At 36.7% G+C, this 129,194-nt stretch overlaps 1 long non-coding RNA gene and 1 other non-coding gene across 2 annotated transcripts; both read left to right on the forward strand.

The window, feature by feature from the left end:
• Nucleotides 1-40,731: 40,731 nt before the first annotated feature.
• LOC139935148 (uncharacterized) lies at nucleotides 40,732-89,078 on the forward strand. The gene is made up of 3 exons (XR_011785769.1): nucleotides 40,732-41,282; nucleotides 87,941-88,149; nucleotides 88,919-89,078. It is a non-coding gene; the product is annotated as an uncharacterized lncRNA (long non-coding RNA).
• A 549-nt stretch (nucleotides 89,079-89,627) lies between these two features.
• Nucleotides 89,628-89,812, forward strand: LOC139935497 (small nucleolar RNA SNORA53). The gene has a single exon (XR_011785833.1). It is a non-coding gene; the product is annotated as a small nucleolar RNA SNORA53 (small nucleolar RNA).
• Nucleotides 89,813-129,194: the final 39,382 nt, after the last annotated feature.

Below are 129,194 nucleotides of genomic sequence, written 5' to 3' on the forward strand. Positions count from 1 at the left end.
TTCTTTCTCGAAAACTATGTCACTTGGGAGCTGTTTCTCACAATGTTTTATAATATCAACCTCTCCCCGTAATCAAGAAAGGTTTATTGATAATAATTATATTTTGAGTAATTACCATAAGTGTCCACTGCCTTTAAACAAATAAATAAAAACGTAATAAAAAACATAGACTGTGCAATTTAGGGGATGTTCGCTTTCTTCAGGGACCATTCAACTTCTAGTCTCAGCTCCCTGAAAAATAAAAAGTAAAAACCATTGAGTTTCATTTGGAAGTTGCCGTAAACCACTGATATTAACTTTTGCACGGTAATAAGGCCATCCTATAATACTTCAACTAATTCGGACATGGGCATACAATTTCAATCCGGGGTCCACCCAAAAACACAAAAGCCATTTACTATTGATATGCAGATTCGGTCTTGGAAACCAATCAGCAACCGGGCGCTGTGTACAGGTTAGAAATCAGTGACAAAATGGCCGGGGTCCTTCAAGATTGAACGACAACACTGCCCTGCGATGACCGTCTCCATTTGACTGCCACTTTTTAAGGGTTTGGCTTTAGATTTTTTAAATACCCATGTCAGGGAATTAGTAGCTGAAAACACTTTTTACTGAATGTTGTAAAATAGATCGAGAAACTTCAAGAGGACATTTTGAGGCAAGTCCAGAACTCTCGCACGGGAGCTCCGGACTTGCCGTGCAAGTTGCATGCAGTAACCACGGCGTTTAGGTAAACAATGGAGTCAGCCCTGACAAAAATGCTTACTTTTCGCGACTTCGACACTTTTAAGAGTTCAAAGAGTCTTTTTCATGTATTCTTTTGATCTTTCTGAACATTCAAGGATGTCATTTTACTTCTTAAGGGGTGGCAGTCAGAAATGGTTAGGACCTGGGCCCGTTGACAGTCTTATTGACAGTGACACACATTATGATTAATGACAGTTGCCATGGTTGCCGTTGCCGTTTTATCAAGACTGCAGTTTACAGCAGAATGAGGATATGATGACACCATTTTCCATTGTCTCACATTATGTATCCTTTATGAAAATTAATTTTAACATACCTGCTTACTATTGATGAAGTTTTTGAAGAAGTATAATTAAACTGTTCTTTTGGTAATCTGAAACAATTATGTAGGAAAGGTTTTGGATTTGATTCCCACCCAAGCAATATCGTGTGGGTTTTATCACCGTGATGTTGATTATTATGATATTCTTTTAGGCGAGGAATGTAACCGTTTCATTTGTTTGTTGATGTATTATTTGTTATGGTCTCTATAATATAAATTATTTAAAACATGTTTTCTCAACACACTTACAACCAAAAAACATGAACTAGTACAGTGTTGATGCTTTAAAGGCCCTCTACTTGAACCTATTTTCATTACAATGAACACATGTTGCCATCTAGAGTAGAAAAGACACCACCAAGTTACTCTTCTCCTTCCCAAAAAATGATTTAAATTCAGTATATCATCAACAAATCAGTTATAACAAAATGTCCCAACTAAGCTACAACCAAAATTATAAATAGCTACAGCTGTTTGGAGAATTGGAACAATGGAATAAACTTCCTTATGAAACAGGAGTGCACAATACAAGTAATTGAAATACTGTTCACAAAAACTACTAGAAGAAAAATAAGCCATGAACAAAACAGGAACTTGGAGGAATTCATTTTTTTATGAAAATTTGTCAACTTCAACATACAAACTTGGAGCACAAGGACGATATTGGTAATTTGTAATTTCCATGACCTGAAAAAACTTGTTGTTTTATAAGGCAAATAACTTGATTAAAGTTATTAATTTAAATGTAAATGTTGATCAAGCAACTCACAAGATCAAAACTAGTTGTTATACTAATTTTTCAAAGCTCTTGTAGTTGTACAATGAGGCAAATAACTTGATTAAAGTTATTATCAAACAACTCATAAGATCAAACTATTTGTTTTCACTCATTTTGCAAAGTCTAAAAAGCATTCCAAGCAATACTAGTCAAAGGAAAGCTGTTGACCATTACCATATTATTTACACCATATAAGTCATGTGCAAATCTATAAATATTTGTGGAAGTACACTGTCACATGAAGAAACAAAATTGTTGGGTTGGTTATCATAATGCTGAAAATAACCACACCATGGTAAATCATTTTGGAGGTGTCTGGCTTTTTCATGGGATCTGGTTTTCAATTTGGAAACCCTGCCTAGTGGCTAACTGGTGTCTTTTAAAAATTGTGAAACTACAACAGTTTGCTCACCCTGGTTTGAATTTGTAAGCAGAATTAGACACCAGAATCATGCCTAATGCAAAGCTTAGAGAAGTTCTACATGTACATAGTTTGCTGTGCACCCTGGATTTAAGCAGAATTGAACTTCAGAAATCCTCTAGTGGAAGTACATAGCTTGCTGGTTTAAATTTTTAAGCAGAGCCATGAAACTTTGAAGAATACATGTATAAACAGTGGTATCGTCATCTTAGAGTGTTTCACTCCACTGCAGGAGGAAAGCCTCTTCAGCAAATCTCCATCTCACTCTATTCTGCGCTGTTGTTGCCAAGTAATGCCCCTGTGTGAACTTAGTTCATCTCTCCATCTTCTGTTTTGTCGACCTCTTTTTCTTGTCCACATTCTTGGAGTCCAGTTGGTTGTTTTACATGCCCACCTCTTGTCATGCCTCCTTGCTAGGTGGCCTGCCCATCTCCACTTCTTTGATTTGATCGTCTTGATAATATCCTGCACTCTTGATTTCTTTCTTACCTCCTGGTTCGTCACTGTCAAGATATTTCTCAGTTTTACTGATTATAGCGTTGCCTAATACCAAGACATGTGTGTCTTATTAGTATTACACTGTTCTTCTCACAACAACAAAAGAAAATAAACTAGACAATTCAATTCAGTTTCACTGTATTCTTATTTACAATTCTGTGCACATCATTATTTACAATCATTTATATTTACAAACATTCTTAGAATCAAATTCAGTGCAGTCTTCACACAAGTATATACACAATTTCAAGACTACTTTCCAGTGAAGACTTTCATTCGATTCAGTTGATTAATACTTTCAAGTCATCACAAATTTATATACAATCACAATATAATTATTAGTTGAGTACTTCCAACCAGTTCAGTGGCTACAGTAACCATACATACATGTAAGCCATCAAAGTTAATAACGGCAATCTTGATTCACCAAGTTGGGTGCTGGCTCCTAACACTGCCTTTAAGTGTGGGTGAGGGTAGTCAAGGCCGCTCACTTGCCACGCCCTTGGCTTCTTCAATCGGTTTGGCCTTCTCGTCTCTCTCTCTTTCAAGCCTTTCTCATGATGAATTTCCAGAACAACACTCAGTAATACTCTTGGCTCAGAACTCTTAGCTCAGAACTCGGAACTTGGAAACTCTTAGCTCAGACCTCAGAACAATGATTTCTACATCATGGTGTATCTTATCTGTACAGCGGCAACACTGGCCCTGACGATTCTCACAAATAGACGATTGCACTCGGCAATGCCTTCAATAAATAGCCCACTACAAAAGTAATGTCTTCAAAAAGTCGCTGCCCAAAAATATGTCTGCTGTAGCTGTAGCTACGCCCGATGACTATATTCTAGAGGCACGATCAAACTCACGTCTTCTCAATCTTGATTCGAAAAATCATCTGCCCACTTTCCAGCTCTAACTCTGACTATACTCCAACTTGATCCACTAGTTCACGACTGTTGTCAATGCCAGACCCTGGCAACTATTGCGAATTGTAAACTTCCCTTTATTATACAAAGTGATTTCTTTCTCAAGCATGACAACTCCCAAAAGCAAATTTGCTGACTAACCATACATTGAAATCTAAAAGTAAAAGCAGCGCAAATCTAAAAGTAACAAAAAGCTGCATGCTGCATACATTGTGATGAACACAATTCTTTAGCTTGAAATAAACAAAATTCTTTAATAATATAAGGGGATTTAATATTTACAGAAATTTACAGAAAATGTAGTACAGTTCGTTATTTTGTAACCTCAAGGGGTATTTTCCTATGCCCTGGTTTGGCTAAATAAACCAATAAATAAATTAAACCAATTTAAATATACAACTTTCTTCTAAGATAACTTAAATGTACTTCTTTCAAGCCTTGGTTGAAACAATATACAAATCACAACTTTTTCTTGTTAACGTTTAACTCAAAGGTTCTGCTTTCGACCTCAAGTACAAGTTATTTACATCGTCCTTAGATTGAACTCAAGGGTTCGTCCACTACTAAGTCAATAATTCAGAGCACATCTTAGGCTAGTTCACATTAAAACGTATAACAAATTAATCTCAAATAAAACCTGTGTTTTCGGTTGCTCTGGACGCCCTGACTCTTGTCTCTTGGCTGCTTGGCGACTTCGACAATCTGTCCTTCAAGTATGGCCTTAGGCCTAGCCCCATGAAGTCGGTCAGTGGTTGACTCAAACTGTTTGTCACTATCAAGGGTTGGGCATTATGCGTCTAATTAAAGCTGGGGTTGGGTGGTCATGATATTGTCGATGTAGGAGGGCACGATTCCAGGCTGTGGGCGCTCGGAGGAAATCAGTCACTGAAGAATTTCCAAAATCACAACATTTCGCCCTGGACTTTCTGTCTCACGGAAACTCTTAATACGGTGGAGTCTGCCCTATAACCTGCGAGGGCTGAACCCACTCGCCAGGTGGTTACAGTCGATCCACTCTCTCACTCTCTTTATCTCTCCTATGAGACCCTGCTCGGTAGGAGTCATCGTCAATACTACTCTATATTCACTATATCCCTACCCAAGGAACCTTTCCACGACTGCCACACCTACATTCCACATACCATGTTCATAATGTGCCCATTCACAATACCCGAACTAAATATCATGACCAAATAAGGAATTCTCTGAACCTCGACCCCAAACAATAAACAAACTTTTACTACGTGTGACAAAAAAGACTGGGCTGCTTGACCAACTCTCCAAGAACTGAAAATGGAAACACTTTGACAACGCTTAAAGTTCTTGTCTTTTCTTGCGTATTGTCTTGCTTAGTTCTGTATATTCTACTTGGTGCAGAGCTGAGTCTTGTCTGTGTGGTTTGGGTGCTTTCCTCCTTATGGTCATCTGCTGGATTTCATCCATACCTGTATCTTTGCTTCTTTTGGTCTGTGCTGAGTCACACTTTCCCAGTTTCTCTGCAGTATTCAGTATGGCCTGAACAACTTGGTTGTAGGTGTCACTAACCACCTGATCATTCACTTGATCAATTTATGGTGAGAACCTATTCTTCAGTTCAATGCTGTACTCTGTCTGATGTTCTGACAGCTTTTTTAAATTCAGTTCAAATCAATTAAAAAAAAATTGAATCATCCTTTACAGGCAATTACAACAGTAGATCAGCTCCGTATACAAATATTATAGAGAAACACACAATATACAATAATTTAAAAATACAAAGATTATTTGACACAATGACAAAGCAGATATATACAAATGGTTGAAACCACAGCAATTATTTACAAGTGAATACATGTCAATTTTTTAATGTCAATTCTTCTTTTCTTAGATCTTTTCAACATCTTCAGTCGTTTAAATTTCTTGTCTACCCTTATATTTGCCTTCAATGAGGTTGTGTGTTCTTGCATTTGGGCTCTCCAATGTCCAGTATTTTTTGGTGATTTCTTGAAAAGGGTGTTACCAATAAAGAGGTTCCTGCTTGAAACAAAATCTAGTAGTCTTTCTCCTCTCTCATTCCGCTCTCTGGTTCCAAATGGGCCCAGGCCTTTCTCTTCCAAATCTTCAGTCCTACTTTTGCATTGAAGTCACCCAAACTGATAATATTTTTAATTTTTTTTTAATAATATTTATTCGGGCAAACACATTTACAAGCACATGCACACATTAAAAATATTTAAGAAAGCAAAGTAAAACAACGGTGGGGTGCCCAGGAGAGAAAACAAGTTTAAAAAATAACTATCGCCAAAAGGCGCATGTCTCCTAAATCCCCAAAAATACATTAAGGCAAGAGAGGGCATATAAAAAAGCACAGAAGATAATGCAAATCACTGAACAACTATAAAAGGCAAATGAGCAAAGACATACACATACACATAAAGGATATGTTTAAAGGGAGTGGACACTAATGGTAATTAAGCAAAATAATTATTAGCATAAAACCTTTCTTGGTGACGAGTAATGGGGAGAGGTTGAAGGTATAAAACATTGTTAGAAACGGTTCCCTCTGAAGTGTTCAAATTAACTTTGGCTCTTTTGTTTTCATTTTCAATAAACTCACAGGATCTAAACCTATTGTTTTGCTCATTTTTCAAAACATAGGATTTCAATCAAAACTACTATTTCATGGGAAGTTGTTGACCAATACCATCTTTGTACCGTCATGTGAAAATGTATAATATTTGTGGAAGTTTTAAGAACTAGTTGTTTTAATTGCAAATCTTGATTAAAGTTCTTGAATTTAATCACATGCTACTGTTGATCAAGCAACTCACAGGATCAAAACTAATTTGTTTTGCTCATTTTCAAAAACATACACGATTTCAAGCAATATTATTTCATGGGAAGTTGTTGACTGTTACCTTCTTTGTACCATGTAAGCTAAGTGCATCCCCTTTAACAGGAATAACTTAAGTTTGCATACAGCTATTTCATAATGCATTAGTTAAGGCACATCATCACATCACTACCTGTCAGGTCAGGTGCATCCTGCTAACGTTAACCTGTAGCCCGTTACAACCTGTCACAGAGTAGGGGGAAGGGGTTAGTGGGGGGCTTCATCAAAAAATAAGATAGGTAGTGCACGTAAAAGAACCCAGAACACTTCTTATGCTTCCACCTTGCTTGGTGGTCTAGGCAGGAATACAGCCCTGGAAAAATAGTTGCGATAACCTAACCCTCCTCCCTTCGGCCGTCGGGAGGAGGGTTACGTTATCGCAACTATAGAACATAAAGGCAAATGTTGTGGATGTAATTTCTCACCCAAACAATACCAAGTGGATTCTGTCACTGCACATAAAAGAACTGGGAACACCAATCATGGAAGAATAGGTATGAACTCAAAGGGTTTCCATTGCCCCACGTTAGTCAGTTGGACCCAGCACATGTGATGACCGTGGGGTTTTCATTGCCCAATTACCCTCTTTATTTTGGCATTGCCTCCTTCCCTTCCATTCAGCTAGGGTTGGATCCTCCTCTAGCAAAATACTCTTCTGTCCGTCGTTAGTCCGACGGACCTAGTGAAATACTCTTCTTTTCGGCATTGGTCCGACCAACCCGGCACAGGTATTAGTGGGGTTTCCATTGATCCACTACCCTCTTTAGTTTGGCATTGCCTCCTTCCCTTCCATTCGGCTATGGTTGGATCCTGGGATCCTCCTCTAGCGAAATACTTTTCTTTTCGGCGTTGGTCCGACCAACCCGGCACATGTGATAGGGTTTCCATTGATCCACTACCCTCTTTATTTTGGCCATGCCTCCTTCCCTTCCATTCGGCTTTGGTTGGATCCTGGGATCCTCCTCTAGCGAAATACTCTTCTTTTCGGCGTTGGTCCGACCAACCCGGCACATGTGATAGGGTTTCCATTGATCCACTACCCTCTTTATTTTGGCGTTTGCCTCCTTCCCTTCCATTCGGCTATCATGGATCCTGGGATCCTCCTCTAGCGAAATACTCTCTTGTCAGGCGTTGGTCTGACTGACCCGGCACATGTAATAGTGAGGTTTCCATTGATTCACTACCCTCTTTATTTTGGCATTGCCTCCTTCCCTTCCATTCAGCTGTTGTTGGATCCTGGGATCCTCCTCTAGCGAAATACTCTTCTTTTCGGCGTTTGTCCGACCAACCCGGCACAGGTAATAGTGGGGTTTCCATTGATCCGCTACCCTCTTTTTTTTTGGCATAGCCTCCTTCCCTACCATTCGGCTATGGTTGGATACTGGGATCTTACTCTAGCGAAATACTCTTCTGTCAGGCGTTGGTCTAACTGACCAGGCACAAGTGATAGTAGGGTTTCCATTGATCCACTACCCTCTTTATTTTGGCACTGCCTCCTTCCCTTCCACACGGCTATGGTTGGATCCTGGGATCCTCCTCTAGCAAAATACTCTCTTACCGGCTGTTGGTTCGACCGCCCCGGCACATGTGATCGTGGGTTTCTTTTCTGTTATATTTTAGCTGGTTGTGTAACTCTTGCAGAAAGCGTTCAATCGTTGTTATATAAATTTATTCTAAATTATAATAAATTCAAATCCCACTTCTGTACACCAATGTTACACTTTTTCTTAGGACCTCATATCATCACATCACAACCTGTCAGGTCAGGTGCATCCTGCTAACGTTAACCTGTAGCACGTTACAACCTGTCACAGAGTAGGGGGAAGGGGTTCGTGGGGGGCTTCATCAAAAAATAAGATAGGTAGTGCACGTAAAAGAACCCAGAACGCTTCTTATGCTTCCACCTTGCTTGGTGGTCTTGGCAGGAATATAGCCCTGGTACATTTAGTTGCGATAACCTAACCCTCCTCCCTTCGGCCGTCGAGAGGAGGAATATGCTATCGCAACTATAGAACATAATAGCAATGAGGCTTTGATTTCCCAGCAATACCATGTTTTGGACAAAGACACCTAGTTATTTCAGCAATACCATGTTTTGGTATCTGCATGAACAAATTCTTGAAAACTTTGGCACTCATTTCACATTGAAGGATTTATTGTTTTGACACAAATATATACCAATAATAAGGTTGGGCTCTGATGTATAGCCTACATGTAAATACAGTACATTGGGAAAATAATGACAATTCAGAAACTTTTACTATATTGAAATACTAACTTGGGAGGGGGCAATACAGCTCCATACATGTACTGGCTATCACCACACCATAGGGATTGAAATATGTAAAGTTTTACCACGTGTAGAAACACAGTGTTCTGATTGAGTACATACTGCAGGATGTGTTCAATTAGAATTGTCATTAGTTTAGTTTTATAAAAGGGAATCATAAGTGTGAAAAATTTTCTTTGGCCGAAAAAAAAAAAATGTATACATAAATGGACACCACCAGCTACTGTACAACTTAAATGGAAAAAAGAGCCCTTGGTACTTTACAACTCATGGTTACAATTTTATGACAGAATCTCAGTCCGTATCACACCCTTTTTCATTGGGGGCATGAAGTCACTAAAGTTGGCCCAAACATTAAGGTCTCAATTTCACCTGCTGACTGGACCAGTGAGATTTATTAGATTCCAATTAGCCTCATATCTGTCAAACTTGTCATCAACTTCAATGGTGACACTTTGTAGAGGCAGTTTCCTGCACTAGTGCATGGTGGAGGCAAGGGGTGGTTTTCTAGAGGCCATCCTTTGCAGATACTTAAAATTAAACCATGCATGAATGTAGGTGTTACCATTCTTTGAACGAAATTTACTTCGAAGTAAAATTCTAATTTTACATTTGTTACCTACCTTTGATAATTAAAAGGAGCATTGTGTTTAAAAAGATAGGGTTACAAACAAAATCTGAACTACTTTAATAGTAACTACAATTTCTAACTATGAACCTGATGAGGGTGTGTGTAAACACTACAGCCACAATCATGATCATGGGTGGGTAATCAAAAGAACCTATAATGTCAGAAACAGAGTGTGGTATTACTTGACAAGAGACTGACGTGTAATGAGAAGTGTGTGTGTGTGCATTAAAACAAAACCTGTAGCCTTTTTTGTCTCACAACAAGTACTGTAGCTTGGAAGGTAGGCTTGGGTGCAATTACAATTAAATGTTGGTAATTCATGGGTTACTAAGGCCAATAGAAATTGCCCAAGCCTACCATAAAACATGAGATGGTGCAGGTGAAGGTGGAAGACTTTTGAAGAAACCAGGGGTCCTTGGTGTGCACCATCAGTAGGGTACCCCAATTGTATATGAGGACAAAGACACCTAGTTATTTCAGGGAGTTTCCGAGAGAGAATACAGTGGTTTTGGCAAGGAGGAGCTTTCTGGTTGGTGGTTTCTTGATGTTTGGACTTCTGATCAAGATCTGAGACCCTGGGCAGACACTTGCACTTCCTGATGTCCTCCTCAAGCTGTGACCTGTGGTTGTTAGGCATTTTGGCGGTTCCTGTGGGTAATGGCAGGGTGGGAGTTCGCTGGGATGTTTGCTGGGGTATCAGGTCTTGGCTGTATGGTATGCCAATGTTGCACCGTTAAGGATAGCAGCTGATGGAATAGGGGTTATTGTGGTTGCCTGTGTTGTCAGACGGGTCTTCGTAAGTGCTTCTTGAATCTGTGTTAATCTGGGTGGGTGGTTGTCGATAGTTCTATGAGGAGGATGTATGTGGCTAATAGTGAATGTAAGGCGCTTCATTACAGGGTGTAGACTTGTAAGGTGCACATGTAGTCCAGACTTGAGGCTGGCATTGAACGGGGTCCGTGGCGCCAGCACAAGTTAGTCCGGTGATGACAACTACTGATTTAATCCATCAATGGTACCTAGATGGGTTAAATTAGTACGAGGGAGCTGGGCGAAGCTTGTGTGGATCTCGGGAGATGTCAAGCTCAATTCTGTAGGCTCACATCTTGCTCGTTGGAGCCCCGGTAATGAAGTTCATTTCAGTCTTACAGGCATTATTAGTTACATACATTCTTCCCACTGAACCATCGATAAGCACACATTCAGAGGAACACATTTTCTGGAGGCCAGAGAGCCGGCTGCTGCACAGACGATCACCGTAGCTCTTATCCATCAGTTGCCTAACTTGATGCTGCAAGGTTGGCATGGCATGCAGACGGGGCTTGGAACTTCGGCCATTCCAGTGGCTTTTGCTCTGTTCATTATTCACAGGTGCCAATGAAATGCCTGATGATCACACCTCACAGCTTGTACAGGTGGGCACCAAGAAGGTCAAGTCTCTGACTAGGGCCTTGGTGTCTTGATCAGGAGCCCAGGCATCAAGATTCCATCAATTGGGGAGTAAGTCCTTGACATTACCACTTCTCTCTCCCCCCTTAGTGAAATAACTAGTGATGTCAAACCATCTGTCCTCCTATATAATGCATTATCACCACCAATCCTTATAACACAGTAGTGCAATATCATCTTGCATGCGTGCTGCACACTTAAAACCCTGCGTATCGACACACTCGCAGCTGACCACTTATGTCATGTGTCTAAGAAACTTGATTCAGCCTGTTCAGCTGTGTGAATACTTGACCACAATGCTTTTGTTGCAAATCCCGTGGGGTCTACTGTAAAATTAAAAAGAGAAAAACAAACACAAGTTGGCTTTGGGGAGGAAATAAATTTAAAAAATCAAAAATTATTCACACATCTTCTATTTTGTGTGCTAAAAAGAGTATTTTTGAAATGAACAATCCTCCATGCTGCATATTTTAACTAAGTGGCTGCAATTCTCCTTAAAAAACATTTTTGTTTCTTCTTATTTTGATAAAATTTCATTACCAGTTGCAGGGAATGTAGATTAGCTGCACTAAAAAAAATCAAAACTGTTGTTTATAAACCAACGTTTAAATGACAACCTAGCAACATGGACTTGTCATTAAAGAGTGCGGACAAGTATTAGTTTTAGGACAGTGGTATTGACCAAAAATGTTTTGGATCATTTAAGGGTAATTAAGCTTCTTGAAGAAAGCACTGGACAAGTTTCTTAATACATTGACATTATCATACGCCATCAGTTGAGCCCAAAACCTGCCAATCTGAATACTACAAATTGAAATTTGTACCTCTTTGGAATGAGCAAAACAAAGAACAACAACCACCTTCATGGCATGACTGATGTCTTTGTGCATGTTTAAACAGAGACATTTACAGCATGTGATGCAGCAGCGTGTAGTGCAGCCATTTATGCTCCTAGTCCGTGTTAAGGATTGCTGGTGATGTGGGTACTCTAATAGGAAGTAGCTATGATGGTGGTTGCCCTGTGGCTTCAGTCACTTTTGTCACCTTGTGTGTTTATTTGTAAACAATTTCAACCACCCCTTCATTTGCAATCAATGCTTTACTCATTATGGAATGGAATAGAACAAGAATGCACATTTCATTGAATACTCATCAGGGTCTAGTTGTTTGGAAATATTATTTCATCTGCTCAGGACTATACGATCATTAGTGCAACTTATGGGTTTCATAAAATTACTGTTGCATATTTTGGAGCTCTTGGAGATAACTGGTTAAAAGTGGTCTTCAAGGCTTTTGTTTGGTAAAAAAAGAACCTTTTTTTTTTTGAAAGATTTTTTTGGTATATTGATACATACTTTTCAAATGACTTTTGATCATTATGTCATATTTGTATATATATTTTTGAATGACATGGGTATGTCTACTCGGAAACAATAAATTAACAGAAATGAAGGACAATATGTACAACGTAATGAGTACGAGTTTATGGAGGGAGTGGTGGGATTGTGATGGCATTAAGGTGTCGAATGGTGAGCCAGAAATACTAAGGCAAAATTTATAGGGCATATAGCTACTTCCTATTGCATAAGGCACACCGTTACATCACATTGGTCAGGTCAGGTGCTTATATTAGCTTGCATCTGCTAACGGTAAACCTGTAGCCCGTTACAACCTGCCACAGAGAGGGCCCTCCTCACCCTGCTACAAAAACATCACCATATTGTAGCAAAGATGCCACCATCCAAACATCATGGTGGCGAGGACTGGTTTCTTCAAAAGTTAACAGCAGGGCCCAATTCTTATAAAGCTTTGAAGCAGATTGGTTTAAATTTCTTTCAAAATAATTTGCAGAGCAAGAAAACACTGTGGAACTATTTATAAACAGTCCATCCACTTGACTAAATGGTTCCTGCTTGTGCTTTGCAAATTAGAACTAATTAAAAATCCACACTTGAAGCAAAAATGTGTAAATCAAAACAGTTAGCAGAACCCATGAATGCATTTCATTGTTTGTGGCAGTGCTTTAATTGTAGATAAAAGACCCAAGTGTCAGATGCATATGGCACTTGGGTCTACTTTTACACGTCTTGTACATACTGGGTACTTACAAAGCAATCATTTCTAAAGTTAATTTCAATGGTTGATCAGTCTCAAGCTTCAGCTTAAAATTGGGCCCAACAGGCCCGTAGCGACACTACTCCTTAAATTCCATTCCAAAGAATTACTTGGTTCACATTTCCATTCACATTATATCTTATATTTGACTCATCTACATAAGTACTTTCCTGGGGATGAGGCACATACTATCTTTAGCGGTTGATCCAGGTGGTGGCCCTTGGGCCCGGGGGCCACCCTTTGTCCCCTACTCTCTTCAGGAATTTTTTAAATAAATAATAACAAAAAAGGAAGAACAATTGTTTTTTGCAAAATATTTGTTCTTCTCAATTCTCTCCATCAAAAACAAAACGCTTAAAGCACATTTTCTCATCACACTTTGTCAGGTCAGGTGCTTATATCAGCTTGCATCGCTAACGGTAATCTGTAGCCCGTTACAACCTGTCCCAGAGAAGGGGGGGGGCTTGCCATAGCCTGCTCAAATTAAGACACCAATCACTTTGCAGCACAATAGAGCGGGCTGTCACCAGTGGCACCATTTTTAGGCCCAGCAGGGATTTCAAAACTTACTAGCCATTAGCCAGCCCTAAGAATAAGAGTACCCCCCCCTCCCAAAGCTACGGGCCTGTAGTGACAACTACTCCCATCTTCCACTTCACCTGCATGTTCCATCTACCAGCTACATTTTTGTTATATTCAAGTAGTATACAGTACTAAAGTGAGACAAAAAGAATCCTCTTATTTAGACAAATCTAAAGTTAGCACATTTGGCATTGTTTGCTCAAAAAGTATTCTCAAAAAAATTATTTTGATGTCAAGACAAAAGTTTAGTGTTTCACTGAAAAGAGGTTCACAGACAGACAATTTTATTTTACGGGATAAAACAAACTTCTTTTGTGCTCAGAAGAAAGTGTTTTAACAAATTTCATTCTAAAGTATATGGCTACAGGTTTTGAGTTTACAATTTTTTTTAATGTGTGAGACGTGATAAATTGGATGGGTGAATGTCAAGTGTGAGAGAGTGTGGACATTTTAAGGAAAATAAATCCCAAATATTTGTACACATATGCATGTTGAATGTCAAACAATATATTGATGTACGTTTGGACTATAGTTGAATGGAATCAGAATTATGCGAGTGCCACTCTGTTTCTGACAAGTTTCTGAGGGTATTTTTACAGAAGTCTTTTTACATCGCATCTTATATAAGTGGCAGGGTATACTTTTGGTAATATTGTCCAAGACAAGTATCCTCACTTGGTGTATCCCAACAAGCAAACAAAATAACATACCTGTACAAACTGGGGCTCAATCAGCAATCAAAGTTGCAAGAAATTAATGAAACAAATAATTACTTGTTTTGCATAAAATTAAATGCTTTCAGAAACATCAGAAAGGCTTTATGTGTAAAGCCTTTCACAGATTCAAAACTGGTTGTGAAAAATTACCTCTTTCTCTAAAACTACATTCTTCAAAGTGTGTCATTTCTAGCAATGTTTATAACTTCAACAGCTCTCCAGTGTTCTTCACCTACATGTCATAGTTGTATAGTCCTTACCTCGGAGTAACTACCAAAAGTACACCCTGCCCTAACACAATGCTCCTTTACCAACTTTTCTATTCATAGGCTCACTGTTCAGTCCAGCAGGATGACTGCATGATGCAGATATTCATCTATGCATCTTGTATTACCTTATCTGTTTGGGTCGAGATCCTTCTGTGAATTTGTACCTTTTTATCCGCATAAGGTTCAATTATTTATGGTGTGGTGAAACTCATGGTCTACAATACATACGCCCCCCCCCTCTTCCCACACACACACACACAAGCATAACTGAGCGAAACAATTTCTCAACCAACCCCTGGAATCTGGGTTTATATTTAAGACTGAATTTTTTTAAATATCTACATCCATGTTGGAAAATTTCATCAGAAAAGTTCAAATAAAATTCATCTTGTGGGAAAAAGAACAGAGAAATGTTCATTGACCTCCAGCAATTCTAAAATGATTTTGGCAAGATGTATGGTATTTACTTTAAATGAAGGCGAAAAAAAATTGAGCGTATTGAGATAGTTCTGGGTTCAACTCCTCTCATAGTTTCCAAAATTGAATTGAAGGGAAAAACCTCTCAAAAACTTTTTTTAAATGTTTTTGTGCATCAGCAACCTACATATGAAGCTCTTTTCATTTAATCATTGACAGACAATCTTGGTAAACTTACGTAAGACATCTGCACTACCATTCAGATTGTAGTGGGTTCAAGTCCCATTCCAATCTCATTCCGAGGTATGATCAATCTAGTCATACCTTTTGAAGGCATATCGCTAGGTTGAGTGAGTACAAAATCATCAAAGCATTGACAAATAATTGAACACCGCAGTATTTTCACAACACCTCTTTTTGTTAACCAGCCTTGTACGTGTACTTCCATTCTGGGTTCAACTCTTCTCATAGTTTCATAAGTTGAATTGAAAGGAACAACTCTCAATATCTTTTAAAATCATAACTGCTTTTTATTTCTTATTTTGTGTGCATCAGCAACCTACATATAAAGCTCTTTTCATTAAATCATTGACAAACAATCTTGGTAAGATGTTAGACATCTGCACTACCATTCAGATTGTAGTGGGTTCAAGTCCCACCCCAATCTCCTTCCCACGTCTGATCAATTTAGCCGCACCAGCATGCCTTGTTCGTTCGTAACCCTTGGAAATGGTCATTAAAATGTGCCATGTAATGGCTCTAAGGCTCTTGGTTGAGTGAGTACAAAATCATCAAGGCATTTAAACATTATTTGAATGCCACACCAAGTATTTCACATCAACTCTATTTGTAAACCAGTTTTGTATATGTGCTTCCATTCTGGGTTCAACTTATGAGACGGTTCTGGGTTCAATTTCTGTCTTAGTTTCCCTTGTTAAGGAAAAACTCTTTATATTTTAATATCCTAGTTGTATTGAAGTTGTTATGGGTTTTTTCGCTTCAGCAAAGTAGATGCATCTTTGAGCATTTACATGCAATCTTGTTGGTGTAAGGTATTACATCTGCACTACCAAGCTCGCTACCAGGGATGATCAATTTGTTTTCTCCCAGCATTCCTTGTTCGCTCATTATGGCTCTAAGGCATAGCCTTAGGGTGAGTGAAATCATCAAAGCATTTAAACATTATTTGAACGCCACACCAGATGTTTCCACAACAGCTCTATTTGTAAACCAGCCTTGTACATGTGCTTCCATTCTGGGTTCAACTTATGAGATGGTTCTGGAATCAATTTCTGTCTTAGCTTCCCTTGTTAAGGAAAAACTCTTTATACTTTAATATCCTAGTTGTATTGAAGTTGTTATGGGTTTTTTCGTTTCAACAAAGTAGATGCATCTTTGAGCATTTATATGCAATCTTGTTGGTGTAAGGTATGACATCTGCACTACCAATCCCGCTCCCAGGGATTAAAAAAAAACAATTATCCCAACATTCCTTGTTTGCCCATAATGGCTCTAAGGCATAGCCTTAGGGTGAGTGAAATCATCAAAGCATTAAAAAATATTTGAACGCCACACCAAGTATTTTCACAACAGCTTTATTTGTAAACCAGCCTTGTACATGTGCTTCCAGTCTGGGTTCAACTTATAAGACTTGAAGGAAAACATCTTAATATATTTTAAAAACAAAATAAAGTTTTTGAAGTTTTTTTTGTTTTTTGCTTCAGCAAAGTAGATTCATAGACCTTTGAGCGTTTATATGCAATCTGGTTGGTGTAAGGTATGACATCTGCACTACCATGCAGATTGTTGTGGGTTCGAGTCCCACCCAATTTGCCTATAGGTGCTTGAAGGGCATTAAATATGCATAGAGCTTGATTGCTGAAGTTCAAAATTTACAACATAAAAAAAATATAATTGAAATGCCATGCCAAGCATTTTCACAAAAGCCTTAGTTTGTTCACCAGCAACTTATATACAGTATGTACTTCCATTGAATGCACTCTAGATGATTCTGGGTTCAACTTATGCTCCCCATAGAACCAATCAGAGCAGTGACTAACTGAAACCTCTGAACCGGTCTTAATTGGCCAACTTCTCTCATATCTCTTCAGTCTCCTGACGATTGCTATAGCAAGCTATAGTCGAAAGACTTAGACCAGTTAAGAACTCCCTTCATGGTAGTGAAGTTAATAACGATCCTATAAGCTAAAGTAGTAGTCCCAGCCGATTTTCGACCCTCAGCCCAGTTAGAAAGCAAGACAGTTCTTTTCAAACAGAGAAGTCTCCTGAAAATCTACTCCGTGGCAGTAGAATAAAGAGCGAGATCAAAATCTACCTGGCAAGTAGACACACACACATGGTGTTACCACAAACCAAATATATATCGACTGAACCTTGCCATGCAATGCCTCAAATCACATAGACAAAATTTCTTAAACACATTAAAATGATTGAAATGTCATGCCAAAGTATTTTAACAAAAGCAAGATTTGTAAACCAGCAACTTGTTTGCATTGTGTACTTCCAGTGATCACACTCAGATGGTTCTGGGTTCAACTGATGCCAAAGTTTCCTATATACTTTGACTTGGTCAAAAAACCATTATTGTTTTTCTGTTGTTTATATTTTGTGCTTCAGCGACTTCCCTATGTAACGCTACTGCAATACCTTTCAGCATTGATAGGCAATCTTGGTGGTCTAAGGTATGACATCTGCACAACCATGCAGACTGTTGTGGGTTCGAGTCCCACCCAATTTGTCTATAAATGTTCTAAGGTATTAAATATGCATAGCTAGGTTCCTGAAGTACAAAGCTTTCAACAAAATTCAATTTATTGAATCCAAATCAAAAAGTTGTACAAAGGCATAAAGACAAACATAGTGTACTTCCATTTCAGACTTTTGTTAACAAAACTTATGCAAACAAGTTAGAGAAAATAGCTAGGTTATTGAAGGACAAAGTTTTCAGAGTTGTGGATGTATCATTTCATTTCTGCTCTGGAATAAAAAAATACATGTTTGCATGTTCAGGGGTAGACTTTTCTAGAAATAAATTTTAACGTTGATTGAACATTGTAACACTTGCATGCTAACCATTCTTTTGGTTGCACCTTTTGAGCATTGCCAGCTTACCAACCTAGCAAATAATTGTAATTATGTCATTAAAAATATGAGTGACATTTGAGGTAACTATTAGATTTAAAAAAAAAAAAAAAAAAACATTGCAAATTTGATGATTAAAATCCTAGTGGAAGTTAATATTCATAATCATGATATTCCTCCAATGTTGCTCAATTTATTAGAAACCTATAGTGGCCCAACAACTGTATTTATTTTCTTTTATCAGCTAAAAAAATCATTGTGAAAGTTTAACATTCTTTTGACAAAAAAGCCATTTTCATAATTAGTAATTATCCCAAAACAAAGTAGTATAAGTCCAAAGGCTCGCCTTTCTGTTCCAGTTCCAGTTCTCCAAAGAAATATTTCAAAGGCTTAATGACAACACAACACAACACATATATACAACAGAAGCAGTCACTATACCAATCCCTTTAGCTGTGAGAAAGTTTCCAAAAGCTAAATCTTTTTTCGCATTTTACAATCACTTTTCTTAATTTCAGTGACATTTCACCTTTTTACAACTGAATATAGAAAACATGCTAATGTATATCTACTGTTAACGTTGCTGGAGTAACAGAAACCAACTGTGCTGTCATTGTCTTCATGGTGCTTGCTTTTGCTATTAAACCTGTTTTGAAAACAATTCACTAATTGTGTATCTGATTTTTAAAGCTTTTTATTTCTATAGACTTGCTGTTGAGTTGCCATGCAGTACACTTGGGTGGTCTTGCAGCAGCAGTGCTTAATGGAACCCCACATGGACAACTTCATGGGTTGGAAGACAAAAACTCAGCTAGATCACTGAACTAACTGTGGCGACCCCACTGGAGCACAAAATCACCCCTGCACTAGCCACACAACCCAGGAGAAGTAGACGGTTGTTACTATGTCAATAGGCAGTAGCCTTTGTTGACTGATGTTGATGATGCGGAAGAAAATCAAAAGGAGTTTCAAAAGTGTCACTTTGGATGGATGTTGGATGCTGGTGGGGGCTTAGTGACCACAGCTCCCCCGGACCTGGATCCTGCCACTGGCGGACATTTTCAAGAACAAGACTGAGCAGGACACCTCAAGTGATTGCTGAAGAGTAAAGCACAGTTTCTTCTGTGAAGGTACAGAACAATTTGTTTATTAATACTTTTGTAAAAATCTGAGTTATGACCCATTTTTTTTTCTTCCCCATTGCAAATGTGTAATTTGTATACCCGAATATGACTTCTTGTGACGGCTGTACTATCATATAAAACTCAGTGAGTAATTACTCAATTAGGCATCGAGGCATTACTCGCATACTCATTGAGACTTTACTCCATGAGGCATTACTCTTGGAAAATTAAGCTTCAGTCCTGAGTAAACAATTGTAGTGGTTCTTAACTTTTGACTTTGCTAAACAAATGTTAACAGTGTATCTTGATTTGGCTGTGTTCCCTATACCCACACTTGAAAATCTTTGTTGTCTTTAAACCACTTTTGCATCGGGCAGCAGCAGCTTCGCGTAATGAATGCGCTCATGAATCGAAACATGCTACGGTTACAATTGCGCTGCCGGAAACGTTTCCCATGTAACCCTTTGCGTATAGGTCGGCATCAGTCAAGTATATGTAATGACTCCTGGGGTCAGGATATCATATTATTATAAAGACCCACTTTCACTGCCATTTGTCAGACCATGTCTCCGACCAAAACCAGCGAGAATTGGTTTGAGATTTGCCCTCAATATGGACAACGCGTGCTGGACCAACGGGTCTGGCAAATAACAGCATTTTACCATGTGTGTAACAGGCGTCATTTTAACAATCGCAATGCTTTTGTTGCATTGTGATTACTTTCAATATGTATTGGACTAAACCAAAGAAAGAGGAAAACAATGTGACTGTGTGAATGGCATGTAACAAATGTTGACTTTGTTTATTTGGAGAACTGAATACTTTGTACATAATATACTGGGTGCTGTATCAATATTCTCAAAAAAATCATAAATTATCAGACTTTAAAATACAAACTCCTGAAAGTCATTGGACACTATTGGTTATTGCTTAAATTAATTGTTTATATCAAAACTTACTTGGTAACGAGCTATGGATAACTGTTTACAGTATTAAACATCAGAAACAATTGTTCACAGATTTTTTATTTTATGCGAAATGATGGGATCACCAAGTTAGAATCTTTGACAATATTACCAAAGGTTATGTGAAACTAATATCAGGGAGCGATTTCATCTAAAAACTATTATCAAGTATCAAATGATGATTTTTGATGAGTAGCGACTGGTACTTTTTGTGTAGCATTTGGTGAAATTGTTCAGCGATTACAGCACATTTTAATTTAATTATTGTGTTTGTTACGTTGCAAAGTAATGGAGGGAATGTAAGACATTGGTTTATGGAAATGTGTTTTTTGTAACCATAATTTTGCAAACAAACATGTCATTTGACAGAACAACAGTTGTCAAATATTGAAATAAACAAAACAGATTTCACAGCGTGTTTCTGCCACAACCAATGGTTTAATGAAATGCTTTTAAACAAAGAGCTGCTTAAACAAAAAGCAGCTTAGCAAAAACATTTATATGCCAGAGTAACCAGCCAAAACACCATTCCTCATGTACTGTTTTTGACTGGTTTCCTGCTAATTTGTGCCAAAAGCACACTTTTCTGCTTAAGAATTTTTATGAAATTGAAATCCTGCAGCTCTTTCAAAAAGTTAGCCGGCTATATAGTGCCTAGACTATAGTGCATGTGGGTCAAGATCCATAGTCATAGTTTAGCCTGTGGTGAACTTTAATGCTTAGAAGCGTTGATTGTCAAGGGTCAAGTTATCTTGGCTCAAGTTTTGATGGTCGGACCGTAGAATGTGGGTCAAGATCCATAGTCATGTTTATGCCTGTGGTGAACTTTAATGTTAATAGAAGCATTGATTGTAAATGGTCATCTTGGCTCAAGTTCTGATGGCCGAATCTTAGAATGTGGGTCAAGATTCACACCATTTACAATGAGCGCTTCTATTATGAATTAAGTTCAACACAGGCTTGTATCTTGACCTGCGTTCTACGATTCAACCATCAGAACCTGGGCCAAGAAAACTTTACCTTTTACAATCACTGCTTCTAAGCATTAGTGTTCACCCAATGCTTAACTATGACTATGGATCTTGACCCACATTCTCTGGCTCAAGCTCTGACGGCCGACATAGAATGTGGGTCAAAATCCAATGTTATAGTCAATAGGTGAACTAAAATGCTTAGAAGCGTTGATTGTAAGTTTTCAAATTATCTTCCAGCTTTAGAGCTGGAAGTATAGCTAAATCGTTGGGTGTGCCTCAGATGCGCGTGTGTGACGCAATGTCTTACGGGATTACTTTTAACGGAGAAAGGTTTGCAAAGGACCTCACCTTATTACAAACAAGTTTAAACTATTTCCATTTCAACTGCGGGGAAGGGTTAGGGTTAGAACACTGGAGAATAGAAGTAGTAGTAACATTTTTAATTTTTAAACGTTTTTAACTTTTTAAAATTTTTAAACGTTTTTAACTTTTTTGGCTATTAAATTTTAAACGCATGTTAATTTTTTTTTTTTTTATTAATATTTTTTAAACGTATTTCCAACTTTCTGCTTTTAGAACGCAAAAGTACTTCAGCTGCTGCAATTATGCTTACCAGTATAAGAGTACCAGCAAAAACAATCATGTTAGTGGACCATGTGACTAAAACACTGTAATTTTTGACCTACCTAAAATTGTGTTAAGCAGTATTTTAATGCTTCAGCAGCTTTGTGAAATTGGCAATTGGTGTTTTTGTAGTTTTTATCAGAAATTTTAAAGATTGTTAGATGGGTAATGCAACTTTCTGTCTAAAATGTTTAATTGTAGATAAGTTGCATTGTAAATGGCCAATAATTATTTTGGCCCCATTTCTGATGGCAGAGTCATAGAATATGGGTCCAGATCCGTGGTGTTAGTTAAGCATGACAGTTTTTGTGCTTAGCAAAGTTAACCCCAGAATGTATTTTTAGCTGAGGGAGGAGATGGGTTAACATCAGAAGTTGAATAGGGTATTATCAATATATACAAACAACCTCAACTCTCTGGGAGTCTGGGTATTGAATATTTGTTACTGTCACATTACACTCCTCCACGATTTCTTCGGTCCACACTTGACATCACTCACTTGAATGTTCCGAGAGCAAAAAAAGTTCTTGGTCAAAAGGCTTTCAGTGTGGCTGGGCCCATGATTAAGAACAATCTCCCAACTTCTTAGAGAATCTAATACTCTATCTGCTTTTTGTTAAGTCCTTCAGACTCACCTTTTTCCATGTTAATTTCTTTCTATTGCACTACGATCTTGATGGAATAGCGCCTTATACATTTTAATTGTTATGATATGTTAACCCCTACTGATCCATCAATGAAAATAGCCTGCTATAAGAAATCTGCATATCTTGATACTGCAATATCTTCTGCTGCATTTAACCATCAATAAGATCATTTTTGTCAGACGAGGCATCTGGACATCTTCTCCATCTTCTTCAAGATGTTCAGGTAAATGGAAGATATCTCTGCAAGACACGGACTGCTGAAAGTGTGTATAACTTGTGAGAAACATTCAAGGAAATGTAACAAAATGGCATGCCAGCTTTTGTCCTCATCAAATGTTACATTAGGAATCTCAGCCAGATGAAGGCAATCAGATTTCAAGCAAAGTCCATCAAACCCTGGGACTGTCTCATCTGCATTGAAATCAAACCTGCTTGAACTACTGAGGCATCAGTATCTACACCTTAACCATAGATAGTCAGAAGATGCTGCAATCATCAGTAGAGGCATTTGTTAGAAGTTACTTCATATCATGTGAAGACATTCCAGAAGTTCTGTTTTCAAAAGTATCTTTGATAGGACAGGATGCTAATCACAATGCATCTATTTAGTGGAGACTCCAGATGGAAGTTGATGCAAGAACTGCTCAAAATTGCCACCAACATCGGTTGTTTATTTCATGAAGTCCAGTCACAGAGTGGATTGTATGTCATGTTTTATACTGATGGAGGACTGTAATATCAAAGCAGAACAGCAAGGAGCAACTAGGATACCAGTAAATGTTAATGGTGAAATAACCATTGGAAACACAAGTAATTTGAGACTCCAGACTCAAGAAGAGACGCAAGAACTTCATAATTGCCACCAACATTGGTTGTTTATTTCATGAAGTTCAGTCACAGAGTGAACTGTATGTCATGTTTGATACTGATGGAGGACTGTAATATCAAAGCAGAACAGCAAGGAGCAACCAGGATACCAGTTAATGTTGATGGTGAAATAACCATTGGAAACACAAGTAATTTGAGACTCCAGACTCAAGTATAGATGCAAGAACTTCATAATTGCCACCAACATCGGTTGTTTTTTTCATGAAGTCCAGTCACAGAGTGGTCTGTATGTCATGTTTCATACTGATGGAGGACTGTCATATTTACTGTAGTTTCAGAGCAACAAGGATACCAATGTTGATGGTGAAAGGGTCAAGGAAAATTATAGATGCAAGAACTGCATATTTGCCTCCAACGTCTGTTGTTTCATGAAGTCCAGTCACAGAGTGGTCTGTATGTCATGTTTGATACTGATGGAGAACTGTCATATCTAATGTAGTTCAAGAGCAATACTGACCAACCAGGATGCCAATAAGTGTTGATGGTGAAATAGTCAAGGGAAACATGTATAAGTGGAGACTCCAGACTGAAGTATAGATGCAAGAACTGCATAGTTGACAACTACATGGGTTGTTTATTTCATGAAGTCCAGTCACAGAGTGGTCTGTATGTCATGTTTGATACTGATGGAGGACTGTCATATCTAATGTAGTTCAAGAGCAATACTGACCAACCAGGATGCCAATAAGAGTTGATAGTGAAATAGTCAAGAGACTCCTGACTGAAGTATAGATGCAAGAACTGCATAGTTATGACACCTACATGCGTTGTTTATTTCATGAAGTCCAGTCACAGAGTGGTCTGTATGTCATGTTTGATACTGATGGAGGATACTAATGTAGCTCAAGAGCAATACTGAGCAACCAAAATCCAAATAAGTGTTCAATTTTCAGTTTTTAACTTGTGAAAATGTTCAATCTGGTCCCTATTTTACAGATTGTGCAACTTGCACAACTTGTGCAACACCTAGAGAGAATGTTGGTCAAGATCCATAGTGAAAATTAAACATGTGGTAATTAACTTTACTAATGCTTAGAACCGTTGATTGTTAACGTTGAAGTTTTCTTGCCTCAAACTCTGATAGCGGAATTGTAGAACGTTGGTCAAGATCCATAGTCATAGTTATGCCTGTGGTGAACTTTAATGTTAATAGAAGCGTTGATTGAAAATGGTCATCTTGGCTCAAGTTCTGATGGCCGAATCTTAGGATGTGGGTCAAGATCCACACCATTTACAATGAACGCTTCTATAACTTAAAGTTCATCACAGGCACGACTATGACTATAGATCTTGACCTGCATTCTATGACTCAGCCATCAGAATTTGAGGCAAAAAACTTGACCATTTACAAGTTCACAAAATGCCTAACTATGACTACGTATCTTGAAAATAGTAAAACAAGCAAACAAAATTTAGTGTGAAAACACACTGTTTATTTCTAGCATCAGATACTTTGCATTGTAGAAAACAATAATAGTAGATTTTAACTTGTTAAACGTTTTTATTTTAAAAATTAATACTGTTTAGTGACATTTCGTTCTCAAGTAGCTTAGCACAATTAAATGGTGCTTACCAGACTAAGGTTAGTAGCCGTTACAGGCATGTCACTTTGACCATGTGACTGGTAGGCTGTCATTGTTGCCCTTCCTACAAATGTGTTAATCAGTACTTCAATGCTTAAGCAGCTTCATGAAATTTGGCAATTGGTGTTTCTGTAGTTTTTATCAGTCATTGCTAAGATTTTGAGATGGATAATGAGGAGGTTGGAGTGAAACTTCCTGTCTTAAAAGTTTTAACTGTAGATAATCTTTATTGTACATGTCTTGGGTTATCTTGGCTCAAGTTCTGATGGTGGAATCGTAGAACGTTGGTCAATCCATAGTCATAGTTAAGCCTGTGGTTAACTTTAATGTTAATAGAAGCGTTGATTGTAAATGGTCATCTTGGCTCAAGTTCTGATGGCCGAATCTTAGGATGTGGGTCAAGATCCACACAATTTACAATTAACGCTTCTATTAAGATTAAAGTTCACTACAGGCTTAACTATGACTATGGATCTCGACCCGCATTCTACAATTTAGCCATCAGAATTTGAGCCAAGAAAACTTGACCGTTAAAAATTTACTCTTTGAAGCATTAAAATTCACCACATGCTTAACTATGACTATGGATCTTGACCCACATTCTCTGGCTCAAGTTCTAATGACTGAGTCAATGATTGTAAATTGTCACAAGTTATCTTCCAGCTTTGGAGCTGCATTGCTATTGTTCGTTTAAAGCGCTGTGGTCTAAATGAAATGGCGCTATATAAAAACCCATTGTATTGTATTGTATTGTATATTGTATAAGTAGCTAAGTCAATGGTTGCCTCAGATGCATGTGTGACGCAATGTCTTACGGGATTACTATTAACGGAAAAAGGATTGTAAAGGAGCTCACACTATTACAAATTAGTTTCAACTATGTCAATTTCAACTGTAGGGAAGAGTACCCTCTTTATGAAAAATAAAAACAAGCAAACAAAATTAGCTTGAACACACTTTGGAATTCTAACCGGTTTAACTACTTTTTGCTAGATATTTTGTTCTAGCATCAGATCTTTTGCTTAATCAGCATCCTACTGGAGAAAAGAAAAGTAATAAGAGATTTTAAATTTTCAAAGTGTTTTAACCTTTTTTACTTTTCAAATTGTTCAAATTTCATTGATCTGCTTTCAGCATGCAAGAGTACTTAAGCACAATGAAATTATGCTTACCAGACTAAAGGTACTAGCAAAAATCATGTCACATGAACCATGTGACTGGACATTGTCATATTTGCCTTTCCTTAATATGTGTTACATGCAGACATTGATGCAGCTAGGGGGGTGGGGGAAAGGGGTGAGGAAATGTGCCACATAATTGGTTGTGTTTATTTTTTGTTCTACGGTTTATTGGTTCTAAGGTTTATTGGAAAGTTTGTGACATGGCACCACCCGCTCATCTTGCCCCCAGGCGCCACGAACCCTATCCATTGCAATGGATGCAATGGATGCAAAGATGTACAAAACCTAGACAAATGCAGAAAATGACAAAATGTTTAAAGTTTACCTGTAAAACTTGAGTGACAATGCTTTGTTCTTTCAATGTATCAATGGTTGTACATCTGCCTAGTGTGCATGTATGGAACTTCTTTATAAAATTTGCTTGCTACCTTGGACTTCATGTATGTACAGCCCCTGGTCGTAGTTAAAGACTGGTTTATTGGTGGGCAAGGATATTTATCCAACACTGATGATCATTAACATCCTCTTTGACTACTCACTGTGCCTCAGCGATCAACTATTTTTTGTTTATGAACATCTGCCAAGTCACCTTGTCCGACTACAAATTGGCTGTACAGGTCAGATTCAAAACACTGATTCCCGGATGTTGTTGACCACATGGTTTGCGTGGAAGTTCTCCGTTTCTATTGTCAAAGACAAATGGTATCCTCATCAGTCATAGTTCAAAACAAAACTTCAGAGAGGACAACATTGATGTACATGTATGAGCTTCTTCATCTAAGGAGACTTGAATGAGGCAATGGTGCTTGTGAATCAATACTCACTGTGTGGGGAAACAGCACTGTCTCTACCAAGCTTCTCCCAGTAGTTGACCGGATTACCGCTCATTAGATGCTACCTCTTTCTTCTGATGACACTATCTCTGAATAAGATGCTGACTCTCTCTCTTCATCATCGTGATCATGTTGCTTGTGCAGTGGTGCTTGTGAATCTGTTAAAAGCACTGTTTTGGGGTGACAGCCTTTTATAAGTTTACAAAGTTTTCACTTAAAAGCAGGTTGTTTTTAAAACCCCGAATCCTTCAATATCCTCTAAATAGATAACTGGGGAGTACTCAAATTAGAAGGACATCATGGTTTATAATTATTGGTACATCCAGTAATTTTAGGCAAGAAATGCTTGTTCATGTCATTGGAAATTTGTATACAGAAACATTAAACTAAGTGCGTTGTTTGGCATGTACTTTCATTTTTTTTTTAAATTGTACACTACACATTGCACATAGTGCATGATGCATTTCCTGCCTTAAAGTATTTAGACAACTCTTGTGCTCATATTGTTTTAATTGCCTTAATTTTTGGAATGCCCTCAATTGATACAGCAACTCTAAAGGTCTCCTATGTTGTAATGTGATATGCCATTCATAATGTTCAATGTATTTTTTGTTTATACCTTTTTTAAATTATCTGTTTGTGAAGATGCCTTTCTACGGTTGTGAAATGCTTAGTTCTCTAGTCCGTGTCCATATTGAGTGGCGTTAATATAGATCGTCGTTGTCGTTATGCTCGAGTGGCGTTAAAATAGATCGTCGTCGTCGTCGTCGTCGTTATGCTCGGTTTCGCATTAATTCGTAATAGCCGGGGCTGCGTTTAACTTTGTTATCTGTTCACTGTTGTGCTTCAATGCATTTTTTTGCACTTGGTTTATATAGGTTAAGTTGTTTCTGCTTTGCATCATCTACCAAACAAGGTTTTGCATAATGATATTTATAGCTGTTCAAAATTAGGCAAAGGAATTAGTTTTTAAATCAGTTTAATACAGAAAACCAATTGATCTTCATTGTCATTGTGCATGTTTTCTCAAACTGAGACTATAAAGAACACTGCTCACTGCTTACTGCTCGTAATATTGCTGCTTGAACTTCGTGTGGGTATAGGAACACAAGCCACATTTATATGTTTTCTTCATCAACTGTAATTTTCAGAACTTGATAGATCTGTTGTCACAAGAAGTCATGTTTCAGCTTCGCTTCATAAGCCCCCCCCCTGCCCCCCTTGGTGTTGGATAATGTGAATATTGTAACAACTGTAGTTTTCATTTAGTTTAACATGTATAAGGCCCATCTATGCATACAATTATTATGCATTTATTCATTCATTCATTCATTCATTCATTCATTCATTCATTCATTCTTATTTAAAACCAACTGGCAGCACAAAGCTGAATTATGTGGCATTACACAAGGTACAAATATTTTTAAAAATTAAACATAAAATAGCACCATCACATTATGGTGGTACATAAATACGAGTATAAATTTGACAAACCATTGAAAGGGCATTATAAAAAAACCACAGGGTGTATACTTAATAATCTATACCACTGATCCTCTAACTGTTTGACCATGGTTTGACATGACCCAAAAGTAGGTTGCAAAATAACATTTTGGGGTGTTGCCAAACAGAATCGCTAAAAATCGCTAAAAAAGATTGCCACTCACAATTAATCTGACATTAAAAGGATGTTGTATTTCTTCTTAAATTTATTTGTGAGTTTATTTATTCTCAAATATAAAAAAAACCTTTCCTTTATAAACAGTTCACTGTTAAGATTAACAGGTGTACTTGAAGTGAACTCTGCAGCATGGTTAAGCACATTTGGGCTTTTGCTTAGTGCGTGTCATTTCATGGCCTAAAATGTTGAGGATAGCTGGTTTCTACATCTTTGATTTTGTTTGCTTTCACGCATTATTGTCATTAATCTGTCAAATGAATGAAACATCAGCAACCGACCATATTATTATGATTAGTCTAAGGGAGTGAAGAAATTTTAGACATATTTTTTCTTAGTGGAATTAGCTTCTCCAATCTGCTTACCAACCAAAAGGTCCCTCGGTATAAATGCAAACAATTCTAATAGCCTGACCTTTCGACCCTGGGGTCGAAACATTGGGCAATTAAATATTTTGTCATTATACTTTTTCTTAAAAGTTCTCTTTGATCTTGAACCCTTTACCAAGAAAGGTCCTAAGAAAGAGATTTTTCTTACAAAGCAAGTGGAATGGTTTCACATATTTAGCTTGCTTTTATCTTTATGTGTACTCTGACTGAAAGGTTTTCTGGTTTGGTGCCTAAATCGCTTAATGTTTTCTACTTTGTAGTTTTCAGCAAGTCTTTTTTTCCAGATGTTAGTAATAAACCTACTTTAAATGAATTAAATTAAAAAAAGAAGATAAAAAAGACTTGGCAAAAGATAAGATTTAGATAACTTTTTGGCTATCTGTACATTGCACTTACTTTGGGGCTTAATTGAAAACAAAAGGGGGAAACCTGCTAGCATGTAGCATGCTGCTCAACTCACAACTCTCCCTCCACCAATGGAAGCTTGTCAGGCACATTTCATTTAGCAATGGTGGTTAGTTAACCCCAATATGCAAACTATTCAAAGATCCTTAAACTCTGGTCAATCGAATGCAATGTGTTATTGGAGCTTTTCGAAATAAAAATCAATTAAATTCACTAAAAGACCACAACCTGTGACACAATTGCAGAGCTGTTCTCTCAAAACTGTCATCAGAAAAGTTATGATTTCTCTCACCTGGCAAGACTGAAGATCTAAAAAATGTTCTTGAAGATGAATGACGTTTCAGATTATTTTATTTCTCAACAAAGTAAAAATAGTTAAGTGTAGGCCTACAAGCCGTCGATTTCACAAAACTCTTCCTTTCGACAAGTGAAATTCCTTATCCGAAGACGTTCGGACGCAGTGAACCCATCCTAAGTTAGGATGAGTAACTTGCCTAACTCGAGGTATGATTAATTCCAGCGTTTCTTGAAATTGGCTGTAGAATTAATCTTAAGACTTACGACAACTTAAGTTCTGTATCCGAAGACGTTCAGACGCAGTGAACCAATCCTAAGTTAGGATGAGGTATGATTAATTCTAGCGTTTCGTGAAATTGGCTGTAGAATGGTATTAGAATATTTAATTATGCTCGTTATAACATTAGAGTAGGTTCAGATAGTATTAGAATAGTTTTTCGGTAAATATTAGAAGAAGAAGTAGATAAGTAGCAGTAGACTTGTATTAGAATATTTAATTATGCCAGTATATAACATTATGGTTGTTTAAGATAGTACTAGGATAGTTTTTCAGTAAATATTTGAAGTAGAAGTAGATAAGTAGCAGTAGATAGAAATAATTTATCAGTAAATTTATCAGTAAATATATTTAAATATTAGAAGTAGTAGTATAAGTGTATAATAGCAGTTCAATACTTTATAGGAATCTTCAAGAGAACATTTGTTTTTAGATCTCTCTTAACCAGGTGAGAGAAATTAGCTAGAAGAATAAAACAAAAAATGCAACATAAGATGTTTCAGATCAGTTTCTTGGAAACTTATGGGCAAAAAACACCAAAGCTGGCCCTTGTTCTTCAGTAATTAACAATTATAAGCTTCCATTATTGAATGTCAATAGATGAATCTTAACCTACAAACAACCATGTTAAAAAAAAAAGCTGTATTTTAGTTTGATTCCTAATGCATTCACTTATTCTTTAGGGCAATGGTATACAGAGCCAACTTCATAGTTCTGCTAACTCATGGCTCTCTGCTTACTCATGGCCCCCTGCTTACTCATGGCGCTCTGCTTACTCATGGCTCTGTGCTTACTCATGGCTCTCTACTTACTCTAGCTCTCTGTTTAATGGCTCCCTGCTTACTCATGGCTCTCTGCTTACTGATCATGGCTCTCTGCTTACTCATGGCTCTCTGCTTACTCATGGTTCTCTGCTTACTCATGGCTCTCTGCTTACTCATGGCTCTCTGCTTACTCATGGCTCTCTGCTTACTGATCATGGCTCTCTGCTTACTGATCATGGCTCTATGCTTAGTCATGGCTCCCTGCTTACTCATGGCGCTCTGCTTACTCATGGCTCTGTGCTTACTCATGGCTCTCTGCTTACTCTAGCTCTCTGTTTAATGGCTCTCTGCTTACTCATGGCTCTCTGCTTACTGATCATGGCTCTCTGCTTACTGATCATGGCTCTCTGCTTACTCATGGTTCTCTGTTTACTCATGGCTCTCTGCTTACTCATGGCTCTCTGGTACTCATGGCTCTCCTTGCTTACTCATGGTGCTCTGCTTACTCATGACTCTCTGCTTACTCATGACTCTCTGCTTACTCATAGCTCTCTGCTTACTCATGGCTCTCCTTGCTTACTCATGGTGCTCTGCTTACTCATGACTCTCTGCTTACCCATGACTCTCTGCTTACTCATGGCTCTTCTTGCTTACTCATGGCTCTCTGCTTACTCATGGCTCCTTGCTTACTCATGGCTCTCTGCTTACTCATGGCTCTCTGCTTACTCATGGCTCCTTGCTTACTCATGGCTCTCTGCTTACTCATGGCTCTCTGCTTACTCATGGCTCTCTGCTTACTCATGGCTCTCTGCTTACTCATGGCTCTCTGCTTACTCATGGCTCTCCTTGCTTACTCATGGTGCTCTGCTTACTCATGGCTCTCTGCTTTCTCATGGCTCTCTGCTTACCCATGGCTCTCTGCTTACTCATGGCTCTCTGCTTACTCATGGTTCTCTGCTTTCTCATGGCTCTCTGCTTACTCATGGTTCTCTGCTTACTCATGGCTCTCTGCTTACTCATGGCTCTGCTTACTCATGGCTCTCTGCTTGCAGTCCAGCGTAATTTTTTCAAGTTTTAAATATTTGTTGTCATTGGTGCATTTTTAATAAGCTTGTTTGAGTATACTTTTGCATTCTAAACTTCTGTTTGTATGCTTGATGTTAAATGATGTCCCTTTGCAGTCTATTTAGAGCCTGCCTGTTGAAAAGGGGGGGGGGGGTGTTCAAAATGTCTAGACCCCCACCCCCCACCAAATAAAGTAAATTTTAGACTTGCTTATTACACCCTCAATCTTGAGAGTGTAATGCCTGTTGTCACAAACTATTTTACTTTTGCCGTATTGTTGACGACCCACCACCCCCCCCCCCCCCCCAGGCCTGGTTTTTGTTTGTTGTTTGAGTTTCTGTGAGTTTGTTTTAGAGTCTGTTTTCAGTCTAGTTACAGTTTGTTTGTTCTTGTATCTTTGTGCTTGTATTGTTTTGTAAGTGTTCATTGTCTTCGTTTGTTCGTTTGTTCGTTTGTCTGTTGTTCCTTTGTTCGTTTGTTCGTTTGTTTGTTTGTTCGTTTGTCCGTTTGTTCGTTTGTTCGTTTGTTCGTTTGTCCGTTTGTCCGTTTGTCCGTTTGTTCGTTTGTTCGTTTGTTTGTGTGTTCGTGTGTTCGTTTGTTCGTTTGTTCGTTTGTTCGTTTGTTCGTTTGTTCGTTTGTTCGTTTGTTCGTTTGTCCGTTTGTCCGTTTGTCCGTTTGTCCGTTTGTTCGTTTGTTCGTTTGTTCGTGTGTTCGTGTGTTCGTTTGTTTGTTTGCTCGTTTGTTTGTTTGTTCTTTTGTTCGTTTGTTCGTTTGTTCGTTTGTTCCTTTGTTCGTTTGTTCCTGTGTTCCTTTGTTCCTTTGTTCCTACGTTTCTTTGTTCCTTTGTTCCTTTGTTTGTTTTCTAAGTGTTCAGTGTCTGGTTATAGTATTTGTTTGTTTGTTTGTTGTTGGAGTTTCTCTGAGTTTGCTTGTTTGTTCGTGTATCTTTTTGCTTGTTTTGTTTTCTAAGTGTTCTTTGTCTAGTAGTATTTGTTTGTTTGTTGTTCGAGTTTCTGAGAGTTGTTTTAGTGTCTGTTTTCAGTCTAGTTCGAGTTTGTTTGTTCTTGTATCTTTTTGCTTGTTTGTTTTGTAAGTGTTTTTTTTTAGTTATTGTATATCTGCTTGTTTGTTTGTTGTTATAGTTTCTGTGGGTTGTGTTTAGTGTCTGTTTTCAGTCTAGTAAGAGTTTGGTGTATGTTTTATTTTTTTAAGTGTCATTGTAGAGTGCTTGTTAAGTTGTTGTTTTCTGTGGGTTTGTTTTAGTGTCTGTTTTCAGTCTAGTTAGAGTTTGTTTGTTCTTGTATCTTGGTGTATGTTTTATTTTCTAAGTGCTCGTTGTCTAGTTTCTGTGGGTTTGTTTTAGTGTCTGCTTTCAGTCTAGTAATTAGAGATTGTTTGTTCTTGTATCTTGGTGTTTATTTGTCTATTGATGGAGTTTCTGTAAGCATGTTTTAGTGCGTTTGTAGTCTAGCTGGGGTTTGTTTGTTTGTTTGTTTGTTTGTTTGTTTGTTTGTTTGTTTGTTTGTTTGTTTGTTTGTTTGTTTGTTTGTTTGTTTGTTTGTTTGTTTGTTTGTTTGTTTGTTTGTTTGTTTGTTTGTTTGTTTGTTTGTTTGTTTGTTTGTTTGTTTGTTTGTTTGTTTGTTTGTTTGTTTGTTTGTTTGTTTGTTTGTTTGTTTGTTTGTTTGTTTGTTTGTTTGTTTGTTTGTTTCTTTGTTTGTTTGTTTCTTTGTTTCTTTGTTTCTTTGTTTGTTTCTTTGTTTCTTTGTTTGTTTCTTTGTTTCTTTGTTTGTTTCTTTGTTTCTTCGTTCTTTGTTTCTTTGTTACTATGTTTCTTTTTTAAGGGTATTTGTGTGAGCTTGTTTTAGTCTTTGTTTTTAGTCTAGTTAGAGTTTGTTTGCTGTTGGATCTTATTTGAAAGTTGTTTAAATTCGTCACATTAACTAATTTGTTACTGCTTTAAGACCTTTTTATCCTATGTTTGTTTACTCTAAAATATTGTTGTAAAAGTTTGCTTTGATTTTGTATGAAAAATAAAACTCAATGAAGATACAAACTGTTTAATTTGTGAACCTTTGCTTTAATGTTCGAGTCTGGGATGGATGGGAACACACTTTTTGGGGGTGGGGGGGGGGCACTTCTGGCTAATTAGGTATGTCATGTGACATCTCATGTGACATCTCCTTAATAGGGGGTTCACTGTTGCCTAATTAGGTGTCATGTGACATTTCTTTAATGGGGGGGGAAAAGCTGGCGATTCTGCAATAGCGGGGCAGGGGGTGCACTTCTTCATAATTAGGTATGTCATGTGACACTTTCTTAATTGGGGGGGGGTGCACTTCTGGCTAATTAGGTATGTCATGTGACATTTCTTTAATGGGGGCGGGGGGCCGGAAGGTGGGGGGGGGCTTGGGGGTTGCACTTCGGCCTATAATTAGGTGTCATTTGACATTTCCTTCACAGGGGGGGGGGGTGTGCACTTCTGGCTAGTGACATTTTATTAATAGCGGGGGGGCAGGGGTGCACTTCTTGCTAATTAGGTATGTCATGTAATTCCTTCCCAGGTCAGAATTCCAGTTGAACCTAGTTAACTGGGGTCAACTGGTTCAACTGGATAGTGATCAAACTCGGGGGGGGGGGGGGGGGGGGGGGGGCTGGGGTATGCACTTCTGCCTATAATTAGGTCTGTCATGTGACATTTTCTTTATAGAGGGGGGTGCACTTCTGCCTGTGACAATGTCTGTGACATTTCTTTTTTAGGGTGTTTTTTCTTTCATTATTATCTCGCAACTTCGATGACCGATTGAGCTCAAGTTTTCACATGTTAGTTATTTTATGCAAATGTTGAGATACACCAACTGTGAAGGCTAGCCTTAGACAATTACCAATGGTGTCCACTGCCTTAAATAGGGGGGCTTGGGGGGCCGGGGTGCACTTCTCGCTAATTTTAGGTATGTCATGTGACTTTTCCTTAATGGGGGGGTGCACTTTTGGCTTAATTAGGTACGCACGGTAAATTCCTTAATAGCGGTGGGAGGGGTCTGCACTAATCTACCTAATTAGGTTGTCACGTGGGCCTTTTATTTTATGGGGGGGGGGGCGTAAAACTGCATTCACATTAAAGTTTAATTTCATGCAGTTGTCACAATATTTCTAACTCTGTTAAACTACACTGCACTAATCTAAACTAAATTAAAATAAATAAATTACACTGCACTGATGAATATCAGCACACAAAATAAACAAATCTAACCTTTAATTAAAAAAAAAAGTTTTTCTTTCTTGAATTCTCGCCTCTTGAGGGCGCTGTTTTGCAGCCACTTTCTGGCCACTTTTGTTTTTCCCACTGTGAACACATAACCAATACAAAGAACACCTTTGCTATAACTTGGTGATTTTATATTGACCCTATATATACAGACCTTGGGCACAAGTAGATACATCTTCACTTACTATATATTTCCATTTACAGTAATAATTTTGGTGTTTGGATGATCAAAAGAACTTAAGAAGTGTTTTTTTAGTTCTCTAACTTCTCTAAATAGAAAAGAACTTAAAAAACTAAGCTACAAAAGTTACTAACGTTAATAATGAAGTGCACATGTTTTTTTGCAGCATCTATTTTGTGATAATTTGTTCATAGAGTTATACATTACTTGACAGAGATAGAGCAACAATAGCAACAATACTATCAACAATGTGTCAATATTATAGGAACCACAGGGTCAGAAGATGTTAGGGAAGTTTCAACTTTACAAAATTATTAACTCTAGCCCAGTCACATGGGGGTTCCCGTGAAAAAAATATTGATTTTACTACCGTAAGTGTGTATGCATACAAACATAAGTTAAAATGGAGGCGAAAAAGGAAATTTTTAGTTTATACAAATTATGCATATTTCCCCTGCTTACTGGTTTCCACTTTTTGGATATGGTGTTTTGGAGGGTTTGAGAAGACTATTGCAAAAACAATATTTCTGTTGCAGTTTTGTCTAGGTCAAACCACAGATTGGCTAAACTATTGCTAAAACAGATGTTTTACCATAGCTAGCCAAGCACCAGGATAATAAATAGTTATATTGGTAATCAAAAGAATTGCAAGGGTCATGGGTTTGATTCCCGCCCAAGTAAGTTTTTGTTCAATATTTTCAAACTCAATTTATCACCATGACCAAATCTGAATACTATGCAACAATGATGTCATGTATTTCATGATTTTCCAAGTGAGGTCATTCACAATAGCCCCTCCCTTAAAAGGCAGTGGACACTATCGGTAATTACTCAAATAATTATTAGCATTTAAACCTTACTTTGTAACAGGTAATGGAGAGCTGATGATAGTATAAACCATTGCAAGAAGCAGCTCCCTTTGAAGCATCGTAGTTTTTGAGAAAGAAGTAATTTCTCTCTAAAATATTTGAATTTGATTTTGAGACCTCGGATTTAAATTTTAAGTCTCAAAATCAAGCATCTGAATGCACACAACTTGTACAACTTCAATGACCAATTGAGCTCAAACTTTCACGGGTTGTTATTTTATGGTGAAGACTGAACTTTGACAATTACCAACAGTGTCCGTGTGTCCATGAACGTTATTTTAATTAATGTACAATTTTTTGTTTTTATTTGATTTTCAGGACTCCAGTTTTCATGGCTACTATATGCTTTCAGAGCCAGAGAGTACGAGGCAGCAAGTGGCTTTGTGGGGTGTGGGTAAGGAGTGCCGATCCAATGTCATCCAGTGTGCAACCTGCCTCTCATGGTTTCATTGCCGCTGTGAGCAACTGACAACTGAGCAACTATAGGTGAACGTGACCCTCGGCTACATATATCGTGGGTGCATGATGTCTATTGGATCCATTTCACCATGAACTTTCTCTTCGATGAATTGAAGTATGCAGTTTTAAAGAACTTCATGCTGAGCACTGTTTACCGTGAGACCATCCTTATGCGTGATGCTCCAAACATCACTGGCATGGCCTCAAAGGTGACTATGCAACCTGGCATGACCCGTGATGTCATATCTTTTCGCCTCCTGCAGTCGAACTCCGGTGACTGCATCTGGGAATGGGAACTGCCTATTCAACTCTCTCTCGACAGCACTAGTAGGAGATGAATCGCTGAATATGGAGCTACGTCTGCGGACATGTATAGAGACATGGTGGACAATTTAGATGTGTACACAAACATGCATATATAGCACTACTGGACTTATATAGCGGCAAGCCCGACCTACAACGAAGCTGTTCAAGCCTGTTCTCGTGATGGTGGTTATTCGTCAGCCTGGACTATCCAAGCGGCAGCTTCAGTCATCGGTTCCCCCATCATCTCTGTGTATCCCCCCCATCAATGGGATGACAGATATGTGCGTGCGGATACTCAACACAACATTTAACCCAAGAGTAGTTCGCACGACACCCCATATATATAATGTGGACAGCGATGTACCTGTCCTCTGCTGATGGCACCTGGACCCCAAACCATTTTGTCCAACTTGGAGCAAAACAGACATTCGCGGAAGTTGTTGCATCACCAAGTCCTCAACATGACCTTCGCCAAAAGCAGAAAGCAGCCCCAACCACTCCAGAGCATTGCACACACATGGCCACTGAACCCATTAAACATCTCTCCCGTTGAACTCTCCCCTGAAACTCAACACAAGCATGTTTTGATGAGAAGGGTTCTGTCACACTAACCTCTACGCCAAAGCTTCCTTCACGTGTGCCAGCACCATGTCATTGACCTCTCCCCTGAACTTGACTCACACTTTGCAACTGAAATCATGGACATCTCACTCGTCGACTCGTCACTTGATCAACCTAGATCATGTTTGGATGAACTGAAACCATCGAATGATCAGGGTTCTCGCCATTGCTTCCTTCATGGTGCCAGCACCAGTCAGCATTGACCTCTCCCCTGACGTAGTTCCCGCATACCCAACCCCATCACCATCATCGATCCCACAGTTTTGGGATAACCAGCGAAATTCAGATGATGATTTCCAAACTCCTCCATCAAAAAGGCCATGTCTAAACAGTTCTGTTGACAGCCAGGCTTCACCTTCACCACCACCGCCTGTTCAAGATGGTAAATATAAATTAGCTTATGTCATTTTTTTAAATTTCAGATAAATTATTTAAACTGATATGTACTGAAACGCCAAAACACACAGAAATAACTGTTGAGATAATTGTGGAATTGCTGATTACATAGTTTACCCTTTTATGGATTATTTATTTGAGTAATAATTTGATCATATGGACACGTTTATTGTTCATTCATTTGTGAATGTCAACCACCCCAAAACAAGGTCACAATAGCATCCTCAAGCGTCCTCTTTCCAAATCAGAAAACTGTGTGGGCTTACGGTCTTTAGTTTTTGTTTTACAACTAGTTTTACGGTCGGCAAATAGAAGAGTTAAAGGATTTGGGTACTTTTCCATAGATTTACTGTAAACTTACAGGATTTGAAGATAATGATAGTGGAGAGCTTCCCTTCAAATATTACATGTACTTCCTGAGGTGCTGTAGTTTTTGAGAAATGAGTAAAACAATGTTGTGAAAATTTGTTTGCATGGTGGTCTCCCTGTTTTTTGGTTTTCCACAGGGCTCACAAACAATGACATACATCACATAACGGTGCAGGGTTTTAACAAAAATGACATTGTTTGTTTTTCCACCTTGCTTTTTGGTTGGATCAGTCCGTTAAAACTTAGTCCCGGAGATGGGTATTTTTTGTTTTTGTAATGAAAATATCATTTAGCATACCATGTACATGTTCAATGCTATGTATTGTGGTTAGGTTGTTTTGTAGATCGTTTGGTGAAAGCAATTTTTTTAATTGCTTAGTAATATGTTCCGAGGATGCACACATTTCCAATACACCAGTACACAGAATTTAACTGTTTACCTGTCAAGTCTGCTTCATTCCACTTGGTTTTCCATGAGAATTCATTGATAAAACTAGTGTCTAAACCATCAATCTAAAACAAGAGTGATAAAACTTCCACTAATCCTCCAATCAGATTTGCAGAATGGAGTGGTGATAAAAAAATATTTGCACGGCTAATATCACTTCCTGTTTCTTGTTCTGTCAAAAGCGCCAAGTTTGCTTGAAGATAAGTATGTTATCAAACATTTAAGACATACTTAAAACCCAAGTTCTTCAATTTTTTCTTAGTTTCATTGCTTTATGTTGCAAACCAGTTTACTTACAAAATTGTAAATATAACTTTTTTAAACAATCTAAAATACTTTCAGACAACCAATCTCCAAACCACGTGCAGCTGGGAACAAAAAGTGTTACCAAAGGAAAACTGCAGACTGCCCAGTACCAGATTGTTACGGCAAAGCGTACAAACAAATCGACACACACTTATGGTACAAGCCAGATTTGGATGTGAGTTCAAAACCTGATAAAATTCAAGTTATGTACCTTGTATGTCTTCTGGCACCGAGAATTTCATTATAGTCTCCCATTGTCCACACTGTCACGTGGAGAGGGCTCCGTGGTTGGAAAAGATTAAAATAATTTTTGTCTCATGAGACGAAAATTATTTTCATGACATTGTTTTACTCATTTCCCCAAAACTACAGCACCTCAGCACGTAACATTTTCAGGGAAACTTATCATTATCTGCAAACTGTGGAAGTTTAGTGTAAATCTGTGGACATTGTTTTTTTTTTCCTACAAATGTTACATAGACCCTTTTATACAACATTTAGGGAATTTCACCTCACAAGATATGAACAATTTTGATTAAAACATTTTGCAAACAATGGGTTTTGTTAACAAACCAAATTCCTCCAAACTCCAACGCTCCATCTTTTCTCTAATTTGATTGACCCCAGATGTGTCCAAAGCATGGGACAGATTTCCTGGAGTACAAGTGCCGCTACTGTGTTCTTCTGCTTTGGTCGAACACATCTCTGCAATGCTTGCCACGATGACTTTCAAAGGATCACCAGCATTCTTAAGCCAGATCTTCTTCACTGCCCGGCTGGTAAGAGTGTACTGGGGTTGGATAGGGAAGGATAGGGGGTGGAACATGGGTGATAGTTGAAGTGTTGGTCACTCCAACCCTTCAACTATGGATCGATAGAGAATTAAGCCTGGTTCATACTTTCTGTGAATGCAAAGCGTTTTTGACGTCTCATCCCTGTTTTTGCACCCAATGTTTCGCACAAGTTTCGCACAATTCGACTGTTGCGATTTATTTGTTGCGATTTTGTGACATCAAAATCTGATCACATTCGCAGGAAATATAAACCAGGCTTCATATTTGAAGGGTTGGAGTGGATGGATTGATAGGGTTTGAGTTGGACTTAAGATGGTTGGGAAAAATCCATGGTTAATTATATGCACTGCATGTATCTGAAATCTGATTGCCTTGTGATTTACCGACATGTCAGCTCAAAGACTTAATCTATCAAAAAAAAGTTATATGTGAGTATTTCACTTCAAATGTCCTGGATGTTTGCCCTAACCTAAGGTACTTAGGTTTTGCACAGCGCCTCACGCATGCGAGATTTTTGACTAAAAATTCAACTTCACAAAGTTCTCAATAAATCTCAAATTATTTCTCATATACCCTTTCCACAGAGATAAAATGTGTTCAGTATTCCGTTCTGCATCATTTGAAAACTTCATCCCTGTGCCACTGATGGGTGCACTCTGGGTGGTTTCACTGGGTGCTTCTCAAAAGTTTGTCTGTCTTCATGCCTACCGACTTCCCCTGATCTCATCAGCGAGTCAACCTTTAAGAGACAAACACTCTCTCTGTTTCACTGGAAGCATTTTCAGCGTTGGAGAATTTGGTCAGCCAACTCTCAACAGCAGGCAATTTTTCAGCATTTTTGTGTTGGAGATTTTGGTAAAGTGTTAGCCCACCCTCTCACCCATCAAAATGGTTCACAACAATAACATTTAGATGACTCGTGAAACTGTGTTAACTGAAAAGTGAAATTAAATTGGTACAAGAAGTATTGTGTACTAGATACAGGCTTGAAATACTAGCACCGCACACTGGAGTGTTACACTTGAAATGTAATTGTACCAACATTTAAGACAATCTGTATTATCAAAATCTTCACACATTGAACTCACTTTGAGATATCGTAGCTACTTCCTGATTACATTATTGAAATATACAGGATATAATTCATCCTTTAAAAAATTATTTGATCTTTCCTAAACAAAATCATTGGTATTTAAATAAAGCTTGGTCAGAAATCAGGGTAAGAATTTATTCTGAACTGTTTTAATAACACTGTGTTAGGTCATTTTCCCTCCAAACTGCAGGTGAAAGCTGAGACAGGACAGTTGCCACCTCTACACCCTACGCCTCTTCTTCCCGCCCTGCAATCTTACCTGCACCATTCTACATGTACTACTTGCTGCTCTCCATGTAGTCCAAGAGTCGCTGCGCCTCTGATGATGCATATGTCGTACAGCCTTAAGGTAATCCATGCTTACTGTTTGCTTTCTCTGCTAGTAATCTTGATTATATATGCATATGTAATAACTCTTTTTCCCCATAAAAAGCAGAAGTCTTTGCAAATACTTTCAACAATGGCAACCAATGGGACAACACTTGGTTGATTTTGTCTTCCAATATTTAACTGGAACCTACTATAGAGGAAGTTTAATTGAGAACTTCACAAAAATCCAAATATATCTTGAACTTTTACTCATTAACCCAGTCAGCACTGATAACATGTCTTCAGTAGTCTGTTCTGTGTCGTTTGAAACCATAAAATCACCAAAAAGTGTCTGACCCCAAATCTGAACATTGTCCCATGCCAGCATGGCAGATTTTTCAGATTTTTTACTAAAAACTCAACATCAACAAATTCTCAATGTGTCTCAAACTTTGGTTGATTGACTCAGTCTGCACTGATGAAATGTCTTCAGTAAACTGTTCTGTTTCATTTGAAAACATAAAGACACCGAAAGTTGTTTGACCCCCAACTCCGAAAATTTGCCCATGCCAGCATTGTCCTTAGTAGTTGTCACAAAGCCGTGTTATCCCAAATACCAAAAATCAAAACTAAAGAAAACTGTTCCTCCAAGCACACCACAAAATTACAAATAAACGCTGACTTTTGAATCGATGCGTTTTATGCTAAACTTATTTATTTACAATTGAATATTTACACTTGGACCAATTAAACAAAGGAAAATAAAGTACGAATAAACTATTAAATTATGATGTCTCAAATCAGTTCAACAATAATCTTTCAAAGTCTCGACGACTACTGCGTCCATAAATTACTCTTCTGTCTTCCACCGCCCACTGCCTGCAATATAAATTCGTTTCAAGTTTACATCACCAATCCTTCTCGTCATTAGGCTCCGGGAGTCTTTCCCCTTCAGCCGGGTGTTCCGGGTTAGCGACGTGTCTCCCCACACCCACCTCCACGGTACCCTCTCAAGGCCGAAGTATCGTAATCTCTACTCCATACTGGGAGCCCCGAAATATTACCCACAATACTTATAAATAAAACGGGTTCGGCTGAGCTACATAATTTCACTTTACAATACAAGAAATAATTCAGACCGGCCGCCCATCAAACAAACTTGCCAGCAGATTTATACTGAACATCAATTTACACTTGGTTTGCAATAATCGGCACTCTTACAAAGGTTCCCTTCTTCCAGCTTTTGTCTCAAAAACAGCCATACAACATTCTTTATACAAAGGAAATAGTACAAAACTATCATAATTAAATTAACTTGCAGTTTTGGCGAGATTCAACTCTTTAAAACTGGCTCCCCTCAATTCTGTAAAATAACAGGTTTTGTCTCAACTCGGTTGGACCGACTGTCCTCTGGTGCAGTGTCCCTTGCATCCACCAGATTAATTATCTATCAGCTTTTGCTGAACTCCTTGGCTATCGCCAAATACGACTGCAATACTTCGGCTATCGCCACTACATCATATTTTGGGCTATTGTCAAACATTACTAGGCTATTGCCCAACAGGACTCCACTACTTCAGGCTAGCGCCGATCATTTCTTAGGCTAACGCCAAACTGTGCTAACGCACTCCTCGAGATGCTGGACGGATCTGAACACCAGACATTCCAATGCCTGTAAGGTTCCCCATACAAAATCACCTCATTACTATGCAAGAAATAACTTACGAAAGGAACCCCGTTAATACTTCCATATATGGTCAATGACGTAGGGCAACGCCCCAAACTTGCGTTTTAGCTACGTGTCATGTACTTAACCAAATATTACCATTAGCTACAGCTTCTTGTGACAGTAGTCCTTTCTGTATCATTTGGAACCATAAACTCACCCAAAATGTTTTGTAATGCCGGCATCACTGTTTTTTCTGATTCATCTAAAAAAAATTGTTGTTTACCCAGTCTCGGCTGATGAAATGTATTGAGTAGTCCAAACTCACAAATTTCTCAATAAATCTGAATATTTTGGTTGTATACCAAGTCTCAACTCATAAAATGTCTTCAGTGGTCTGTTCTGTATCATTGGGAACCATAAGACCAAAGTAAATTTGTTGACCCCAAATCTGAAATTTTGACCATACCCGCATGGTCGATTTTTTTCATTTTGGACACAAAACCCAAACTTACAAAATTCTCAATCAATCTCAAACTTTTGCTCGTTTACCCATCCCACAAAGATAAATTGTGTTCAGTAGTCCTTTCTGTATCATTTGAAAACATAAAATAACCCAAAATTTGTTGACCCGAAATCTGAAAATTTTGTGATGCCGGCATCACAGATTTTTTAAATTTTGGCCCAAAAACCCAAACTTACAAATTCTCAACAAATCTCAAACTTTAGCTCGTTTACCCATCCCTCACAGATGAATTGTGTTCAGTAGTCCTTTCTGTATCATTTGAAACCATAAAATCACCCAAAGTTTGTTGACCCGCAATCTGAAAATTTTGTGATGCCAGCATCACAGATTTTTTTTGATTTTGGACCAAAATCCCCAAACTTACAAAATTCTCAATAAATCTCAAACTTTTGCTCGTATACCCATCCCACAAAGATAAATTTTGTTCAGTAGTCCTTTCTGTATGATTTGAAACCATAAAATCACCCAAATTTTGTTGACCCGAAATCTGAAAATTTTGTGATGCCGGCATCACAGATTTTTTTGATTTTGGACCAAAATCCCCAAACTTACAAAATTCTCAATAAATCTCAAACTTTTGTACGTTTACCCTTTCCACACAGATAATTGTGTTCAGTAGTCCTTTCTGTATCATTTGAAACCATAAAATCACCCAAATTTTGTTGACCTGAAATCTGAAAATTTTGTGATGCCGGCATCACAGATTTTTTTGATTTTGGACCAAAAATCCAAATTTACAAAATTCTCAATAAATTTCATACTTTTGCTCTTTTACCCATCCAACACAGATAAAATGTGTTCAGTAGTCCTTTCTGTATCATTTCAAACCATAAAATCACCCAAAATTTGTTGACCCGAAATCTGAAAATTTTGTGATGCCGGCATCACAGATTTTTTTAATTTTGGACCAAAAATCCAAACTAACAAAATTCTTCATGAATCTCAAACTTTTGCTCGTTTACCCATCCCACACAGATAAAGATGTTCAGTAGTCCTTTCTGTATCATTTGAAACCATAAAAAGGCCCAAAATTTGTTGACCCGAAATCTGAAAACTTTGTGATGCCGGCATCACAGATTTTTTTAATTTTGGACCAAAAATCCAAAGTTACAAAATTCTCAATAAATCTCATACTTTTGCTCGTTTACCCATCCCACACAGATAAAATGTGTTCAGTAGTCCTTTCTGTATCATTTGAAACCATAAAATCACCCAAAATTTGTTGACCCGAAATCTGCAAATTTTGTGATGCCGGCATCACAGATTTTTTTTATTTTGGACCAAAAAACCAAACTAACAAAATTCTCAATAAATCTCAAACTTTTGCTCGTTTACCCATCCCACACAGATAAAATGTGTTCAGTAGTCCTTTCTGTATCATTTTAAACCATAAAATCACCCAAAGTTTGTTGACCCGAAATCTGAAAATTTTGTGATGCCGGCATCACAGATTTTTTAAATTTTGGACCAAAAATCCAAACTTACAAAATTCTCCATAAATCTCAAACTGTTGCTCGTTTACCCATCCCACACAGATAAAATGTGTTCAGTAGTCCTTTCTGTATCATTTGAAACCATAAAATCACCCAAAGTTTGTTGACCCGAAATCTGAAAATTTTGTGATGCCGGCATCACAGATTTTTTTAATTTTGGACCAAAAAACCAAACTTACAAAATTCTCAATAAATCTCAAACTTTTGCTCGTTTACCCATCCCACACAGATAAAATGTGTTCAGTAGTCCTTTCTGTATCATTTGAAACCATAAAATCACCCAAAATTTGTTGACCCGAAATCTGAAAATTTTGTGATGCCGGCATCACAGATTTATTTAATTTTGGACCAAAAATCCAAAGTTACAAAATTCTCAATAAATCTCATACTTTTGCTTGTTTACCCATCCCACACAGATAAAATGTGTTCAGTAGTCCTTTCTGTATCATTTGAAACCATAAAATCACCCAAAATTTGTTGACCCGAAATCTGAAAATTTTGTGATGCCGGCATCACAGATTTTCTTAATTTTGGACTAAAAATCCAAATTTACAAAATTCTCCATGAATCTCAAACTGTTGCTCGTTTACCATCCCACACAGATAAAATGTGTTCAGTAGTCCTTTCTGTATCATTTGAAACCATAAAATCACCCAAAATTTGTTGACCCAAAATCTGAAAATTTTGTGATGCCGGCATCACAGATTTTTTTAATTTTGGACCAAAAATCCAAACTTACAAAATTCTCCATGAATCTCAAACTTTTGCTTGTTTACCCATCCCACACAGATAAAATGTGTTCAGTAGTCCTTTTTATATCATTTGAAACCATAAAATCACCCAAAATTTGTTGACCCGAAATCTGCAAATGTTGTGATGCCAGCATCACAGATTTTTTTAACTTTGGACCAAAAATCCAAACTTACAAAATTCTCAATAAATCTCATACTTTTGTTCGTTTACCCATCCCACACAGATAAAATGTGTTCAGTAGTCCTTTCTGTATCATTTGAAACCATAAAATCATCCAAAATTTGTTGACCCAAAATCTGAAAATTTTGTGATGCCGGCATCACAGATTTTTTTTATTTTGGACAAAAAATCCAAACTTACAAAATTCTCCATGAATCTCAAACTTTTGCTCGTTTACCCATCCCACACAGATAAAATGTGTTCAGTAGTCCTTTCTGTATCATTTGAAACCATAAAATCACCCAAAATTTGTTGACCCGAAATCTGCAAATTTTGTGATGCCGGCATCACAGATTTTTAAAATTTTGGACCAAAAATCCAAACTTACAAAATTCTCAATAAATCTCAAACTTTTGCTTGTTTACCCATCCCACACAGATAAAATGTGTTCAGTAGTCCTTTCTGTATCATTTGAAACCATAAAATCACCCAAAATTTGTTGACCCGAAATCTGAAAATTTTGTGATGCCGGCATCACAGATTTTTTAAATTTTGGACCAAAAATCCAAACTTACAAAATTCTCCATAAATCTCAAACTGTTGCTCGTTTACCCATCCCACACAGATAAAATGTGTTCAGTAGTCCTTTCTGTATCATTTGAAACCATAAAATCACCCAAAATTTGTTGACCCGAAATCTGCAAATTTTGTGATGCCGGCATCACAGATTTTTTTTATTTTGGACCAAAAAACCAAACTAACAAAATTCTCAATAAATCTCAAACTTTTGCTCGTTTACCCATCCCACACAGATAAAATGTGTTCAGTAGTCCTTTCTGTATCATTTTAAACCATAAAATCACCCAAAGTTTGTTGACCCGAAATCTGAAAATTTTGTGATGCCGGCATCACAGATTTTTTTAATTTTGGACCAAAAAACCAAACTTACAGAATTCTCAATAAATCTCAAACTTTTGCTCGTTTACCCATCCCACACAGATAAAATGTGTTCAGTAGTCCTTTCTGTATCATTTGAAACCATAAAATCACCCAAAATTTGTTGACCCGAAATCTGCAAATTTTGTGATGCCGGCATCACAGATTTTTTTAATTTTGGACCAAAAATCCAAAGTTACAAAATTCTCAATAAATCTCATACTTTTGCTTGTTTACCCATCCCACACAGATAAAATGTGTTCAGTAGTCCTTTCTGTATCATTTGAAACCATAAAATCACCCAAAATTTGTTGACCCGAAATCTGAAAATTTTGTGATGCCGGCATCACAGATTTTCTTAATTTTGGACTAAAAATCCAAACTTACAAAATTCTCCATGAATCTCAAACTGTTGCTCGTTTACCATCCCACACAGATAAAATGTGTTCAGTAGTTCTTTCTGTATCATTTGAAACCATAAAATCACCCAAAATTTGTTGACCCGAAATCTGAAAATTTTGTGATGCCGGCATCACAGATTTTTAAAATTTTGGACCAAAAATCCAAACTTACAAAATTCTCAATAAATCTCAAACTTTGGCTCGTTTACCCATCCCTCACAGATAAAATGTGTTCAGTAGTCCTTTCTGTATCATTTGAAACCATAAAATCACCCAAGATTTGTTGACCCGAAATCTGAAAATTTTGTGATGCCGGCATCACAGATTTTTTTAATTTTGGACCAAAAATCCAAAGTTACAAAATTCTCAATAAATCTCATACTTTTGCTCGTTTACCCATCCCACACAGATAAAATGTGTTCAGTAGTCCTTTCTGTATCATTTGAAACCATAAAATCACCCAAAATTTGTTGACCCGCAATCTGAAAATTTTGTGATGCCGGCATCACAGATTTTTTTTATTTTGGACCAAAAAACCAAACTTACAAAATTCTCCATAAATCTCAAACTGTTGCTCGTTAGCCCATCCCACACAGATAAAATGTGTTCAGTAGTCCTTTCTGTATCATTTGAAACCATAAAATCACCCAAAATTTGTTGACCCGAAACCTGAAAATTTTGTGATGCCGGCATCACAGATTTTTTTAATTTTGGACTAAAAATCCAAACTTACAAAATTCTCCATAAATCTCAAACTGTTGCTCGTTAACCCATCCCACACGGATAAAATGTGTTCAGTAGTCCTTTCTGTATCATTTGAAACCATAAAATCACCCAAAATTTGTTGACCCGAAATCTGCAAACTTTGTGATGCCGTCATCACAGATTTTTAAAATTTTGGACCAAAAATCCAAACTTACAAAATTCTCAATAAATCACAAACTTTTGCTTGTTTACCCATCCCACACAGATAAAATGTGTTCAGTAGTCCTTTCTGTATCATTTGAAACCATAAAATCACCCAAAATTTGTTGACCCGAAATCTGAAAATTTTGTGATGCCGGCATCACAGATTTTTTTAATTTTGGACCAAAAATCCAAACTTACAAAATTCTCAATAAATCTCAAACTTTTGCTTGTTTACCCATCCCACACAGATAAAATGTGTTCAGTAGTCCTTTCTGTATCATTTGAAACCATAAAATCACCCAAAATTTGTTGACCCGAAATCTGCAAATTTTGTGATGCCGGCATCACAGATTTTTTAAATTTTTCCCCAAAAACCCAAACTTACAAATTTCTCAACAAATCTCAAACTTTAGCTCGTTTACCCATCCCTCACAGATGAATTGTGTTCAGTAGTCCTTTCTGTATCATTTGAAACCATAAAATCACCCAAAGTTTGTTGACCCGAAATCTGAAAATTTTGTGATGCCAGCATCACATATTTTTTTTGATTTTGGACCAAAATCCCCAAACTTACAAAATTCTCAATAAATCTCAAACTTTTGCTCGTATACCCATCCCACAAAGATAAATTTTGTTCAGTAGTCCTTTCTGTATGATTTGAAACCATAAAATCACCCAAATTTTGTTGACCCGAAATCTGAAAATTTTGTGATGCCGGCATCACAGATTTTTTTGATTTTGGACCAAAATCCCCAAACTTACAAAATTCTCAATAAATCTCAAACTTTTGTACGTTTACCCTTTCCACACAGATAAATTGTGTTCAGTAGTCCTTTCTGTATCATTTCAAACCATAAAATCACCCAAAATTTGTTGACCCGAAATCTGAAAATTTTGTGATGCCGGCATCACAGATTTTTTTAATTTTGGACCAAAAATCCAAACTAACAAAATTCTTCATGAATCTCAAACTTTTGCTCGTTTACCCATCCCACACAGATAAAGATGTTCAGTAGTCCTTTCTGTATCATTTGAAACCATAAAAAGGCCCAAAATTTGTTGACCCGAAATCTGAAAACTTTGTGATGCCGGCATCACAGATTTTTTTAATTTTGGACCAAAAATCCAAACTTACAAAATTCTCAATAAATCTCATACTTTTGCTCGTTTACCCATCCCACACAGATAAAATGTGTTCAGTAGTCCTTTCTGTATCATTTGAAACCATAAAATCACCCAAAATTTGTTGACCCGAAATCTGAAAATTTTGTGATGCCGGCATCACAGATTTTTTTAATTTTGGACCAAAAATCCAAACTTACAAAATTCTCCATGAATCTCAAACTTTTGCTTGTTTACCCATCCCACACAGATAAAATGTGTTCAGTAGTCCTTTCTATATCATTTGAAACCATAAAATCACCCAAAATTTGTTGACCTGAAATCTGAAAATGTTGTGATGCCAGCATCACAGATTTTTTTAACTTTGGACCAAAAATCCAAACTTACAAAATTCTAAATAAATCTCATACTTTTGTTCGTTTACCCATCCCACACAGATAAAATGTGTTCAGTAGTCCTTTCTGTATCATTTGAAACCATAAAATCACCCAAAATTGGTTGACCCGAAATCTGAAAATTTTGTGATGCCGGCATCACAGATTTTTTTTGATTTTGGACCAAAAATCCAAACTTACAAAATTCTCAATAAATCTCAAACTTTTGCTTGTTTACCCATCCCAAATGGATAAAATTTGTTCAGTAGTCCTTTCTGTATCATTTGAAACCATAAAATCACCCAAAATTTGTTGACCCGAAACCTGAAAATTTTGTGATGCCGGCATCACAGATTTTTTTTTATTTTGGACCAAAAAACCAAACATACAAAATTCTCAATAAATCTCATACTTTTGCTCGTTTACCCATCCCACACAGATAATGTGTTCAGTAGTCCTTTCTGTATCATTTGAAACCATAAAATCACCCAAAATTTGTTGACCCGAAATCTGAAAATTTTGTGATGCCGGCATCACAGATATTTTTAATTTTGGACTAAAAATCCAAACTTACAAAATTCTAAATAAATCTCAAACTTTTGCTCGTTTACCCATCCCACACCGATAAAATGTGTTCAGTAGTCCTTTCTGTATCATTTGAAACCATAAAATCACCCAAAATTTTTTGACCCGAAATCTGAAAATTTTGTGATGCCGGCATCACAGATTTTCTTTATTTTGGACTAAAAATCCAAACTTACAAAATTCTCCATAAATTTTAAAACTGTTGCTCGTTAACCCATCCCACACAGATAAAATGTGTTCAGTAGTCCTTTCTGTATCATTTGAAACCATAAAATCACCACAAATTTGTTGACCCGAAATCTGAAAATTTTTTGATGCCGGCATCACAGATTTTTTTAATTTTGGACCAAAAATCAAAACTTACATAATTCTCAATAAATCTCAAACTTTTGCTTGTTTACCCATCCCACACAGATAAAATGTGTTCAGTAGTCCTTTCTGTATCATTTGAAACCATAAAATCACCCAAAATTTGTTGACCCCAAATCTGAAAATTTTGTGATGCCGGCATCACAGATTTTTTTAATTTTGGACCAAAAATCCAAACTTACAAAATTCTCAATAAATTTCAAACTTTTGCTTGTTTACCCATCCCACACAGATAAAATGTGTTCAGTAGTCCTTTCTGTATCATTTGAAACCATAAAGTCACCCAAAATTTGTTGACCCAAAATCTGAAAATTTTGTGATGCCGGCATCACAGATTTTTTTTATTTTGGACCAAAAAACCAAACTTACAAAATTCTCAATAAATCTCAAACTTTTGCTTGTTTACCCATCCCACACAGATAAAATGTGTTCAGTAGTCCTTTCTGTATCATTTGAAACCATAAAATCACCCAAAATTTGTTGACCCGAAATCTGAAAATTTTGTGATCCCGGCATCACAGATTTTTTTAATTTTGGACCAAAAGTCCAAACTTACAAAATTCTCAATAAATCTCAAACTGTTGCTCGTTACCCCATCCCACACAGATAAAATGTGTTCAGTAGTCCTTTCTGTATCATTTGAAACCATAAAATCACCCAAAATTTGTTGACCCGAAATCTGAAAATTTTGTGATGCCGGCATCACAGATTTTTTAAATTTTGGACCAAAAAACCAAACTTACAAAATTCTCAATAAATCTCAAACTTTTGCTTGTTTACCCATCCCACACAGATAAAATGTGTTCAGTAGTCCTTTCTGTATCATTTGAAACCATAAAATCACCCAAAATTTGTTGACCCGAAATCTAAAAATTTTGTGATCCCGGCATCACAGATTTTTTTTATTTTGGACCAAAAGTCCAAACTTACAAAATTCTCAATAAATCTCAAACTGTTGCTCGTTACCCCATCCCACACAGATAAAATGTGTTCAGTAGTCCTTTCTGTATCATTTGAAACCATAAAATCACCCAAAATTTGTTGACCCGAAATCTGCAAATTTTGTGATGCCGGCATCACAGATTTTTTAAATTTTTCCCCAAAAACCCAAACTTACAAATTTCTCAACAAATCTCAAACTTTAGCTCGTTTACCCATCCCTCACAGATGAATTGTGTTCAGTAGTCCTTTCTGTATCATTTGAAACCATAAAATCACCCAAAGTTTGTTGACCCGAAATCTGAAAATTTTGTGATGCCAGCATCACATATTTTTTTTGATTTTGGACCAAAATCCCCAAACTTACAAAATTCTCAATAAATCTCAAACTTTTGCTCGTATACCCATCCCACAAAGATAAATTTTGTTCAGTAGTCCTTTCTGTATGATTTGAAACCATAAAATCACCCAAATTTTGTTGACCCGAAATCTGAAAATTTTGTGATGCCGGCATCACAGATTTTTTTGATTTTGGACCAAAATCCCCAAACTTACAAAATTCTCAATAAATCTCAAACTTTTGTACGTTTACCCTTTCCACACAGATAAATTGTGTTCAGTAGTCCTTTCTGTATCATTTCAAACCATAAAATCACCCAAAATTTGTTGACCCGAAATCTGAAAATTTTGTGATGCCGGCATCACAGATTTTTTTAATTTTGGACCAAAAATCCAAACTAACAAAATTCTTCATGAATCTCAAACTTTTGCTCGTTTACCCATCCCACACAGATAAAGATGTTCAGTAGTCCTTTCTGTATCATTTGAAACCATAAAAAGGCCCAAAATTTGTTGACCCGAAATCTGAAAACTTTGTGATGCCGGCATCACAGATTTTTTTAATTTTGGACCAAAAATCCAAACTTACAAAATTCTCAATAAATCTCATACTTTTGCTCGTTTACCCATCCCACACAGATAAAATGTGTTCAGTAGTCCTTTCTGTATCATTTGAAACCATAAAATCACCCAAAATTTGTTGACCCGAAATCTGAAAATTTTGTGATGCCGGCATCACAGATTTTTTTAATTTTGGACCAAAAATCCAAACTTACAAAATTCTCCATGAATCTCAAACTTTTGCTTGTTTACCCATCCCACACAGATAAAATGTGTTCAGTAGTCCTTTCTATATCATTTGAAACCATAAAATCACCCAAAATTTGTTGACCTGAAATCTGAAAATGTTGTGATGCCAGCATCACAGATTTTTTTAACTTTGGACCAAAAATCCAAACTTACAAAATTCTAAATAAATCTCATACTTTTGTTCGTTTACCCATCCCACACAGATAAAATGTGTTCAGTAGTCCTTTCTGTATCATTTGAAACCATAAAATCACCCAAAATTGGTTGACCCGAAATCTGAAAATTTTGTGATGCCGGCATCACAGATTTTTTTTGATTTTGGACCAAAAATCCAAACTTACAAAATTCTCAATAAATCTCAAACTTTTGCTTGTTTACCCATCCCAAATGGATAAAATTTGTTCAGTAGTCCTTTCTGTATCATTTGAAACCATAAAATCACCCAAAATTTGTTGACCCGAAACCTGAAAATTTTGTGATGCCGGCATCACAGATTTTTTTTTATTTTGGACCAAAAAACCAAACATACAAAATTCTCAATAAATCTCATACTTTTGCTCGTTTACCCATCCCACACAGATAATGTGTTCAGTAGTCCTTTCTGTATCATTTGAAACCATAAAATCACCCAAAATTTGTTGACCCGAAATCTGAAAATTTTGTGATGCCGGCATCACAGATATTTTTAATTTTGGACTAAAAATCCAAACTTACAAAATTCTAAATAAATCTCAAACTTTTGCTCGTTTACCCATCCCACACCGATAAAATGTGTTCAGTAGTCCTTTCTGTATCATTTGAAACCATAAAATCACCCAAAATTTTTTGACCCGAAATCTGAAAATTTTGTGATGCCGGCATCACAGATTTTCTTTATTTTGGACTAAAAATCCAAACTTACAAAATTCTCCATAAATTTTAAAACTGTTGCTCGTTAACCCATCCCACACAGATAAAATGTGTTCAGTAGTCCTTTCTGTATCATTTGAAACCATAAAATCACCACAAATTTGTTGACCCGAAATCTGAAAATTTTTTGATGCCGGCATCACAGATTTTTTTAATTTTGGACCAAAAATCAAAACTTACATAATTCTCAATAAATCTCAAACTTTTGCTTGTTTACCCATCCCACACAGATAAAATGTGTTCAGTAGTCCTTTCTGTATCATTTGAAACCATAAAATCACCCAAAATTTGTTGACCCGAAATCTGAAAATTTTGTGATGCCGGCATCACAGATTTTTTTAATTTTGGACCAAAAGTCCAAACTTACAAAATTCTCAATAAATCTCAAACTGTTGCTCGTTTACCCATCCCACACAGATAAAATGTGTTCAGTAGTCCTTTCTGTATCATTTGAAACCATAAAATCACCCAAAATTTGTTGACCCGATATCTGAAAATTTTGTGATGCCGGCATCACAGATTTTTTAAATTTTGGACCAAAAACCCAAACTTACAAAATTCTAAATCAATCTCAAACATTTGCTCGTTTACCCATCCCACACCGATAAAATGTGTTCAGTAGTCCTTTCTGTATCATTTGAAACCAGAAAATCAGCCAAAATTGGTTGATCCGAAATCTGAAAATTTTGTGATGCTGGCATCACAGATTTTTTAATTTTGGACCAAAAACCCAAACTTACAAAATTCTAAATAAATCTCAAACTTTTGCTCGTTTACCCATCCCACACCAATAAAATGTGTTCAGTAGTCCTTTCTGTATCATTTGAAACCATAAAATCACCCAAAATTTGTTGACCCGAAATCTGAAAATTTTGTGATGCCGGCATCACAGATTTTTAAAATTTTGGACCAAAAATCCAAACTTACAAAATTCTCAATAAATCTCAAACTTTTGCTCGTTTACCCATCCCACACAGATAAAATGTGATCAGTAGTCCTTTCTGTATCATTTGAAACCATAAAATCACCCAAAATTTGTTGACCCGAAATCTGAAAATTTTGTGATGCCGGCATCACGGATTTTTTTTATTTTGGACCAAAAATCCAAACTTACAAAATTCTCCATAAATCTCAAACTGTTGCTCGTTTACCCATCCCACACAGATAAAATGTGTTCAGTAGTCCTTTCTGTATCATTTGAAACCATAAAGTCACCCAAAATTTGTTGACCCAAAATCTGAAAATTTTGTGATGCCGGCATCACAGATTTTTTTTATTTTGGACCAAAAAACCAAACTTACAAAATTCTCAATAAATCTCAAACTTTTGCTTGTTTACCCATCCCACACAGATAAAATGTGTTCAGTAGTCCTTTCTGTATCATTTGAAACCATAAAATCACCCAAAATTTGTTGACCCGAAATCTGAAAATTTTGTGATCCCGGCATCACAGATTTTTTTAATTTTGGACCAAAAGTCCAAACTTACAAAATTCTCAATAAATCTCAAACTGTTGCTCGTTACCCCATCCCACACAGATAAAATGTGTTCAGTAGTCCTTTCTGTATCATTTGAAACCATAAAATCACCCAAAATTTGTTGACCCGAAATCTGAAAATTTTGTGATGCCGGCATGACAGATTTTTTAAATTTTGGACCAAAAACCCAAACTTACAAAATTCTAAATCAATCTCAAACATTTGCTCGTTTACCCATCCCACACCGATAAAATGTGTTCAGTAGTCCTTTCTGTATCATTTGAAACCATAAAATCAGCCAAAATTTGTTGATCCGAAATCTGAAAATTTTGTGATGCCGGCATCACAGATTTTTTTAATTTTGGACCAAAAAACCAAACTTACAAAATTCTCAATAAATCTCAAACTTTTGCTTGTTTACCCATCCCACACAGATAAAATGTGTTCAGTAGTCCTTTCTGTATCATTTGAAACCATAAAATCACCCAAAATTTGTTGACCCGAAATCTAAAAATTTTGTGATCCCGGCATCACAGATTTTTTTAATTTTGGACCAAAAGTCCAAACTTACAAAATTCTCAATAAATCTCAAACTGTTGCTCGTTACCCCATCCCACACAGATAAAATGTGTTCAGTAGTCCTTTCTGTATCATTTGAAACCATAAAATCACCCAAAATTTGTTGACCCGAAATCTGAAAATTTTGTGATGCCGGCATCACAGATTTTTTAAATTTTGGACCAAAAACCCAAACTTACAAAATTCTAAATCAATCTCAAACATTTGCTCGTTTACCCATCCCACACCGATAAAATGTGTTCAGTAGTCCTTTCTGTATCATTTGAAACCATAAAATCAGCCAAAATTTGTTGATCCGAAATCTGAAAATTTTGTGATGCCGGCATCACAGATTTTTTTAATTTTGGACCAAAAACCCAAACTTACAAAATTCTAAATAAATCTCAAACTTTTGCTGGTTTACCCATCCCACACAGATAAAATGTGTTCAGTAGTCCTTTCTGTATCATTTGAAACCATAAAATCACCCAAAGTTTGTTGACCCGAAATCTGAAAATTTTGTGATGCCGGCATCACAGATTTTTTTAATTTTGGACCAAAAAACCAAACTTACAAAATTCTCAATAAATCTCAAACTTTTGCTCGTTTACCCATCCCACACAGATAAAATGTGTTCAGTAGTCCTTTCTGTATCATTTGAAACCATAAAATCAGCCAAAATTTGTTGATCCGAAATCTGAAAATTTTGTGATGCCGGCATCACAGATTTATTTAATTTTGGACCAAAAATCCAAAGTTACAAAATTCTCAATAAATCTCATACTTTTGCTTGTTTACCCATCCCACACAGATAAAATGTGTTCAGTAGTCCTTTCTGTATCATTTGAAACCATAAAATCACCCAAAATTTGTTGACCCGAAATCTGAAAATTTTGTGATGCCGGCATCACAGATTTTCTTAATTTTGGACTAAAAATCCAAATTTACAAAATTCTCCATGAATCTCAAACTGTTGCTCGTTTACCATCCCACACAGATAAAATGTGTTCAGTAGTCCTTTCTGTATCATTTGAAACCATAAAATCACCCAAAATTTGTTGACCCAAAATCTGAAAATTTTGTGATGCCGGCATCACAGATTTTTTTAATTTTGGACCAAAAATCCAAACTTACAAAATTCTCCATGAATCTCAAACTTTTGCTTGTTTACCCATCCCACACAGATAAAATGTGTTCAGTAGTCCTTTTTATATCATTTGAAACCATAAAATCACCCAAAATTTGTTGACCCGAAATCTGCAAATGTTGTGATGCCAGCATCACAGATTTTTTTAACTTTGGACCAAAAATCCAAACTTACAAAATTCTCAATAAATCTCATACTTTTGTTCGTTTACCCATCCCACACAGATAAAATGTGTTCAGTAGTCCTTTCTGTATCATTTGAAACCATAAAATCATCCAAAATTTGTTGACCCAAAATCTGAAAATTTTGTGATGCCGGCATCACAGATTTTTTTTATTTTGGACAAAAAATCCAAACTTACAAAATTCTCCATGAATCTCAAACTTTTGCTCGTTTACCCATCCCACACAGATAAAATGTGTTCAGTAGTCCTTTCTGTATCATTTGAAACCATAAAATCACCCAAAATTTGTTGACCCGAAATCTGCAAATTTTGTGATGCCGGCATCACAGATTTTTAAAATTTTGGACCAAAAATCCAAACTTACAAAATTCTCAATAAATCTCAAACTTTTGCTTGTTTACCCATCCCACACAGATAAAATGTGTTCAGTAGTCCTTTCTGTATCATTTGAAACCATAAAATCACCCAAAATTTGTTGACCCGAAATCTGAAAATTTTGTGATGCCGGCATCACAGATTTTTTAAATTTTGGACCAAAAATCCAAACTTACAAAATTCTCCATAAATCTCAAACTGTTGCTCGTTTACCCATCCCACACAGATAAAATGTGTTCAGTAGTCCTTTCTGTATCATTTGAAACCATAAAATCACCCAAAATTTGTTGACCCGAAATCTGCAAATTTTGTGATGCCGGCATCACAGATTTTTTTTATTTTGGACCAAAAAACCAAACTAACAAAATTCTCTCTCAATAAATCTCAAACTTTTGCTCGTTTACCCATCCCACACAGATAAAATGTGTTCAGTAGTCCTTTCTGTATCATTTTAAACCATAAAATCACCCAAAGTTTGTTGACCCGAAATCTGAAAATTTTGTGATGCCGGCATCACAGATTTTTTTAATTTTGGACCAAAAAACCAAACTTACAGAATTCTCAATAAATCTCAAACTTTTGCTCGTTTACCCATCCCACACAGATAAAATGTGTTCAGTAGTCCTTTCTGTATCATTTGAAACCATAAAATCACCCAAAATTTGTTGACCCGAAATCTGCAAATTTTGTGATGCCGGCATCACAGATTTTTTTAATTTTGGACCAAAAATCCAAAGTTACAAAATTCTCAATAAATCTCATACTTTTGCTTGTTTACCCATCCCACACATATAAAATGTGTTCAGTAGTCCTTTCTGTATCATTTGAAACCATAAAATCACCCAAAATTTGTTGACCCGAAATCTGAAAATTTTGTGATGCCGGCATCACAGATTTTCTTAATTTTGGACTAAAAATCCAAACTTACAAAATTCTCCATGAATCTCAAACTGTTGCTCGTTTACCATCCCACACAGATAAAATGTGTTCAGTAGTTCTTTCTGTATCATTTGAAACCATAAAATCACCCAAAATTTGTTGACCCGAAATCTAAAAATTTTGTGATGCCGGCATCACAGATTTTTAAAATTTTGGACCAAAAATCCAAACTTACAAAATTCTCAATAAATCTCAAACTTTGGCTCGTTTACCCATCCCTCACAGATAAAATGTGTTCAGTAGTCCTTTCTGTATCATTTGAAACCATAAAATCACCCAAGATTTGTTGACCCGAAATCTGAAAATTTTGTGATGCCGGCATCACAGATTTTTTTAATTTTGGACCAAAAATCCAAAGTTACAAAATTCTCAATAAATCTCATACTTTTGCTCGTTTACCCATCCCACACAGATAAAATGTGTTCAGTAGTCCTTTCTGTATCATTTGAAACCATAAAATCACCCAAAATTTGTTGACCCGCAATCTGAAAATTTTGTGATGCCGGCATCACAGATTTTTTTTATTTTGGACCAAAAAACCAAACTTACAAAATTCTCCATAAATCTCAAACTGTTGCTCGTTAGCCCATCCCACACAGATAAAATGTGTTCAGTAGTCCTTTCTGTATCATTTGAAACCATAAAATCACCCAAAATTTGTTGACCCGAAACCTGAAAATTTTGTGATGCCGGCATCACAGATTTTTTTAATTTTGGACTAAAAATCCAAACTTACAAAATTCTCCATAAATCTCAAACTGTTGCTCGTTAACCCATCCCACACGGATAAAATGTGTTCAGTAGTCCTTTCTGTATCATTTGAAACCATAAAATCACCCAAAATTTGTTGACCCGAAATCTGCAAACTTTGTGATGCCGTCATCACAGATTTTTAAAATTTTGGACCAAAAATCCAAACTTACAAAATTCTCAATAAATCACAAACTTTTGCTTGTTTACCCATCCCACACAGATAAAATGTGTTCAGTAGTCCTTTCTGTATCATTTGAAACCATAAAATCACCCAAAATTTGTTGACCCGAAATCTGAAAATTTTGTGATGCCGGCATCACAGATTTTTTTAATTTTGGACCAAAAATCCAAACTTACAAAATTCTCAATAAATCTCAAACTTTTGCTTGTTTACCCATCCCACACAGATAAAATGTGTTCAGTAGTCCTTTCTGTATCATTTGAAACCATAAAATCACCCAAAATTTGTTGACCCGAAATCTGCAAATTTTGTGATGCCGGCATCACAGATTTTTTAAATTTTTCCCCAAAAACCCAAACTTACAAATTTCTCAACAAATCTCAAACTTTAGCTCGTTTACCCATCCCTCACAGATGAATTGTGTTCAGTAGTCCTTTCTGTATCATTTGAAACCATAAAAAAACCCAAAGTTTGTTGACCCGAAATCTGAAAATTTTGTGATGCCAGCATCACATATTTTTTTTGATTTTGGACCAAAATCCCCAAACTTACAAAATTCTCAATAAATCTCAAACTTTTGCTCGTATACCCATCCCACAAAGATAAATTTTGTTCAGTAGTCCTTTCTGTATGATTTGAAACCATAAAATCACCCAAATTTTGTTGACCCGAAATCTGAAAATTTTGTGATGCCGGCATCACAGATTTTTTTGATTTTGGACCAAAATCCCCAAACTTACAAAATTCTCAATAAATCTCAAACTTTTGTACGTTTACCCTTTCCACACAGATAAATTGTGTTCAGTAGTCCTTTCTGTATCATTTCAAACCATAAAATCACCCAAAATTTGTTGACCCGAAACCTGAAAATTTTGTGATGCCGGCATCACAGATTTTTTTAATTTTGGACTAAAAATCCAAACTTACAAAATTCTCCATAAATCTCAAACTGTTGCTCGTTAACCCATCCCACACGGATAAAATGTGTTCAGTAGTCCTTTCTGTATCATTTGAAACCATAAAATCACCCAAAATTTGTTGACCCGAAATCTGCAAACTTTGTGATGCCGTCATCACAGATTTTTAAAATTTTGGACCAAAAATCCAAACTTACAAAATTCTCAATAAATCACAAACTTTTGCTTGTTTACCCATCCCACACAGATAAAATGTGTTCAGTAGTCCTTTCTGTATCATTTGAAACCATAAAATCACCCAAAATTTGTTGACCCGAAATCTGAAAATTTTGTGATGCCGGCATCACAGATTTTTTTAATTTTGGACCAAAAATCCAAACTTACAAAATTCTCAATAAATCTCAAACTTTTGCTTGTTTACCCATCCCACACAGATAAAATGTGTTCAGTAGTCCTTTCTGTATCATTTGAAACCATAAAATCACCCAAAATTTGTTGACCCGAAATCTGCAAATTTTGTGATGCCGGCATCACAGATTTTTTAAATTTTTCCCCAAAAACCCAAACTTACAAATTTCTCAACAAATCTCAAACTTTAGCTCGTTTACCCATCCCTCACAGATGAATTGTGTTCAGTAGTCCTTTCTGTATCATTTGAAACCATAAAATCACCCAAAGTTTGTTGACCCGAAATCTGAAAATTTTGTGATGCCAGCATCACATATTTTTTTTGATTTTGGACCAAAATCCCCAAACTTACAAAATTCTCAATAAATCTCAAACTTTTGCTCGTATACCCATCCCACAAAGATAAATTTTGTTCAGTAGTCCTTTCTGTATGATTTGAAACCATAAAATCACCCAAATTTTGTTGACCCGAAATCTGAAAATTTTGTGATGCCGGCATCACAGATTTTTTTGATTTTGGACCAAAATCCCCAAACTTACAAAATTCTCAATAAATCTCAAACTTTTGTACGTTTACCCTTTCCACACAGATAAATTGTGTTCAGTAGTCCTTTCTGTATCATTTCAAACCATAAAATCACCCAAAATTTGTTGACCCGAAATCTGAAAATTTTGTGATGCCGGCATCACAGATTTTTTTAATTTTGGACCAAAAATCCAAACTAACAAAATTCTTCATGAATCTCAAACTTTTGCTCGTTTACCCATCCCACACAGATAAAGATGTTCAGTAGTCCTTTCTGTATCATTTGAAACCATAAAAAGGCCCAAAATTTGTTGACCCGAAATCTGAAAACTTTGTGATGCCGGCATCACAGATTTTTTTAATTTTGGACCAAAAATCCAAACTTACAAAATTGTCAATAAATCTCATACTTTTGCTCGTTTACCCATCCCACACAGATAAAATGTGTTCAGTAGTCCTTTCTGTATCATTTGAAACCATAAAATCACCCAAAATTTGTTGACCCGAAATCTGAAAATTTTGTGATGCCGGCATCACAGATTTTTTTAATTTTGGACCAAAAATCCAAACTTACAAAATTCTCCATGAATCTCAAACTTTTGCTTGTTTACCCATCCCACACAGATAAAATGTGTTCAGTAGTCCTTTCTATATCATTTGAAACCATAAAATCACCCAAAATTTGTTGACCTGAAATCTGAAAATGTTGTGATGCCAGCATCACAGATTTTTTTAACTTTGGACCAAAAATCCAAACTTACAAAATTCTAAATAAATCTCATACTTTTGTTCGTTTACCCATCCCACACAGATAAAATGTGTTCAGTAGTCCTTTCTGTATCATTTGAAACCATAAAATCACCCAAAATTGGTTGACCCGAAATCTGAAAATTTTGTGATGCCGGCATCACAGATTTTTTTTGATTTTGGACCAAAAATCCAAACTTACAAAATTCTCAATAAATCTCAAACTTTTGCTTGTTTACCCATCCCAAATGGATAAAATTTGTTCAGTAGTCCTTTCTGTATCATTTGAAACCATAAAATCACCCAAAATTTGTTGACCCGAAACCTGAAAATTTTGTGATGCCGGCATCACAGATTTTTTTTTATTTTGGACCAAAAAACCAAACATACAAAATTCTCAATAAATCTCATACTTTTGCTCGTTTACCCATCCCACACAGATAATGTGTTCAGTAGTCCTTTCTGTATCATTTGAAACCATAAAATCACCCAAAATTTTTTGACCCGAAATCTGAAAATTTTGTGATGCCGGCATCACAGATATTTTTAATTTTGGACTAAAAATCCAAACTTACAAAATTCTAAATAAATCTCAAACTTTTGCTCGTTTACCCATCCCACACCGATAAAATGTGTTCAGTAGTCCTTTCTGTATCATTTGAAACCATAAAATCACCCAAAATTTTTTGACCCGAAATCTGAAAATTTTGTGATGCCGGCATCACAGATTTTCTTTATTTTGGACTAAAAATCCAAACTTACAAAATTCTCCATAAATTTTAAAACTGTTGCTCGTTAACCCATCCCACACCAATAAAATGTGTTCAGTAGTCCTTTCTGTATCATTTGAAACCATAAAATCACCACAAATTTGTTGACCCGAAATCTGAAAATTTTTTGATGCCGGCATCACAGATTTTTTTAATTTTGGACCAAAAATCAAAACTTACATAATTCTCAATAAATCTCAAACTTTTGCTTGTTTACCCATCCCACACAGATAAAATGTGTTCAGTAGTCCTTTCTGTATCATTTGAAACCATAAAATCACCCAAAATTTGTTGACCCCAAATCTGAAAATTTTGTGATGCCGGCATCACAGATTTTTTTAATTTTGGACCAAAAATCCAAACTTACAAAATTCTCAATAAATTTCAAACTTTTGCTTGTTTACCCATCCCACACAGATAAAATGTGTTCAGTAGTCCTTTCTGTATCATTTGAAACCATAAAGTCACCCAAAATTTGTTGACCCAAAATCTGAAAATTTTGTGATGCCGGCATCACAGATTTTTTTTATTTTGGACCAAAAAACCAAACTTACAAAATTCTCAATAAATCTCAAACTTTTGCTTGTTTACCCATCCCACACAGATAAAATGTGTTCAGTAGTCCTTTCTGTATCATTTGAAACCATAAAATCACCCAAAATTTGTTGACCCGAAATCTGAAAATTTTGTGATCCCGGCATCACAGATTTTTTTAATTTTGGACCAAAAGTCCAAACTTACAAAATTCTCAATAAATCTCAAACTGTTGCTCGTTACCCCATCCCACACAGATAAAATGTGTTCAGTAGTCCTTTCTGTATCATTTGAAACCATAAAATCACCCAAAATTTGTTGACCCGAAATCTGAAAATTTTGTGATGCCGGCATCACAGATTTTTTAAATTTTGGACCAAAAAACCAAACTTACAAAATTCTCAATAAATCTCAAACTTTTGCTTGTTTACCCATCCCACACAGATAAAATGTGTTCAGTAGTCCTTTCTGTATCATTTGAAACCATAAAATCACCCAAAATTTGTTGACCCGAAATCTAAAAATTTTGTGATCCCGGCATCACAGATTTTTTTAATTTTGGACCAAAAGTCCAAACTTACAAAATTCTCAATAAATCTCAAACTGTTGCTCGTTACCCCATCCCACACAGATAAAATGTGTTCAGTAGTCCTTTCTGTATCATTTGAAACCATAAAATCACCAAAAATTTGTTGACCCGAAATCTGAAAATTTTTTGATGCCGGCATCACAGATTTTTTTAATTTTGGACCAAAAATCAAAACTTACATAATTCTCAATAAATCTCAAACTTTAGCTCGTTTACCCATCCCTCACAGATGAATTGTGTTCAGTAGTCCTTTCTGTATCATTTGAAACCATAAAATCACCCAAAGTTTGTTGACCCGAAATCTGAAAATTTTGTGATGCCAGCATCACATATTTTTTTTGATTTTGGACCAAAATCCCCAAACTTACAAAATTCTCAATAAATCTCAAACTTTTGCTCGTATACCCATCCCACAAAGATAAATTTTGTTCAGTAGTCCTTTCTGTATGATTTGAAACCATAAAATCACCCAAATTTTGTTGACCCGAAATCTGAAAATTTTGTGATGCCGGCATCACAGATTTTTTTGATTTTGGACCAAAATCCCCAAACTTACAAAATTCTCAATAAATCTCAAACTTTTGTACGTTTACCCTTTCCACACAGATAAATTGTGTTCAGTAGTCCTTTCTGTATCATTTCAAACCATAAAATCACCCAAAATTTGTTGACCCGAAATCTGAAAATTTTGTGATGCCGGCATCACAGATTTTTTTAATTTTGGACCAAAAATCCAAACTAACAAAATTCTTCATGAATCTCAAACTTTTGCTCGTTTACCCATCCCACACAGATAAAGATGTTCAGTAGTCCTTTCTGTATCATTTGAAACCATAAAAAGGCCCAAAATTTGTTGACCCGAAATCTGAAAACTTTGTGATGCCGGCATCACAGATTTTTTTAATTTTGGACCAAAAATCCAAACTTACAAAATTCTCAATAAATCTCATACTTTTGCTCGTTTACCCATCCCACACAGATAAAATGTGTTCAGTAGTCCTTTCTGTATCATTTGAAACCATAAAATCACCCAAAATTTGTTGACCCGAAATCTGAAAATTTTGTGATGCCGGCATCACAGATTTTTTTAATTTTGGACCAAAAATCCAAACTTACAAAATTCTCCATGAATCTCAAACTTTTGCTTGTTTACCCATCCCACACAGATAAAATGTGTTCAGTAGTCCTTTCTATATCATTTGAAACCATAAAATCACCCAAAATTTGTTGACCTGAAATCTGAAAATGTTGTGATGCCAGCATCACAGATTTTTTTAACTTTGGACCAAAAATCCAAACTTACAAAATTCTAAATAAATCTCATACTTTTGTTCGTTTACCCATCCCACACAGATAAAATGTGTTCAGTAGTCCTTTCTGTATCATTTGAAACCATAAAATCACCCAAAATTGGTTGACCCGAAATCTGAAAATTTTGTGATGCCGGCATCACAGATTTTTTTTGATTTTGGACCAAAAATCCAAACTTACAAAATTCTCAATAAATCTCAAACTTTTGCTTGTTTACCCATCCCAAATGGATAAAATTTGTTCAGTAGTCCTTTCTGTATCATTTGAAACCATAAAATCACCCAAAATTTGTTGACCCGAAACCTGAAAATTTTGTGATGCCGGCATCACAGATTTTTTTTTATTTTGGACCAAAAAACCAAACATACAAAATTCTCAATAAATCTCATACTTTTGCTCGTTTACCCATCCCACACAGATAATGTGTTCAGTAGTCCTTTCTGTATCATTTGAAACCATAAAATCACCCAAAATTTGTTGACCCGAAATCTGAAAATTTTGTGATGCCGGCATCACAGATATTTTTAATTTTGGACTAAAAATCCAAACTTACAAAATTCTAAATAAATCTCAAACTTTTGCTCGTTTACCCATCCCACACCGATAAAATGTGTTCAGTAGTCCTTTCTGTATCATTTGAAACCATAAAATCACCCAAAATTTTTTGACCCGAAATCTGAAAATTTTGTGATGCCGGCATCACAGATTTTCTTTATTTTGGACTAAAAATCCAAACTTACAAAATTCTCCATAAATTTTAAAACTGTTGCTCGTTAACCCATCCCACACAGATAAAATGTGTTCAGTAGTCCTTTCTGTATCATTTGAAACCATAAAATCACCACAAATTTGTTGACCCGAAATCTGAAAATTTTTTGATGCCGGCATCACAGATTTTTTTAATTTTGGACCAAAAATCAAAACTTACATAATTCTCAATAAATCTCAAACTTTTGCTTGTTTACCCATCCCACACAGATAAAATGTGTTCAGTAGTCCTTTCTGTATCATTTGAAACCATAAAATCACCCAAAATTTGTTGACCCGAAATCTGAAAATTTTGTGATGCCGGCATCACAGATTTTTTTAATTTTGGACCAAAAGTCCAAACTTACAAAATTCTCAATAAATCTCAAACTGTTGCTCGTTTACCCATCCCACACAGATAAAATGTGTTCAGTAGTCCTTTCTGTATCATTTGAAACCATAAAATCACCCAAAATTTGTTGACCCGATATCTGAAAATTTTGTGATGCCGGCATCACAGATTTTTTAAATTTTGGACCAAAAACCCAAACTTACAAAATTCTAAATCAATCTCAAACATTTGCTCGTTTACCCATCCCACACCGATAAAATGTGTTCAGTAGTCCTTTCTGTATCATTTGAAACCATAAAATCAGCCAAAATTTGTTGATCCGAATTCTGAAAATTTTGTGATGCCGGCATCACAGATTTCTTTAATTTTGGACCAAAAACCCAAACTTACAAAATTCTAAATAAATCTCAAACTTTTGCTCGTTTACCCATCCCACACCGATAAAATGTGTTCAGTAGTCCTTTCTGTATCATTTGAAACCAGAAAATCAGCCAAAATTGGTTGATCCGAAATCTGAAAATTTTGTGATGCTGGCATCACAGATTTTTTAATTTTGGACCAAAAACCCAAACTTACAAAATTCTCAATAAATCTCAAACTTTTGCTTGTTTACCCATCCCACACAGATAAAATGTGTTCAGTAGTCCTTTCTGTATCATTTGAAACCATAAAATCACCCAAAATTTGTTGACCCGAAATCTGAAAATTTTGTGATGCCGGCATCACAGATTTTTTAAATTTTGGACCAAAAATCCAAACTTACAAAATTCTCCATAAATCTCAAACTGTTGCTCGTTTACCCATCCCACACAGATAAAATGTGTTCAGTAGTCCTTTCTGTATCATTTGAAACCATAAAATCACCCAAAATTTGTTGACCCGAAATCTGCAAATTTTGTGATGCCGGCATCACAGATTTTTTTTATTTTGGACCAAAAAACCAAACTAACAAAATTCTCTCTCAATAAATCTCAAACTTTTGCTCGTTTACCCATCCCACACAGATAAAATGTGTTCAGTAGTCCTTTCTGTATCATTTTAAACCATAAAATCACCCAAAGTTTGTTGACCCGAAATCTGAAAATTTTGTGATGCCGGCATCACAGATTTTTTTAATTTTGGACCAAAAAACCAAACTTACAGAATTCTCAATAAATCTCAAACTTTTGCTCGTTTACCCATCCCACACAGATAAAATGTGTTCAGTAGTCCTTTCTGTATCATTTGAAACCATAAAATCACCCAAAATTTGTTGACCCGAAATCTGCAAATTTTGTGATGCCGGCATCACAGATTTTTTTAATTTTGGACCAAAAATCCAAAGTTACAAAATTCTCAATAAATCTCATACTTTTGCTTGTTTACCCATCCCACACAGATAAAATGTGTTCAGTAGTCCTTTCTGTATCATTTGAAACCATAAAATCACCCAAAATTTGTTGACCCGAAATCTGAAAATTTTGTGATGCCGGCATCACAGATTTTCTTAATTTTGGACTAAAAATCCAAACTTACAAAATTCTCCATGAATCTCAAACTGTTGCTCGTTTACCATCCCACACAGATAAAATGTGTTCAGTAGTTCTTTCTGTATCATTTGAAACCATAAAATCACCCAAAATTTGTTGACCCGAAATCTGAAAATTTTGTGATGCCGGCATCACAGATTTTTAAAATTTTGGACCAAAAATCCAAACTTACAAAATTCTCAATAAATCTCAAACTTTGGCTCGTTTACCCATCCCTCACAGATAAAATGTGTTCAGTAGTCCTTTCTGTATCATTTGAAACCATAAAATCACCCAAGATTTGTTGACCCGAAATCTGAAAATTTTGTGATGCCGGCATCACAGATTTTTTTAATTTTGGACCAAAAATCCAAAGTTACAAAATTCTCAATAAATCTCATACTTTTGCTCGTTTACCCATCCCACACAGATAAAATGTGTTCAGTAGTCCTTTCTGTATCATTTGAAACCATAAAATCACCCAAAATTTGTTGACCCGCAATCTGAAAATTTTGTGATGCCGGCATCACAGATTTTTTTTATTTTGGACCAAAAAACCAAACTTACAAAATTCTCCATAAATCTCAAACTGTTGCTCGTTAGCCCATCCCACACAGATAAAATGTGTTCAGTAGTCCTTTCTGTATCATTTGAAACCATAAAATCACCCAAAATTTGTTGACCCGAAACCTGAAAATTTTGTGATGCCGGCATCACAGATTTTTTTAATTTTGGACTAAAAATCCAAACTTACAAAATTCTCCATAAATCTCAAACTGTTGCTCGTTAACCCATCCCACACGGATAAAATGTGTTCAGTAGTCCTTTCTGTATCATTTGAAACCATAAAATCACCCAAAATTTGTTGACCCGAAATCTGCAAACTTTGTGATGCCGTCATCACAGATTTTTAAAATTTTGGACCAAAAATCCAAACTTACAAAATTCTCAATAAATCACAAACTTTTGCTTGTTTACCCATCCCACACAGATAAAATGTGTTCAGTAGTCCTTTCTGTATCATTTGAAACCATAAAATCACCCAAAATTTGTTGACCCGAAATCTGAAAATTTTGTGATGCCGGCATCACAGATTTTTTTAATTTTGGACCAAAAATCCAAACTTACAAAATTCTCAATAAATCTCAAACTTTTGCTTGTTTACCCATCCCACACAGATAAAATGTGTTCAGTAGTCCTTTCTGTATCATTTGAAACCATAAAATCACCCAAAATTTGTTGACCCGAAATCTGCAAATTTTGTGATGCCGGCATCACAGATTTTTTAAATTTTTCCCCAAAAACCCAAACTTACAAATTTCTCAACAAATCTCAAACTTTAGCTCGTTTACCCATCCCTCACAGATGAATTGTGTTCAGTAGTCCTTTCTGTATCATTTGAAACCATAAAATCACCCAAAGTTTGTTGACCCGAAATCTGAAAATTTTGTGATGCCAGCATCACATATTTTTTTTGATTTTGGACCAAAATCCCCAAACTTACAAAATTCTCAATAAATCTCAAACTTTTGCTCGTATACCCATCCCACAAAGATAAATTTTGTTCAGTAGTCCTTTCTGTATGATTTGAAACCATAAAATCACCCAAATTTTGTTGACCCGAAATCTGAAAATTTTGTGATGCCGGCATCACAGATTTTTTTGATTTTGGACCAAAATCCCCAAACTTACAAAATTCTCAATAAATCTCAAACTTTTGTACGTTTACCCTTTCCACACAGATAAATTGTGTTCAGTAGTCCTTTCTGTATCATTTCAAACCATAAAATCACCCAAAATTTGTTGACCCGAAACCTGAAAATTTTGTGATGCCGGCATCACAGATTTTTTTAATTTTGGACTAAAAATCCAAACTTACAAAATTCTCCATAAATCTCAAACTGTTGCTCGTTAACCCATCCCACACGGATAAAATGTGTTCAGTAGTCCTTTCTGTATCATTTGAAACCATAAAATCACCCAAAATTTGTTGACCCGAAATCTGCAAACTTTGTGATGCCGTCATCACAGATTTTTAAAATTTTGGACCAAAAATCCAAACTTACAAAATTCTCAATAAATCACAAACTTTTGCTTGTTTACCCATCCCACACAGATAAAATGTGTTCAGTAGTCCTTTCTGTATCATTTGAAACCATAAAATCACCCAAAATTTGTTGACCCGAAATCTGAAAATTTTGTGATGCCGGCATCACAGATTTTTTTAATTTTGGACCAAAAATCCAAACTTACAAAATTCTCAATAAATCTCAAACTTTTGCTTGTTTACCCATCCCACACAGATAAAATGTGTTCAGTAGTCCTTTCTGTATCATTTGAAACCATAAAATCACCCAAAATTTGTTGACCCGAAATCTGCAAATTTTGTGATGCCGGCATCACAGATTTTTTAAATTTTTCCCCAAAAACCCAAACTTACAAATTTCTCAACAAATCTCAAACTTTAGCTCGTTTACCCATCCCTCACAGATGAATTGTGTTCAGTAGTCCTTTCTGTATCATTTGAAACCATAAAATCACCCAAAGTTTGTTGACCCGAAATCTGAAAATTTTGTGATGCCAGCATCACATATTTTTTTTGATTTTGGACCAAAATCCCCAAACTTACAAAATTCTCAATAAATCTCAAACTTTTGCTCGTATACCCATCCCACAAAGATAAATTTTGTTCAGTAGTCCTTTCTGTATGATTTGAAACCATAAAATCACCCAAATTTTGTTGACCCGAAATCTGAAAATTTTGTGATGCCGGCATCACAGATTTTTTTGATTTTGGACCAAAATCCCCAAACTTACAAAATTCTCAATAAATCTCAAACTTTTGTACGTTTACCCTTTCCACACAGATAAATTGTGTTCAGTAGTCCTTTCTGTATCATTTCAAACCATAAAATCACCCAAAATTTGTTGACCCGAAATCTGAAAATTTTGTGATGCCGGCATCACAGATTTTTTTAATTTTGGACCAAAAATCCAAACTAACAAAATTCTTCATGAATCTCAAACTTTTGCTCGTTTACCCATCCCACACAGATAAAGATGTTCAGTAGTCCTTTCTGTATCATTTGAAACCATAAAAAGGCCCAAAATTTGTTGACCCGAAATCTGAAAACTTTGTGATGCCGGCATCACAGATTTTTTTAATTTTGGACCAAAAATCCAAACTTACAAAATTGTCAATAAATCTCATACTTTTGCTCGTTTACCCATCCCACACAGATAAAATGTGTTCAGTAGTCCTTTCTGTATCATTTGAAACCATAAAATCACCCAAAATTTGTTGACCCGAAATCTGAAAATTTTGTGATGCCGGCATCACAGATTTTTTTAATTTTGGACCAAAAATCCAAACTTACAAAATTCTCCATGAATCTCAAACTTTTGCTTGTTTACCCATCCCACACAGATAAAATGTGTTCAGTAGTCCTTTCTATATCATTTGAAACCATAAAATCACCCAAAATTTGTTGACCTGAAATCTGAAAATGTTGTGATGCCAGCATCACAGATTTTTTTAACTTTGGACCAAAAATCCAAACTTACAAAATTCTAAATAAATCTCATACTTTTGTTCGTTTACCCATCCCACACAGATAAAATGTGTTCAGTAGTCCTTTCTGTATCATTTGAAACCATAAAATCACCCAAAATTGGTTGACCCGAAATCTGAAAATTTTGTGATGCCGGCATCACAGATTTTTTTTGATTTTGGACCAAAAATCCAAACTTACAAAATTCTCAATAAATCTCAAACTTTTGCTTGTTTACCCATCCCAAATGGATAAAATTTGTTCAGTAGTCCTTTCTGTATCATTTGAAACCATAAAATCACCCAAACTTTGTTGACCCGAAACCTGAAAATTTTGTGATGCCGGCATCACAGATTTTTTTTTATTTTGGACCAAAAAACCAAACATACAAAATTCTCAATAAATCTCATACTTTTGCTCGTTTACCCATCCCACACAGATAATGTGTTCAGTAGTCCTTTCTGTATCATTTGAAACCATAAAATCACCCAAAATTTGTTGACCCGAAATCTGAAAATTTTGTGATGCCGGCATCACAGATATTTTTAATTTTGGACTAAAAATCCAAACTTACAAAATTCTAAATAAATCTCAAACTTTTGCTCGTTTACCCATCCCACACCGATAAAATGTGTTCAGTAGTCCTTTCTGTATCATTTGAAACCATAAAATCACCCAAAATTTTTTGACCCGAAATCTGAAAATTTTGTGATGCCGGCATCACAGATTTTCTTTATTTTGGACTAAAAATCCAAACTTACAAAATTCTCCATAAATTTTAAAACTGTTGCTCGTTAACCCATCCCACACCAATAAAATGTGTTCAGTAGTCCTTTCTGTATCATTTGAAACCATAAAATCACCACAAATTTGTTGACCCGAAATCTGAAAATTTTTTGATGCCGGCATCACAGATTTTTTTAATTTTGGACCAAAAATCAAAACTTACATAATTCTCAATAAATCTCAAACTTTTGCTTGTTTACCCATCCCACACAGATAAAATGTGTTCAGTAGTCCTTTCTGTATCATTTGAAACCATAAAATCACCCAAAATTTGTTGACCCCAAATCTGAAAATTTTGTGATGCCGGCATCACAGATTTTTTTAATTTTGGACCAAAAATCCAAACTTACAAAATTCTCAATAAATTTCAAACTTTTGCTTGTTTACCCATCCCACACAGATAAAATGTGTTCAGTAGTCCTTTCTGTATCATTTGAAACCATAAAGTCACCCAAAATTTGTTGACCCAAAATCTGAAAATTTTGTGATGCCGGCATCACAGATTTTTTTTATTTTGGACCAAAAAACCAAACTTACAAAATTCTCAATAAATCTCAAACTTTTGCTTGTTTACCCATCCCACACAGATAAAATGTGTTCAGTAGTCCTTTCTGTATCATTTGAAACCATAAAATCACCCAAAATTTGTTGACCCGAAATCTGAAAATTTTGTGATCCCGGCATCACAGATTTTTTTAATTTTGGACCAAAAGTCCAAACTTACAAAATTCTCAATAAATCTCAAACTGTTGCTCGTTACCCCATCCCACACAGATAAAATGTGTTCAGTAGTCCTTTCTGTATCATTTGAAACCATAAAATCACCCAAAATTTGTTGACCCGAAATCTGAAAATTTTGTGATGCCGGCATCACAGATTTTTTAAATTTTGGACCAAAAAACCAAACTTACAAAATTCTCAATAAATCTCAAACTTTTGCTTGTTTACCCATCCCACACAGATAAAATGTGTTCAGTAGTCCTTTCTGTATCATTTGAAACCATAAAATCACCCAAAATTTGTTGACCCGAAATCTAAAAATTTTGTGATCCCGGCATCACAGATTTTTTTAATTTTGGACCAAAAGTCCAAACTTACAAAATTCTCAATAAATCTCAAACTGTTGCTCGTTACCCCATCCCACACAGATAAAATGTGTTCAGTAGTCCTTTCTGTATCATTTGAAACCATAAAATCACCAAAAATTTGTTGACCCGAAATCTGCAAATTTTGTGATGCCGGCATCACAGATTTTTTAAATTTTTCCCCAAAAACCCAAACTTACAAATTTCTCAACAAATCTCAAACTTTAGCTCGTTTACCCATCCCTCACAGATGAATTGTGTTCAGTAGTCCTTTCTGTATCATTTGAAACCATAAAATCACCCAAAGTTTGTTGACCCGAAATCTGAAAATTTTGTGATGCCAGCATCACATATTTTTTTTGATTTTGGACCAAAATCCCCAAACTTACAAAATTCTCAATAAATCTCAAACTTTTGCTCGTATACCCATCCCACAAAGATAAATTTTGTTCAGTAGTCCTTTCTGTATGATTTGAAACCATAAAATCACCCAAATTTTGTTGACCCGAAATCTGAAAATTTTGTGATGCCGGCATCACAGATTTTTTTGATTTTGGACCAAAATCCCCAAACTTACAAAATTCTCAATAAATCTCAAACTTTTGTACGTTTACCCTTTCCACACAGATAAATTGTGTTCAGTAGTCCTTTCTGTATCATTTCAAACCATAAAATCACCCAAAATTTGTTGACCCGAAATCTGAAAATTTTGTGATGCCGGCATCACAGATTTTTTTAATTTTGGACCAAAAATCCAAACTAACAAAATTCTTCATGAATCTCAAACTTTTGCTCGTTTACCCATCCCACACAGATAAAGATGTTCAGTAGTCCTTTCTGTATCATTTGAAACCATAAAAAGGCCCAAAATTTGTTGACCCGAAATCTGAAAACTTTGTGATGCCGGCATCACAGATTTTTTTAATTTTGGACCAAAAATCCAAACTTACAAAATTCTCAATAAATCTCATACTTTTGCTCGTTTACCCATCCCACACAGATAAAATGTGTTCAGTAGTCCTTTCTGTATCATTTGAAACCATAAAATCACCCAAAATTTGTTGACCCGAAATCTGAAAATTTTGTGATGCCGGCATCACAGATTTTTTTAATTTTGGACCAAAAATCCAAACTTACAAAATTCTCCATGAATCTCAAACTTTTGCTTGTTTACCCATCCCACACAGATAAAATGTGTTCAGTAGTCCTTTCTATATCATTTGAAACCATAAAATCACCCAAAATTTGTTGACCTGAAATCTGAAAATGTTGTGATGCCAGCATCACAGATTTTTTTAACTTTGGACCAAAAATCCAAACTTACAAAATTCTAAATAAATCTCATACTTTTGTTCGTTTACCCATCCCACACAGATAAAATGTGTTCAGTAGTCCTTTCTGTATCATTTGAAACCATAAAATCACCCAAAATTGGTTGACCCGAAATCTGAAAATTTTGTGATGCCGGCATCACAGATTTTTTTTGATTTTGGACCAAAAATCCAAACTTACAAAATTCTCAATAAATCTCAAACTTTTGCTTGTTTACCCATCCCAAATGGATAAAATTTGTTCAGTAGTCCTTTCTGTATCATTTGAAACCATAAAATCACCCAAAATTTGTTGACCCGAAACCTGAAAATTTTGTGATGCCGGCATCACAGATTTTTTTTTATTTTGGACCAAAAAACCAAACATACAAAATTCTCAATAAATCTCATACTTTTGCTCGTTTACCCATCCCACACAGATAATGTGTTCAGTAGTCCTTTCTGTATCATTTGAAACCATAAAATCACCCAAAATTTGTTGACCCGAAATCTGAAAATTTTGTGATGCCGGCATCACAGATATTTTTAATTTTGGACTAAAAATCCAAACTTACAAAATTCTAAATAAATCTCAAACTTTTGCTCGTTTACCCATCCCACACCGATAAAATGTGTTCAGTAGTCCTTTCTGTATCATTTGAAACCATAAAATCACCCAAAATTTTTTGACCCGAAATCTGAAAATTTTGTGATGCCGGCATCACAGATTTTCTTTATTTTGGACTAAAAATCCAAACTTACAAAATTCTCCATAAATTTTAAAACTGTTGCTCGTTAACCCATCCCACACAGATAAAATGTGTTCAGTAGTCCTTTCTGTATCATTTGAAACCATAAAATCACCACAAATTTGTTGACCCGAAATCTGAAAATTTTTTGATGCCGGCATCACAGATTTTTTTAATTTTGGACCAAAAATCAAAACTTACATAATTCTCAATAAATCTCAAACTTTTGCTTGTTTACCCATCCCACACAGATAAAATGTGTTCAGTAGTCCTTTCTGTATCATTTGAAACCATAAAATCACCCAAAATTTGTTGACCCGAAATCTGAAAATTTTGTGATGCCGGCATCACAGATTTTTTTAATTTTGGACCAAAAGTCCAAACTTACAAAATTCTCAATAAATCTCAAACTGTTGCTCGTTTACCCATCCCACACAGATAAAATGTGTTCAGTAGTCCTTTCTGTATCATTTGAAACCATAAAATCACCCAAAATTTGTTGACCCGATATCTGAAAATTTTGTGATGCCGGCATCACAGATTTTTTAAATTTTGGACCAAAAACCCAAACTTACAAAATTCTAAATCAATCTCAAACATTTGCTCGTTTACCCATCCCACACCGATAAAATGTGTTCAGTAGTCCTTTCTGTATCATTTGAAACCATAAAATCAGCCAAAATTTGTTGATCCGAATTCTGAAAATTTTGTGATGCCGGCATCACAGATTTCTTTAATTTTGGACCAAAAACCCAAACTTACAAAATTCTAAATAAATCTCAAACTTTTGCTCGTTTACCCATCCCACACCGATAAAATGTGTTCAGTAGTCCTTTCTGTATCATTTGAAACCAGAAAATCAGCCAAAATTGGTTGATCCGAAATCTGAAAATTTTGTGATGCTGGCATCACAGATTTTTTAATTTTGGACCAAAAACCCAAACTTACAAAATTCTAAATAAATCTCAAACTTTTGCTCGTTTACCCATCCCACACCAATAAAATGTGTTCAGTAGTCCTTTCTGTATCATTTGAAACCATAAAATCACCCAAAATTTGTTGACCCGAAATCTGAAAATTTTGTGATGCCGGCATCACAGATTTTTAAAATTTTGGACCAAAAATCCAAACTTACAAAATTCTCAATAAATCTCAAACTTTTGCTCGTTTACCCATCCCACACAGATAAAATGTGATCAGTAGTCCTTTCTGTATCATTTGAAACCATAAAATCACCCAAAATTTGTTGACCCGAAATCTGAAAATTTTGTGATGCCGGCATCACGGATTTTTTTTATTTTGGACCAAAAATCCAAACTTACAAAATTCTCCATAAATCTCAAACTGTTGCTCGTTTACCCATCCCACACAGATAAAATGTGTTCAGTAGTCCTTTCTGTATCATTTGAAACCATAAAGTCACCCAAAATTTGTTGACCCAAAATCTGAAAATTTTGTGATGCCGGCATCACAGATTTTTTTTATTTTGGACCAAAAAACCAAACTTACAAAATTCTCAATAAATCTCAAACTTTTGCTTGTTTACCCATCCCACACAGATAAAATGTGTTCAGTAGTCCTTTCTGTATCATTTGAAACCATAAAATCACCCAAAATTTGTTGACCCGAAATCTGAAAATTTTGTGATCCCGGCATCACAGATTTTTTTAATTTTGGACCAAAAGTCCAAACTTACAAAATTCTCAATAAATCTCAAACTGTTGCTCGTTACCCCATCCCACACAGATAAAATGTGTTCAGTAGTCCTTTCTGTATCATTTGAAACCATAAAATCACCCAAAATTTGTTGACCCGAAATCTGAAAATTTTGTGATGCCGGCATGACAGATTTTTTAAATTTTGGACCAAAAACCCAAACTTACAAAATTCTAAATCAATCTCAAACATTTGCTCGTTTACCCATCCCACACCGATAAAATGTGTTCAGTAGTCCTTTCTGTATCATTTGAAACCATAAAATCAGCCAAAATTTGTTGATCCGAAATCTGAAAATTTTGTGATGCCGGCATCACAGATTTTTTTAATTTTGGACCAAAAAACCAAACTTACAAAATTCTCAATAAATCTCAAACTTTTGCTTGTTTACCCATCCCACACAGATAAAATGTGTTCAGTAGTCCTTTCTGTATCATTTGAAACCATAAAATCACCCAAAATTTGTTGACCCGAAATCTAAAAATTTTGTGATCCCGGCATCACAGATTTTTTTAATTTTGGACCAAAAGTCCAAACTTACAAAATTCTCAATAAATCTCAAACTGTTGCTCGTTACCCCATCCCACACGGATAAAATGTGTTCAGTAGTCCTTTCTGTATCATTTGAAACCATAAAATCACCCAAAATTTGTTGACCCGAAATCTGAAAATTTTGTGATGCCGGCATCACAGATTTTTTAAATTTTGGACCAAAAACCCAAACTTACAAAATTCTAAATCAATCTCAAACATTTGCTCGTTTACCCATCCCACACCGATAAAATGTGTTCAGTAGTCCTTTCTGTATCATTTGAAACCATAAAATCAGCCAAAATTTGTTGATCCGAAATCTGAAAATTTTGTGATGCCGGCATCACAGATTTTTTTAATTTTGGACCAAAAACCCAAACTTACAAAATTCTAAATAAATCTCAAACTTTTGCTGGTTTACCCATCCCACACAGATAAAATGTGTTCAGTAGTCCTTTCTGTATCATTTGAAACCATAAAATCACCCAAAATTTGTTGACTCGAAATCTGCAAATTTTGTGATGCCGGCATCACAGATTTTTAAAATTTTGGACCAAAAATCCAAACTTACAAAATTCTCAATAAATCTCAAACTTTTGCTTGTTTACCCATCCCACACAGATAAAATGTGTTCAGTAGTCCTTTCTGTATCATTTGAAACCATAAAATCACCCAAAATTTGTTGACCCGAAATCTGAAAATTTTGTGATGCCGGCATCACAGATTTTTTTAATTTTGGACCAAAAGTCCAAACTTACAAAATTCTCAATAAATCTCAAACTGTTGCTCGTTTACCCATCCCACACAGATAAAATGTGTTCAGTAGTCCTTTCTGTATCATTTGAAACCATAAAATCACCCAAAATTTGTTGACCCGATATCTGAAAATTTTGTGATGCCGGCATCACAGATTTTTTAAATTTTGGACCAAAAACCCAAACTTACAAAATTCTAAATCAATCTCAAACATTTGCTCGTTTACCCATCCCACACCGATAAAATGTGTTCAGTAGTCCTTTCTGTATCATTTGAAACCATAAAATCAGCCAAAATTTGTTGATCCGAATTCTGAAAATTTTGTGATGCCGGCATCACAGATTTCTTTAATTTTGGACCAAAAACCCAAACTTACAAAATTCTAAATAAATCTCAAACTTTTGCTCGTTTACCCATCCCACACAGATAAAATGTGTTCAGTAGTCCTTTCTGTATCATTTGAAACCAGAAAATCAGCCAAAATTGGTTGATCCGAAATCTGAAAATTTTGTGATGCTGGCATCACAGATTTTTTAATTTTGGACCAAAAACCCAAACTTACAAAATTCTAAATAAATCTCAAACTTTTGCTCGTTTACCCATCCCACACCAATAAAATGTGTTCAGTAGTCCTTTCTGTATCATTTGAAACCATAAAATCACCCAAAATTTGTTGACCCGAAATCTGCAAATTTTGTGATGCCGGCATCACAGATTTTTAAAATTTTGGACCAAAAATCCAAACTTACAAAATTCTCAATAAATCTCAAACTTTTGCTCGTTTACCCATCCCACACAGATAAAATGTGATCAGTAGTCCTTTCTGTATCATTTGAAACCATAAAATCACCCAAAATTTGTTGACCCGAAATCTGAAAATTTTGTGATGCCGGCATCACGGATTTTTTTTATTTTGGACCAAAAATCCAAACTTACAAAATTCTCAATAAATCTCAAACCGTTGCTTGTTTACCCATCCCACACAGATAAAATGTGTTCAGTAGTCCTTTCTGTATCATTTGAAACCATAAAATCACCCAAAATTTGTTGACCCGAAATCTGAAAATTTTGTGATGCCGGCATCACAGATTTTTTTAATTTTGGACCAAAAATCCAAACTTACAAAATTCTCAATAAATCTCAAACTGTTGCTCGTTTACCCATCCCACACAGATAAAATGTGTTCAGTAGTCCTTTCTGTATCAATTGAAACCATAAAATCACCCAAAATTTGTTGACCCGAAATCTGCAAATTTTGTGATGCCGGCATCACAGATTTTTAAAATTTTGGACCAAAAATCCAAACTTACAAAATTCTCAATAAATCTCAAACTTTTGCTTGTTTACCCATCCCACACAGATTAAATGTGTTCAGTAGTCCTTTCTGTATCATTTGAAACCATAAAATCACCCAAAATTTGTTGACCCGAAATCTGAAAATTTTGTGATGCCGGAATCACAGATTTTTAAAATTTTGGACCAAAAATCCAAACTTACAAAATTTTCCATAAATCTCAAACTGTTGCTTGTTTACCCATCCCACACAGATAAAATGTGTTCAGTAGTCCTTTCTGTATCATTTGAAACCATAAAATCACCCAAAATTTGTTGACCCAAAATCTGAAAATTTTGTGATGCCGGCATCACAGATTTTTTTTATTTTGGACCAAAAAACCAAACTTACAAAATTCTCAATAAATCTCAAACTGTTGCTCGTTTACCCATCCCACACAGATAAAATGTGATCAGTAGTCCTTTCTGTATCATTTGAAACCATAAAATCATCCAAAATTTGTTGACCTGAAATCTGAAAATGTTGTGATGCCGGCATCACAGATTTTTAAAATTTTGGACCAAAAATCCAAACTTACAAAATTCTCAATAAATCTCAAACTTTTGCTTGTTTACCCATCCCACACAGATAAAATGTGTTCAGTAGTCCTTTCTGTATCATTTGAAACCATAAAATCACCCAAAATTTGTTGACCCAAAATCTGAAAATTTTGTGATGCCGGCATCACAGATTTTTTTTATTTTGGACCAAAAAACCAAACTTACAAAATTCTCAATAAATCTCAAACTTTTGCTTGTTTACCCATCCCACACAGATAAAATGTGTTCAGTAGTCCTTTCTGTATCATTTGAAACCATAAAATCACCCAAAATTTGTTGACCCGAAATCTGAAAATTTTGTGATCCCGGCATCACAGATTTTTTTAATTTTGGACCAAAAGTCCAAACTTACAAAATTCTCAATAAATCTCAAACTGTTGCTCGTTACCCCATCCCACACAGATAAAATGTGTTCAGTAGTCCTTTCTGTATCATTTGAAACCATAAAATCACCCAAAATTTGTTGACCCGAAATCTGAAAATTTTGTGATGCCGGCATGACAGATTTTTTAAATTTTGGACCAAAAACCCAAACTTACAAAATTCTAAATCAATCTCAAACATTTGCTCGTTTACCCATCCCACACCGATAAAATGTGTTCAGTAGTCCTTTCTGTATCATTTGAAACCATAAAATCAGCCAAAATTTGTTGATCCGAAATCTGAAAATTTTGTGATGCCGGCATCACAGATTTTTTTAATTTTGGACCAAAAAACCAAACTTACAAAATTCTCAATAAATCTCAAACTTTTGCTTGTTTACCCATCCCACACAGATAAAATGTGTTCAGTAGTCCTTTCTGTATCATTTGAAACCATAAAATCACCCAAAATTTGTTGACCCGAAATCTAAAAATTTTGTGATCCCGGCATCACAGATTTTTTTAATTTTGGACCAAAAGTCCAAACTTACAAAATTCTCAATAAATCTCAAACTGTTGCTCGTTACCCCATCCCACACGGATAAAATGTGTTCAGTAGTCCTTTCTGTATCATTTGAAACCATAAAATCACCCAAAATTTGTTGACCCGAAATCTGAAAATTTTGTGATGCCGGCATCACAGATTTTTTAAATTTTGGACCAAAAACCCAAACTTACAAAATTCTAAATCAATCTCAAACATTTGCTCGTTTACCCATCCCACACCGATAAAATGTGTTCAGTAGTCCTTTCTGTATCATTTGAAACCATAAAATCAGCCAAAATTTGTTGATCCGAAATCTGAAAATTTTGTGATGCCGGCATCACAGATTTTTTTAATTTTGGACCAAAAACCCAAACTTACAAAATTCTAAATAAATCTCAAACTTTTGCTGGTTTACCCATCCCACACAGATAAAATGTGTTCAGTAGTCCTTTCTGTATCATTTGAAACCATAAAATCACCCAAAATTTGTTGACTCGAAATCTGCAAATTTTGTGATGCCGGCATCACAGATTTTTAAAATTTTGGACCAAAAATCCAAACTTACAAAATTCTCAATAAATCTCAAACTTTTGCTTGTTTACCCATCCCACACAGATAAAATGTGTTCAGTAGTCCTTTCTGTATCATTTGAAACCATAAAATCACCCAAAATTTGTTGACCCGAAATCTGAAAATTTTGTGATGCCGGCATCACAGATTTTTTTAATTTTGGACCAAAAGTCCAAACTTACAAAATTCTCAATAAATCTCAAACTGTTGCTCGTTTACCCATCCCACACAGATAAAATGTGTTCAGTAGTCCTTTCTGTATCATTTGAAACCATAAAATCACCCAAAATTTGTTGACCCGATATCTGAAAATTTTGTGATGCCGGCATCACAGATTTTTTAAATTTTGGACCAAAAACCCAAACTTACAAAATTCTAAATCAATCTCAAACATTTGCTCGTTTACCCATCCCACACCGATAAAATGTGTTCAGTAGTCCTTTCTGTATCATTTGAAACCATAAAATCAGCCAAAATTTGTTGATCCGAATTCTGAAAATTTTGTGATGCCGGCATCACAGATTTCTTTAATTTTGGACCAAAAACCCAAACTTACAAAATTCTAAATAAATCTCAAACTTTTGCTCGTTTACCCATCCCACACAGATAAAATGTGTTCAGTAGTCCTTTCTGTATCATTTGAAACCAGAAAATCAGCCAAAATTGGTTGATCCGAAATCTGAAAATTTTGTGATGCTGGCATCACAGATTTTTTAATTTTGGACCAAAAACCCAAACTTACAAAATTCTAAATAAATCTCAAACTTTTGCTCGTTTACCCATCCCACACCAATAAAATGTGTTCAGTAGTCCTTTCTGTATCATTTGAAACCATAAAATCACCCAAAATTTGTTGACCCGAAATCTGCAAATTTTGTGATGCCGGCATCACAGATTTTTAAAATTTTGGACCAAAAATCCAAACTTACAAAATTCTCAATAAATCTCAAACTTTTGCTCGTTTACCCATCCCACACAGATAAAATGTGATCAGTAGTCCTTTCTGTATCATTTGAAACCATAAAATCACCCAAAATTTGTTGACCCGAAATCTGAAAATTTTGTGATGCCGGCATCACGGATTTTTTTTATTTTGGACCAAAAATCCAAACTTACAAAATTCTCAATAAATCTCAAACCGTTGCTTGTTTACCCATCCCACACAGATAAAATGTGTTCAGTAGTCCTTTCTGTATCATTTGAAACCATAAAATCACCCAAAATTTGTTGACCCGAAATCTGAAAATTTTGTGATGCCGGCATCACAGATTTTTTTAATTTTGGACCAAAAATCCAAACTTACAAAATTCTCAATAAATCTCAAACTGTTGCTCGTTTACCCATCCCACACAGATAAAATGTGTTCAGTAGTCCTTTCTGTATCAATTGAAACCATAAAATCACCCAAAATTTGTTGACCCGAAATCTGCAAATTTTGTGATGCCGGCATCACAGATTTTTAAAATTTTGGACCAAAAATCCAAACTTACAAAATTCTCAATAAATCTCAAACTTTTGCTTGTTTACCCATCCCACACAGATTAAATGTGTTCAGTAGTCCTTTCTGTATCATTTGAAACCATAAAATCACCCAAAATTTGTTGACCCGAAATCTGAAAATTTTGTGATGCCGGAATCACAGATTTTTAAAATTTTGGACCAAAAATCCAAACTTACAAAATTTTCCATAAATCTCAAACTGTTGCTTGTTTACCCATCCCACACAGATAAAATGTGTTCAGTAGTCCTTTCTGTATCATTTGAAACCATAAAATCACCCAAAATTTGTTGACCCAAAATCTGAAAATTTTGTGATGCCGGCATCACAGATTTTTTTTATTTTGGACCAAAAAACCAAACTTACAAAATTCTCAATAAATCTCAAACTGTTGCTCGTTTACCCATCCCACACAGATAAAATGTGATCAGTAGTCCTTTCTGTATCATTTGAAACCATAAAATCATCCAAAATTTGTTGACCTGAAATCTGAAAATGTTGTGATGCCGGCATCACAGATTTTTAAAATTTTGGACCAAAAATCCAAACTTACAAAATTCTCAATAAATCTCAAACTTTTGCTTGTTTACCCATCCCACACAGATAAAATGTGTTCAGTAGTCCTTTCTGTATCATTTGAAACCATAAAATCACCCAAAATTTGTTGACCCGAAATCTGAAAATTTTGTGATGCCGGCATCACAGATTTTTTTAATTTTGGACCAAAAATCCAAACTTACAAAATTCTCAATAAATCTCAAACTGTTGCTCGTTTACCCATCCCACACAGATAAAATGTGTTCAGTAGTCCTTTCTGTATCATTTGAAACCATAAAATCACCCAAAATTTGTTGACCCGAAATCTGCAAATTTTGTGATGCCGGCATCACAGATTTTTTTTAAATTTTGGACCAAAAATCCAAACTTACAAAATTCTCAATAAATCTCAAACTTTTGCTTGTTTACCCATCCCACATGGATAAAATTTGTTCAGTAGTCCTTTCTGTATCATTTGAAACCATAAAATCACCCAAAATTTGTTGACCCGAAATCTGAAAATTTTGTGATGCCGGCATCACAGATTTTTAAAATTTTGGACCAAAAATCCAAACTTACAAAATTTTCCATAAATCTCAAACTGTTGCTCGTTTACCCATCCCACACAGATAAAATGTGTTCAGTAGTCCTTTCTGTATCATTTGAAACCATAAAATCACATAAAATTTGTTGACCCGAAATCTGAAAATTTTGTGATGCCGGCATCACAGATTTTTAAAATTTTGGACCAAAAATCCAAACTTACAAAATTCTCAATAAATCTCAAACTTTTGCTTGTTTACCCATCCCACACGGATAAAATTTGTTCAGTAGTCCTTTCTGTATCATTTGAAACCATAAAATCACCCAAAATTTGTTGACCCGAAATCTGAAAATTTTGTGATGCCGGCATCACAGATTTTTAAAATTTTGGACCAAAAATCCAAACTTACAAAATTCTCCATAAATCTCAAACTGTTGCTCGTTTACCCATATCACACAGATAAAATGTGTTCAGTAGTCCTTTCTGTATCATTTGAAACCATAAAATCACCTAAAATTTGTTGACCCGAAATCTGAAAATTTTGTGATGCCGGCATCACAGATTTTATTAATTTTGGACCAAAAACCCAAACTTACAAAATTCTAAATAAATCTCAAACTTTTGCTCGTTTACCCATCCCACACAGATAAAATGTGTTCAGTAGTCCTTTCTGTATCATTTGAAACCATAAAATCACCCAAAATTTGTTGACCCGAAATCTGAAAATTTTGTGATGCTGGCATCACAGATTTTTTTAATTTTGGACCAAAAATCCAAACTTACAAAATTCTCAATAAATCTCATACTTTTGCTCGTTTACCCATCCCACACAGATAAAATGTGTTCAGTAGTCCTTTCTGTATCATTTGAAACCAGAAAATCACCCAAAATTTGTTGACCCGAAATCTGAAAATTTTGTGATGCTGGCCTCACAGATTTTTTTAATTTTGGACCAAAAATCCAAACTTACAAAATTCTCCATAAATCTCAAACTTTTGCTTGTTTACCCATCCCACACAGATAAAATGTGTTCAGTAGTCCTTTCTGTATCATTTGAAACCATATAATCACCCAAAATTTGTTGACCCGAAATCTGAAAATTTTGTGATGCCGGCATCACAGATTTTTTTAATTTTGGACCAAAAACCCAAACTTACAAAATTCTCAATAAATCTCATACTTTTGCTCGTTTACCCATCCCACACAGATAAAAGGTGTTCAGTAGTCCTTTCTGTATCATTTGAAACCATAAAATTACCCAAAATTTGTTGACCCGAAATCTGAAAATTTTGTGATGCCGGCATCACAGATTTTTTTAATTTTGGACCAAAAACCCAAACTTACAAAATTCTAAATAAATCTCAAACTTTTGCTCGTTTACCCATCCCACACCGATAAAATGTGTTCAGTAGTCCTTTCTGTATCATTTGAAACCATAAAATCACCCAAAATTTGTTGACCCGAAATCTGAAAATTTTGTGATGCCGGCATCACAGATTTTTTTAATTTTGGACCAAAAATCCAAACTTACAAAATTCTCAATAAATCTTACTTTTTGCTCGTTTACCCATCCCACACAGATAAAATGTGTTCAGTAGTCCTTTCTGTATCATTTGAGACTATAAATCTTGACTGATAAAATGTGTTCAGTAGTCTGTTCTGTATCATTGGGAACCATGAAATCACCGGAAATTTGTTGACCCCAAATCAGAAATTTTGACCATACCGGTGCCAGATGCAATTGTATTCGCCATGCAATACTGTCTGCTTCTGATACATGCAATTGCACATGCAATTGTGTACGGGGCTATGCAAAACCTTCTGGCGGACATGTACGTTTATGCAGCATGGATATTTCCCTTGTCATTCATTCCAAAACTCCTTACTCACAAATTTCTCAATAAATCTGAATTTTTTGGTTGTATGCCCAGTCTCGACTGATACATGTAACATGTCTTCAGTAGTCCGTTCTTTTTCATTGGGAAACATAAAATCTTTGGAAATTTGTTGATCCTGAACGAGAATTTTTGACCATACTGGCATTGTCGATTTTTTCATTTCGGACCAAAAATCCAAACTCACATATTTCTTTTAAAAATCTGAATATTTTTGTTGTATACCCAGTCTCGACTGATAATATGTCTTCAGTAGTCTGTTCTGTATCTTTCGGAACCATGAAATCATCAGAAATTTGTTGACCCCAAATCTGAATTTTTGACCATACTGGCATGGTCGATTTTTTTCATTTCGGACCAAAAATCCAAACTAACAAATTTCTCAATAAATCTGAATATTTTGGTTGTATACCCAGTCTCGACTGATAATATGTCTTCAGTAGTCTGTTCTGTATCTTTCGGAACCATGAAATCATCAGAAATTTGTTGACCCCAAATCTGAATTTTTGACCATACTGGCATGGTCGATTTTTTTCATTTCGGACCAAAAATCCAAACTAACAAATTTCTCAATAAATCTGAATATTTTGGTTGTATACCCAGTCTCGACTGATAATATGTCTTCAGTAGTCTGTTCTGTATCTTTCGGAACCATGAAATCATCAGAAATTTGTTGACCCCAAATCTGAATTTTTGACCATACTGGCATGGTCGATTTTTTTCATTTCGGACCAAAAATCCAAACTAACAAATTTCTCAATAAATCTGAATATTTTGGTTGTATACCAAGTCTTGACTGATATAATGTCTAAGGTAGTCTGTTCTGTATCATTGGGAACCATGAAATCATCGGAAATTTGTTGACCCCAAATCTGAAATTTTTACCATACCGGCATGGTATATTTATTTTTTAGTTCGGACCAAAAATCCATACAAACAAAATTCACAATAAATCTGAATATTTTGGTTGTATACCTAGTCTCGACTGATAAAATGTCTTTAGTAGTCTGTTCTGTATCATTGGGAATCATTAAATAATCAGAAATTTGTTGACCCCAAACATTTCGGACCAAAAATCCAAACTCACAAATTTCTCAATAAATCTGAATATTTTGGTTGTATACCCAGTCTCGACTGATAAATGTCTTCAGTAGTCTGGTCTGTATCTTTTGGAACCATGAAATCATCGGTAACTTGTTGACCCCAAATCTGAATATTTGACTATACCGGCATGGTCGAATTATTTCATTGTGGACTAAAAATCCAAACTCACAAATTTCTCAATAAATCTGAATATTTTGGTTTTATGCCCAGTCTCGACTGATAACATGTCTTCAGTAGTCCGTTCTGTATCAATTGGAACCTTAAAATCATATGAAATTTGTTGACCCCAAATCTGAAATTTTGACCATACCGGTGACAGATGCAATTGTGTTCGCCATGCAATACTGTCCGCTCTAGATACTTTTGTACATGCAATCTTTTCCGGGGCTATGCAAAAACCTTCCGGCGGATATGTACATGACTGTACTATGTATGTGCGCCCGTAAGCGAGCGTGCATGCACTGAACCTACGTATATGCAGCATGAATATTCACGTATTTTAAAAACGCCTCTTTTTTCAAGAGACGCTGCGTTCTTAAAAAGTAGCCCTGTCCAGCTTTGATCCCTGTTTGCAGTGTGAAACGGTCGCACAATATCCGGATTGGAAGTCACACAAGTAACCAAAAAGCTGATTTCCTATAGAGCTAGTGTAAAAGCTAGTGTATATCCGTGTTGAAATTTTACCACCAACCCTATCTGGATAAGGTTCAACACGGATTGAAGGTCGATAGTGTGAAAAGGCCTAATGTCTAATTATGTTATAAACATACTGTTACTTAATTACAAATATAACTTTCCTGTAGGTTATTTTTAGTGTAGGCCTATATTCTAATTATGTTGTGATAATAATAATAATACTTTTGAACTTCTAGGACACTATGGATCATTTTTGTGTTATCAAAATGATTAAAGGTAAACTAGATTTAACTTTTTGTTTCTCCTCATGACAGACGCTTTACAGCAACTTATTGGGTGAGGAACGTACTTTTGTGTATGGAACATCATTGTACCTAACAGCCTCTGCAAGTGCTGAGTTCTTTGCTGACATTGCACTGTCAATGATAGAAGCAGTCAAGGTGCGCATTCAAACAATGCCAGGATTCGCAAATACATTAAGGGAGGGTGCACCAAAGCTTTGGGCCATGGAAGGTATTATAGGGTAGGTCATTTACAATTTTATAATAGTTATTTTAATATTGGACCAGGGCCAAATCTCATAAAGCTTTTTAGCAGCAAATACTGCTTAAAGGAACACGTTGCCTTGGATCGGTCGAGTTGGTATTTGAAAAGCGTTTGTAACTGTTTGTTATAAAATGCATATGATTGGAAAGATGTTTTAAAAGTAGAATACAATGATCCACACAAATAAGCCTCGAAACTGCGTGGTTTTCCTTTTACCTCGTCGACTAACACCGGCGGCCATTTATGGGAGTCAAAATTTTGACTCCCATAAATGGCCGACCGTGTTAGTTCGCAAAGCAAAAGGAAAACCACGCAATTTCAAGGCATATTTGTGTGGATCATTGTATTCTACTTTTAAAACATCTTTCCAACCATATGCATTTAATAACAAACGGTTACAAACGCTTTTTATAGACAAACTCGTCCGATCCAAGGCAACGTGTTCCTTTAACCAGTTTCTTTGCTAAGCAATAGATATGGGTGGCACCAAACCTGAACATCATGAAATGTTGGCTGGTAACCTGTTTTTGCTTAGCATTTGTTTCTTGTGCTTAGCTGGTTTTTGTGCTTCATGAAATTGGGCAATGGTCATAACATTCCAGGCCCATAGGCAAGAAGACTTGATTTATGTTGTTTAGTTCTGTGCATTGTTTACTACCTCGGTTGTTTTTACTATTTGGTGTATATGATTTATTTCAAAACTCATATGCGAGTTTATAGAACATTTCTAAACCTTTCTCCCATAGATTCTACAGAGGTCTTCCTCCACTCTGGTTGAGGCAAATCCCATACACAATGATGAAGTTTGCTTGCTTTGAGAGATCTGTAGAGTTCTTGTACAAAAATGTTGTCCGAAACCACGCTCCGAACGCACCAAATCAGAACAGCTTGTGGTCACCTTCTTAGTCGCTTACATTGGTTTTCTTTTTTCGTTATAATGAAATTTTCATTGACACATGTTGTACTAGCTGACAACTCTAAACTTATTACTTTCATAACTTATATAAAATTGTGCAGAGAAGAGTCATTATGCAAATGGGGTTGGACAAATCAACCAAAAGTTTGAGTCGCCTGCATGTTTTTATTTCACCAGCTATTGGCTGTGTATTGCACAGAGTCTGCAATCCTGCACCACACTTTGTTCTTACTCGCCTCGTAAACATGTACCGTGTCAGAGTCTAAGGAGGGGAGGGAAGGGTGGCGCAAGATGCATTTTACTCTCAGTATCAGGTACTTTCTACAAAGTATGACATGGTTGTGGACCTTGGTTTTTATTGCATGAATGTGCCTCACACACTTCCTTGGATCCGCTCTTGGGATGTAAACATGTACCGTGTCAGAGTCTAAGGAGGGGAGGGAAGGGTGGCGCAAGATGCATTTTACTCTCAGTATCAGGTACTTTCTACAAAGTATGACATGGTTGTGGACCTTGGTTTTTATTGCATGAATGTGCCTCACACACTTCCTTGGATCCGCTCTTGGGATGGTATTACAGTTTAGTTATCATGTAATGGGTGACTTTCTGTTGAGCCATTCAGCAACACTCTTAATGTTGTGTTCCATGGGAGTGCTTGAGTCATTGGTGTGTAAGAGTAGAATACCTCCGCTATGAGTAAAATAGTACATATTGTGATGACCTTTTTATGGCTCGACGTTCGCCACCCATCTGCATCAACATGTTCTTTGTTGATGTTAGATTCAAGTGAAAGTGTCAAGGCATTTGGTCAACTTTGTACACATGGTGTCATGCTTGTGATGGGGACATTTGTTTTTTTTCAATTTGTGTTTTACATATACATTTTGTGGCAGGAAGTAATTATTCTGTCATTTTGTTTCATGGTTGCAAAACCAGACCGAATAAATCACAGGTAGCAAGGCGTGTCATAAGCCATTTTGAGTTATGGTGGACACACTACTATAAGCACTGTATGGTTTGTGTAAATCTGTCTGTATACACCCAAACCACACAGTGCACTCCTATAGTGGCCACCAAACCTCAAAAAGGCTAATTGTGGCACTGGGCTTTTTACTTTTCACCTATGACTCGGTTAAGGTGTACTTCATTCATGATGGGATTCATTTGAAAATCATCACATGTGTTGTCTCGGTTAGTATCCAAACTTGTATTAATAATCCAGATGTTAATAATTCAATTAATCCAGTCTCTACTTGATCTCTGTTCTTGTCCTTTTAGGTTTGTGGAAGGGTCTGGTCCCACGTATTGTCATGATTGGTACCCTGACTGCTGTACAATGGTTCATCTATGACTCGGTTAAGGTGTACTTCCGTCTCTGCCCCGCCCACCACCACCAGAGATGCCAGAGAGCCTCAAGCAGAAGTTGGCTGCCATATAGGTCAATTAAGAAATGCGCATAAACCCAATTACATAATAATAAATCAAATTTATTACAGAAATATTTAACTGGGAAAAAAAACAAAGACAACAATTTCCACCGTTCTTGATATTTTGTCTTGGTTTGTGGGTTTTTAATACTGAACTTCTCATGAATACATCACTTAAATATAAACCTAAGACTTGAAGACTGGTTGTTTAAAAAAATGTTTTGGTTTTGGTTCTCCCACGCGTGATGAAAACAAATTAACAATATTGAGGTCAACAAAGACAGCTTTTTTATTCTGTTATTAGTTCAGACACACATTTGAAAAAATGATTTGTCATTGATCAGATGCACTGGACCCTAAGTCCAACGGGAATATTCTTTTCACTGTTGATCCTTTGAGTGAGTTTGAACTGTCATCTGGTGAGAAAAAAAACAAATCCTTTCCTGTATTTTTCCAACTGTGATGCTGTGTTGTCTTAATGAGATGCAGTCAATTCTTAGAGTATGTTTGTTTTGGAAGGAAGTTGTGTTCTTCTAAACCTTTGAACTTATTTATTAATGTTATAACAGATCAACATACCTTTGGTATTGAATTCATTCTAACAAACACCATTTTGAAGGTATGATTTTGAAACATTTGAAACACAGGTTGGGACACTCAGCAACCTTCTACTCCACTGAATTAGATACATCATGTGCTTAAGGGTTAGGAGAAGTGGATAAGGAATTTACCAAAAATGTCAATTAATGTCATTGAAGAGAAGAGCAATATCACTTTCATTAGCTCTTATGTAGAAACCAAAACTTCGAGTTGAATACTGGAAATAAACAGATTTGCAACATCGATTTGCAGTCAGAGGGTGATCCGTTAATCACAATAGAAGTTAACATGAACATGGATTTAGTAAAGCAGTGATGGCAAAATGGAAATTGTTTGTGAAATGAACGGGATGTAAAAGATAGTATTTTTTAACAATGTTAATTGCAGTGTTGTCATTGATTGAGATTTTAATGTAATATTTATGATAGACATTAAATTGCACAGTATGACTGTGTGAAGGTTCTAGCCATTCATTCAACATATATTTCATAAGAAGTGTGAATCAGTGAATTGACATTTTCATGTGTTTTATAGCAGAGAAAAATAATAAATGGAACTCCTTACAACGGTTATCAAAATCAGGTGTTGCTTGTCAGGATTTGAGTTTGTATTAACGTGGTTTTACTCCCAATGACCCTGTTCTGGCCTGTTGTAATTCTGTGCCTAAAGGCACTGGACGCTATTGGTAATTACTCAATTAAAAATTAATTGTTAACAAAATCTTACCTAGCAAGGTAGCAAGGTTTTTGAGAAAGGCAATTTCTGAAGCCTTTTATATAATATTAAGGCATCTGAAAGCACACAAATTTTGGCACAAATATTTTTTTCTTCCTTTTATTCTCTTGCAACTTCGATGACGAATTGAGTCCCAATTTTCACAGGTTTGTTATTTTATGCATATCTATTCTTGGGAATCACTGAGTAAGAATAATGGACTTTGACAATAACCAAAGATGTCCATCTTTAACCCTTGAATATACGGTATATACTTAAGCATTTATACCAAGAACAAGCCACCATGGTGGTGGGTTTACCTTCCTATGACAGTAACAAGTATTGTTTTCTTCTACAACCGTACCATTAAATTATTTAATTGATATGAAATGAATATTATTCTCAGTCGCAACTTGGTGCTGTTCATTGGCTGTTGTACACCATATACATGTAAATATCCCTCCTTGCCCGTGTCAGATGCAATTGTGTCCACCATGCAATACTGCCATGCATATGCAATAATGTCCTCCGGATAGTATTGCATAGAGGACATAATTGCATGTGACACCGGTCTCCCTTTGTCACTGGACACAAACAACGGGCATGCAACTGTTACACAATTTCACAATTTCAATGATTTTGTATAATATGTTTGGTAAAACTGCGACTGTGAAAAAGTTGCATGCCTGTGTTAATCAAAATAATGGTTACAAGCAATGATGCGCTGTTTGAGCATTATAATGCAGAAACAATATGGATATTACAAAGCTATAATTGAGTTGTTTTTATAGGTACAAGATAGCAAAAATAGATAAACCATAGCTTGAACTAGGCATTGAATTCCAACATCTGAGAGGGGGGGGGGGGGCACTCAGACTCCCTAGATTGCACCAGAGAGCATCTGCGAAAAAATTTCCGGGGTAAAGCGGGCCCGAATGCTTGGTCACATAAGACTAGTTCTTACCCCCCCCCCCCCGCCCCCCCCCCCTCCCCCCAAAAAGTTCACCCCTCCCCGATCAATAACTTGATTGGCACACACCTGGCAAGTGAGGGCGCTCAAGTAGTGGAATTAAAGTCAATGAAATTTGGCTAATTTCTGATGGTGAATCTGTTATTTTATTCGAACGAATACTGAAATTTAAGCCATAACCTATACATTTTTATTTGGTAATATGAACAATTTATAGCTTTAAATGATTGGAAAGTAAACAAACACTGGATAATTAATTAAGAAATTATTTGAAAATGAGCCGCAAACACCAAGGCAAAGTGCGAGGTACACGTTTTGCATCGTGTCAGAAAATACACTGTTGAAAACAAAACCATAATTTTGAACAATATTTGTGCCCTTCGTTTTGAGAAAACAAAAATTTGTTTTTTAGTTCAAAATCGGAAAGACTGTTTTACTGGGCACATCAAATGTTGGCACTGACGAATTTGGTTCACTAATTTCTACCTCCCCGCTAATTTGAATAACTCGCCCCAGGGATTACTTCCCCATTGAAAAGCACTACGACAGCGACAATTTTAATGTACAGAAAACAAAACCCCTCCGTAATGTGTAGAATTGTTTGCGTTCATATCTAAAAAAAAAAAAAAAAAAAAAAATGAATAAAAGCATAATAATTAAACAAACGGGACGTTCTCTTTTCAGGGACCATTCAACTTCTAGTCTCATCTCCTGGGCCCAATAAAAAAAATAAAAACCATTGAGTTTCATTTTGAAGTTGCGGCAAACCACAGATAATAACTTTTACATTTCTACCTCCATGGTAAGGCCGTCCTATCACGGAGAAATCATTTATTCCTCCATGGTGCTGTATAACTCGGACATGGGCATACAATTTCAATCCGGGGTCCACCCAAAAACACAAAAGCCATTCACAATTGATATGCAGATTCGGTCTTGGAAACCAATCAGCAACCGGGCGCTATGTACAGATTAGAAATCAGCGACAAAATGGCCGGGGTCCGTCAAGATTGAGCGACAACACTGCCCTGCGATGACCATCTCCACTGCCTATGACTGCCACTTTTTAAGGGTTTGACTTTAGATTTTTGTAACCCATGTCGGGGAATTATAGCTCAAAATCTCTTTACTGAATGTTGGTAAATAGATCGAGAAACTTCAAGAGGACATTTCAAGGCAAGTCCGGAACTCTCTCGGTAGAGTTCCAGACTTGCCGTGCAAGTTGCATACAGTAACTATGGCGTTTAGCTAAACAATGGAGTCAGCCTGGACAAGAGCACCGTAGAGCAAAAATGTTTACTTTTCGCGACTTCGACACTTTTTACTAGTTCAAAGAGTCCTTTTCATACATTCTTTTAATCTTTCTGAACATTCAAGGATGTAATTTTACTTATTAAAGAGTGGCAGTCGGAAATAGTAAGGACCTGGGCCAAGTCTGACAGTATAAATAATGACAGTTGCCATGGTTGCCGTTGCCGTTTTATCAAGACTGCAGTTTACAGCAGAATGAGGATATGACACCATTCTCCATTGTCTCACATCATAATGTATCCTTTTTTAAAATGAATGTTGACATACCTGCGTACTATTGATGAAGTTTTTGAAGATGTATAATTAAACTGTTCTTTTGGTAATCTGAAACAGTTATTTTTTTATTTTATATAAAAGCAAACACTATTTTAAGGTTTGGGATTTGATTCCAACCCAAGCAGTATCACGTGGATTTTATCACCATGATGTTCATCATTATGATGTCTTTAGGCGAGGAGTGTGACCATTTCATTTGTTTGTTGATGTGTTTTTTTGTTATGGTCCTTATGATATAAGTTATTTAAAACATGTTTTCTCAACACACATTACAACCAAAATACATGAACTAGTACAGTGTTGATGACAGTGTTGATGCTTTACTTGAAGGCCCTCTACTTGAACCTTTTTTTATAACAATGAATACATCTTGCCATCTAGAGTAGAAAAGACACCACCCAGTTACTCTTTTTCTTCCCTGGCAAAAATTTATTTAAATCAGTTTATCATCAATGAATCAACTAAGCTCCAACCAAAATTATAAATACAGTTGTTTGGAGAGTTGGAACATGGAATAAATTTCCTCATGGAACAGTAGTGCACAATCCAAGGTATTGAAATACTGTTCACGAAAATTAATAGAAGAAAACAAAAGCAAAGAAAGAAACAGGAACTTGGAGGAATTCATTCTGTTATGAAAATTTGTCCACTTCAACATACAGACTTAGAGCATAATTAAGGGTGATATTGGTAATGTCCAAAAACTAGTTGTTTTATAAGGCAAATAACTTGATTAAAGTTATTAATTTTAATGTTATTGTTGATCAAGCAACTCACAAGATCAACACTGATTGTTATATTAATTTTTCAAAACTCTTGTAGTTGTATAATGAGGCAAATAACTTGATTAAAGTTATTATCAAACAACTCATAAAATCAAAACTATTTTTTTTTTTACTCAATGGGCAGTTGCAAATCTATAAATATTTGTGGAAGTACACTGTAACATATAGAAACAAAATTGTTGGGTTGGTATTAATGCTGAAAATAACCACACCATGGTAAGCCTTGCTGGAGGTGTCTGGCTCTTTCAAACAGCTGGGATCCAGTTTTCAATGTGGAAACTCTGCCTAGTGGCTTACTTGTGTCTTTTAAAAATTGTGAATGTACAATAGTTTGCTTACCCTGGTTTGAATTTGTAATTAGAATTAGACACCAGAATCATTCCTAATGCATGTCTGTCATTTAAAGCTTGGGGAAGTTATACATGTACATAGTTTGCTGTGCACCCTGGATCAAAACAGAATTGAACTTCAGAAACCCTATACCTAGTGGAAGTACACAGCTTGCTGGTTTAAATTTTTAAGCAGAGTCATGAAACTTTGAAGTATACATGTATAATCAGTGGTATCCTTGTCGTCGTCTAGCCTGTTTCACTCCACTGCAGGAGATGGGCCCAGGCCTTTCTCTTCCACATCTCTCCTCAGTCCCACTTTTGCATTGAAGTCACTAAAAATGATTGTGTAAGTTGTTTTGTTGGCTCAAAGTGCTTGGTCTGCTTCGTCATAGATCGATTCTGTTTCTTCATCGTTATGGCTTGTGGTTGGAGCATAGACCTGAATTATTTTCATTGTAGCTTTCTTGTTGATGTGGAGCTTACACATTGCTATTCTGTCTGAGTATCCTTTAAACTTCACGACATTGCATTCTATCGCGTTCTATTGTGTTCTATTGCGTTCTACTCCATTTTAGCTTCTTTTGGTGGCTGCTGAAGTAAACTCTCGAAGTGGTTTAATGATTAAAGTTATTATCATCAATTCATTAGATCAAAACTATTTGTTTAAGTCATTTTTCGAAACTAATATATAGTATTCAAGGGAAGTTGTTGACCATTACCATATTTACACCATTTAAGTCACCCTGGTTTGAATTTGTAAGCAGAATTAGACACCAGAACCATTCGTAGCGCATATCTGTCATTTAAAGCTTGGGGAAGTTATACATGTACAGAGTTTGCTGAGCACCCTGGATTTTAATTTAATAATGTGGCAGGTGTGAACCAACACAAATTCTCGGGGATTAATGGAGGGTTTATTTTACCTTGACAAGGATTACGGTCAGCAGTACCCATTTTGTAGACATCTTGCCCTTGTCGGCCCTTGATTGATCGTCTTAGGCGCTTCCTGGCCTCTATCTCTTTTATTGCCGCTTCTTCCCCTACCAATGCTCTTTTGTTAAGCTCTTGGGATTGCCTTGGCGACCGTCCAAGCTATTTCACAGCTATTTCTTTTGCATTGAATATTAAGGCACATCACATCACATCACATCACATCACAACCTGTCAGGTCAGGTGCATCTGCTAACGGTAACCTGTAGCCCGTTACAACCTGTCACAGAGTAGGGGGAAGGGGTTGGTTGGGGGCTTCATCAAAACATAGGATAGGTATAGTGCATGTAAAACCTTGCTTGGTGGTCTAGGCAGAAAGACAATATGTAGTTGCGATAACCTAACCCTCCTCCCTTCGGCCGTCAGGAGGAGGGTTACGCTATCGCAACTATAGAACATAAAGGCAAATGTTGTGGGTGTGATTTCTCACCCAAACAATACCTTTTGGATTTTGTCACTGCACATAAAAGAACTCGGAACACCGAATATGGAAAAATAGGTATGAACACGAAAGGTTTCCATTGTCCCACACCCTCTTTATTTTTGCGTTCCTCCTCTAGCGAAATACTCTTCTGTCCGGCGTTGGTTCGACTGACCCGGCACATGTTATAGTGGGGTTTCCATTGCCCAAATACCCTCTTTATTTTGGCGTTGCCTCCTTCCCTTCCATTCAGCTATGGTTGGATCCTGGGATCCTCCTCTACTTAAAATACTCTTCTGTCCAGTGTGGTCCGTCCGACCCGACACAGGTGAAGTGGTGTTTCCATTGCCTAACTACCCTATTTATTTTGGCGTTGCCTCCTTCCCTTCCATTCGGCTATGGTTGGATCCTGGGATCCTCCTCTAGCGAAATACTCTTCTGTCCAGTGTGGTCCGTCCGACCCGGCACAGGTGAAGTGGGAATTCCATTGCCTGACTACCCTCTTTATTTTGGCGTTGCCTCCTTCCCTTCCATTCGACTATGGTTGGATCCTGGGATCCTCCTTTAGCGAAATACTCTTCTGTCCAGTGTGGTCCGTCCGACCCGGCACATGTTATAGTGGGGTTTCCATTGCCTAACTACCCTCTTTATATGGCGTTGCCTCCTTCCCTTCCATTCGACTATGGTTGGATCCTGGGATCCTCCTTTAGCGAAATACTCTTCTGTCCAGTGTGGTCCGTCCGACCCGGCACATGTTATAGTTGGGTTTCCATTGCCTAACTACCCTCTTTATTTTGGCGTTGCCTCCTTCCCTTCCATTCAACTATTGTTGGATCCTGGGATCCTCCTCTAGCGAAATACTCTTCTGTCCAGTGTGGTCCGTCCGACCCGGCACAGGTGAAGTGGGAATTCCATTGCCTGACTACCCTCTTTATTTTGGCGTTGCCTCCTTCCCTTCCATTCGACTATGGTTGGACCCTGGGATCCTCCTTTAGCGAAATACTCTTCTGTCCAGTGTGGTCCGTCCGACCCGGCACATGTTATAGTGGGGTTTCCATTGCCTAACTACCCTCTTTATATGGCGTTGCCTCCTTCCCTTCCATTCGACTATGGTTGGACCCTGGGATCCTCCTTTAGCGAAATACTCTTCTGTCCAGTGTGGTCCGTCGAACCCGGCACATGTAATAGTGGGGTTTCCATTGCCAAACTACCCTCTTCATTTTGGCGTTGCCTCCTTTCCTTCCATTCAGCTAGGGTTGGATCCTGGGATCCTCCTGTAGCGAAATACTCTTCTGTCTGGCGTTGGTTCGACTGACCCGGCACATGTTATAGTGGGGTTTCCTTTGCCCAAATACCCTCTTTATTTTGGCGTTGCCTCCTTCCCTTCCATTCAGCTATGGTTGGATCCTGGGATCCTCCTCTACTTAAAATACTCTTCTGTCTAGTGTGGTCCGTCCGACCCGACACAGGTGAAGTGGTGTTTCCATTGCCTAACTACCCTCTTTATTTTGGCGTTGCCTCCTTCCCTTCCATTCGGCTATGGTTGGATCCTGGGATCCTCCTCTAGCGAAATACTCTTCTGTCCAGTGTGGTCTGTCCGACCCGGCACAGGTGAAGTGGGAATTCCATTGCCTGACTACCCTCTTTATTTTGGCGTTGCCTCCTTCCCTTCCATTCGACTATGGTTGGATCCTGGGATCCTCCTTTAGTGAAATACTCTTCTGTCCAGTGTGGTCCGTCCGACCCGGCACATGTTATAGTGGGGTTTCCATTGCCTAACTACCCTCTTTATATGGCGTTGCCTCCTTCCCTTCCATTCGACTATGGTTGGATCCTGGGATCCTCCTTTAGCGAAATACTCTTCTGTCCAGTGTGATCCGTCCGACCCGGCACATGTTATAGTTGGGTTTCCATTGCCTAACTACCCTCTTTATTATGGCATTGCCTCCTTCCCTTCCATTCGGCTATGGTTGGATCCTGGGATCCTCCTCTAGCGAAATACTCTTCTGTCCAGTGTGGTCCGTCCGACCCGGCACATGTTATAGTTGGGTTTCCATTGCCTAACTACCCTCTTTATTATGGCATTGACTCCTTCCCTTCCATTCGGCTATGGTTGGATCCTGGGATCCTCCTCTAGCGAAATACTCTTCTGTCCAGTGTGGTCCGTCTGACCCGGCACATGTTATAGTGGGGTTTCCATTGCCTAACTACCCTCTTTATATGGCGTTGCCTCCTTCCCTTCCATTCGACTATGGTTGGATCCTGGGATCCTCCTCTAGCGAAATACTCTTCTGTCCAGTGTGGTCCGTCCGACCCGGCACATGTTATAGTTGGGTTTCCATTGCCTAACTACCCTCTTTATTATGGCATTGCCTCCTTCCCTTCCATTTGGCTATGGTTGGATCCTGGGATCCTCCTCTAGCGAAATACTCTTCTGTCTGACGTTGGTCCAACCGACCCGACACACAGGTGATAGTGGGATTTCCTCTGTCTTACTACCTGTTCCATTCCAAGTGTCATCTATCGGCATTACCTGATAATGTACACCAGGGTCCTCTACATCAATCCAATCTGTGATGGTTGAGGGAGGTTGTTGAGGGGGGATCACTCTTGGGTGGGATGTCCTCCGCTATGGTTTGTCTCTTTATTTATTTCTTTCTCTTCCGTTTGGTTTGATATATAAAAAATAGCCAAAGTTGTTTCATTTCTTTTCTGTTATTTTGTATCTGGTTGTGCAACTCTTGTAGAAAGCGTTCCATCTTTGTTTAATTAAATTATTCTCAATTATAATAAATCCAAATCCCACTTCTGTACACCAACGTGACACTTTTTCTTATGACCTCATATCATCACATCACAACCTGTCAGGTCAGGTGCATCCTGCTAACGTTAATTTGTAGCACGTTACAACCTGTCACAGAGTAGGGGGAAGGGGTTGGTGGGGGGCTTCATCAAAAAATAAGATAGGTATAGTGCATGTAAAAGAACCCAGAACACTTCTTATGCTTCCACCTTGCTTGGTGGTCTAGGCAGAAAGACAGCCCTTAAACATATAGTTGCGATTACCTAACCCTCCTGCCTTTGCCGTCCGGATTTCTTACCCAAACAATACCATGTCGATTTTGTCACTGCACATAAAAGTATCTGGAACACCAATCATGGATGAATAGGTATAAACACAAAGGGTCGGCTTTTGCTGGTGTTACATTAGTGGACAAACAGCTATTTCTTTTGCATGACTTAAGGTACATCATCACATCACAACCTGTCAGGTCAGGTGCATCCTGCTAACGGTAACCTGTAGCCCGTTACAACCTGTCACAGAGTAGGGGAAAGGGGTTGGTTGGGGGCATCATCAAAAACATGGATAGGTTTAGTGCACATAAAAGAACCCAGAACATGCTTCCAAGTTGCTTGGTGGTCTTGGCAGGAAGACAGCCCTAACACATAGTTACGATAACCTAACCCTCCTCCCTTCGGCCGTCGAGAGGAGGGTTACGCTATCGCAACTATGGAACATAATGGCAAAGGTTGAGGGTTTGATTTCCCACCCAAGCAATACCATGTTTTGGTATAATGCACAAACAAATTCTTGAAAACTTGGCACTCATTTCACATTGAAGGAATTGTTTCTTGACACCAATGCATACCAATAATAAGGTTGGGCTTTAATGTAAAGCCTACATGTAAATACAGTACATTGGGAAAATAATGACAATTCAGAAACTGTTATTATATTGAAATACTAACTTGGGAGGGGGTGGGGGCAATACAGCTCCATACATGTACTGGCTATCACCACACCATAGGGATTGAAATTAGAAACACAGTATTCTGATTGAGTACATACTGCAGGATGTGTTCAATTAGAATTGTCATTAGGTTAGTTTTATGAAAGGGAATCATAAGTGTGAAAAATTATCTTTGGCTGAAGAAAAAAATGTATACATTAAAATTGTGACACCACCAGCTACTGTACAATTTAAACATACAAAATAACCCTTGGTACTTAACAACTCATGGTTACAATTTTATGACAGAATCTCAGTCAATGTCCACCATTTTTCATTGGGGGCATGAAGTCACTAAAGTTGGCCCAAACATTAAGGTCTCAATTTCAACTGCTGACTGGACCAGTGAGAGTAGATTCCAATTATCCTCATCTCTGTAAAACTTCTCATAAACTTCAATGGTGACACTTTGTAGAGGTAGTTTCCTATATTAGTGCATGGTGGAGGCAAGGGGTGGTTTTCTAGAGGCCATCCTCTGCAGATACTTAAAATTAAACCATGCATGAATGTAGGCGCTACCATTGTTTGAAAGAAATGTACTTAAATTTACTTAAAGTTAAATTCTAATTGTACATTTGTTACCTACATTTGATAACTAAAAGGAGCATTGTGTTTAAAAGATAGCTGTAAAAAAAAAAATGTACAATAATTTCTAACCATGAACCTGATGAGGGTGTGTGTAAACACTACAACCACAATCATGATCATTAGTGGGTAATCAACGGAACCTAATGTCAGAAACAGAGTGTGGTATTACTTGATGAGAGACTGACATGTTAGGAGATTTGTGTGTGTGCATTAACCTAAAACCTGTAGCCTTTTTTGTCTCAGTACTGTGGCTTGGAAGGTAGGCTTGGGTGCAATTACAATTAAATGTTCTGGTAAATCCAAGGCCAATGGAAATCGCCCAAGCCTACCATAAAACATGAGATGGTGCAGGTGAAGGTGGAAGACTTTTGAAGAAACCAGGGGTCCTTGGTGTGCACCATCAGTAGGGTACCCCAATTGTATATGAGGATATAGACACCTAGTTATTTCAGGGAGTTTCCGAGAGAGAACATAGCAGTTTTGGCAAGGAGGAGCGTTCTGGTTGGTGGTATCTTGGTGTTTGGACTTTTGATCAAGATCTGAGACCCTGGGCAGACACTTGCACTTCCTGATGTCCTCCTCAAGCTGTGACCTGTGGTTGTTGGGCATTTCGGCGGTTCCTGTGGGTAATGGCAGGGTGGGAGTTCGCTGGGATGTTTGCTGGGGTATCAGGTCCTGGCTGTATGGTATGCCAATGTTGCACCGTTAAGGATAGCAGCTGATGGAATAGGGGTTATTGTGGTTGCCTCTGTTGTCAGACGGGTCTTCGTAAGTGCTTCTTGAATCTGTGTTAATCTGGGTGGGTGGTTGTCGATGGTTCTATGGGGAGGATGTATGTGGCTAATAGTGAATGTAAGGCGCTTCATTACAGGGTGTAGACTTGTAAGGTGCACATGTAGTCCAGACTTGAGGCTGGCATTGAACGGGGTCCATGGCGCCAGCACAAGTTAGTCCGGTGATGACAACTACTGATTTAATCCATCAATGGTACCTAGATGGGTTAAATTAGTACGAGGGAGCTGGGCGAAGCTTGTGTGGATCTCGGGAGATGTCAAGCTCAATTCTGTAGGCTCACATCTTGCTCGTTGGAGCCCCGGTAATGAAGTTCATTGCAGTCTTACAGGCATTATTAGTTACATACATTCTTCCCACTGAACCATCGATAAGCACACATTCAGAGGAACACATTTTCTGGAGGCCAGAGAGCCGGCTGCTGCACAGACGATCACCGAAGCTCTTATCCATCAGTTGCCTAACTTGATGCTGCAAGGTTGGCATGGCATGCAGATGGGGCTTGGAATTTCGGCCATTCCAGTGGCTTTTGCTTTGTTCATTATTCACAGGTGCCAAAGGAATGCCTAATGATCACATCTCACAGCTTGCACAGGTAGGCACCAAGAAGGTCAAGACTCTGACTAGGGCCTTTGTGTATTGATCAGGAGCCCGGGCATTGAGATTTCATCAATTGGGGAGTAAGTCCTTGACATTACCACTTCTCTCTCCCCCCTTAAAGAAATAACTAGTGATGTCAAACCACCTGTCCTCATATATAATGCATTCACCACCAATCCTTATAACACAGTAGTGCATAATCATCTTGCATGCGTGCTGCACACTTAAAACCCTTCGCATTGATACACTTGCAACTGACCACTTAAAATCACTTATTAGCTAATGAGTGATTAAATAACCACTAAAACATTTCCATTTTGTGTACATTCTCTTCTTGCATCAACAAATACAAATTGGAAAAATGTCATGTGTTTAGGAAACTTGATTCAGCCTGTTCAGCTGTGTGAATACTTGACCCCATTGCTTTTGTTGCAAATCCCTGGGGTCTGCTGTAAAATCATAAGAGAAAAACAAACTTAAAAAAAGAAAAAAAAAATTAAAATTTTTTATTTTTTTTTTTTAAAATAAAAAAAATTTTTTAAAAAATAAAAAAAAAAAAAAAATTTTAATTTAAAAAAAAAAATTTTTTTTTTAAATTATTATCTTTTTTAAAATTTTTTTTTTTTTTTTTTATTTTTTTTAAATTTTTTTTTAAAATTATTAAAAAAAAAATAATTATTAAAATTTTTTTTTTTTTAATTTTTTTTAAAAAAATTTATTATTTTTTTAAAATTATAAATATGGGTTTGTCATTAAAAAGTAAAAAGGAGACATTTACAGCAAGTGGTGCAGCATCAGCGTGTAGTGCAGCCATTTATGCTCCTGGACTGTGTTAAGGATTGCTGGTGATGTGGGTACTCTAAAAGGAAGTAGCTATGATGGTGGCTGCCCAGTGACTAGAGTGTTAGCTAGGGTCCCTGCAATGAGGAACGAGCAGGATTTAGAAGCACACTCCAGTCAGTTTTGTCAATTTGTATGATTATTGGTAAACAATCTCAACCACCCCTCCATTTGCAATCAATGCTTTACTCATTATGGAATGGAATAGAACAAGAATGCACATTTCATTGAATACTCATCAGAGTCTAATTGTTTGGAAATATTATTTCATCTGCTCAGGACTATACGATCATTAGTGCAACTTATGGGTTTCATAAAATTACTGTTGCATATTTTGGAGCTCTTGGAGATAACTGGTTAAAAGTGGTCTTCAAGGCTTTTGTTTGGTAAAAAAGAACCTTTTTTTTTTGAAAGATTTTTTTGGTATATTGATACATACTTTTCAAATGACTTTTGATCATTATGTCATATTTTGATATATATTTTTGAATGACATGGGTATGTCTACTCGGAAACAATAAATTAACAGAAATGAAGGACAATATGTACAACGTAATGAGTACGAGTTTATGGAGGGAGTGGTGGGATTGTGATGGCATTAAGGTGTCGAATGGTGAGCCAGAAATACTAAGGCAAAATTTATAGGGCATATAGCTACTTCCTATTGCATAAGGCACACCGTTACATCACATTGGTCAGGTCAGGTGCTTATATTAGCTTGCATCTGCTAACGGTAAACCTGTAGCCCGTTACAAGCTGCCACAGAGAGGGCCCTCCTCACCCTGCTACAAAACATCACCCCATTGTAGCAAAGATGCCACCATCCATACATCATGGTGGCGAGGACTGGTTTCTTCAAAAGCTAACAGCAGGGCCCAATTTGTATAAAGCTTTGAAGCAGATTGGTTTAAATTTCTTTCAAAATAATTTGCAGAGCAAGAAAACACTGTGGAACTATTTATAAACAGTCCATCCACTTGACTAAATGGTTCCTGCTTGTGCTTTGCAAATTAGAACTAATTAAAAATCCACACTTGAAGCAAAAATGTGTATATCAAAACAGTTAACAGAACCTAAGAATGCATTTCATTGGTTGTGGCAGTGCTTTATTTGTAGATAAAAGACCCAAGTGTCAGATGCATATGACACTTGGGTCTACTTTTACATGTCTTGTACATACTGGGTACTTACAAAGCAATCATTTCTACAGTTAACTTCAATGGTTGATCAGTCTAGAGCTTCAGCTTGAAATTGGGCCCAACAGGCCCGCAGCGACATTACTCCTTAAATTCCATTCCAAAGAATTACTTGGTTCACATTTCACTTCACATTATATCTTATAATTGACTCATTTACATAAGTGCTTTCCTGGGGATGAGGCACATACTATCTTTAGCGGTTGATCCAGGTGGTGGCCCTTGGGCCCGGGGGCCACCCCCGTCCCCTATATACTCTCTTCAGGAAATTTCTTAATAAATAATAACAAAAAAGGAAGAACAATTTGTTTTTTGCAAAATATTTGTTCTTCTCAATTCTCTCCATCAAAAACAAAACGCTTAAAGCACATTTTCTCATCACACTTTGTCAGGTCAGGTGCTTATATCAGCTTGCATCGCTAACGGTAATCTGTAGCCCGTTACAACCTGTCCCAGAGAAGGGGGGGGGGGGGCTTGCCTTAGCCTGCTCAAATTAAGACACCAATCACTTTGCAGCACAATAGAGTGGGCTGTCACCAGTGGCACCATTATTAGGCCCAGCAGGGATTTCAAAACTTACTAGCCATTAGCCAGCCCTAAGAATAAGAGTACCCCCCCCCCTCCCAAAGCTACGGGCCTGTAGTGACAACTACTCCCATCTTCCACTTCACCTGCATGTTCCATCTACCAGCTACATTTTTGTTTTATTCAAGTAGTATACAGTACTAAAGTGAGACAAAAACAACCCTCTTATTCAGAAAAATCTAAAGTTAGCACATTTGGCATTGTTTGCTCAAAAAGTATTCCCAAACAAATTATTTTGATGTCAAGACGCAAGTTTAGCGTTTCACTGAAAAGAGGTTCACAGACGGACAATTTTATTTTATCGGATAAAACAAACTTCTTTCGTGCTCAGAAGAAAGTGTTTTAACAAATTTCATTCTAAAGTATATGGCTACAGGTTTTGAGTTTACAATTTTTTTTAATGTGTGAGACGTGATAAATTGGATGGGTGAATGTCAAGTGTGAGAGAGTGTGGACATTTTAAGGAAAATAAATCCCAAATATTTGTACACATATGCATGTTGAATGTCAAACAATATATTGATGTACGTTTGGACTATAGTTGAATGGAATCAGAATTATGCGAGTGCCACTCTGTTTCTGACAAGTTTCTGAGGGTATTTTACAGAAGGCTTTTTTATATCGCATCTTATAAGTGGCAGGGTATACTTTTGGTAATATTGTCCAAGACCAGTATCCTCACTTGGTGTATCCCAACAAGCAAACAAAATAACATACCTGTACAAACTGGGGCTCAATCAGCAATCAAAGTTGCAAGAAATTAATGAAACAAATAATTACTTGTTTTGCATAAAATTAAATGCTTTCAGAAACATCAGAAAGGCTTTATGTGTAAAGCCTTTCACAGATTCAAAACTGGTTGTAAAAAATTACCTCTTTCTCTAAAACTACATTCTTCAAAGTGTGTCATTTCTAGCAATGTTTATAGCTTCGACAGCTCTCCAGTGTTCTTCACCTACATGTCATAGTTGTATAGTCCTTACCTCGGAGTAACTACCAAAAGTACACCCTGCCCTAACACAATGCTCCTCTACCAACTTTTCTATTCATAGGCTCACTGTTCAGTCCAGCAGGATGACTGCATGATGCAGATATTCATCTATGCATCTTGTATAACCTTATCTGTTTGGGTCGAGATCCCTCTGTGAATTTGTACCTTTTTATCCGCATAAGGTTCAATTATTTATGGTGTGGTGAAACTCATGGTCTACAAAACATACCCCCCCCCCTCTTCCCACAGACACACACACACACAAGCACCAACTGAGCAAAACAATTTATCAACCAACCCCTGGATTTGGGGTTTATATTTAAGATTGAATTATTTGAAATATCTACATCCATGTTGCAACATATTGGAAAATTTCATCAGAAAAATTCAAATAAAATTCATCTTGTGGGAAAAAGAACAGAGAAATGTTCATTGACCTCCAGCAATTCTTAAATGATTTTGGCAAGATGTATGGTATTTACTTTAAATGAAGGCGAAACAAAATTGAGCGTATTGAGATAGTTCTGGGTTCAACTCCTCTCATAGTTTCCAAAATTGAATTGAAGGGAAAAACTCTCAAAATCTTTTTAAATGTTTTTGTGCATCAGCAACCTACATATGAAGCTCTTTTCATTTAATCATTGACAGACAATCTTGGTAAACTTACGTAAGACATCTGCACTACCATTCAGATTGTAGTGGGTTCAAGTCCCATTCCAATCTCCTTCCCAGATCTGATCAATCTAGCCGTACCTTTTGAAGGCATATCGCTAGGTTGAGTGAGTACAAAATCATCAAAGCATTGACAAATAATTGAACGCCACACCATTACTTTCACAACATCTCTATTTGTAAACCAGCCTTGTACATGTGCTTCCATTCTGGGTTCAACTTATGAGATGGTTCTGGGTTCAACTCTTCTCATTCTTTCATAAATTGAATTGAAGGGAAAAACTCTCAATATCTTTTAAAATCATAACTGGTTTTGTTTTTGTGCATCAGCAATCTACATACAAAGCTATTTTCATTAAATCATTGACAGACAATCTTGGTAAGCTAATGTAAGACATCTGCACTACCATTCAGATTGTAGTGGGTTCAAGTCCCACCCCAATCTCCTTCCCAGGTCTGATCAATCTAGCCGCACTTTTTCCCCAGCATGCCTTGTTCGTTCGTAACCCTTGGAAATAGTCATTAAAATGTGCCATGTAATGGCTCTAAGGCATAGCCCTAGGTTGAGTGAGTACAAAATCATCAAGGCATTTAAACATAATTTGAACGCCACACCAAGTATTTCACAACGGTTCTATTTGTAAACAAGCCTTGTACATGTGCTTCCATTCTGAGTTCAACTTATGAGACGGTTCTGGGTTCAATTTCTGTCTTAGTTTCCCTTGCTCTTTATATTTTAATATCCTAGTGGTTTTGAAGTTGGTATGTTTTTTTTTTGCTTCAGCAAAGTAGATGCATCTTTGAGCATTTATATGCAATCTTGTTGGTGTAAGGTATTACATCTACACTACCAAGCTCGCTACCAGGGATGATCAATTTGTTTTCTCCCAGCATTCCTTGTTTGCTCATAATGGCTCTCAGGCATAGCCTTAGGGTGAGTGAAATCATCAAAGCATTTAAACATTATTTAAACGCCACACCAGATGTTTCCACAACAGCTCTATTTGTAAACCAGCCTTGTACATGTGCTTCCATTCTGGGTTCAACTTATGAGATGGTTCTGGAATCAATTTCTGTCTTAGCTTCCCTTGTTAAGGAAAAACTCTTTATATTTTAATATCCTAGTCGTATTGAAGTTGTTATGGGTTTTTTCGCTTCAACAAAGTAGATGCATCTTTGAGCATTTATATGCAATCTTGTTGTTGTAAGGTATTACATCTGCACTACCAATCCCGCTCCCAGGGATTAAAAAAAAACAATTATCCCAACATTCCTTGTTTGCCCATAATGGCTCTAAGGCATAGCCTTAGGGTGAGTGAAATCATCAAAGCATTAAAAAATATTTGAACGCCACACCAAGTATTTTCACAACAGCTTTATTTGTAACCAGCCTTGTACATGTGCTTCCAGTCTGGGTTCAACTTATAAGACTTGAAGGAAAAAATCTTAATATATTTTAATAACAAAATAAAGTTTTTGAAGTTTTTTTTGTTTTTTGCCTCAGCAAAGTAGATTCATAGACCTTTGAGCGTTCATATGCAATCTGGTTGGTGTAAGGTATGACATCTGCACTACCATGCAGATTATTGTGGGTTCGAGTCCCACCCAATTTGCCTATAGGTGCTTGAAGGCATTTAATATGCATAGAGCTAGATTGCTGAAGATCAAAATTTACAACATCAAAAAAAATATAATTGAAATGCCATGCCAAGCATTTTCACAAAAGCCTTAATTTGTTCACCAGCAACTTATATACAGTATGTACTTCCATTGAATGCACTCTAGATGATTCTGGGTTCAACTTATGCTCCCCATAGAACCAATCAGAGCAGTGACTAACTGAAACCTCTGAACCGGTCTTAATTGGCTAACTTCTCTCATATCTCTTCAGTTTCCTGACGATTGCTATAGCAAGCTATAGTCGAAAGATTGAGACCAGTTAAGAACTCCCTTCATGGTAATGAAGTTAATAACGATCCTATAAGCTAAAGTAGTAGTCCCAGCCGATTTTCGACCCTCAGCCCAGTTAGAAAGCAAGACAGTTCTTTTCAAACAGAGAAGTCTCCTGAAAATCTACTCCGTGGCAGTAGAATAAAGAGCAAGATCAAAATCTACCTGGCAAGTAGACACACACACATGGTGTTACCACAAACCAAATATATATCGACTGAACCTTGCCATGCAATGCCTCAAATCACAGACAAAATTTTTTAAACACATTAAAATGATTGAAATGTCATGCCAAAGTATTTTAACAAAAGCAAGATTTGTAAACCAGCAACTTGTTTGCATTGTGTGCTTCCAGTGATCACACTCAGATGGTTCTGGGTTCAACTGATGCCAAAGTTTCCTATATACTTTGACTTGGTCAAAAAACCACTATTGTTTTTCTGTTGTTTATATTTTGTGCTTCAGCGACTTCCCTATGTAACGCTACTGCAATACCTTTCAGCATTGATAGGCGATCTTGTTGGTGTAAGGTATGACATCTGCACAACCATGCAGACTGTTGTGGGTTCGAGTCCCACCCAATTTGTCTATAAATGTTCTAAGGTATTACATATGCATAGCTAGGTTCCTGAAGTACAAAGCTTTCAACAAAATTCAATTTATTGAATCCAAATCAAAAAGTTGTACAAAGGCATAAAGACAAACATAGTGTACTTCCATTTCAGACTTTTGTTAACAAAACTTATGCAAACAAATAGAGACAAATAGCTAGGTTATTGAAGGACAAAGTTTTCAGAGTTGTGGATGTATCATTTCATTTCTGCTCTGGAATAAAAAAATACATGTTTGCATGTTCAGGGGTAGACTTTTCTAGAAATAAATTTTAACGTTGATTGAACATTGTAACACTTGCATGCTAACCATTCTTTTGGTTGCACCTTTTGAGCATTGCCAGCTTACCAACCTAGCAAATAATTGTAATTATGTCATTAAAAATATGAGTGACATTTGAGGTAACTATTAGATTTAAAAAAAAAAAAAAAAAAAACATTGCAAATTTGATGATTAAAATCCTAGTGGAAGTTAATATTCATAATCATGAAGTTCCTCCAATGTTGCTCAATTTATTAGAAACCTATAGTGGCCCAACAACTGTATTTATTTTCTGTTATCAGCTAAAAAAATCATTGTGAAAGTTTATCATTCTTTTGACAAAAAAGCCATTTTCATAATTAGTAATTATCCCAAAACAAAGTAGTATAAGTCCAAAGGCTCGCCTTTCTGTTCCAGTTCCAGTTCTCCAAAGAAATATTTCAAAGGCTTAATGACAACACAACACAACACATATATACAACAGAAGCAGTCACTATACCAATCCCTTTAGCTGTGAGAAAGTTTCCAAAAGCTAAATCTTTTTTCGCATTTTACAATCACTTTTCTTAATAATTCAGTGACATTTCACCTTTTTACAACTGAATGAAGAAAACATGCTAATGTATATCTACTGTTAACGTTGCTGGAGTAACAGAAACCAACTGTGCTGTCATTTTCTTCATGGTGCCTGCTTTTGCTATTAAACCTGTTTTGAAAACAATTCACTAATTGTGTATCTGATTTATAAAGCTTTTTATTTCTATAGACTTGCTGTTGAGTTGCCATGCAGTACACTAGGGTGGTCTTGCAGCAGCAGTGCTTAATGGAACCCCACATGGACAACTTCATGGGTTGGAAGACAAAAACTCAGCTAGATCACTGAACTAACTGTGGCGACCCCACTGGAGCACAAAATCACCCCTGCACTAGCCAAACAACCCAGGAGAAGTAGACGGTTGTTACTATGTCAATAGGCAGTAGCCTTCGTTGACTGATGTTGATGATGAAGGAAGGAAATCACAAGGAGTTTTGCAAGTGTCACTTTGGATTGATTTTGGTTGCTGGTGGGGGCTTAGTGACCACAGCTCCCCCCTGGACCTGGATCCTGCCACTGGTGGACATTTTCAAGAACAAGACTGAGCAGGACACCTCAAGTGATTGCTGAAGAGTAAAGCACAGTTTCTTCTGTGAAGGTACAGAACAATTTGTTTATTAATACTTTTGTAAAAATCTGAGTTATGACCCATTTTTTTTTTTTTCCCCATTGCAAATGTGTAATTTGTATACCCGAATATGACTTCTTGTGACGGCTGTACTATCATATAAAACTCAGTGAGTAATTACTCAATTAGGCATCGAGGCATTACTCGCATAACTCATTGAGACTTTACTCCATGAGGCATTACTCTTGGAAAATTAAGCTTCAGTCCTGAGTAAACAATTGTAGTGGTTTTTAACTTTTGACTTTGCTAAACAAATGTTAACAGTGTATCTTGATTTGGCTGTGTTCCCTATACCCACACTTGAAAATCTTTGTTGTCTTTAAACCACTTTTGCATCGGGCAGCAGCAGCTTCGCGTAATGAATGCGCTCATGAATCGAAACATGCTACGGTTACAATTGCGCTGCCGGAAACGTTTCCCATGTAACCCTTTGCGTATAGGTCGGCATTAGTCAAGTATATGTAATGACTCCTGGGGTCAGGATATCATATTATTATAAGGACCCACTTTCACTGCCATTTGTCAGACCATGTCTCCGACCAAAACCAGCGAGAATTGGTTTGAGATTTGCCCTCAATATGGACAACGCGTGCTGGACCAACGGGTTTGGCAAATAACAGCATTTTACCATGTGTGTAGCAGGCATCATTTTAACAATCGCAATGCTTTTTTTACATTGTGATTACTTTCAATATTTATTGGACTAAACCAAAGAAAGAGGAAAACAATGTGACTGTGTGAATGGCATGTAGCAAATGTTGACTTTGTTTAATTGGAGAACTGAATACTTTGTACATAATATACTGGGTGCTGTATCAATATTCTCAAAAAAATCATAAATTATCAGACTTTAAAATACGAACTCCTGAAAGTCATTGGACACTATTGGTTATTGCTTAAATTAATTGTTTATATCAAAACTTACTTGGTAACGAGCTATAGATAAATGTTCTAAGCATTAGTGTTCACCCAATGCTTAACTATGACTATGGATCTTGACACACATTCTCTGGCTCAAGCTCTGACGGCTGACATAGAATGTGGGTCAAAATCCAATGTTATAGTCAATAGGTGAACTAAAATGCTTAGAAGCGTTGATTGTAAGTTTTCAAATTATCTTCCAGCTTTAGAGCTGGAAGTATAGCTAAATCGTTGGGTGTGCCTCAGATGCGCGTGTGTGACGCAATGTCTTACGGGATTACTTTTAACGGAGAAAGGTTTGCAAAGGACCTCACCTTATTACAAACAAGTTTAAACTATTTCCATTTCAACTGCGGGGAAGGGTTAGGGTTAGAACACTGGAGAATAGAAGTAGTAGTAAAATTTTGAATTTTTAAACGTTTTTAACTTTTTTGACTATTAAATTTTAAACGCATGTTAATTTTTTTTTTTTTTATTAATATTTTTTAAACGTTTTTCCAACTTTCTGCTTTTAGAACGCAAAAGTACTTCAGCCGCTGCAATTATGCTTACCAGTATAAGGGTACCAGCAAAAACAATCATGTTAGTGGACCATGTGACTAAAACACTGTAATTTTTGACCTACCTAAAATTGTGTTAAGCAGTATTTTAATGCTTCAGCAGCTTTGTGAAATTGGCAATTGGTGTTTTTGTAGTTTTTATCAGAAATTTTAAAGATTGTTAGATGAGTAATGCAACTTTCTGTCTTAAATTTTTTGATTGTAGATAAGTTGCATTGTAAATGGCCAATATTTATTTTGGCCCCATTTCTGATGGCAGAGTCACAGAATATGGGTCCAGATCCGTGGTGTTAGTTAAGCATGACAGTTTTTGTGCTTAGCAAAGTTAACCCCAGAATGTATTTTTAGCTGAGGGAGGAGATGGTTAACATCAGAAGTTGAATAGGGTATTATCAATATATACAAACAACCTCAACTCTCTGGGAGTCTGGGTATTGAATATTTGTTACTGTCACATAACACTCCTTCACGATTTCTTCGGTCCACACTTGACATCACTCACTTGAATGTTCCGAGAGCAAACAAAGTTCTTGGTCAAAAGGCTTTCAGTGTGGCTGGGCCAATGGTTAAGAACAATCTCCCAACTTCTTAGAGAATCTAATACTCTATCTGCTTTTTGTTAAGTCCTTCAGACTCACCTTTTTCCATGTTAATTTCTTTCTATTGCACTACGATCTTGATGGAATAGCGCCTTATACATTTTAATTGTTATGATTTGTTAACCCCTACTGATCCATCAATGAAAATGGCCTGCTATAAGAAATCTGCATATCTTGATACTGCAATATCTTCTGCTGCATTTAACCATCAATAAGATCATTTTTGTCGGACGAGGCATCTGGACATCTTCTCCATCTTCTTCAGGATGTTTAGGTAAATGGAAGATATCTCTTCAAGACATAGACTGATGAAAGTGTGTATAACCTGAGAAACATTCAAGGAATTATAACAAAATGGCATGCCAGCTTTTGTCCTCATTGTATGTTACATTAGGAATCTCAGCCAGATGAAGGCAATCAGATTTCAAGCACAGTCCATCATACCCTGGAAACTGTCTCATCTTCATTGTAATCAAGTGCTTGAACTACTGAGGCATCAGTATCTACACCTTAACCATAGATAGTCAGAAGATGCTGCCATCATAAGTAGAGGGCGTTTGTTAGAAGTTACTTCATATCATGTGCATGTGAAGACATTCCAGAAGTTCTGTTTTCAAAAGTTGTATCTTCGATATGATAGGATGCTAATCACAATGCATCTATTTAGTGGAGACTCCAGATGGAAGTTGATGCAAGAACTGCAACAACTTGCCACCAACATCGGTTGTTTATTTCATGAAGTCCAGTCACAGAGTGGATTGTATGTCATGTTTGATACTGATGGAGGACTGTCATATCTAATAAGAACAGCAAGGAGCAACCAGGATACCAGTTAATGTTGATGGTGAAATAACCATTGGAAACACAAGTAATTTGAGACTCCAGACTCAAGTATAGACGCAAGAACTTCATAATTGCCACCAACATCGGTTGTTTATTTCATGAAGTCCAGTCACAGAGTGGTCTGTATGTCATGTTTCATACTGATGGAGGACTGTCATATCTACTGTAGTTTCAGAGCAACAAGGATACCAATGTTGATGGTGAAAGGGTCAAGGAAAATTATAGATGCAAGAACTGCATATTTGCCTCCAACGTCTGTTGTTTCATGAAGTCCAGTCACAGAGTGGTCTGTATGTCATGTTTGATATTGATGGAGGACTGTCATATCTAATGTAGTTCAAGAGCAATACTGACCAACCAGGATACCAATATGAGTTGATAGTGAAATAGTCAAGGGACTCCAGACTGAAGTAGAGATGCAAGAACTGCATAGTTATGACACCTACATGCGTTGTTTATTTCATGAAGTCCAGTCACAGAGTGGTCTGTATGTCATGTTTGATACTGATGGAGGATACTAATGTAGCTCAAGAGCAATACTGAGCAACCAAGATCCAAATAAGTGTTAAATTTTCAGTATTTAACTTGTGAAAATGTTCAATCTGGTCCCTATTTTACAGATCTGCTATAAGCATATCACAATTTGTTTACGGTGGTACAACTTGTGCAACACCTAGAGAGAATGTGGGTCAAGATCCATAGTGAAAATTAAACATGTGGTATTTAACTTGACTAATGCTTAGAACCGTTGATTGTTAACGTTGAAGTTTTCTTGCCTCAAATTCTGATGGCGGAATCGTAGAACGTTGGTCAAGATCCATAGTCATACTTAAGCCTGTGGTAAACTTTAATGTTAATAGAAGCATTGATTGAAAATGGTCATCTTGGCTCAAGCTCTGATGGCCGAATCTTAGGATGTGGGTCAAGATCCGCACCATTTACAAGTAATGCTTCTATATTAACATTTCAGTTCATCACAGGCATGACTATGACTATAGATCTTGACCTGCATTCTACGATTCAGCCATCAGAATTTGAGGCAAAAAAACTTGACCATTTACAATCAAGCTCACAAAATACTTAACTATGACTACGCATCTTGAAAATAGTAAAACAAGCAAACAAAATTTAGCGTGAAAACACTGTTTATTTTTTTCTAGCATCAGATATTTTGCATTGTAGAAAACAATAATAGTAGATTTTAACTTGTTAAACGTTTTTAACCTTATAAAAATTAATACTGTTTAGCGACATTTCGTTCTCAAGTAGCTTAGCACAATTAAATGGTGCTTACCAGACTAAGGTTAGTAGCCGTAATAGGCATGTCACTTGGACCATGTAACTGGTAACGTACCAGTGGTACGTACACTGTCATTGTTGCCCTTCCTACAAATGTGTTAATCAGTACTTCAATGCTTAAGCAGCTTTATGAAATAGGGCAAGTGGTGTGACTGTAGTTTTTATCAGTAACTTTTTAAAGATTTTGAGATGAATAATGAGGAGGTTGGAGTGAAACTTCCTGTCTTAAAAGTTTAAATTGTAGATAATCTTCATTGTCTATGTTATCTTGGCTCAAGTTCTGATTGCAGATTCAGATATAGAAAGGCTATGCCTGTGGTGAACTTAAATGCTTAGAAGTGTTGATTGGAGACAGTTTGTCTTAATTCACTGGTTCTCATGGCAGAATGTGGGTCACAGATTCTAATGGCAGAATGTGGGTCAGAGAATGTGGGTCAAGATCCATAGTCATAGTTTAGACTGTAGTGAACTTTAATGCCTAGAAGTGTTGATTGTAAATGGTCAAGTTATCTTGGCTCAAGTTGTGATGGTGGAATCGTAGAACGTGGGTCAAGATCCATAGTCATAGTTAAGCCTGTGGTAAACTTTAATGTTAGTAGAAGCGTTGATTGTAAATGGTCATCTTGGCTCAAGTTCTGATGGCCGAATCTTAGGATGTGGGTCAAGATCCACACAATTTACAATTAACGCTTCTATTAAGATTAAAGTTCACCACAGGCTTAACTATGACTATGGATCTCGACCCGCATTCTACAATTTAGCCATCAGAATTTGAGCCAAGAAAACTTGACCGTTTTAAATTTACTCTTTGAAGCATTAAAATTCACCACATGCTTAACTGTGACTGTGGATCTTGACCCACATTCTCTGACTCAAGTTCTAATGACTGAGTCAATGATTGTAAATTGTCACAAGTTATCTTCCAGCTTTGTAGGTGGAAGTAGCTAAATCATTGGGTGTGCCTCAGATGCATGTGTGTGACGCAATGTCTTACGGGATTACTATTCACGGAAAAAGGATTGTAAAGGAGCTCACACTATTACAAATAAGTTTCAACTATTTCAATTTCAACTGTAGGGAAGAGTACCCTCTTTAAAAAAAAATTGAAAATAAAACAAGCAAACAAAATTAGCTTGAACAGACTTTGGAATTCTAACCGGTTTAACTACTTTTGCTAGATATTTTGTTCTAGCATCAGATATTTTGCTTAATCAGCATCCTTCTGGAGAAAAGAAAAGTAATAAGAGATTTTAAATTTTTAAAGTGTTTTAACCTTTTTTGTCTTTTCAAATTGTTCAAATTTCATTGATCTGCTTTCAGCATGCAAGAGTACTTAAGCACAATGAAATTATGCTTACCAAACTAAAGGTACTAGCAAAAATCATGTCACATGAACCATGTGACTGGACATTGTCATATTTGCCTTTCCTTAAAATGTGTTACATGCAGACATTGATGTAGCTAGGGGGGTGGGGGCAAGGGGTGAGGAAATGTGCCACATAATTGGTTGTGTTTATTTTTTGTTCTAAGGTTTATTGGGGGTTGAAAGTTTGTGACATGGCACCACCCTCTCATCTTGCCCCCAGGCGCCACAAACCCTATCTATTGCAATGGATGCAAAGATATACAAAACTTAGACAAATGCAGACAATGACAACATGTTTAAAGTTTACTTGTAAAAATTGAGTGATATTGCTTTGTACTTTCAATGCATCGATGGTTGTACATCTGCCAATTTTGCAATGGAACTTCTTTATAAAATTTGCTTGGTACCTTGGACTTCATGTATGTACAGCCCCTGGTCGTAGTTAAAGACTGGTTTATTGGTTGACAAGGATTTTATCCAACACTGATGATCGTCAACATCCTCTTTGACTACTCACTGTGCCTCAGCGATTAACTATTTTTTGTTTATGAACATCTGTCAAGTCGCTTGTCCGACTACAAATTGGCCGTACAGGTCAGATTCAAAACACTGATTCCCGGATGTTGTTGACCACATGGTTTGTGTGGAAGTTCTCCGACTATATTGTCAAAGACAAATGGTATTCTCAGTCATAGTTCAAAACAAAACTTCAGAGAGGACAACATAGATGTACATGTATGAGCTTCTTCATCTAAGGAGACTTGAATGAGGCAATGGTGCTTGTGAATCAATACTCACTGTGTGGGGAAACAGCACTGTCTCTACCAAGCTTCTCCAAGTAGTTGACTGGATTGCTGCTCATTAGATGCTTCCTCTTTCTTCTGATGACGCTATCTCTGATGATAAGATGTTGACTCTCTCTTCATCATCATGATCATGTTGCTTGTGCAGTGGTGCTTTTGAATCTGTTAAAAGCACTGTTTTGGGATGACAGCCTTTTTGCTGATAAGTTAGTTATAATAGAACATGGACAAAACATTCTTTTATAAGTTTACAAAGTTTTCACTTAAAAGCAGGTTTTTTTTAAAGCCCTGAATCCTTCAATATCCTCTAAATAGTTAACTGGGGAGTACTCAAATGGGAAGGGCATCATGGTTTATAATTATTGGTACATACAGTAATTTTAGGCAAGAAATGCTTGTTCATGTCATTGGAAATTTGTATACAGAAACATAAAATTAAGTACGTTGTTTGGCATGTACTTTCATTTTTTTTTATAAATTGTACACTACATATTGCACATAGTGCACGATGCATTTCCTGCCTTAAAGTATTTAGACAACTCTTGTGCTCATATTGTTTTAATTGCCTTAATTTTTGGAATGCCCTCAATTGATACAGCAACTCTAAAGGTCTCCTATGTTGTAATGTGATATGCCATTCATTATGTTCAATGTATTTTTGGGGACTTTTTTTTTTTTAAAGAAAATTTTGTTTATACCTTTTTAAAATTATCTGTTTGTGAAGATGCCTTTCTACGGTTGTGAAATGCGTAGTTGTCTAGTCCGTGTCCATATTGAGTGGCATTAATATAGATCGTCGTTGTCGTTATGCTCGAGTGGCGTTAAAATAGATCGTCGTCGTCGTTATGCTCGGTTTCGCACTAATTCGTAATAGCCGGGGCTGCGTTTAACTTTGTTATCTGTTCACTGTTGTGCTTCAATGCATTTATTTTGCACTTGGTTTATAAAGGTTAAGTTGTTTCTGCTTTGCATCATCTACCAAACAAGCTTTTGCATAATGATCAAAATTAGGTAAAGGAATTAGTTTTTAAATCAGTTTAATACAGAAAACCAATTGCTCTTCATTGTCACTGTGCATGTATTCTCAAACTGAGGCTATAAAGAACACTGCTCACTGCTTACTGCTCGTAATATTGCTGCTTGAACTTTGTGTGGGTATAGGAACACAAGCCACATTTATATGTTTTCTTCATCAACTGTGATTTTCAGAACTTGATAGATCTGTTGTCACAAGAAGTCATGTTTCAGCTTCGCTTCATAAGCCCCCCCCCCTGCCCCCCTTGGTGTTGGATAATGTGAATATTGTAACAACTGTAGTTTTCATTTAGTTTAACATGTATAAGGCGCATCTATGCATACAATTATTATGCATTTATTCATTCATTCATTCATTCATTCATTCATTCATTCATTCATTCATTCATTCTTATTTAAAACCAACTGGCAGCACAAAGCTGAATTATGTGGCATTACACAAGGTACAAATATTTTTAAAAATTAAACATAAAATAGCACCATCACATTATGGTGGTACATAAATACGAGTATAAATTTGACAAACCATTGAAAGGGCATTATAAAAAAGCCACAGGGTGTATACTTAATAATCTATACCACTGATCCGCAAACTGTTTGACCATGGTTTGACATGACCCAAAAGTAGGTTGCAAAATAACATTTTGGGGTGTTGCCAAACAGAATCGCTAAAAATCGCTAAAAAAGATTGCCACTCACAATTAATCTGACATTAAAAGGATGTTGTATTTCTTCTTAAATTTATTTGTGAGTTTATTTATTCTCAAATATAAAAAAAACCTTTCCTTTATAAACAGTTCACTGTTAAGATTAACAGGTGTACTTGAAGTGAACTCTGCAGCATGGTTAAGCACATTTGGGCTTTTGCTTAGTGCGTGTCATTTCATGGCCTAAAATGTTGAGGATAGCTGGTTTCTACATCTTTGATTTTGTTTGCTTTCACGCATTATTGTCATTAATCTGTCAAATGAATGAAACATCAGCAACCAACCATATTATGATTAGTCTAAGAGAGTGAAGAAATTTTAGACATATTTTTTCTTAGTGGAATTAGCTTCTCCGATCTGCTTACCAACCAAAAGGTCCTTCGGTATAAATGCAAACAATTATAATATCCTGACGTTTCGACCCTGGGGTCGAAACATTGGGCAATTAAATATTTTGTCATTATACTTTTTCTTAAAAGTTATCTTTGATCTTGAACCCTTTACCAAGAAAGGTCCTAAGAAAGAGATTGTTCTTACAAAGCAAGTGTACTGGTTACACATATTTAGCTTGCTTTTATCTTTATGTGTACTCTGACTGAAAGGTTTTCTGGTTTGGTGCCTAAATTGCTTAATGTTTTCTACTTTGTAGTTTTCTGCAAGTCTTTTTTTCCAGATGTTAGTAATAAACCTACTTTAAATGAATTAAATTTAAAAAAAAAAAGATAAAAAAGAGTTGGCAAAAGATAAGATTTAGGTAACTTTTTGGCTATCTGTGCATTGCACTTACTTTGGGGCCTAATTGAAAACAAACGGGGGAAACCTGCTAGCATGTAGCATGCTGCTCAACTCACAACTCTCCCTCAACCAATGGAAGCTTGTCAGGCACATTTCATTTAGCAATGGTGGTCAGTTAACCCCAATATGCAAACTATTCAAAGATCCTTAAACTCTGGTCAATCCAATGTTATTGTGTTATTGCAGCTTTTCGAAATAAAAATCAATTAAATTCACTAAAAGACCACAACCTGTGACAAAATTGCAGAGCTGTTCTCTCAAAACTGTCATCACAAAAGTTATGATTTCTCTCACCTGGCAAGACTGAAGATCTAAAAAATGTTCTTGAAGATGACATTTCAGATTATTTTATTTGTCAACAAAGTAAAAATAGGTAAGTGTAGGCCTACAAGCCGTCGATTTCACAAAACTCTTGATTACTACAAGTTAAATTCCTTATCCGAAGACGTTCGGACGCAGTGAACCAATCCTAAGTTAGGATGAGTAACTCGTCCTAACTTGAGGTATGATTAATTCCAGCGTTTCGTGAAATTGGCTTTAGAATGGTATTAGAATATTTAATTATGCCACTTTGTAACATTAGAGTAGTTTAAGATAGTACTAGGATAGTTTTTCAGTAAATATTTGAAGTAGAAGTAGATAAGTAGCAGTAGATAGAAATAATTTATCAGTAAATATATTTAAATATTAGAAGTAGTAGTATAAGTATATAATAGCAGTTCAATACTTTATAGGAATCTTCAAGAGAACATTTTTTTTAGATCTCTCTTAACCAGGTGAGAGAAATTAGCTAGAAGAATAAAACAAAAAATGCAACATAAGATGTTTCAGATCAGTTTCTTGGAAACTTATGGGGAAAAAACACCAAAGCTGGCCCTTGTTCTTCAGTAATTAACAATTATAAGCTTCCATTATTGAATGTCAATAGATGAATCTTAACCTACAAACAACCATGTTAAAAATAAAAGCTGTATTTTAGTTTGATTCCTAATGCATTCACTTATTCTTTAGGGCAATGGTATACAGAGCCAACTTCATAGTTCTGCATACTCATGGCGCTCTGCTTACTCATGGCTCTGTGCTTACTCATGGCTCTCTGCTTACTCTAGCTCTCTGTTTAATGGCTCTCTGCTTACTCATGGCTCTCTGCTTACTGATCATGGCTCTCTGCTTACTCATGGCTCTCTGCTTACTCATGGTTCTCTGCTTACTCATGGCTCTCTGCTTACACATGGCTCTCTGCTTACTCATGGTTCTCTGCTTACTGATCATGGCTCTCTGCTTACTGATCATGGCTCTATGCTTAGTCATGGCTCCCTGCTTACTCATGGCGCTCTGCTTACTCATGGCTCTGTGCTTACTCATGGCTCTCTGCTTACTCTAGCTCTCTGTTTAATGGCTCTCTGCTTACTCATGGCTCTCTGCTTACTGATCATGGCTCTCTGCTTACTCATGGCTCTCTGCTTACTCATGGTTCTCTGCTTTCTCATGGCTCTCTGCTTACTCATGGTTCTCTGCTTACTCATGGCTCTCTGCTTACTCATGGCTCTCTGCTTACTCATGGTTCTCTGCTTTCTCATGGCTCTCCTTGCTTACTCATGGTTCTCTGCTTTCTCATGGCTCTCTGCTTACTCATGGTTCTCTGCTTACTCATGGTTCTCTGCTTACTCATGGCTCTCTGCTTACTCATGGCTCTCTGCTTACTCATGGCTCTCTGTTTACTCATGGCTCTCTGCTTACTCATGGCTCTCTGCTTACTCATGGCTCTCCTTGCTTACTCATGGTGCTCTGCTTACTCATGGCTCTCTGCTTTCTCATGGCTCTCTGCTTACCCATGACTCTCTGCTTACTCTAGCTCTCTGTTTAATGGCTCTCTGCTTACTCATGGCTCTCTGCTTACTGATCATGGCTCTCTGCTTACTCATGGCTCTCTGCTTACTCATGGCTCTCTGCTTACTCATGGTTCTCTGCTTTCTCATGGCTCTCTGCTTACTCATGGTTCTCTGCTTACTCATGGCTCTCTGCTTACTCATGGCTCTGCTTACTCATGGCTCTCTGCTTGCAGTCCAGCGTAATTTTTTCAAGTTTTAAATATTTGTTGTCATTGGTGCATTTTTAATAAGCTTGTTTGAGTATACTTTTGCATTCAATGATGTCCCTTTGCAGTCTAGTTAGAGCCTGCCTGTTGAAAAGGGGGGGGGGGGGGGTGTTCAAAATGTATAGACCACCACCCCCCACCAAATAAAGTAAATTTAAGACTTGCTTTTTACACCCTCAATCTTGAGAGTGTAATGCCTGTTGTCACAAACTATTTTACTTTTGCCGTATTGTTGACGACCACCCCCCACCCCCCCAGGCCTGGTTTTTGTTTGTTGTTTGAGTTTCTGTGAGTTTGTTTTAGAGTCTGTTTTCAGTCTAGTTACAGTTTGTTTGTTCTTGTATCTTTGTGCTTGTATTGTTTTGTAAGTGTTCATTGTCTTCGTTTGTTCGTTTGTTCGTTTGTTCGTTTGTCTGTTGTTCGTTTGTTCGTTTGTTCGTTTGTCTGTTGTTCCTTTGTTCGTTTGTTCGTTTGTTTGTTTGTTCGTTTGTTCGTTTGTTCGTTTGTTCGTTGTTCGTTTGTTCGTTTGTTCGTTTGTTCGTTTGTCCGTTTGTCTGTTTGTCCGTTTGTTCGTTTGTTCCATTTGTTTGTGTGTTCGTGTGTTCGTGTGTTCGTTTGTTCGTTTGTTCGTTTGTTCGTTTGTTCGTTTGTTCGTTTGTTCGTTTGTTCGTTTGTCCGTTTGTCCGTTTGTCCGTTTGTTCGTTTGTTCGTTTGTTCGTGTGTTCGTGTGTTCGTTTGTTTGTTTGCTCGTTTGTTTGTTTGTTCTTTTGTTCGTTTGTTCGTTTGTTCCTTTGTTCCTTTGTTCCTGTGTTCCTTTGTTCCTTTGTTCCTACGTTTCTTTGTTCCTTTGTTCCTTTGTTTGTTTTCTAAGTGTTCAGTGTCTGGTTATAGTATTTGTTTGTTTGTTTGTTGTTGGAGTTTCTCTGAGTTTGCTTGTTTGTTCGTGTATCTTTTTGCTTGTTTTGTTTTCTAAGTGTTCTTTGTCTAGTAGTATTTGTTTGTTTGTTTGTTGTTCGAGTTTCTGAGAGTTGTTTTAGTGTCTGTTTTCAGTCTAGTTGGAGTTTGTTTGTTCTTGTATCTTTTTGCTTGTTTGTTTTGTAAGTGTTTTTTTTAGTTATTGTATATCTGCTTGTTTGTTTGTTGTTATAGTTTCTGTGGGTTGTGTTTAGTGTCTGTTTTCAGTCTAGTAAGAGTTTGGTGTATGTTTTATTTTTTTAAGTGTAATTGTAGAGTGCTTGTTAAGTTGTTGTTTTCTGTGGGTTTGTTTTAGTGTCTGTTTTCAGTCTAGTTAGAGTTTGTTTGTTCTTGTATCTTGGTGTATGTTTTATTTTCTAAGTGCTCGTTGTCTAGTTTCTGTGGGTTTGTTTTAGTGTCTGCTTTCAGTCTAGTAATTAGAGATTGTTTGTTCTTGTATCTTGGTGTTTATTTGTCTATTGATGGAGTTTCTGTAAGCATGTTTTAGTGCGTTTGTAGTCTAGTTTGTTTGTTTGTTTGTTTGTTTTGTTTGTTTGTTTGTTTGTTTGTTTGTTTGTTTGTTTGTTTGTTTGTTTGTTTGTTTGTTTGTTTGTTTGTTTGTTTGTTTGTTTGTTTGTTTGTTTGTTTGTTTGTTTGTTTGTTTGTTTGTTTGTTTGTTTGTTTGTTTGTTTGTTTGTTTGTTTGTTTGTTTGTTTGTTTGTTTGTTTGTTTGTTTGTTTGTTTGTTTGTTTGTTTGTTTGTTTGTTTGTTTGTTTGTTTGTTTGTTTGTTTGTTTGTTTGTTTGTTTGTTTGTTTGTTTGTTTGTTTGTTTGTTTGTTTGTTTGTTTGTTTGTTTGTTTGTTTGTTTGTTTGTTTGTTTGTTTGTTTGTTTGTTTGTTTGTTTGTTTGTTTGTTTGTTTGTTTGTTTGTTTGTTTCTTTGTTTCTTTGTTTCTTTGTTTCTTTGTTTCTTTGTTTCTTTGTTTCTTTGTTTCTTTGTTTCTTTGTTTCTTTGTTTCCTTGTTTCCTTGTTTCCTTGTTTCCTTGTTTCTTTGTTTCTTTGTTTCTTTGTTTCTTTGTTTCTTTGTTTCTTTGTTTCTTTGTTTCTTTGTTTCTTTGTTTCTTTGTTTCTTTGTTTCTTTGTTTCTTTGTTTCTTTGTTTCTTTGTTTCTTCGTTCTTTGTTTCTTTGTTACTATGTTTCTTTTTTAAGGGTATTTCTGTGAGCTTGTTTTAGTCTTTGTTTTTAGTCCAGTTAGAGTTTGTTTGCTGTTGGATCTTATTTGAAAGTTGTTTAAATTCGTCACATTAACTAATTTGTTACTGCTTTAAGACCTTTTTATCCTATGTTTGTTTACTCTAAAATATTGTTGTAAAGTTTGCCTTGATTTTGTATGAAAAATAAAACTCAATGAAGATACAAACTGTTTAATTTGTGAACCTTTGCTTTAATGTTCGAGTCTGGGATGGATGGGAACACACTTTTTGGGGGTGGGGGGGCACTTCTGGCTAATTAGGTATGTCATGTGACATCTCATGTGACATCTCCTTAATAGGGGGTTCACTGTTGCCTAATTAGGTGTCATGTGACATTTCTTTAATGGGGGGGGGGGAAAAGCTGGCGATTCTGCAATAGCGGGGCAGGGGGTGCACTTCTCCTTCATAATTAGGTATGTCATGTGACACTTTCTTAATTGGGGGGGGGGGGTGCACTTCTGGCTAATTAGGTATGTCATGTGACATTTCTTTAATGGGGGTGGGGGGCCGGAAGGTGGGGGGGGGGGCTTGGGGGTTGCACTTCGGCCTATAATTAGGTGTCATTTGACATTTCCTTCACAGGAGGGGGGGGGTGTGCACTTCTGGCTAGTGACATTTTATTAATAGCGGGGGGGGGGGGGGGGGGGGGTACACTTCTTGCTAATTAAGTATGTCATGTAATTCCTTCCCAGGTCAGAATTCCAGTTGAACCTAGTTAACTGGGGTCAACTGGTTCAACTGGATAGTGATCAAACTCGGGGGGGGGGGGGGGGGGGGGGGGGGGGGGGCTGGGGTATGCACTTCTGCCTATAATTAGGTCTGTCATGTGACATTTTCTTTATAGAGGGGGGTGCACTTCTGCCTGTGACAATGTCTGTGACATTTCTTTTTTAGGGTGTTTTTTCTTTCATTATTATCTCGCAACTTCGATGACCGATTGAGCTCAAGTTTTCACATGTTAGTTATTTTATGCAAATGTTGAGATACACCAACTGTGAAGGCTAGTCTTAGACAATTACCAATGGTGTCCACTGCCTTTAATAGGGGGGCTTGGGGGGTGCACTTTTGGCTTAATTAGGTACGCACGGTAAATTCCTTAATAGCGGTGGGAGGGGTCTGCACTAATCTACCTAATTAGGTTGTCACGTGGGCCTTTTATTTTATGGGGGGGGGGGGGGGGGGGCGTAAAACTGCATACCAGCACAAAACTGCACTGACACTACATGTTTACTATAGTAAGCTAAACTAAGCTGCACTGAAGTACACACTACACTGCTCTAAACTAAACTACGCCACACTATACACCAAACATTAATTTAAATTGAATTAAATTGAATAAAATGATGTCAATTCAAGTCACATTAAAGTTTAATTTCATGCAGTTGTCACAATATTTCTAACTCTGTTAAACTACACTGCACTAATCTAAACTAAATTAAAATAAATAAATTACACTGCACTGATGATTATCAGCACATAAAATAAACAAATCTAATCTTTAATTAAAAAAAAAAAAAGTTTTTCTTTCTTGAATTCTCGCCTCTTGAGGGCGCTGTTTTGCAGCCACTTTCTGGCCACTTTTGTTTTTCCCACTGTGTCTGTGAACACATAACCAATACAAAGAACACCTTTGCTATAACTGGTGATTTTATATCGACCCTATATATACAGACCTTGGACACAGGTAGATACATCTTCACTTATTATATTTCCATTTACAGTAATAATTTTGGTGTTTGGATGATCAAAAGAACTTAAGAAGTGTTTTTTTAGTTCTCTAACTTCTCTAAATAGAAAAGAACTAAAAAACTAAGCTACAAAAGTTACTAACGTTAATAATGAAGTGCACATGTTTTTTTGCAGCGTCTATTTCGTGATAATTTGTTCATAGAGTTATACATTACTTGACAGAGATAGAGCAACAATAGAAACAATACTATCAACAATGTGTTAATATTATAGGAACCACAGGGTCAGAAGATGTTAGGGAAGTTTCAACTTTACAAAATTATTAACTCTAGCCCAGTCATGGGGGTTCCAGTGAAAAAAATATTGATTTTACTACCGTAAGTGTGTATGCATACAAACATAAGTTAAAATAGAGGCGAAAAAGGAAATTTTTAGTTTATACAAATTATGCATATTTCCCCTGCTTACTGGTTTCCACTTTTTGGATATGTTGTTTTTGAGGGTTTGAGAAGACTATTGCAAAAACAATATTTCTGTTGCAGTTTTGTCTAGGTCAAACCACAGATTGGCTAAACTATTGCTAAAACAGATGTTTTTCCATAGCTAGCCAAGCACCAGGATAATAAATAGTTATATTGGTAATCAAAAGAATTGCAAGGGTCATGGGTTTGATTCCCGCCCAAGTAAGTTTTTGTTCAATATTTTCAAACTTAATTTATCACCATGACCAAATCTGAATACTATGCAACAATGATGTCTTGCATTTCATGATTTTCCAAGTGAGGTCATTCACAATAACCCCTCCCTTAAAAGGCAGTGGACACTATCGGTAATTACTCAAATAATTATTAGCATAAACCTTACTTTGTAACAGGTAATGGAGAACTGATGATAGTATAAACCATTGCAAGAAGCAGCTCCCTTTGAAGCATCGTAGTTTTTGAGACAGAATTAATTTCTCTCTAAAATATTTGAATTTGATTTTGAGACCTCAGATTTTAATTTTAAGTCTCAAAATCTGCATCTGAATGCACACAACTTGTACAACTTCAATGACCAATTGAGCTCAAACTTTCACGGGTTATTTTATGGTGAAGACTGAACTTTGACAACTACCAACAGTGTCCATGTGTCTTTAAAAGTTAAAAAACCTCAGAGAGTCTTGTTTTGTTTGAACGTTATTTTAATTAATGTACAATTGTTTTGTTTTATTTGATTTTCAGGACTCCAGTTGTCATGGCTGCTATATGCCTTCAGAGCCAGAGAGTACGAGGCAGCAAGTGGCCTTGTGGGGTGCGGGTAAGGAGTGCCGATCCAATGTCATCCAGTGTGCAACCTGCATCTCATGGTTTCATTGCCGCTGTGAGCAACTGACAACTGAGCAACTATAGATTAATGTAACGTGAGTGCATGATGTCTATTGCATCCATTTCACCATGAACTTTCTCTTCGATGACTTGAAGTATGCAGTTTTAAAGAACTTAATGCTGAGCACTGTTTATCGTGAGACCATCCTTATGCGTGATGCTCCAAACATCACTGGCATGGCCTCAAAGGTGACCATGCAACCTGGCATGACCCGTGACCCTTCGCCTCCTGCAGTCAACTTGCGGCCTAAAAGATCGAACTCCGGTGACTGCATCTGGGAACGGGAACTGCCTATTCAACTCTCTCTCGACAGCACCAATAGGAGATGAATCATTGAATATGGAGCTTCGTCTGCGGACATGTATAGAGATGGTGGCCAATTTAGATGTGTACACAAACATGCATATATAGCACCACTGGACTTATATAGCGGCAAGCCCGACCTACAACGAAGCTGTTCAAGCCTGTTCTCGTGATGGTGGTTATTCGTCGGCCTGGACTATCCAAGCGGCAGCTTCAGTCATCGGTTCCCCCATCATCTCTGTGTATCTCCCCCATCAATGGGATGACAGATATGTGCGTGCAGATACTCAACACAACATTTAACCCAAGAGTAGCTCGCACGACACCCCATATATATAATGTGGACAGCGATGTACCTGTCTTCTGCTGGCACCTGGACCCCAAACCATTTTGTCCCCCTGTTGTGACACTTTGGAGCAAAACAGACATTCGCAGAAGTTGTTGCATCACCAAGTCCTCAACATGACCTTCGCCAAAAGCAGAAAGCAGCCCCAACCGCTCCAGAGCATTGCACATACATGGCCACTGAACCCATTAAACATCTCTCCTGTTGAACTCTCCCCTGAAACTCAACACAAGCATGTTTTGATGAGAAGGGTTCTGTCACACTAACCTCTACGCCAAAGCTTCCTTCACGTGTGCCGGCACCAGTCATTGACCTCTCCCCTGAACTTGACTCACACTTTGCAACTGAAACCATGGACATCTCACTCGTCGACTCGTCACTTGATCAACCTAGATCATGTTTGGATGAACTGAAACCATCGAATGATGTTCCCGCATACCCAACCCCATCACCATCATCGATCCCACAGTTTTGGGATAACTAGCGAAATTCAGACGATGATTTCCAAACTCCTCCATCAAAAAGGCCATGTCTAAACTGTTCTGTTGACAGCCAGGCTTCACCTTCACCACCACCGCCTGTTCAAGATGGTAAACATAAATTAGCTAATGTCATTTTTTTTTTATAGATTTTTTCTCTTGCGATTGGTTTGCAATTTGGCGTCCGTTTTGCTTGTAGTATTTTTAAAAATTTATTACAAAATCACAAGAAATGCTGCTTTCTGTGCTAAAATTCTTTGAGAGCTGTAAAATTCAGTTGATCAAATAATTTTTTGTTTTTCTGTCAGTCAATGGTTCTATCTCGCGTAACTTTACCAATAGAGTGTATTCTTCAGGAAAGCTGTCTAGCGCTTAATGTTTCATGTATTGTTTGTCGCACGCAAAGTTAAAAAAAAACTACAGGCCTGTAAATTGAAAATGATGTCTGTGTGTGTCGCTGGATGGTGCGTTTGTATACTGTGTAATCATAGAGCAAGGAACAGAAGCAGTTACAACTCCAGTCTTAATCCCCGAAGCTCAAACTAATCCGATTAGTGCTGCATCCACCTCCAGTGGAAACACTATGGATGTGAACCACAGCGCCTGTAAAAGGCTGTACACATTCCGACTGCAGCGAGCTCTTTGTACCCCATGTGTGTTACCGCCTTTCGCTGCCGTCGCTGGTATCACATCGTTTTACGTTCATAATTATTGGAGTGGTAAAGTAGCAACACACAAGTTCAAAGCGTGCGCAGTAAACA

Source organism: Asterias amurensis, chromosome 3, assembly GCF_032118995.1.
Source record: "Asterias amurensis chromosome 3, ASM3211899v1".
Lineage (NCBI taxonomy): Eukaryota > Metazoa > Echinodermata > Asteroidea > Forcipulatida > Asteriidae > Asterias > Asterias amurensis.